The sequence below is a fragment of the Musa acuminata genome, chromosome BXJ1-6 (assembly GCF_036884655.1).
Source record: "Musa acuminata AAA Group cultivar baxijiao chromosome BXJ1-6, Cavendish_Baxijiao_AAA, whole genome shotgun sequence".
Lineage (NCBI taxonomy): Eukaryota > Viridiplantae > Streptophyta > Magnoliopsida > Zingiberales > Musaceae > Musa > Musa acuminata.
Window position 1 is genome coordinate 36,454,253 of NC_088332.1, and position 130,748 is coordinate 36,585,000.

Sequence of the window (130,748 nt, forward strand, 5' to 3'; positions counted from 1 at the left end):
TCATGGACCGACTCGGACCGGGCAATAAAATGCTGAGTTTGCCCTCGCTCGATCTCATAGAGCGGTTCTTCAACTTCTCTGCCTTTCATCGTATCTGAGTTTGAAATCAGTATCTAACCACCACATAGAGTTTTTATACAAGCAGCCAACAGCCATCGCAAAATCCACCTCTTTACTTTCTTTTCCAAGTTCATAAAATAGAAGAAGGCCATCGACAGCTTACGGACAGCACGACCAAACATACAAGGAAGTCTTCTCATCTCCAAAGAAGAGGGAACCTAATGGCAGATTGATGTTAAGATTTTTCTTTTTATACACTCAGTGGTTAGCCCTTTATCTTTGAATTACCGAGTATGTTTTTCTTCTATTTGTGTATTATCCTTAAGCAGCGTACTATGATAAAGTTAAAATCAATTCCTTAGATTCTGTCTTTATGTATTACCCTCGAGCAATATATTATGACAAAAGTTAAAATCAATACCTTAGATTGTGTACATGGTGCCAGATATATTTAATGGAAAAAAATGAGAACACTCGGATATGACAATCAAATTTTGATGCTAAATTATATTTTTTTAAAAAAGATTATTAGTATAAAATATATAATATGTGATATTAAATACAGAAAATAATCTTTTATACCATAATTGAAATCAAATATAATTAGATCTAGTTTTACGATACGTATGTTTTGATGTCATCTTAAAAAGAGATCTTTGTTTGATCTGCAAAAGTATCGTCTTTAGATCTAATATCGTTGTCAATCTGCAAAGAGAACTAGATCATTCTCCTCTCTTCTTATCCTTTCATAGGACCGCCTAGATTGATGGTTAGGGAGAAGAGTTGAGAGAGATATTGTAATCCCTCAACTAAATCCTCTATGAGATGTGTAACCTCTCTTCTTATAGTCCTTAAAGGTCCTATCTATTTATATGCGAGAGCAGAGGGTCTAGGATAAATAATTAGGAGAGTTCCTTCTATCAAAGACATCCTAAGGAATTCTACTTTAAGTGGACTTCTTTTCTATTGGCCAATATATGTCATCGGAATCTAATTAATTATATTATATATATCTTATCCAATTATAAATGGTCATAAAATTTAACATTCTCTCACTTGACCCATTAATTGATAAGATATAAAAAGATATTCAAAATCAAAATAAATAAAATAAAATTTATTTTAAAAAATAATTTTACCTAATTTGATTCCAAAGAATTTTAAAAAATATTTTATACATGGCCATGAATTTTAAAACAAACCAATAAGTCCAATAAACATAATAATACTATATTAAGTCCAACTATCATGCGAGTCATAACAGTTGTATATCATCAATGTCATCCTCTCTTCTGTATACCACAACATTGTTAGTCTTTCCTAATATAGTCCGTAATAACCCTTGTAATTTATTTTGTCAAAATAATTCTATTATTACATTCAATTATAATATACATAAATGTAAACAGGATAATAGAAACAAATAAATTTAATTAAGCAAGAAAAATATTAATAATAGTATCTACATAAATATATATCATAATATCTTTTATGACTTGCTTATAAGCCATATTCTAAGAACATATTCTTTAAATATTTTACACCGTAAAGCTTTTGTCAATGTATCGACAATCATCATAGTGGTGCTCAGGTTCTCAATTGACACTTGTTGTTTCTAGACTCTTTATCTAACCATCAAGTACTTTATCTCGATGTGCTTGGAACCATTATAGTACTTGTCATTCTTAAAGAAGAAAATTACTACAGTGTTATTACAAAATATCTTTAATGTCTTGACAATTGAGTCAACCACACCAAGTCCCGAGATGAAATTTTGCAATCATAAAACTTGATTTATGGTCTCAAAGCATGCCACAAATTTAGCTTTTATTGTTAATGATGCAATAGGCGATTGCTTTACACTTTTCTAAGAAATTGCCCCACCAGCTAACATGAATACAAATCTTGAAGTAGACTTCCTATTGTCGAGGCAATTTGCAAAATCAGCATATGAATATCTTGTCACCTCAAGCTGATCTGATCTATTATGTGTGAGTATACAATCTTTCGTCCCCTGTAGATATATCATTACTTTCTTTACAGCTTTTCAATGTTCCATTCTTGTGTTACTTTTGTATCTTCCCAACATTGCAATTGCAAAATTAATATATAGTCTTATACGAGCATATAATAGACTTCTAACTGCACACCCATAAAGAATATTCTTCATTTGATTCTTTTCTAAGTCATTTTTCGGGCACTAGTTTTAACTAAAATTTTCACCTCTAGTAGTAGGTATATCATTGTCTAAGCAAAGTTGCATATTAAATCTCTCCAAGATACGATTAATATATCATTTTTGAAATAATCATAATAATCCTTGAGATTTATTCTTAAATATTTCAATGTCGATAACATAGGCTGCCTTATTTATATCAATCATCTTAAAGTTCTTATTGAGAAATATTTTATTTTCGTGCAATAAACCAAGATCACTATCGGTAAGTAAAATATCATCCACGTATAAGACTAATATAATAAACTTGCTCTCACTTACTTTGAGGTATATGCACTGATCAACAGTGTTTTCCTTAAATCTGAAAGAAGTAATGGTATTTTGAAACTTTATATATCATTGTTTAGAAGCTTGTTTAAGGCCATAAATGGATTTCTTAAATTTTCAAGCCCAACTTTTTTTTCCTTTTCTATGAATCTTTCATGTTATTCCATATAGATTTTTTCATCTAGATCCATATTTAGAAATATTGTTTTCACATCCTTTTGATTTAACTCAAAATCATAACGAGCTACTAATGTCATGACGATTCACAACAAGTCTTTTTTAGAAACTAGAGAAAATATCTTGTTATAGTCGATGCCTTTTTTCTAAAAAAAATTTTTGACTATAAGTCTGGTTTTACATCGCTCGATATAGCCCATTGAGTCACGTTCTGTCTTAAAGGCCCATTTATAATAGACTTTTTTATAATTATTGAGCAATTCAATGAGTTCCCAAACACCACAATTGATTTTAACTCTTCTTTCATTGCATCATACTATTTTCCAGAATCATTACTTTCTATGGCTTGTGTAAATGATAAGGGATCTCTTTTTATTCCTATATCACAATTTGATTCTTATAGATATACCACATAATCATCAAAAATGACATGTTTCCTTTTTCTTCGAGATCTTCTCAAAGTTGCCAATTATGATTATTCTACAAGATCATCAATAGTGACATCAACATCACGTGAGAGTTCTTTGATGTTATTATGTTGTTCACCCTCGTCAATACTCTCATTGATTTGAGGAAAAACAATATCTCAAATAGGAGATGATATGGGAGAATTAACCTGAATCTCCTCAATATCAAAATTGATCATTTGAAAATTTTCACTCCCACTTATCTCACTATTTTTAAGGAATCTTGCATTACTAGATTCTACTATCCTCATACTATGATTAGAGCAATAAAATATGTATCCCTTGGATTTTTTAAGATAATCAATAAAATATTCTGAAATAGTTCTTGGATCTAATTTCTTTTCATGTGGATTGAATAACCTCAAATATGTAAATATCTCAAATTGTGATTCCTATCGGTCTATAACTCAAATGGAGTTGATGGAACTGACTTATCATGAACCATATTTAAGATATATATAGTTGTCCTAAGAGCTTCATCATATATTGACAAGTATAGAGAAAAAAACTCATCATGCTCAAAATCATATCCATAAGAGTACGATTTCGCCTTTCAACAACATTGTTCTACTGTGGCACACCTAGTAATAATTATAGAGCACAAATACCTCATTGTTCTAGAAATCTAGTAAAATGACTAATATTCTGACTATATTCATCATATTTGCCATAAAATTCATCACCCTTGTCATATCTGATAATTTTTAACTTTTCTATCTAATTGTCTCTCGACCTCATTTATATACACTTCAAGAATATCAACGACTTTAAGAATTTTCATGTGTTAGATAAACATAGTCATATTTGAACAGATCATCTATAAATGTGATGAAATACCTTTCTCCACTAAACAAGGAATATGGAGTGGTCCGCATATATCATTATGAATAATCTTAATGAGTTCTTTATTTTCTGTGGCATTTTTCTTTGCATGTTTAGTTTGCTTTCCCTTAATGCAATCTATACAAACATCAAAATCAGTGAAGTCTAAATGTTCCAAAATATTATCCTTTACTAATCTTTCAATTCTTTCATTGGAGATATGCCTCAATCGTCTATACCATAATATAGAAGATCTTTCATTATTGAAACTACATTTCAATCCAATATTTGGTTACAGGATTAATAATGTCTTTACAAACTCAAGATTCAAATTCATTATGTACACACTATCACACAGAATTTCATAACTAATTTTTATTGAATCATAAAATATACTTAATTTATAATTACTAAAATAAAAATAAAATCCTAACTCATCTAGATAGAGAAACTAAATTTTTAGAAATAATAGGAATATAATATATGTTAACAAGATCTATCAGATGACCCGTCTCTTAGCATAGACGATAAGTACCCACTGATATAACTTTTGCTTTAAGACGATTTTTCATAATGATAAATCTTTCATGTTCTTTTGGTTTCCAGATTGAAAGAAATCCCTACATATTATTGGTAACATGAGTTGAAGCACGAGAATCAATCCACTTGTTAGACGGAACTTCTGTAATGTTTGATTCGAAACATACAAAGATCGAGTTTATACCTTTCTTTTTAAACCCAGTCTTGCATTTAATATAGTCATTCTTCACATGTCCTTTCTTGCCACAAAAGAAATACTTTACAATAAAAACTTTCTTTTTGTTAGTCTATTTAATATTTCCAAACATAACAAATTTCTTTGATGGGTGATGTTTTAATTTTCTTTTTTTATTACCAGCTCCTTGAATAGCAATCATGACATTATATGAACTTTTCTACTTTAATCTCAATTCTTCCTAAACACACATACTAGTTAACTCATTCAAGTCTCACTTATCCTTATTTCTATTATAGTGAATCTTAAATGGGCCAAACTGAGAAAGAAGATAATTGAGAATGAACTATGCGAGGAAAGACTTATCAACATTTATGCCTAATGCTTTAAGTTTTATAACTTTATCAACCAAATTGAGGATGTGATCCTGAATTCCTCGAGTGCCATCATATTGAGCCGTAGTCAGTTCTTTTATTAGTGTATCAGCCAATGACTTACCAGTATATTTAAATTTGTCTTCAATAATCTTTAAATATTCCTGTGTGCTAGTTGCAATCGGTAATGAAGTCTTTATGTTATTTGCAATCGTCATTCTTATGAACATTAAACTAACCCAATCAGATCTTTCCCAAGTCTTCATTTCATTAACTTGTTCTATAATACTTTCATTAGTCAAGTCTGCACGCTTTTATACAAGCAATGCTAAATCAAGATATAATACACCAAGTGTAAATTGCACATGCTCTAACTATTCTGAATAATTTGATCCAGAAAGTACAGGGATACTAGAAGCATAAGAAGGTATGGACGAAAGTACCACTGTAAAATATAAAATAACATTAATGTTTTGAGTTTTTCAAAATTTGATTAACTATTATTATTGTTGAATCTCGTATTTTGATGATGAAACTACTTGATATATGTTTATGATTTAATCTGCGTTTTGAGTGATGCAGGATGCTTTGATCAGGATGAGACAATTAAAGCAGGAAAATCATGTTGCGCCGGAGGAACATGTCAGAAGATTGGACGTCGGGCCGGTGGATCGGTCGACGTATCGACAGAAGGCTTCGGGCCGTGGACTCGGGCATCGGGCCAAGAAGAGCGGGTATTGTGCCAAGGATATCGGAGTTGCGGAGCCAACTGGCCGATTGGGCAATAGGCCGCAGGAAAGGACGATGCGCCGAAGAATCGGACGAAGCGTCGAGGGACCAATGACATGCCGGACAACTTGGTTAATTGCTTAGGATTAATTGTCTCGATCGAAGTTTTTGTTTTAAGTGTGCAGGATTAACTACGATGAAAGTTAGACAAGCAGTAGGAGTTGCGTCGGAGTCAAGATCATAATCACGTTGGGAGTTCGAGAGTTCGACGGAAGTTCGGACGGTCGTCGGAGGTTCTGCGAGAACAGATCCGAGAAGTCCAGAAGCTTGCCAAGCGAAGCTCGTTGGAACTCGCCAAGTGGATCGTCGCAAAGTCCAGGAGTTTGTCGGAAGTCCGCAGAAGCATCACCGAGGGTTCATCGGATGATCGACGGAAGTTCGCCGGAAACTCGCCGGAAGAAGCGATTGATGCACCGAAGCAAAGCTGCAGAAATTGTCTTAGATCTAATCGTAGTTAGCACGTTGATTAAGTTGGAAAATGGGAGGTGATCCCATTAGCTTAATCTTGGGGCAATTGGGCCCCTGAAAGACTGGAATTGGGCCGAATGGAGCTAACCATTCGGACCCTGATTGCACCAGGAGGTGCAACCGCCTAGGCCAGGAGGTGGCACCGCCTGGGCTAAGCCTCCCAGCGAGACTGGGCGGTGCAACCTCCCCAGCCAGGAGGTGGCACCGCCTAAGCTCAGTCTTCGAGCAAGACTGGGCGGTGCAACCTCCCTGACAGAGAGGTGGCACCGCCTGAGCTCGGTCTTCGAGCTCTGGCAGAGAGGTGCAACCGCCTCAATCAAGAGGTGGCACCGCCTGGGCTCAGTCTTCGAGCTCTGCCAGGCGGTGCAACCTCTCCAGTCAAGAGGTGCAACCGCCTGATCCCGGAATTCCGGGATTTGATCGTTTTGAGCTCCAAATTTGAATTGGGTTGGGGCCTATAAATACCCCACCCATTCAGCACTGAAAAGATACAGACCTACACCGAAATCTTGATCTTTTCTGTGATTCTAAGAGCTCAAAAGTGTTGTAAAGCCTTTAAGTCTCCTCCTTCTGTTCTTCAAGTTTTGAGTTGGAAAGTGAGGAGAGAAAGGTCTGTAAAGGTTGTCTCCTGAGCCTGTCAAAAGAAGAGAAACTGTAAAAGGGCAGTTGGTCTTCGCCTATTGAAGGAAGGCCTCTAGTTGACGTCGGTGACCTCGTCAGTGGAGGAAGCCAAAAGTGGAGTAGGTTAAGACTGACCGAACCACTCTAAATCTCTGGTTTGCGTTTATTTTGAGCACTTTATCATTACTGCAAACCTCCTTCATAACTACTGCTCTCTGCGCTTTTACGAACAAGTTCTAAGTGCTGTTCTTTCCGAATCTGCATTCAGACGTAAATCGGTGTTTTCGTACATTACAGTTTACGTTTACGTTTTAATTCTGCAAAACTGTCTTCTGCGCCTTCACGAACAAGTTTCTAAGTGCTGATCTGTCCGAATCTGCTTTCAGACGTAAACCAGTGTTTTCATACGATATTTACATTGCAGTTTACGTTTACGCCTGGATTCTGCAAAACTGTCTTCTACGCTTTTACGAACGAGTTTCTAAGTTCAGATCCCTTTGAAACTGCGTCTAGATGTAAAATTGCGTTTAGACGTAAAACTGTCCAAACTGTGTTTAGACGTAAACTGAGTTTAGACGTAAATCTGCATTTAGACGTAAATCTGCGTTTAGACGTAAATCTGCGTTTAGACGTAAAACTGCGTTTAGACGCAAAATACGTTTAAACGTAAAACTGCGTTTTAGACGTAAATTGAGTTTAGACGTAAATCTACGTTTAGACGTAAATCTGCGTTTAGACGTAAATCTGCATTTAGACGTAAAACTGCGTTTAGACGCAAACTGCATTTAAACTTAAATTGTGTTTAGACGTAAACTGCGTTTAGAAGTAAAACTGCGCTTAATCTTAAGTAATCTTAAAATCGGCTTTTACATCGAAATCGTTTTTATCGAACGAACGCAGCTTTCATTTTTAATCGCTGAAAGATTTCCGCTGCACTAATTCACCCCCCCCCCCCTCTTAGTGCTCTCGATCCTAACAATTATCATTTATATTACAAATTTGGGTGAAATATTGATATATCTAGTGTTCACTCAAGATCATCTATGGAGGACTGATATTATCTTTGTGGAATAGTGTTGTTACCTTTGGGTATACAATCATAAACTACAAGGATATCCAAAACAGTATCATCCTATCCCATCGCATAATTATTTGAAGTAGATTCTCCTTTGCGATTATCTAAATCTTATTATGAATATTATTTTCTTAATGTCATTTAGGACTAATTCCTTAATATTATTTTATAAGTTATTGATCTATGTCACTTTAGTGGCTACAAGACCAATATAATAATATAAAATATAATTTAAAATGTCCTATAAATGATAAAACTTTTATTGTAATTCACATCACAAAAGCCTATCAACCTAGACCACTTTGATAGAAGTCTGATAAAACTTAGGGAAATAAGTTACAAATAATTTTCATCAAATTTTTTAATTTAATTTATGCTAATCAATTCAATAATAGAATAACAACTATAATAATTATTGAATATTAATCAATAACTCATATGATAATCATGATAACATATAAATCATGATTAAAATTAAATTTTATAAATCATGAGAAAACTATAAAAGTAAATCGTAATTTATATTTTTTAAAATTAGAATTAAATCCAATCAAATAATCAAAATATAACCATGATTAAATTCAATCATAATTATAATAAATCATATATATCAATTTTATAATTAAGAATATAAATTAAAAATTCTCAATTTCATAAGAGTAAAATTATAAATATTTAAGAGGATATAAATTGGAATTATGAGATTTGTAAAGAGCAGAATTATCAAAAGAATTAAAGGATATTAACAAAATATAGAAGGATAAAGTTGTAATTTGATCAAAGGGAAATACTAGGGCAAAACTATAATTTTTTTGCAAAAATCTGATTTGCAACGTCGTCGCCCACTACCGCGATTTGTGCCCATCGGTGCGGCTTACCTGCTGGCACGTGGTTGTCGCCCATGCGCGTCCTATGCCTGCGGGTGGCTACGCTGCCGTGGCTTCTGCCAGGGCGCGGCCTACTTGCGTGCAGTCGCCACCTTGATGCATCCTACTACCCTCGTGCAACCGCTGCATGGACGCAGTGCTGCCTGTATGCGGCCGTTGCATGGGCGCGGTGTTGCCATTTGCTGCGTTACGGCACACACGCTACCCAACACAACCTCTATCGCTTGAAGATTCATTGGTTGTACGTAGTAAGGTTGACAACGACCATTGTTGCTTCGCGATCATCGGAGACTAGGGATAATAGATCTAATATATTTGATCTGAAGAACCTAGGCTCTGATACCATTGTTAGCATAAAATCTATAATATGCTATATTAAATACGAAAATAATATTTTATGTTATGATTGAAATAAAATATAATTAAATCTGATTTTACGTTACGTTCTTTTGGATGTCATCTGAAAAAAAGATCTTTGTTTGATCTACAAAAGGCACCGTCTTTGGATCTAAGATCGTTGTTAATATGCAAAGAAGAACTAGATTCTTCTCATCTCTTTCTATTTTTTTATGGAACCACCTAGATTGATGGTTAGGAAGAAGAGTTAGAGAGATACGATAATCTCTAGAGTTCTTGTCTATTTATAGATGAGAGCAGAGGATATCGAATAAGTAATCAGCAAATTTTCTCTAAGGACATCTCCTAAGAATTCTATTTTAAGTGAGCTTCTTTTCTATGGACCAATATATATCATATAATCCAATTAGTTATATTATAACAATTATAAAGAATCATAAAATAATAGATAAACAGAACAACCATTTGATGAATTGTTTATTTTCACCCATAATCAAAACATAATAGTTACAAAGTTGGGATTGCATAAGACAATCGCAGGCCAACCGGGCTGCGTTGGTGTACTTGAAGTGCAGAGAACGAAGAAAAAATATTCTCTTCTATTTAAAAGTGAAAACTCAAATTGTCTCTGTGCACCCTTATCATCATCATCATCATCATTATTCTAAATCATAATTATGTTCATCTTTAAAGTCATTTATGAATGTGGGAAATTATTGTGAACTATTTTTTCTTTTATATATGTTTTTTAAAGCTAATATTTGTAAACAAATTTTCTTTTATATATGTTTTTTAAAGCTAATAATTTTTTACAAATATTATATTAAATTTTATACAAAATATTCTTAACAATACGCTAACCCTCAGAATATACGAATACGTTAGCACAGTATTCACCACCATTATATGCAGTATTTTGATACAAAATTAATCTGTTAGCACAGGTTGCATGCGGATGTCATGACATGTTATTGACCACATTGTTTCGACCATGCAGCATGGCTATTGGTAAATTCTGTAACTACATTTATGATGTGAAGAACCTATTGATTCTCTACAGATCTTCTTTGGTCTTCTGTTTCTTTCTCTACAGATCTTTTTGTTCACTATTTGATTGTGGTCGCCATCCTCGTCCCGTTTATAGAATCATTTTAAACCTTTCCAAAGTGGCTAAGAATATTAGATGATATTTAATACTGTAAGCTGAAAACGTCTTTTTAAAATGAAGACAATTTCGTCTCTTTGGAATCTGTTTGAAAATTAATACTGTAAGCTGAATAATTGTAAACTCATTTCAAAACTAGTTAAAGAATGCTTAAACTCCATTTTTAATTTCTTAAAAATTCAACACATTGGCGATAGAACGAACTATTTATGTGTTCGAACTCGAAATCTGAAATTTCTATATGAATTTATATTAGATTTAAACATGGTTTACGTGGACCGGATTCAATTGGACATTAGAAAACCGGCCGTTGGCAACCTTAGCTTCTTTACTTACAGACCATTTCCTAAATAAATCCAAGGTGATGCGATAAAAACTATTTGAATAAATAGCTTCCAGTTGTGGATCCTCTCCAATTGTGCTTTTATCTATGTACCCTCCAATTCGCACCATAACCGTTGTGATGTTAGAGCAAGATCGAGCCATCTCAATTAGGATCCTAACCACGTCGGCAACCTCGCGCATCCAGTGTCCGGCCCACTAACGGCGAGTGCCCCCACCTGAGCCCGCTCCGTCAGTCAGGAATGCCTTTCTCTAGCCCACGCCACCGTCAGCTCCGTTAACTTGTCGTTGCCTCGCCAAGACGGCCCCCTCCTTAAAACCCTAACCCCCGGTACTTTGTCCGGCGAGGACACACCATTGCGTCGGATCTCCAGTTCCCCTTCACTCCTCGTCTCTGTCTTCTCGAACCGCCGCTTCATCTTCGATGAACGACGCGTACGCCAGATCCGTCTCCGAGGTAATTCTGGCTCTCTCTCGCTCGATGTTGGATCTCGACCAATTCGTGATTCTAGTCCTCGTTTCTTCTGACCGTGGCCTCAGGTTCCCGAAGAATTTGGTGTAGATCCAACCAAGGGTCTTACTGATTTCCAGGTAGGAACGCGTGTCTTTCTTGATCTACTCGTTCGTTAACTCGTTTAGTCCGAGCTATGGTCATAAATGGAGCGTTTCCTTATGCTTTTCCCTCCCTTTTTTCAGGTTGCCGAGAATGCGTAGATATACGGCAGAAACGGTACGAGTTCTTGTTTCTGCTTTGTGTTTCACTACTGTTTTAAATAGGGAAAAGAAGTATTTGTCAGGTGGAGCTAATATCTTTATTAGGTCCAGAGACATACATCTAAGAAAGAAAGGAAATATATTACTGAACATTTTTCAATATTTTTTTTGGCACTCTTTTGTGGTAATAGTCTAAGGTGAACTTCAAAAGTTCATCATTAATTTCTTCCTGAAATTGCCAAAATATACATGAGAAGGAAATTCTTATACCTGTAATTGTAGCTTTCTCACCTTTTTCGACACCATCACAACTGAATAGCATTCAATCTCTGTTGTTCTATTAAATAATAATTTAATGTAGAATAGTTACTCCTTGTCAACTCTATGTTTGTTTAGTAGCAAAAACTTTGAAAATTTTTGCTTTTTTATGCATTTTCTAACTTGACATCTGACTTATTTTTGTTGCTTCCTTCTCTTTGTGCGTTGCATTTTCTGCAGTACTGCCTCAAGAAGAAAGTAAGTCTCTTCTCTGTTATCATTTTCGAAATTATCTTTTTATTAGATACTTGACTTTCATTACTTTGTCATGTATCTTTAATTTTCTGTAATCTTTCAGCTCTACGATGATAGATATTTATGTTTCATTTGGTCATCTTTAGTTTAATGTGCAACACTTACATGTAATTCTTATCTTCTCCTAGATCTTACGTAACAATCTTTCAGCTCTTATGGTTCTGCATGTGCATGCTCAAATGGTTAGGTTTCAACTTGACTGGCTTATAAAGCTTTTATGACTCTTACTTCACAATATGCCTAGTTTGCTTGGCATATGTTTTAACGATTCCATTTCAACGTGAAATGTAGAATCTTTTGTAAATCAAATTTCATATGGCCTCTTTCTTATGCCTTGTAATTTTATGTCAAATACCTGTGGAATTTTGTTGCTTAGCTATAGTACTCCATAACATTTAAAGTTGAATATGCTACTGTAGTTCCATTGGATCTCTCTTCTTTATCATTAAATCCTGAGAAGCTATTTAGCTAATATGCTGTTATTGATTTTGTTGTTGTTCATGTATTAAGTTATCTAGCTCTACGTGTGGTTAGCATGTGGTTTATGGTGTACATCCCTGGTATTCTTTGGAACCATATGTAGATAGTTATTACAGTTTGAGAATCTATTTGGTAACTTTGTTGGCATTCTGCTAAGAATTCTCTTGAGTTGTGTACCGCTGAGTAATTAAGCAATTGCTCTAGCAGAGTAGGGATCTCTTGCAGTTCAAGCTTGAGAAAAGAAAACTTCTATAGTTGAGCGTAGGAGGATCTACAAAGTAAATTTTGTTGAAATTAATAGTATTCTTATGTGCATGCCAAGCTTGATGGTGCTAGTATGAATTTCAACATATGCAGGTTGTTTACAAGGGCTGGCAATTGAATCTGTTAAGTAATGTTAAGTTTAGAGAGTGTCCACCTTGGCAGTCGTGTTTATGGTTGATGTTAACCTTGAGGGGATGTTACTTGAGCTAACTCATCTTTGTTTCACTGAAAAGGCTAAAAGCATTTGTAACCAAATTCAACTAGCATACCAAACTTCTTATTTAACAAGTGGCTTGGACACTGCTGGTATCTTAATGGTGCTGTGCAGTAAAGGTTTGTGGGCAAAAGAGGGCACTTGGGATACTTTTACATGGTGTAAAACTGATGTACTTAATATTGTATAAAAACAGGATTAAGTGAACAAACAAATGAGTTCCAAAATATTGGGACTTTTTTTGGTAATTTTCTCAAATTTAAAAGCAGGAAGAAGTCTGTTAAAAAAATGTGGAATAAGGAAATAAGAAAAAGACATCTGAAAGAGAGGCAATAGGAAAAACAACAATCTGAATGAAGAGACATCAGCAATAACTAAATCCATTAGCCATCAAAACTCTTTTCGTGTTACTTAATCCTCATAAGTCAAATTTGTGTTCAAACAGGAATGAATATATATATATCCCTTTATTGAATATAGAAAATTCTAATCGTAAGCCTAAACCTAGTACTCTTGGACTTCAAAAAGAAAGTGTCTATTTCTTGACTTGGATCAGTTACATACCTGTCCTGGGAAGTATCAAGCAGGATATCCATACTGACTTTACCAAGGCATGTTATTTAATGTGTACAGTACAAGTAAGGTATTGTGCCCTGCTCTTGTGGGTGTGCCGTACAGTACAAGTAAGGTATTTTGTCCTACTCTATTGAGGGTGTGGAGGCACACCCTTGGCAATTTGGGCTTGTTCTAGTTGGCACAAGGTTTGTGCTGTATTAAGTTATTTAATATGTTGATTGGTACATAGTAGTTGAAACTTATAAGGAAGTTTTCTCATCTCCAAAGAAGAGGAGGGAACCTAATGCCAGATTGATGTTGACAATACCTTTAAACTAGTTCAAACTATTTAAAAGTTTTCACTTTTAAATAGGGGAGAACATTACCTCCGGTTGTTTCTGGAGCTTATACACACTACCGAGCTGCGTTGGTGTACTTGAAGTGGAGAGAAAGAAGAAGAAATATTCTCCTCTATTCAAAAGTGAAAACTCAACTTGTCTCTATACACCCTTATCATCATCATTATTATTCTAAATCGTAATCATTTTCATCTTTAAAGTTATTTATGAAAGTGGCAAATTATTTCGAACTAATTTTCTTTTATATACGTTTTCTAAAGCTAACATTTTTCCCGAAATATTATATTAAATTTTATACAAAATATTCTTAACAATACGCCGTATCCTTTTTCGAGTCTTCCTTTATCACTCCATCGTTGAACAACCATACTCGGGCTGACTTAAAGGGAGCTGAATAGAATCGAACCGCACTGTCTCATCGACCGACGAATTGAGCGGTTTTTATAACATGGACCGATTCAGACCGGGTGATAAAATGAACCGTAGCTGAGTTCCACAGACTCCTTTGTTCTTCTACTTCTCTGCCCTATCACGGTTTGCCCTCGCTCCATCTCGTTCGGGTCTTTGCTCCATCTCCGGCATAACGAGATGATAGCCTTGATCAAAGGTGGATTCTTCTTCTCTCTTTCCCATCTTGAATGGTTGCAAACAAGGAATCCTCTTCGATTTCTTTGATCTTGATACCATGTTTTCCTGACTTTACATTCTGATTTAGGTTGGTTGGCTTGCGACTATGTCTTTCGTGATCCCAACTTTGTAGCTGTTATGTTTTGATTCTGGGTGAAAAAAACAATTTATCAAATGGTTGTCCTGTTTGATCTATCATTTCTTAAAATATGATTTAGCACCAAAATTTGATTGTAATATGAGTGTTCTCACTTTTATTTCCCTCAAATATATCAGGCACCATGTACACAATCTCAGGAATTGATATTAACTTTGCCATAATATATTGCTTGAGGGTAATACACAGATCGAAGACAGAATCTAAGGAATTTATTTTAACTTTACCATAGTATGCTGCTTGAGGGTAATATGCAAATAGAAGAAAAACAACAATAATACATACTTGGCAATTCAAAGTTAAAGGGCCAACCACTGAGTGTATAAAAAGAAAAATCTTAACATCAATCTGGCATTAGGTTCCCTCCTCTTCTTTGGAGATGAGAAGACTTCCTTATATGTTTGGTCGTGCTGTCTGTAAGCTGTTGATGGCCTTCTTCTACTTTATGAACTTGGAAAAGAAAGTAAAGAGGTGGATTTTGCGATGGCTGTTGGCTGCTTGTGTAAAAACTCTATGTGGTGGCTAGATACTGACTTCAAATATACACATTTTCAAGTTAGCTGGAATGTTTTCTTCATGCTTAGCTGCTTTTCCTTTATTTTGGTTATGGGCCAGGTGACACTACTGAGCTTATTCTCAAGTTCTCCATCGTAAGCATGGAGCAAACATCTGGAGATGCTTCTGACATTTTTGATTCCATTGTTCTTCTGGACGAAACCCTGTGCCAAGAAGGTTTCAAGGATGGGTATAGAGATGGCTTGAAAACTGGTGAAGAGGAGGGGAGAGAGGTGGGATTGAAGATGGGTTTTCAAGTTGGGGAGGAGCTTGGCTTTTATCAGGGCTGTGTTGATGTGTGGAACTCACTGATCCAAGTTGATCCAGGGTCATTCTCATCTAGGCTCCAAAAAAGTATCCAACAACTGAGAGATCTGCTTAAGAAGTATCCATTGTTGGACCCTGAAAATGAGCATGTTCAGGAGATGATGGATGCCATGAGACTAAAGTTCAGGATTATTTCAGCAAATATGGGGGTTAAGTTGGAATACAAAGGATACCCGAAATCATCAAAGCAGGGGATGGAGGATATGTAGGTGTTACGAATTGTTTCCTAATGCAAGCATTATGATGGTAGGTATTGATGTTTTGTGATGATGTAGTTGCTAATGGTTTTATATTGTTGTAAGTCAGATAATTGGATGTGAATTACGCCTTTACTATCCTGTCAAACATGCATGGGAGAGCAATACTTGCATGGTTATGTCTTGATGGCTAAATATAGCCATTTTTGTAACTTGTATAAGGTGAAATTAAGAAACATTATTTATTTTTAATTGAAATGATACATCTGAGGTGTATGTGTGAAATTTCTAGGAAGGATGAAAAAACAATTAAATGTGTTCATTCATGAGCAATTAGGTTATAAAATATCGATAAAGAATAAAATAAAAAAAATCGTTAAATTTGGTTTGAATATATACTGAAATAAATATCTATAGATGTTGTTCTTAGACAATATGAGTTGAGTAACACTAGTGTTTGAAGGATGGATAAGGACTTTATTAGAAACAATAAAAAGAGAGTTGAATGTTCTTGATATAAACGGAGATGTTACCTAGTATAAAGCAGAGTGATGGGAAAAATATGTATTAAGCGACTCCATATGGTTGCAACATTACAAGGTTTTAGCCTTTATACATACTCTTTATCTCACCTTTGGTTCTTAACATCTTCTGCACTATATTGGCTATTTCTTTGTCTTTCTGTTGTAATTCCAATTTTAGGATACTGCAAATAGCACCTGAATGTTCCTAATTTTTCCCATTCTAACAAGGGTCTTGTATGTGTTTAAACGATATTTTTGCCATCTTCGCTCTGCAAATTAAGATTTAAATGGGAAATATTATCAATATTCTGTGATATTTGATGAATAATTGAATTGTTTGGCTTGCAAATTTAAAGAGGTAAATGACACTGTTTTCCCTTTTTGTTGTTTGCTTTAGTTGTGTGGTCTATCATTCTGAGCAACAACTGTTTGTAAAGCTGTGATCTCTTTCTTGAGTAGTCCACCCGAAAGTAAAAAGACTCGGCATTTTGGAAGCTTCACCACCATTATATGCAGTATTTTGATACAAAATTAATCTGTTAGCACAGGTTGCATGTGGATGTCATGACATGTCATTGACCACATTGTTTCGACCCTGCAGCATGGCTATTGGTAAATTCTGTAACTACATTTATGATGTGAAGAACCTATGCACGCTATATATCTTCTAAAGTCTTCTGTTTCTCTCTTCAAATCTTTTTGTTCACAAAGTGTTGCTTAGATCGTATTTCCTTTCTATTTCTATTTGATTGTGGTCGCCATCCTCGTCCCGTTGATAGAATCATTTTAAACCTTTCCAAAGTGGCTAAGAATGTTAGATGATATTTAATACTGTAAGCTGAAAACGTCTTTTTAAAATGAAGACAATTTCGTCTCTTTGGAATCTGTTTGAAAATTAATACTGTAAGCTGAATAATTGTAAACTCATTTCAAAACTAGTTAAAGAATGCTTAAACTCCATTTTTAATTTCTTAAAAATTCAACACATTGGCGATAGAACGAACTATTTATGTGTTCGAACTCGAAATCTGAAATTTCTATATGAATTTATATTAGATTTAAACATGGTTTACGTGGACCGGATTCAATTGGACATTAGAAAACCGGCCGTTGGCAACCTTAGCTTCTTTACTTACAGACCATTTCCTAAATAAATCCAAGGTGATGCGATAAAAACTATTTGAATAAATAGCTTCCAGTTGTGGATCCTCTCCAATTGTGCTTTTATCTATGTACCCTCCAATTCGCACCATAACCGTTGTGATGTTAGAGCAAGATCGAGCCATCTCAATTAGGATCCTAACCACGTCGGCAACCTCGCGCATCCAGTGTCCGGCCCACTAACGGCGAGTGCCCCCACCTGAGCCCGCTCCGTCAGTCAGGAACGCCTTTCTCTAGCCCACGCCACCGTCAGCTCCGTTAACGTGCCGTTGCCTCCCCAACATGGCCCCCTTAAAGACCTAACCTACGGTTCTTTGTCCGGCGAAAAACACACCATTGCTTCAGATCTCCAGTCCCCCTTCACTCCTCGTCTCCGTCTTCATCCTCTTCTCGATCCGCCGCTTGATCTTCGATGAACGACGCGTACGCCAGATCCGTCTCCGAGGTAATTCTGGCTCTCTCTCGCTCGATGTTGGATCTCGACCAATTCGTGATTCTAGTCCTCGTTCTTCTGACCGTGGCCTCAGGTTCTCGAAGCATTTGGTGTAGATCCAACCAAGGGTCTTACGGATTTCCAGGTAGGAACGCGTGTCTTTCTTGATCTGCTCGTTCATTAACTCGTTTAGTCCGAGCTGTGGTCATAAATGGAGCGTTTCCTTATGCTTTCCCTCCCTTTTTCAGGTTGCCGAGAATGCGAAGATATACGGCAGAAACGGTACGAGTTCTTGTTTTTGGTGTTTTAAATAGGGAAAAGAAGTATTTGTCAGGTGGAGCTAATATCTTTATTAGGTCGAGAGACATACATCTAAAAAAGAAAGGAAATATAGTACTGAACTTGTTATGCGATTTAAATTCTTTAGATAGAAATTTGTTGTACATAATTAGATGTAACTGTATAGTCAACCAAGCTCTTCAATAGTTTTCGTCTATATCTAGGGCTCAAGTCAAATGCTATATTGCTGGACAAGGGTCTACAATTTCTATTTGTAAAAAGTTGATATTTTTACCGGTGAATGTTGTTGGCCGTAAGGATATGTAATTAGGTGACAGTGGAGGAGGGAATTTAACATAATTGATGTAAGTTTGATAGATCGAGGGCCAGATTCTTGGTAGCATGAATTCAGACAAACCTTGATTCTATAGATCCATCAACCAGCTTCCTAAAGGGCTCAACACCCTGCGTTGGTCTCATAGTTTTCCCTAGCAAAAGCAGGAATCTTCTTAACTTGGTTTAATTTTAAATCTGATCATGTTATGCATAACTATGATTGCTCATCGAGTTGCCGTGATATATTATTGATCTCTTTTCTATCATAGTTTTTACTAAGGGTCATTGGACAATAAGAAACTACTAATTGCTTATCTGTGAAGCTGCCCTAGTATGTGATTGATTATTTCTGTTTTTGAACAATTGATATCTTACCTTGGTTAGGTTATTTGGATGAATCTAATGGAAGGAGTTCCACTACTATAATATCAAGGTGTGCCTTGTTGTAATGTGGAAGTAGAAATTTGTTTGTCACCACTTCCAACCTTCTTCATTTTGATTACAACAAGAAATTTGTTTGTCACCACTTCCCGTCTTCTTCACCTTCTATGATCTCTATTTTATATTTTTTTAATCTTTGTTGCTATCTTTTAACAAGCTAAGTTTTATGTTATCCCTGATAAAATATTTGTCATTGTTTACTATCTCTTATACATTATTAATTGGATTTATGGTTCTTGATGAGTTGATTTAATCACGACTTTATTGATTGGGTTTCATCCTGCGATTATTCAAATAAACGTAGATAATACTGAGACTGCCTTAGATTGGTACTAGAGCTGTTGTTGAACTTGATTCAATATGTGGGTTGGAACAAACAATATTAGTTGCATGAGGAAATATTCAGTAAATTGAATAAGGCTATTGGAGAAAATTTTACCAATCGAAAATCAGTGATTGAAAGAGGCGCTCGGGCGCTTGCCTAGGCGCTCGGGCGAGGCGAGGCGAGGCCCGAGCGCCTCGCTAATGTCCCAGGCGGCGCGCTTCAAACAGGCGCCGCCTGGGCGCTCGCCCGAGCCCAGGCGCTGGGCGCTTCGGGCGAGCGCCTGGGTAAACCAAGTGACCGAACCAGGATTTTAGGTCTGGTTCGGTCCTGGTTCGGTTGTTAGTTGGTTCAATCGAACCAACTAAACCGATATAACCCTTACCCAACCCTAACCCGCTGCCGCTGTCGCTGCCGCTCCCGATCTCGCTGCTCGTCGCTCCTGCTTCCGCTGCCGCTGCTCGTCGCTGTCGCTGCTCGCGCCTCCCGCTGCTCGCGTCTCCCGCGAGCCCTCCAGCTGCTCGCGCCTCCCGCTGCTCGCGTCTCCCGCGAGCCCTCCAGCTGCTCGCGCCTCCCGCGAGCCTTCCTGCTGCTCGCGACTCCCGCGAGCCCTCCCGCTGCTCGCACCTCCTGCTGCTCGCGCCTCCCGCGAGCCCTCCCGCTGCTCGCGCCTCCCGCTGCTCGTGCCTCCCGCTGCTCGCGCCTCCCGCTCTCTTTCCCTTTCCCGCTGCCACTACCGCCGCTCGCCGCTGCTTCCTCGTTTCTCCGTCAGGCTCAGTATACAATATACTCTTAATATTAAGTTTATTTGAATTTTGAAATGATTAATTTTTAATACTGTTATTAGATTAATAATATATTATTTTGATTTTAATGTTGTTAATTTTTATTTTGATGTAAAATTTTATTGTTTTGAATTTTGAAACTTTTTGTTAATGTGACATTGTGATTTTGTATCTTAGATTTTCTTAATTTAATAGCATATTTTTATTTAAAATTTTAAATAATTATATTTATTAATTATATTATATATTTTTATATTTTAGCGTCTTGCTTCGCTCGGGCGAGCGCCTAGCGCCTCGGGCGTTTTTGGACCTTGGCGCCTTTTGGCGTCTAGCGTTTTTTAAATCACTGTCGAAAATATCAGGACTGAAGATTGTAGTGGAAAAGATGGAGGAACAAGATAGAAAAATAGATAATTTCTTGGCAGTAATTATTAATCTCTGGAATCAATTTAAAAGAAATACTATGGATGGTTGTGTTGTCTTGTGTCATCTGCTATGTTCCAATAGTGGGGAATCGACACTTGTGACATATCTATGCATCTGTACAGCTTTCATACCCACATATGGGCATTGGCTGTTTGACCATGCACATAAAAATCGTCATGTCATAACATACGTAATGTAGTCATCAACTGTAGTAGCATATGCTTAAATGCTACAAATTATTGTTGGGATTAGATCTGTTTGAGTTATTCCAAGAAGCAGACAACTGTTGGCAACTGCCGGTAGAAGCATATGACAAAGAAACTGAAAATCTAGATTGCATGTTGATGATTCAAGCAATTTGTTCAATGATCCATTTTTACTTTGTTAAATTGAAATTATTGCTATGGGCAGTCAATACCTAATTTTGATGTGTTTGGGGGTGTGAATTATGTTGTCAGTTGTTTTGACATTCTCTCCCATTGCACTTGGTGTTAGCATTATAATTACCATGACACTGGCAAGTTAATTGCCATGATTCTTGGGTTGTGCCAATTAATGATACCTGCTCAGCGGTATGTGGTGTGGGCATGCCTAACAACATGGTTTTTATGTACTTTACTGGTATGCATTTTTTTTCTAACATGCCACAACTGAATGCTTTAAATTTATGGTGTGAATGTTGTGTGCCACTTGTATTCTTCAATATTTTTTTGGCACTCTTTTGTGCTACTAGTCTAAGGTGAACTTTAAAAGTTCCACTAATTTCTTCCTGAAATTGCCAAAACATACATGAGAAGGAAATTCTTATACCTGTAATTGTAGCTTTCTCACCTTTTTTGATACTATTACAACTGAATAGCATTCAATCTCTGTTCTGTAAAATAATAATTTAATGTAAAATAGTTACTCCTTGTCAACTCTATGCTTGTTTAGTAGCAATAACTTTGAAAAATTTGGCTTTTTTATGCATTTTCTAACTTGACATCTGACTTATTTTTGTTGCTTCCTTCTCTTTGTTCGTTGCATTTTCTGCAGTGCTGCCTCAAGAAGAAAGTAAGTCACTTCTCTGTTATCATTTTCGAAATTATCTTTTTATTAGATACTTGACTTTCATTACTTTGTCATGTATCTTTAATTTTCTGTAATCTTTGATCTCTACGATGATAGATATTTATGTTTCATTCTGTCACCTTTAGGTTAATGTGCAACACTTACATGTAATTCCTATCTTCTCCTAGAACTTATGTAACAATTTTGTTTAATGCTAGAATTTTGGTAATTGTGATTAGTCCAAGTTATCTTATGGTTCTGCATGTGCATATGGTCACATGGCTAGGTTTCAGCTTGACTGGCTTATAAAGCTTTTATGACTCTTACTTCACAATTTGCATAGTTCGCTTGGCTTATGTTCTAACGATTCCATTTCAATGTGAAATGTAGAATCTTTTGTAAATCAAATTTCATATGGCCTCTTTCTTATGCCTTGTTATTTAGTGTCAAATTCCTGTGGATTTTGTTGCTTAGCTATAGTACTCCATGACATTTAAAGTTGAATGAGCTACTCTAGTTCTGTTGGAGCTCTCTTCTTTATCATTAGATCCTGAGAAGCTATTTAGCTACTATGTTGTTATTGGTTTTGTTGTTGTTCATGTATTAAGTTATCTAGCTCTACCTGTGGTTAGCATGTGGTTTATGGTGTACATCCCTAGTATTCTTCGGAACCATATATACATAGTTATTATAGTTTGAGAATCTATTTGGTAACTTTGATGGCATTCTGCTAAGAATTCGTTTGAGTTGTGTGTCGCTGAGTAATTAAGCAATTGCTCTAGCAGAGGTAGGGATCTCTTGCAGTTCAAGCTTGAGAAAAGAAAACTTCTATAGTTGAGCATAGGAGGATCTAGAAAGTAAATTTTTTAGAAATTAATAGTATTCTTATGCGCATGTCAAGTTTGATGGTGCTAGTATGAATTTCAACATATGCAGGTTGTTTACAATGGCTGGCTATTGAATCTGTTAATTAATGTTCAAGCAGTGATTTAAAAAGTTGCTCGAGCGCTCGGGCTAGGCAAGACGAGCCCTTAGCGCCTCATATAAGGGCCAGGAGGCGTGCTTCAATGAGGCATCATGCCTCATATAATGGCCAGGCAGCGCGCTTCAAAGGCGTCGCTTGGGCGCTCGCTCTAGCCTGGGCACCGGGCGATTCTTGTGAGGTCCTGGTTGATATAAGGCAACCGAGTTCGGTTAAATGTGCATTTGTTGGTTCGATTGAGCCAACTAACGCACGCAGTTACCTCAAAACCTGTGCGCGACCTTGACTCCCAACCCTAGCGTTCGCTTTCTCCCTCGGCCTCTGCCGTTGACGATTTCTCCCTTTGCCTTTGTTGTCGATGATTTCTCCTGCTACCTTCGAGTCTTCCTTTGTCATCGACTGAGTCTCCTTAGCTTCTGTTGCTGTTCGCTACCGCTGTCGCTGTTGTTGTCCGTGACTCCACTGCTACTGCTGCTGTTGCTGCCGCGGCTGTTATCCGCGCTTTTTAAATCACTGTGTTCAAGTTTAGAGAGTGTCCACCTTGGAAGTCATGTTCATGGTTGATGTTAACCTTGGGGAGATGTTACTTGGGCTAACTCATCTTTGTTTCACTGAAAAGGCTAAAAGCATTTGTAACCAGATTCAACTAGCATACCAAACTTCTTAATTAACAAGTGGCTTGGACACTGCTGGTATCTTAATGATGCTGTCCAGTAAAGGTTTGTGGGCAAAAGAGGGTACTTGGGATACTTTTACATGGTGTAAAACTGATGTACTTAATATTGTAGGAAAACAGGATTAAGTGAACAAACAAATGAGTTCCAAAATATTGGGACTTTTTTGGTAATTTTATCAAATTTAAAAGCAGGAAGAAGTCTGTTAAAAGAATGTGGAATAAGGAAATAAGAAAAAGGCATCTGAAAGAGAGGCAATAAGAAAAACAACAAGCTGAATGAAGAGACGTCAGCAATAACTAAAACCATTAACCATCAAAACTCTTTTCATGTTACTTAATCCTCATAAGTCAAATTTGTGGTCAAACAGGATTGAATATATATACCTTTATTAAATATAGACTATTTTAATCCTATGCCTAAACCAATTACTATTGGACTTAGAGAAGAAAGTGTCTATTTCTTGACTTGGATTAGTTACATACTTGTCCTGGGAAGTATCAAGCAGGATATCTATACTGACTTTACCAAGGCATGTTATTTAATGTGTACAATACAAGTAAGGTATTGTGTCCTGCTCTATCGTGGGTGTGGAGACACACCCTTGGCAATTTGGGCTTGTACAATGTTGATTGGTACATACTAGTTCATTCATGTATTTGTATCTTGCCTTATTGGTCCGAGTTGACGTACCGACCATTGGCCGGCATTGCATGTGCCACCTTGTATCGATGTGTTGAGTGTCGGCACGGCGGGGCATGTCGACGACTTAGAAAAAGCCAAAAATGATTTGAAATTATCTGAAAAATAGAAAAAAAAATTAGAATAGGGTTTTTAAGTTGGAAATAAATGTAAATTTAGTATAATTTCATCAATAATATTCTAAATTAGGGTTTGCAAAATCGTACTGTACCACCCGATATGGGTGGTACGTATCGGTTTGCCAGCACACCGACATGCAAACCGCTTGTATCGGGCGGTATCAGGCTTGTGGCCCCGTATCGGGCGATACAGGGCTGTATCAAGCGATAACGATCGAAATTTTGATCGTTATCGACCTGTATCAGTTGATACTGGTCGATTTCAAGGGTAAAGCTATATCTCATTATATCGTCAAATCCCAATCGAAGCCTCTTTCACAAACAAGCTCTCGCTCCAAAGAAAAAAGGATTGTTCGGGAGAACCACACACTGGTAGTCTATGGAAGCCGGGTTCTGCCTTTCGTCAAGACTTGATGGCCGGGTGGAGAAGAAAACCCTGGAAACACATCATGGATCTAGAGCTGACCATGGCCCATGTGGAGAGAAGAGACCGTCACCGCTGACATTAGCGGGAGCTTTGGAGGCTACCATAATCGATGAGGTTGGCTGAACTCTTCTCAGCGTTGATAAGCATTGGAGAAGAAGCCTAGGAGTGAAGTGCGACTCCATGGTCGCTCAGGGATACCAAACGGGGCACATGGTGGAATTTAGTGGAGGGCTAGCATGTGGCCCTCGATGAATATGACCCTGTAAAGTAAAGTAAAGTAAGAGAAGCATTGGGGGGATCGAATTAGGGAAATCTTGGTTCACGTCGCATTTGGATTAGGCCATGTCATGCTCGAGTCGAACCAAATTGTAGGTGGAACGAGCTTCAATCTTGAACCAATCTTGGATTAGGCCATGTTATGCCTTTTTTAGGTGTACCGCTCGGTACGTTGTACTGTACCGAGCAAAGCTTAGTACATCGGTATGGTACGAGATTAAAAATCTTATTCTAAATTATGAAAGAATAGCGACACATATCTTTATTGGGCTTGGAGGAGCAACTTTGTGGCACGTTCCTGATTGTCCTTCTGTTAATATTGAATTATCTAGAAAGAAATAATTTGAATTGTTAAATTATGAGTTAAACTCTAAGGTTGAAATGAATCAAATATTAAATGGATCGATTGATGGATATACTTGAATTTACCACCAAAAAGAACGATGGGACTTCACGGGTGGTGGATAGGGGTCTTCGATCCTATATATTTGTATATAAATATATGTTTGATGGACCGAATTTTGAAATTGATCCCATGACATAGTATACTGATACACCGTATGCCATGGGTGCATCAATGCGGTGATGGTTGTAATATGATCATCGTGAACCATACGTGTCTGAGGTGGCTCCTAATGTAAGTACGATTGTGGCATGTATTAGTGCAGAGGTTAGAGAATGTCAGAAATTCCATTTCTACCACTAATCTGTTGCTTTGTATCATAAGATTGCTTACTGTACTATTGCTCGAAGAAGAATTACTAACTATCACTATACTACTGTTGGTCATAAGATCCTCCGTCATATGATGGTTGGGAATACGATGTGCTCTGCTCTGTGTCTATATCGTATAAGCTTTGTCGCATCTGCTTAAAATCATCCATTACCTTTCCCTTCCCCTTTCGTGTATAAACCTGACCAGTGCACGTCGAGCTCCGTGATTTAAATCTTGGGCGGTATGCATAAAATATTGCTTCTCGATCCATGCACCACCCTTAAACTATATGTGCACCTATGCGGGACCATCAACGCCCCGATGTCGTCGCCATCGTCGGTCGAGGCATTGTTGTCCCTGTCGCTGCCACATCTACAGACCGAGCAAGTTGTTGAATGCGATTGAGAAGTTGTCTTGTCGCTCGACTTGATTCTTTCCAACGGTGCAGCTGATGCTATTGCCTTCTCTTTTGCCTTTGCACGTTAGGTGGACGCTTGTGACGGTTGGGTGTCTCTGGTTTCTCGAGTAGTCTGACTCGATGTTGTTCGACTACTTCTACCATGTTCTGACCAAGGGGGATCTTCCTCCTATTGGGAATATGTTTCTTCTTCTTCTATCGCCTCAATGGTAAAACACGAAGGAAATGGAGGATCTCTCGCCTGATCAAGTAAAGGACCCTTTTGGTTCTCTACTGCTTCGATCCATTGTAACATCGACTGCAAATCTTCGTTGTAATATTCAAGGTCGATGGGATCAATCTTTGGTTCCTTTGGCTCCTTGTCCAGCTCGGCATACTGCAACCTTAGCCGCATGTTGTATTGGACATATATCAGTTTCTCTAATCGTTTATACAATAGTCTGTTGCAGACCTTTGTGTGAATCAATACGAACGTTGATCAATTACGTATGTAACTACTCGATGTCGTTATCTACGTAAGTATGCGGACGGGGCAACTTTTGCATCAAAGAGTGGACTTAATGATGGTTATATATAAATTTTATGATCAACTGTGCTCGAACTATACACTTGCTTACTGATGGTAACTCACCAATATCCTTCGGCATTAGGTCTATGCAAATGAGTTGCACATGGAGTCCAAAATAATGTTTTTCTTCTTTCCATTAATTGTAAACCGACATATATTGAAATTAGCTTCATTGTCGGTGATTATATGGATAATGCATTGTGGTTCAATTTTCTCTACCACGATGTCCATTAAGTTTTTAGTGTAGTTTGCATTTTGAATCTTATTTGAATTATTAACCGACTTATGAAAAAAAACCCATATATTGTAATACACAAGAAAATTGATTATACTTATTCTTGTTGGCTCTGTCCAACTATCACACATCAGTGTCACCCTATACTTGTCCCATTGCCTCTTGAAGTATTTGATCCGATCCTTCGGTTCTGTCATCCCATCTAAATAAATGCCATGGATCTCTTTCAATGTTGGAGGTTGGATCCCTGTGCCAGCCTTTTGGATCAAAGGCACCATGCTTTGATAATATGGACATTGGATTGTGTTTGTTGGAATCCTATAGAAGTTAAACAACTTAGCTGTTGCCTTCCTAATATCCTGCTTATTTTCTTTTGTATATGTATCGTCAATTCATGTCTGTTATGCTGTTTATGGAGGATAGACTTACGGATCAATATCAACAATATCTGATGTTAACCTCCTTTGATAAAACCATAGATTTCACCCTGTCTCATACTACCAATTTTGCTTAACTAAGGAGAAGGGGCAGTTGGTTGCCTCATGTTGGTCGACCTTTGGAGTCCCTATGGCATCGACCCACTGTCGTCGCTATGCTCCCACTATGAGTGAGGCCGCCGATGCCTCATTGCATCCTCACATATGACTTTTATATTCATAAAAAATCGGTTCCTGCTTAGCCTTGTAGTGTTTTTCTTTTTTACTTGACCTTCTTTTTAATTGCATCATCCCTTGCCTATTATAACTTGACTTCAAATAATTTACGGATCTTTGTCGGAACCTTTTTGCATTTTGTAACATCGGGATAGCCACCAGCCAAATGCATCTTCAACCAGGTGATTCCTTCACTCCGACTGATGTAGTCACAATGATGTACTGCTAATGATGATGGTACCTATCCAACTTTCGGGCATGATCTTTAGCGTAATAATGTCCTTGTTTCTTTGTATATTCATACCAAAATTTATCAAATAAACCAATGTTTGTTGTGCCGCCCAAGTCGGTACGGTATGGGCGGTATGTATCGGTCCAACACACCAATAAGACACGGGTCGCCCGAGTCCTTGTCGGCATGCCCCGACCAGTGATTTAAATAGGTGCTCGAGCGTTCGCTTAGGCACTCCGGCGAGGCGAGGCGAGGCCTGAGCACCTCGTGTGGGGGCTAGGTGGCGCGTTTCAATGAGGCATTGCCTGGGCACTCGCTCGAACCCAGGTGTCGAGCGCTTTGGGCGAGCGCCCGGTTCAAATAAGCAAACTGAACTAGACTTTTAAGTCTGGTTCGGTTCAATAATGTAGTTTCTTACCCCACCCTTCTCGCCTGTGTGACCTCGAGCCAACTGTAGCGCTACTTTTGCCTCCGCCATCGACGCTTTCTGTCGTTGCCTCCGCCGTAGACGTAGCGGACCGAGCCTTCCTCTGTCGTTGACGGACGAGTCCGATGCCTTAGCAAGAGCCTATAGCTTCCTTCCGTTGTCGCTTCGTGTGTAGTTCCTTCCACTATTGAGGGAGACGACCACAGGTTCCTTCGCCACCGATGGATGCCCCTTGGAACTTTCGCCGTTGCCGCTACTGCTTTCCGCAGCTTCCGTCGCTCGTCGTTGCTACCGCCAGCTTATCACAGCTGCCTTCTCACTGCTGTTGTTGCCACTTTTTGTCGGTTTCCACGGTTAGTGACCCTTTTATCCCCCTCTGTTACTGTTGACAGTTCTTTTCTCCCCCTCTAACTACTATTAATAGCAAGTAATTTACTATTAACAATATATTTTTAATTTAATATCATTTGTTATTTAAATAATTATATATATTTAATTATATTATATATTTTTATATTTTAATATTTCAGAGGGCCTCTCTTTGCTCTGGCGAGCGCCTAGCACCTCGGGCTTTTTGGGATCTTAGCGCCTTTTGGCGCCTAGTGCTTTTTAAATCACTGATCCTAGCATATCATGTGTTGGTACATTGGTATAGATCGGTACATATTGTATTGACAAATCTTGGAGACGAGTATGATGCACGAAATGTTGAACCTTGAAATAAACAAGCTACAATTAGCCCTGTTTTGAAATAATAAGTTGCAATTATATGTAATGAATTCTACTTTGCCACTATAAACATGTCAATCAACCTAATAGACATTAAATACAAGAATTGGCCTAATATAGGTAAAATTATGATGAATTCATCATTAAATATGCTAATCACGGCATTAAAAAACTTAATTACTTCCTAGTTAGTCCTTTTTTACCTCTATAAACATGTCAAATACCCTATTAGGCATTTAAATACACTAATCACACCATTAAAAACACTAGGTACTCCCTAATTCACCATCTTTTACCAATATTAACATTAAATACATAGAATTGACCAAATATAAGGTCAAATTATGATGCATTCATCATTAAATACACTAATTACAGCGTAAAAAAATTTAATTAATCCCTAATTAGCCCTATTTTACCATAATAAATATGTTAAACACTAGGAGAGACATTATACACGTAAATTTGATCCAGTATAGGTCAAATTATGATAAAATCATCATTATACACTAATCACAGTATTAACATAGTTAATTACTCCCTGATTAAACCTCTTTCACCACTATAAACTTGTCGAAGACCCTAATAGGTATTAAATACATTGAATTGATCCAATATAGGTCAAATTTTGATTAAGTTATCATTAAAACCATTAATCACAGTATTGAAAAACTTAATTAAAACCTAATTAAACCTCTTCTACCATCATAAACCTGTAAAACACCCTAATATGCATGAAATACAAAGATTTCACCCAATACATGTTTAATTTCATTTAAATCAGCATTAAACACACTAATTACAGTATTAAAGGCCTTAATTACTCCCTAATTAATCCTATTTTACCATTATAAACATGTCAAACAATGTATTAGACATTGAGAACATAGAATAGGCTTAATCATCTCATAAATCAATAAAAATCTTGAAAAATAATATACCTTTGATTAGAGTGCCTTTCTCTAACTTAGTTGTTAATTCTCTCAAACTTGATCCAATCTACAAATTGCAGTTTTGTTGTGTTTAAGAGGGTGCAAGTGTGAGAATGAGAGAAAGATGTGAGTGGGAAAGAGATTGAGAGAGTAGAAGAGTTTGAGAAAGTGAAAGGAGAGTGAATGAGGGGGTAGAAAGGGCTTAAATACCCTTAGATCTTGGTTCAAACTAGCAAAAGGACCATTTGAAATAGAGCTATCTCAACCCTTCATCAGTAATGGTCAAAATCTGATCGTTTTGCCCGATACAGACCCTGCCGGGCGATACGGGGTCATATGTCATGGACCGCTTGGTGCAGGGCGGTCCGTGTGCCGGTCCCCTGTTGGACCGGTATGTGCCGCTGCTCGTACTGATGTGTTTCGGGTGGCACAGCGAACCTTGCTTGTATGTTACCTTTACAAGGATGGGTGGTCATGGATGTCTTCTCAAATTTAAAAAAGGTAAAAATGCCCAAGCAGCTATTTTATGATAGTGGTAGATGTATGCTAAGCTATCAATAACACTAGACCTGTATGATGACAAATCTTAATTTTGGTCTCCTCTATGCATATGAAGTCTGATATTTCTAGCTTGAACAAGCAGTTACTTTTTAAAGCAATGTGAGCATTATGCGTCCTGCGAGACAGTTTGTGCAACAGATATTCACATGTTTTCTTTTAGTATTGATTTTCCTTAGATTTTTGTCTATGAATATGGTGGCCAAATGAGCTTTAAAAGCCCCAGCAGTCAATTGTCCACATAAAAGCTTTGATTAGATATAGACAATTAGTCATTCTCATCTTCCACATCCGAGGTTTTCCCTTTTTGGTCATTCTCATCCTCAAAGTTTCCCTTGGTCTTGTTTGACATTTGTGATTATCTGTATTTTTGGGTACATTACTGTTGGTAGCACTATTGGACCATGCATGATTTTGATAACTGCGATAATGTAATAGTCAAGATTCTCTCCGTTCTAATTCTCTTTATTCTCTCTCTTCCAATTTCCAACCTAAGGTTATTCTAATCTCTTATTATTCCTTAATAACCTCCTCCTCCTCTAAATCCCTCCTACACTTTTACAGACTGTACAAGGACATTTTTGAAAATGGAGACACCCAAAGACTGTTGAAATGAGAAGACCCAACCTAATCAAATACATCTAAACCCTAATATTACTCCCCGAGTCAGCCTAATTCTTGGATTTGTCCTTAGGTTGATTTTGTCCTAATTCATATAGAGGCATATTTGAAAAGGGTAGTCTTGTGATTTGGCCACTAATAACAGATTTATAACAGTCAAGACTCAAGAGATGTTAGCTAACTTGGGCATTTGTTTGATTTGAGATATTGCAGGAATATACATGCAACAAAATTTTGTGACATCCATCATTTCCTACTTTTGGAGCTTTATACATGAAAAAAAAATCCTTTTGTGTAAATGTGAAAGTTCTTTTTTGACGTTTAGTCTTGCTTGACCTGTAAGGATTAATACTGACGATGACTTGTCTTATTGTACCAATTCTTTCTTCTTAAGTGCAACAACTAAGTATATTAATTGCTGATATTGCAGTTATCAATGTTTAGCATCTTGTGCTTGCAATGGCAAGAAGAATTTTATGTTCAGCATACTCTGAATTGTTGTCATTTTTCTCTCCTGTAATATTATTGGTTCCCCTTCAGCATATGGGGAAAGCTAAATAAATTTATGATATTTGCAGCCTTGGAATTATGCAATCCAACCTAAAGGCTAAATGTCTGATGTAATTGCTTCGTGCAGGCACTCCTTTCTGGAAACGAGTTTTGAATCAGTTTGATGATTTACTTGTTAAGATATTGATTGCAGCTGCCATTGTTTCGTTCCTTTTGGCTTTGATCAATGGCGAGACAGGCTTAACGGCTTTTCTAGAACCTTCTGTGAGAACTCCTTTATATTATTTATTTAATGCTCAAGTTGCATGCCAATCAAATGTGTTTTGGTTTCATTGATGAAACACTGATCCTTGATTATATAATATGTAAGAGTCAATATGTGAAATTGTGAACCACACATGCCAATCAAATGTGTTTTGGTTTCATAGATGAAACACCGATCCTTGCTTATATAATATGTAAGAGTCAATATGTGAAATTGTGAACCAAACTCAATTTTACTCGCAACTCAGTTTTCAGAGTGAAATAATGATGTCCAGTACTAGGATTTGATTGTACATGTTTACTTGAATGTAAGTGCATGTTTTCCTCACAGAAGGAGCAAGGTGCTAGATGGATGATTTGTGCATGGCTACCTCTCGGTCTGGGCAAAATTTGGAACATGAATATGAGAATATCAATACTTAAGAATCTAGATACTGATGACAACTCTGTTACGTGTTGACATTTTCGTAATGTTTTGCAACTCTGCAACATCGAAGTTCTTTTTTATGATGATCACTCTTATGAACTCTTTTTGTGGTTTTCTAATGTTTGAATCTTTTGGAGTTTCTTTTAAACCATTTTCGAGGACTTGAAATACTTGAAACTCCAAAGTAGAAAAAAGAAGCTTCGGATAGGTCACTCTAGATGAAAATGGAGCCAATTGAGATGATCACTTCTTGTGATGTGCATTTCTAGCAATTGGGTTGTCTTTGTTGGTGTGCATTTTTTTATTCTCTTTTGAAACAACTGCATTCAAGTAGAAAAATAAAAGATCAATCATTAACTGTTACCCTTCTATCTTTTACTGATTCTTCGAATAATTACAGGTCATATTTATGATATTGGCAGCAAATGCAGCTGTAGGTGTGATAACTGAAACAAATGCTGAAAAGGCACTTGTGGTAGTTCTATAATTCTGTTTTTTTATACTATACTTTCTATGTTGCAATTTGAATATTTTTTGCTTCTATCTTATTATGATCGTATCAGAAATTTATTGTGCATGACATGTCATTTGCAAAGTTGTATATTTAGTTTGTCTTATGGTTCAACAGTTTAGCATGCACATGTTATGTCTGTGATTCAGTTTCTTTGCATAATAACACTTTTATCATGTATGTCAAATCAGTTGCTTAATCTTGAAAACAGGGTTAGAAATGCTCTATATAGTAAACAGAAATATCTAAAATATATAAATGTGTTTGTTTTACCAGCATGCTAGTCAAGTTTCTAGTTGTTGCAACTTGTACATGGCAGCAAGGTTGACTCTTCTTTATTTTACCTAACCTTTACATTTTTTGTTATCATCTTTGTGTATCCAACTGCTGGGCTGTTATTACCATTATTTTAATACAATAAAGATAAAATGTTGGTTTGACATCATTAATAGCAATTTTTTATTGACACCATTATGAAACCCTAACATACATTTAAAAATCATGTTTGCATATATGGCACTTTAAATCAAGTAGCACATTCTCGGTTAGTGGATTGGACTGTATCAACCTTGAAGTAACCAAGGTGCCAAGTGTTTGAAGATTTGATGGAGGAATGAGAGAAAAAATGTCACATATTTTGACTTTGATGGGTCCATAGAGTGATACAACACTTATATCTTGTTTTTCTAAATTCTGCTTTTGGTCATTATTCAATATATATTTTGATTTTGTATTCTATTTTTTTATAGATCAGATTTACTTTATTTTTATCTAATATGATTTATATGTGGGGGTGGAAGAACACTGAATTAGGGTTTTCCCCCTTTCTTTTGGCTTATTTTTCAGCATTTTATCTGATATTTGGTATATACCGGTGTACCTGTTATGGGTCCGGTACCTGAGATTGTGTTCCTTGTATAAAAATAGTATTACTGCCAAAAATATAGTTGTATTACATTTTTTATTGGCATGGTTTTTTCTTGGCGTTGTAAGTTCCTTTAATTTAACAATGTGGTTTCTCTATGATGACTCATTTAAGATATATGTTGGCAATGTGAACTTGGGGTCTTTTCCTTATCCAAAACTTGACATTGCTAAACAATACCTTTTAGTTATTGTTTGGCAGAACAGAATATAATATATGCATGAAACATGCAAAACTAGGAGTTGAAATTTTGACTTTTAAAAATTAAAACCAAAATGCCTCGAAGATTGGCTCTACACTCTGGAGGCTAACATAATGGAAGACTCATTCAAAAGCCAACTTTGTTTGTGTGTGTGTATAACAATTGTGATGCTTTCTAGCTTTTATGTGAAATTTAAACTGTTGTTGAAATTTGCTATATCACATGGTAATCACTGCTATTCATTATTAGTTTGCTAGCTTGCATTTAGTGTTTCTTAAGTTTTGACACCTTCTGAACTCTGTTTTGTACCTTAAACTGTACATTTTTCTCTACAGTATGATACAACTTATTTAACTTGTATTTATCAGCTTTTTCCCCTTCTATCGTGGTATCTTGTAGGAGTTGCGAGCATATCAGGCTGATGTTGCAACTGTCTTACGAAATGGTAAGAGTAGCTCCAAAGATTAGGCCTCTTGACACATTACAGCTTTGTTAAACACCTATTTAATGAGATTTTTTGTACACACTCTTCGAAATCATTGTTGTTTTGTCTAAATTGTTTTGTGTGGTAGTCTTAAAAGGTCCACCAGAAAGAATCACAAGTCAAACCATTTTTCAAGATAATTCTTGTGAGACTTAGTTGTTGTATGTGTTTTTCGTTGTTTCTTTTCAACTATTTCACATTCTTATCATGCATTAGTTTCTGTTTGACTAGTTATCGAAAGATAATGAAACAAGGTTGTCATTGAGAAAGAAAAATGATATGTATGTTTTTCAACAGATACACAGTGGAACTCTTTCTGTTTTGTATACATATATCTGAGATACAAACCACCAATCCTGAGGTTGTGGGCCATGGACTAATTGGTGGTCTGAACTTGGTAGTATTACTATGTATCTGGACGAAAATTTTAATCTATGTCAAGATGGTTAGTAGCATGATTTTGCTGTATGATGCGAAATGCACTACTTTGCATGCAAATTTAGAAGACAGAGCCTGTGAAGTAGAGTTAAATGTTGTTTTAGCCATGCTTGATCCAATTCTCAGATAAAATATCAAACTCTTTGGGCAGGAAGCTACATGTGAAGACTTCTGCATGGAACTTTTAGGTTATGAATGGATATGATGATAGGAAAAGGCTAGAGAACTGGTACATTTTAGTGGAAGTTTAATGGGAGTTCATGTTCTTATTCGTGCACAGTTTTGTGATTTCAGAACCAATACATATTACAGATACAGGCATTTTAATCAACCTATGGCAAAACCTTACAGAACAGTCATACTCGACTAGTCAATTTTGGGAGTCTTGATTCTTATAGAGTTATTGTTACAATCAAAGTTATTGTATTTTTATGGTAAGCCTTGGAGGCATTTAGTGATTTGAATATAACTTTAGTTCCTTCTGCTAGTCTTTTCCTTCTCATATGCTATATTTCTCTTTGATAAATTCCTAGCAGTGAGTTCCTAAGCTTTGTATCCGTTGTTAGGCTCATTTAGATGGTGACATCTGCATCCCTTGATGTTTTTACTTGGGTTGTGGCATGGTTGTAGTACCGGTCCGTACCAGTATATCGATCAGTTATTGGTGTGGTACGTACCGAGTTGTACCAAACATATTGACACATGATACACTAGCGTGTACCAATGTACTGTCCATACCGATCCTTTGTCATACCAGTACGTACTGCCCGTACCGAGCGATACGCTTCGGTACATTAAACCTTGGGTGGTGGCTTTAGTTTATTTCCTTTATCTCACTTTATTTTTTTCCAACTCATCTTTAATATCATATCATACTATCTTGTATCGTTAAAGTCCGGGATTGACATGTTTTAGCCCTTGCTTGAAATTGTACTGTTGTTTCTTGAATTCTTTCAGTTTTAAAAAATGGCTCTTATCATGATATGTCCTTAAAATAGCAGGGCTTAAACTCATATGAACTAATGCCAAAACAAGTATAGTCTCCATTTCCTCCATTAGTATAATTGATATACTATATCTAAAATAATATCTTTCTTGTTTACCAGAGTGCAATAGAGGTTGCATATGATTTGAATATGGTGTTCTCTGCAGGTTGCTTCTCAATACTGCCTGCCACAGAACTTGTTCCTGGAGATATTGTTGAAGTTGGAGGTATGTTTGCCCCATTTATTTAAATGCGTGGCTTGTCAAATTACTTATATTATCTGGAACGGAATTTCCTTTTTGTCAATTAGTGGGATGCAAGGTCCCTGCTGACATGAGAATGGTAGAGATGTTGAGCAGCCAATTACGTGTTGACCAGGCAATTCTCACTGGTATGCAGTTTCTTGTTCTTGACTGCTTTAATTTATAGTAGCAACATGGATGCTATGTCATTGGTAAATGTGGGCAAACAATTTTAAGGTTTTTGGTAGCATTTTAAAGTAATAAGGAAACTGGTTATTGTTAGTAGTCTTACTCTTTACAGCTTTGTGCTAATGAATTCTTCATTTTGCATAATGGTAGATTTCTTGGTTGTTACACCCAAGGTTTTTAATTTTGTATTGTATCGGTGTACCGAGCTTTGCTCGGTACGGTATGGTATGGCATACCGCTCGATATATGTATTTTTATATACATATGTATATAAAAATATGTTTATATACATATGTTTACTCATAAACATATGTATTTTTATATACATATATTTATGAGTAATAATTACTATAAAAATTATTTATAAAAATATCCCCTTTCCATCTCGAGAGACGGAAAGGGGGTGATGGCGGAGCGAGCGAGGATGCGACGCGTTGCCTCCATCCCCAGCTCGAACTCATCCCCCGCAAGGCACTCCACAATGCTCTCGCAGTAGTCGGATCCGGCGGGGATCCAACCCAGGGTGAGCTCATCTCCCGCTCCCCCGTCGTTGTTGCCCTTAGCGACTATGAGGAAGAAGACCAAGATGATGGCGAGAGCGAGAAGAGGAAGCAATAGTCCTACCTAGGCCATGATCCCTTCCTTTGCCATCGACCGCGACCTCCCCGACCACAGCGGCCACGATCCCTTCGCCCCCTATTATGTTTCGCCCAATGGAGCAAGGACCCACCCCCTATAGTGTTTCGCCCGACGAAGCGAGGACCCACCCCTTACCGCGTTTCTCCTGACGGAGCGCTTCTTCGTGTCCTACCATGTCCAACTCTCTTCTTTGTCATGCCTTCTTCGTCCAACGAGTGCCGCAGCCTCGTCTTCCTCGTTGTCGTGCTCCTCGTTCTGTCCGCCAGCTGATACTGCCCGGTAGCGAAAGGTCCATGTACTGGTTGTTGAATCTCGGATTTTGATGATGAAACTAATTGATTGTCTTTAGATGTTTAACTGCATTTTGAGTGATGTAGGTCTACTCGATCAGGATTAGACAGTTAACGCAGGAGGAATTGACGTTGCGTCGGAGGATATCATGTTAGGATATTGGATGGCAGAAGGCTTCGAACGTCGGACATCGGGCCAAGAGCGGAATTGCGCCAAGGATATTGGGGTTGCAGAGGTCAACCGCCGATTGGGCAACAAGCCGCAAGATCAGACGATGCGCTGAAGAATCAGACGAAGCGCCAACCAATGACGTGTCGGGCAACAGAATGTCAATTCGCGTTGTAATAATTGTCTAGATCGGAGTAGAGTTTTGGCTTGTGTGTGCAGGATTAACTACGATAATGGCGAAGACATAAAGCGAAACAAAGTGTCGGAGTCAAGCGCGAAGGATTTGTTGCGAGTTCGAGAGTTCGACGGAAGTCCGAAGGTTCGTCGGGAATGCTGCCGGAACTAGTCGAGAATGAGTAGGGAGCCTGCTGAAGGGTTTTTCGGAAGCTCGCCGGAAGGTTCGTTGGAAGTTCGCGGAGCTCGCCGAGAAAGATCGGAGCTTGCTAAAGAAGCTCGTTGGAACTTGCCAAGATCAAATCGTGAAGTCTAGGAGCTTGCCGGGAGTCCGCAGAATGGTTTCCGAGAGTTCGTCGGAAGACCGCCGGAAGTTCGCCGGAAGCTCGCTGGAAAAAGTCTTGACTTGCGGACTTTGTAATAGCTTAGGAAATGTCTTTAAATTCGTAGTTAACACGTTAATTAGGGTTAGGATTAGGTGTTAATCCTATAACCCAAGTAGGGGCCAATTGGGCCCGAGTTCGGACTGGTTTGGGCCAAGTTTGGAGCCCAACCAGTGAGCTGAAATAGTGTAGGCGGTGGCACCGCCCAGAACCCAAGAACTGAGTGGTGGCACCGTTGGACTGAGCGGTGGCACCGCCAGCCTCGGGAACCCAAGAGAATTCAAAATTTGGAGCCCAAATTTTAATCCTCTTGGGGCTTATAAATACCCCTCAATTCTCAGTAGAGAACACAACCTTTGAGAAGCATTAGATTGAGACAAAAGCCTTTGTAAAGTTTTTGGCAAGCCTTGTTTTCAATTGCTTGAGTGTTCACCTCCTTCCTTTTCGTTGAAGATTTGTAAGAGTGTGAACCATTTGTAAAAAGATTGTAAGAGGGATATTTGTCCTTCCCCTTCAAAGTGATTTGCTAGTGGAAGTTGGGAGCCTCATTGAAGAAGGCTTCGCAAGTGGATGTAGGTCATTTTGACCGAACCACTTTAAATTGGTGCGTTCGTTGAATGTGTGAGTATTTACCTTCCTGAAATTGTCATCTGCACTACTGCTAGCTTTCGGATTTCATTTTCTCATTTTACTCAAGTTACTATCAAAACGAAATCTCCTCGTATTTACGAATTTGTTTTCAAACTTACGAGTTTTAATCCGCTGCACTAATTCACCCCCCCCCCACTTAGTGCCGCTTCGATCCTAACACTGGTCAGCTAGCGGACCGGTACATACCGCCCAGTACGGGTGGTACAATTCGAAATTTAAAACCTTGGTTACACCACATGTAGACAACACCTGGTATATATCATGATCATGGGCACATTTTTTTCTTATATGTAAAGATCTTACCTTTAGTCCATGACCAACTTTCTTTAGTTATTCTATCTGAGACCTGTTCTTCAGTTATATATGACCTAGTAGTATCTAAAGAATATGCAAAAGATATATGTTATTCGTTACTGTATTATTTTCCCATTTTATTCTATGTTTGCAAGGATCATATAAGTTGCTTATACCAGGTTAAGCACACATTCTTTTGTATTCAAATTATTCCATCAACACATATTAAATGTAAATAGTAAATATAATGTCCTTTTCACATCAGCATTCATTTTACCAAGTGGAAAACTAGTTACCTTTTTTTAAAAAAGGTACTATGTGAACTTATATAATATGTTTTTTTTGGAACAAGAAAAACAAAGAAATTATTTATTTAAAAAACATTGCTAGAGGGTTAGGTGATGAGCCTATCTCACCAGCATTACAAAAGAAGAGAACCATTGGTTCTTTCTAAATTTTCCTGTTCATGTGGTACATAATATGCTCCCACAATTTTTTCCCCCACTAAAACTGGGATATCAAGATTGGCATTGGGATAGCAATTAGTTAGGGATGAGATGATTGGGATCGAAAACAAAAGCTTTTAGTTCAGATTGGTGATATTAGCAGTGATTGAAAAAGGCGCTCGGGCGCTCGCCTAGGCGCTCGGGCGAGGCGAGGCGAGGCCCGAGCGCCTCGCTAATCTCCCAGGCGGCGCGCTTCAAACAGGCGCCGCCTGGGCGCTTGCCCGAGCCCAGGCGCTGGGCGCTTCGGGCGAGCGCCTGGGTAAACCAAGGCGACCGAACTAGGATTTTAGGTCTGGTTCGGTCCTGGTTCGGTTAGTTAGTTGGTTCAATCGAACCAACTAAATCGATATAACCCTTACCCAACCCTAACCCGCTGCCGCTGCCACTCCCGATCCCGATCCCGATCCCGATCTCGTTGCTCGCCGCTGTCGCTGCTCGCAAACGCTGCCTCTATCGCCGCTGTCGCTGCTCGCAAACGCTGCCTATGTTGCTGCTCGCAAACACTGCCTCTGTCGCCGCTCGCGCCTCCTGCTGCTCGCCGCTCCTGCTCTCGCTGTCGCTGCTCGTCGCTGTCGCTGCTCGCAAACGCTGTCGCTGTCGCCGCTCGCGCCTCCTGCTGCTCGTCGCTCCCGCTCCCTTTCCCGCTGCCGCCGCTATTGCCGCTGCCGTTGCTCGTCGCTCGCCGCTGCTTCCTTGTTTCTCAGTCAGCAGGCTCAGTATACAGTATACTGTTAATATTAAGTTTATTTGAAATGATTAATTTTCAATACTGTTAATAGATTTTCTTAATTTAATAGCATATTTTTATTTAAAATTTTAAATAATTATATTTATTAATTATATTATATATTTTTATATTTTAGCGCCTTGCTTCGCTCGGACGAGCGCCTAGCGCCTCGGGCGTTTTTGGACCTTGGCGCCTTTTGGCACCTAGCGCTTTTTAAATCACTGATTATTAGATTGATCAATATGCTTTTTTTAAATTCATAAAACAGCTAAATATTAGCATGATTTTTTACTTTCATATAACCTATTAATTACGAATTTTACTGCTCATTTTGTTTTTTACTAATCATTATATATTTTTATTTGTCATCTTATTCATTTTTGGATATACAATACCAGTTATCTTTTACTCCACATTCTCCAAAATCTTTAATTCCTATTGAAAATTTTATTCACACTTATGTTTTCCATGTCATTTATTATTTACAATATTATCTATTATATTACTTTTTATAATTCTATATATGATAGTTGTTTTTGTATTACTTTTTGAGGATTTATAAACTATTTTATTGTGTATTTTTTTTTATTACATGCATTATCATATATAACATGTTTGGAACATATACAAAAACTAATCAATTGATCATAGTCCTTTTTTATTTTTTTCTTCTTTGTTCTTCTCTCGTGCTTTTTTTTCCTTTTCTGGATCCTACCCTGGAACATATGTTATTCCTTTGCTATGTGTAACTGAAACAGTGGCACTCTTTATTGCTTAGCCAAGGAGCATTTCCTGCTGTACCATTTGCCTTAGCCAAGATTGTAAAGGATTGGCTGATCATAGTCAATCCTTCCAATCTGAGGTGATTAGAAAAAAAAAAATTGAGAGGTTGACTTTTATGGCAGTTTCAGAAGTGGACGGGACTGCTCCCAGTTTAGATACAACTATTTCTGAGTTCTGTTTTAGACGTCATAAAGCCCATCGATACATGCTCTGAGGTAAATCAAAAGAGCAATAAGCCCTTGCAGATCCAACACACTGCAACTAACAGTGGTTGCATAAAAAAATGTTTGAAATGACATGGTCTATCAGCTATATGTGGTTCTTCTTTCTTTTAAAATGGCAAATGTGATTGAACTGCATATCCAGCATTACCTAACAACTTTCACATTATCCATGTGCAATATCATTTTACCCCATACAGCTTATTATGTCTTTATGTATATATTTTTCTTGAAGGCTATCATTTTAATAAACTTAAATTTGTTTTTTAAATGATGGATGACTGAAATGTATTGTCTCTGACCTATTCTAAAAACATCGATGATTATATCATTTTCTTGGCTGATGATGATATGAGTACTATCTTGAGTCATGATTTCAAGAGTTAATGTTAAAAATGTGGTTGGTTTAGTCAACAAAAGGCCTACACTTTTAGGAAAGAGATGCATATAATGGCAGGTGTGGAGCATTAGTCTGGTACCATGCTTTTATCTGTAAGCTAGTGAGTATTGGATGATGTTATTGGCTTGTTGCAAAAACAATACCTTATTCAAAGTAATGTTAAACTTAGTTGATATAAAATATGTTCTAAGCGGTAATCTTTCTGCTGGATGTACTTATATGAAATAACTGTGGCCGTACCCTGTTTCGTTAGTTGGTTTGGCCGTTTTGGCCGTACTAAGTTACTTACATATTGGTGCTTATGAGCAGATGCATTGTCAGATCTCAGCTTGCAAGGAATTCATGGAGTTTTCTGTATAATTTCTTAAAATTTTCATGTATCTATAATAGCACACGTCATACTGAGTCTTGTCTTAATATTAGGTGAGAGCTGCTCCGTGGCGAAAGACCTTGAATCCACTGTTGCAACAAATGCTGTATATCAAGACAAAACAAACATCCTCTTTTCAGTAAGATTATTTTTGATAGATATGTGCTTACTCTTTGTTTTAGCTTTTGTTATACTCCTTTTTGCTTCCATGAGGTACGATAAAAAATTGTCTCTCTATAATATGTTAGAATACTGAAACACTTTATTGTGAGACAAAACATATATTGTTGAGAAATTATCAGCTACAATGTTCTTAGACATGGTATTTCTCTACTTTGCATTATTTTACATATTCTAAAAAATATCCCAGGTTGCCACTATGGGCAAGTTTTGGTGTCATTATAAGGTTGCTCCTTTGCTATATTGACTTGGGCTCAAGACTTGGAAACCTGTTCACTTGTAATGGTAAGGTTGGCACTTACACTTGCAATGGATTGACGAGGCTGCCTGAATTAACAAAAGAGTCATCCTAAGATAAATCTTATATTGTTTGTAAGTATGATTAGAAACAATGAAAAGAGATTTGAATACTCTCACTCTGACTAGTGTTATTGTCAATAGAGTTCAGTGGTGGAAAAAAATCCATATAGTTAACCCACATAGGAGACATTATCGCCTATTGTTGTAGATAAGAAATCATGTTGATCGATTTCTACATGTTTGACTGGATTGGTTTCAGACTATATAGGTTACTGGTTGGTATGTAACTTATAATTTTTTTCAGAGTCACGGAAACAATCTCTTTAAATATTTAAAGGTAAGGCTACGTATATTGACCCTCCCTAAACCCCGCATTGGTGGAAGCCTCGTGTACCAGGTATGCCTTTTTTTATTAATAGTATAGATTCGTTTATACTGGTATGATACTTGTCTAATGGTTGTTGAAACCATGGTTTTTAATTTCGACATGTACCGCTCCGAGAGCCTCTCGACACATGGACCAAATTTTTGGCCTCGTATCGGGCGATACGGGGCTGTATCGGGCTGTAACGGTCAAAATTTTGACCATTACCGACCTTTTAGCTATTTTAGGCATACCGTCGGTACGCTTCGATACGTACCATACCGAGCAAGGCTCGGTATGTCGGTGCGGATCGAAATTGCGAACCTTGGTTGAAACCATAGTTCGTCTTACTGATCTGTACCAATGTACCGATCGACTATTGGTATATTACGTATCGAACCATACCGATATACTGACATATGGTATGGTGGGGCATACTGACAAACCGTATGTACTGCCCATACCGGTCCTTTGTTGGATTGATACATACCGCCTGTATCGAGCAATATGCCATGGTATGACGAACATTTAAATCCTTGATTGTAGATATTTTGGCATCAGTAATAGAATTATTTTTATATCCTTAACATTTGACATTAAAGGATAAACTGCAACTTTAACATAATATATTGTTAAAGATATCAATTAAGTAATATCACATGGGCATGTGGTGAGTTACCTGCAAGATTCAATCAACATTTATGCCATAGCTTGTAAGCAAATTACAAGGTACCTTGTAATAGTAGTATGCCAGTGCCATATATATGTATACTGTAATCTTTACACATTAATCTTGTGTATACCTTTAGCATATCTTTTCAAGAGATGTAAAAGTACAAGTATAGAATTTATTGATAAAATATTAGAATCTTGTGTATACCTCGCTACAGCAGTATTACAATTCATTTTCTGCTTTTCTATACTGACTTTTCAGCTATAACTCTAATGTTTTTTAACCTGCGATTCTTAAATTTTTAAATAGTCAGCGTATAGGTTTTGATTTCTCATTGGAATCCAGTTTTAGTTCTTAGTTTTGTGGAACTGAATTGTATCTGTTCACTTTCATTTTTAACAGGTCCTGATATTGTTCATATCTATCCTTTTCCAGTATTTACTGTCAAAACTTTGTTGCAACTGTTTGTCACATGAGTATCATATATTTTGCTATTAGTTTCTTATATGCATTCGCATATATCTATTCACTATCTAAGCCTTTTTTCTTGCTTCTTGTTCTACACTAAATATGGAAATATATGACCAATTCTTACATATAATATGCAGGGTACTGTTGTGGTGGCTGGTAGAGCGAGAGCTATTGTAGTCGGTGTTGGCTCGAACACAGCAATGGGCAGCATACGTGATGCAATGCTAAGGACTGTAGATGTAAGTATTTTTTAATATTCATAGTCATGGTAGCAACCTTTCTATTATAGAGGTAAGGCTGTATTTATTTGCCATCTTGAGACCCACATTGGTGGAAGCCTTGTGCACTGGTTCATATCCGAGTCATGTATTTTAGTTGTTCATTTAGTGATCTTCTTGCATGATATGCTATTGTCTAAGACTCACTTTCATATGAGTCGAATACAATGTGCAAATGCCCATAAGGAAATAATTATAGAGAAAATTTATTAAAGTTTGAGGTTTCATGTACTGGTTGGACATTACTGGTTCGACCAAGAACCGGTATTAGATCATATAAACCGGTACTGGTTGGTATTTAATTTTTGTTATTTATTTATTTGGTGATACTGGTTGGTGCATGCCATATACCATCTGATATACTGTGCTGTATACCATCTGATATACTGGTACAATATTGGTTTAACTTTAACCAACTGTCAAGGTTGGTACCAATTTTCAGAGCTAATTAATAACCTATACCATGGCTTGATGTTTCAGATAACGGAACGTTCCCGGTCGGACTGGTCTGGTTCTGGTGCATGCCGGGTGTATTGAAACATGGAATGCTGGCATGGGTCCAATGATAGTTTCAGCCATTTTAAACCCCAGAAACCCTATGAAATCCTATAAAATCCAAGTATGTTTTTATTTAGCCTAGTTCCTTGCAGATCAAACCTAGATCGGCATGGTTTGGTCTTGATCTTTGTGGAGCAAACCCTAAATTAGGTGTAAATCAAACATGAATCTTAAATCAAGTCCCTCGATTGAGTCATTAAGCTAAGAAATAGGGATTCAGAGTAACCTAATTTTAAAGAGATTAGCCACTGGATCGTTGACTTGAACATTCTCCTTAAGAATTAGACTTCTCCTTCAACAATCTCTTGAATATGGAAGAGATTGAGTGGGAGGGAGAAGGTTTGTGAAGAGGACTGATGCGAGGGAAGGGAAAGAGAGATAGAGGAAGGGAAAGAGGTTTCATTATGGCTAGCTTCAAGAGTGAAATAGGAGTGAATAGGAAGCGAAAGGGAATATATCTATTAGGAGTCAAAATTACACCTCAAACAAGACCCATACAGGTCTCTTTGAGGTACGAAGACCTACATGTAGCCTTATCGTCTGACCCTCATACCTTATATGCTGACCTGTATACCTTATATGCTGAAATTGAAACCGTTGCATGTTAATGTGGACATTGCACCAAAAATCCTGATAATGGTATGAAATCATGGTATTTTTGGTGTTAGATAGATATGACACTGAAACTGACACAGTGATCACGGACAATGCAGTTGAGGGTAACCCATGGAAAATATTGTGTTAAATTTTTTGATAAATTGCTCCAAGTTCGCTTTTATTGCAGACTTGCAGTAGACTGCAATATTACGAGAGTTTTGTCACTCTCTTCATTCTCTTATCCGTGAATGGAACCCATTGAACATTTTTCATTTTTTGTAGCATCACGTTGGTATTTTTATCCAGTTAGGTTTGACTGAAGAGAACCAGAACTTATTAAGATAGATAAATCATGGAGGATATGCATAGTTATCAAAGCAGACTGGATTGACTGGTCCAATTGGAAAAACTAGAAAACCCCTGGATGGTTTGGTCTTGCTTTTGGGTCAAGAGATAAAAAATGGAGTGAACCACATTGACCAGGCCTGTTTGATCAAAAGTTCAAAACAAACTGGGTGGTCCAAATGAGACTAAGCTGGTTCTGAAAGTCTGAGAAAAGACCAAGCAAAAATTTTCCAAATTTATAACATTGAATGATTGGGGGTCTTTTGGTTGTGTACATGTTAGCCATTTAAGAAAGAGATTAAGACCTGAAAATCAGGCTCTAACTTCAAAATTCAGCTGTTGTCTGACCTTTGTCACCCCTGCTATTGCCTCATATCATCTTAACCGTTGAAACACCCCACCATAGCTGATATTGCTGATTGTGCCAAAGGGAGAAAGGAGTGGAGGCACAGGAGAGGAAGAAGTTGAAGGAGAAGAGCAGGGGAGGAAGGAGAGGAAAAGGAAATAACAAGAGGAAGGAGAAGAGGAGAGGATTAAGAAAAGAAAGCAGAGGGCAAGGAAAAGAGGAGAGGATTAAGAAAAGAAAGCAGAGGGCAAGGAAAAGAGAAGAGAAAAAAATGAACATAATTGGAAAGGAAAGGTGGCAAAAAAAGGACAAGGGAAAAAGAGCCAAAGAAAATATTATTTAATATATAAACATGCAGTCTGATAGATTGACCTACTAATCTGACCAGTGACCATTGGACCAAGGCCGTGCATGGTTGATGACCAGTTTGGTTCTAGTAACTGCTGATGTATGAGTGATCTTCCATCATCAACTTGTTTTCTTATTTTAGTGGAATCAGAAATTGATAGGTGGAGAATTAATGTGTTTGCTCAGTAGACTAATGCCTTTGTGCGCCTATTAATAGGATTAAATGAATCTTGTTGGTTTGAAAGAAACCTAAATGCTTAGTTTTTATTGAAGGATTATCATGGGAATCTTGTTCAATGCCCATTTGTTGAGCGTATGCCAGTGATTGTTGATTTTGCTATAGATATATGCATGCAGTAGGCTTTTTGGACATGTGATAAAGATGAAATGTTTTTCAGGAAGCAACACCTTTAAAGAAGAAACTTGATGAGTTCGGTACATTTCTGGCCAAGGTAACTATGCATTATTGATTTTTTATTTTTTGAAAAATATAAGTTCTGATTTGTCAGAATTTCTATTCAAGAAGGTATTAATATGTAAAATGAGGGGATGGAAGATAACATGCCTATGAACAGAGTCATGAAAATTGTGCAAATTGACAAATTATATTTGAAAACTCTGAGTTATCTGAATTATTGGGAACAATCGTATGAAATGAGATGCCTGAATATCAAGAGTATTTGTGTAATTTCCTTGTTGATCTTTGTATAGTTGTATGACCGTGCATGCCTGTATCTTCCATTTTACTCATCCAAAGAGTTTACACTTTCATTTTGTTTGATGGTAGTATTGCTGCCTCATATTCATCAATTATAGAAATTAATAACTGTGAAAGCTTTAACTATAGTGTGCAATACATGAAAGATGAATTTTTTTTCTGTAAGCTGAACTTGCCAGAAATTTTATGCCATCTGAGCTTTCCTTTGGTAACTTCCTATGCTTATTTTTATCGAATCTGGACCTTGTCAATGTTTTTTACACTAATAATTTTTAAGGTGTGATAATCTCAAATAGACACTGTTTTATTTTGATCACTGTTGAGAGCCTTAGTCATGGATTTACTTTCAGTTTGGTGTTTCAAAGCTCTTATATACTCTCCGTTTTCAGGTTATTGCAGGAATTTGTGTCCTTGTGTGGGTTGTTAATATAGGCCATTTTCGTGATCCTTCTCATGGTGGATTTATGAGAGGCGCTATTCACTACTTCAAGGTATTCTTTTATGTCCATTAAACTTGTGCTAGCTAAACCTCTGGATTTATTATTCTGGCATGGAGAAAGTTTTGATAATTGATTTGAGTGGTTGGAGCCGAGAGCTGGTAAACTAACTTTTAGATGTGTCATTTAGGCCTTTATTTTCTTTGAAGACAATGATAGTTCTTTACAAGTTAACATGCTATAAAGTATAAACATTAAGCCTTTTTAACTTGGACCACCTTCATATAATTGTATGAGTTGCATTGTAAAACTTCAGTTCAGCTATATTTACTTGTGCTGATAGGTCTATGCTGACATTTGTTCTTGAGCCAATGTTTACTAGTGAATCACACATGGAGTTATGTCCAAAATTCTGATTTAATGAGAGAAAAATGGAAATATAAGCCCATATGGTAAAATGATTTGAATTATGATTTTTATTTACTTATGTTTTAATGTTGTTTGAGATAAGTATCACACAATTAATATATATGGGATATATGGAACCAGAAAAAACTAACTGTGATTAAATCACATCCCATTTATGGTATATAATTATAATGTTAGATGTGTTCTATGGATGTACACATGAATACATGTCAGTAATTGTACTCCATTATCCCCTCTAATATATCCTACATGCAGATTGCGGTTGCCCTTGCAGTTGCAGCCATTCCAGAAGGGCTTCCAGCTGTTGTTACTACGTAAGTGTTCTTGCTTGCACTCAAATCTGCATCATGATTTCTTTATCTCTTAATGGATACAGTTACATTTTGTGCTTGATGTTAAACTCATATGAGGTTATCATCTTTCAAGAAATAAGATACTTATACATGCTAAAATAATTACCAGTTAAACTTCATGAGATTAATATGCAATTGTAGTTGTTGAAAACACATCCTGATCTATGGATTTGAGTACAGGTCTGATGTTTGATACTGGTTTTGGTAACCTATCAGACTGGTACAGTACTCATATATCAGGTGGTAAACTGACTTGTACCACCTGATAAGAGAAAATAAAAAATGAATGGCATATTATTGTTATCGAGCTATACATTTTGTTATTGGTGCTCGGTTGGACCGGTAAATATCAGTGAGAATATATTGGTTTGGCTAGACTAATATTTAAATCCTTCTACTGAACTGCCTAGAAAATTGTCTATTTTGCTAGAATCAATGCAATCAACCTCGTTTACATGTCACAGTGGTTAAAACATCTAACTATTTCTTTTTAGTATTTTTTTAATTTTTTGAGAACACCGGAGAAGTAACCTGGAGTATATTTTGAATCTTTCTTACATGGGATCAGATCAACCTGCTAGAGCTTTCTTAGAACATCCACAGAACTGTCAACTAGCTAGTCTTATTTGTTTAGAGATTAGTAATGTTCTAAAGATTTTGTTTTCTACTTAAGAATAAAATGTCATAATCTTGGTTGGATCTTGTTAAGTCAATAAATTGATAATTCTGGTCTGCAGAGCTTGATCATCTAATCTGCTTTGCAAGTTAGCATCAGTTAGTAACTTGGAAACACCTTATTGAATGTGTCACGTGGGCAATGCTATCTTAGGTTGGATGTAATTGTGGATTTCAAACTTTTGTTCTGTCATCTTTTTATAGCTTTATATTTTCAGAAACTATTGAAACAATAAAGACCATGATTGAGCTAATAAATGGATTTCAGAGAATAAGAAAGAGTCATGTTTAGCAAACAGATTTAGATAAGGTTTTGGTGCTTCTAATCCTTCTATCTTCGTATAAGTTCTTTGTGGTTTTGGCAAAATTAGTCTTGTTCACTTTAGTTAATCATTTTATTTAGGGTTGGGTTATAGATGCAACTAACCAATTAGCGCCTCTTAAGAAGAGAAGATGAAAAATAGAGGGGATTGGGAGAGGAAAATGTAAGATGGAAGGCAAAAGGAAAATGAATGGGATAATATAAATGGAAAAAGGGTGGGAGCAATAAGATGAGACAGAAGAAGAAATTGGGTTAAGAGAGGAGTTTTACAAGCCTTTCTTGCGACCATTGGACTGCAAGGAGATAAAAATTGAGTACTAACTGTAGGAAAAAAAATCAAAATAAGTGTTAAGAAGGTAAATGCAATATGAGAATTTTTGGTTCATATTTGTCACTTGGGGTTTTCCTTATTCTAAGATTTGTTCACTTATCTCACCGAAATAAGAAGCTTATATGTAAATATGAAGAGTGGAGGCTTCATTGTGTAAATGAAGAAGTTTTTGTGGATTCATATTAAAAAAATCCCATAAGGCCACATTCTTATGCAAATATCCTATATTTAGACCTCTTTGGCATAATCAAATGTGTTCAACAAATATTATAAAAATCAAGTCAATGTGATGTTTTGTTTCACCAAATGTTGCTTTCTGATTGTCTATTAATTTGGAAGGAAAATACCTAATTCTGTAAAGAAGTGGTTAACAAATGGCTTATTACGTATTAAATAGGCACATATGCATCTTGGCCATTTTGTGGATGTTTCCCCTCTAATCATATGACTGCATTGTGTCCATATAGGTGCTTAGCTCTGGGGACAAAAAGAATGGCCCGCCTAAATGCTATTGTCAGGTCCTTGCCTTCTGTTGAAACTTTAGGCTGTACCACGGTGATTTGTAGTGATAAAACTGGTACTCTTACCACGAATATGATGTCTGTCTCAAAGGTAATACATCTAAATGGTTTTGTTGCCTTTGCTGCCTTTTGTAATTACCTTCTTATCTTCAAATTTGTTCTTTGGTCATTGCATTGCAAATGCCCTTTAGAAAAATTTCACCTCTTTTAATAAAGGAATAAGTGACTTTCTTTTAAGGTAAATTCCAGCTGTGCATAGATTAATACTGTCGTACAAATTCATGTTTGATGAAAGGTGTCAGATAATCAGAGCAAGCCTTTTTAATTGAACCTAATACATTGTTGAAGACTATGTTCGTTGGATTGGAAAAGAAAAATCTATGTTATGCTACAACGTGATGTCCAAAAAAGGAGTTTGACCAAACAGCAAAAGTGTATTGGAATCTACCTCAAATGCAACAAAAGATGGCTCTTGGGCACATATGCAAGTCCAGCAATCTAATGGTCCTAGCTTAGTAAGATGAAAATAAAGATGAACAGGCAACGTGATCCATCATTACTGAAATCGTGGATTCAAACATTTCACTATATGTTTTGATGTGAAAATGGCATATACTTTCGACCATGAAATTTACTGCATACTTGAAGGGCTACCATGTAACTGTACTGGTTGGTAATGGGTCAATGCAATTTACTTGTTGTTGACCTCACATAACAAAGTAATTCCAGGTTTATAAACTCTATTGCAGTTTATGCCAGTATTGTTGGTTGATGAATTGCACCACTGGCATCAACTCCAATTTCTATGACAAATTAATTGAGTCAACTTTTAATGCACCGATGTTAATGGAGTTGATTTCATTCTTGGTATAGGAACCACCTTTTATCTGTTACCACACCATGAGAATCAAGTTTGAGCATAATGATTGAGAAGAAGTGCGAGCAAAACAACCTATTTCTAACATTAACGAGCCCAAGCTATCCACCAATCTCATGTTCTAAATTGGTGATATCAATGCTTCATCTTGCGGGTGAGGTGAAATCCAAGGAGGGGCGGGTAGTTCCATTGTCTTCTTTCTTTTTGGATGCTGACCATAGATAATGGCCGTGACAACAGAACTGAGGAACAACAACAAAATAGCAGTAGTAGCTGCATAATTCTTAAAGGTCCATCCAGTCCTTAGGACCTAGCAACCCTCTCCTTGTGCATACAGAAGATAGGGAATTTTCATTTAAATAGGGGAGCAGGGCTCCTTGTGCATATATGGAAATAGGGAACTTCTCATTCAAATAGGGGAACAGGGTCCACTCTATTCATGAGCAAGAGACTGGTATCTTCCTGATTTTACAGAGGAGTGGCTGATATGTGATTAATGCAAAGGATCTTTGATCCTATTTGGGCAATGACACATCAGATAGGGTCCTGATCGTACTCTGATTAAGGGTGAAATCTCTTAAGTCCTTGTGAGACTCCGTATAGGGCAAATGATTGTCTTTCTGATTCTTACGCTGCATGGACAATAAAAAAGACCAATCAATGAGAAAAAAATATCGAACTATTGTTAGTTACAAGGGCAGCTTGGTCGTCTTTTCTCTTTTATTTATTTGGTAGGATTGGACATTAGTAGCCTGTTTATATGAGACTCTAAGCCGTCTTAAAGCATGCTTGGACTATATTTTGCAATATTCCAGCAATAAGTCATCTATTTTTAAAATTTTCTTTTGCGAGGTTTATTCTCTTCCTTGAACTAGAGAAACACTATTATGAGGTGTAATCTCTAACATTGTGGCAGGTTGCTGCACCTATATCCAAGCTGAACCAGACCAATTGAATCCTCTTCTTAGATCCAACCCAACCTGACTTTCAGTACTAGACCCCCGGGGTTTCTAGATGCTGATTAAATTTAATGTTTGTTCTAGTTGCGTTAGACTTGGGTGTGGGTAGTACTTGTTTAGTATTGAGCTTCTGAGTGACATATGGGGTGTGGAAATGGTGTTTGCCGTTGGCAGAGAGAAGAAAATGGAGGAGAGTGAGATTAATATAAATCTTAGAAGATCCTTCATTTCTTAAATGATTGAATTAAACATGAAATTCAATAACACTTCAAACTGTGTCTTCAAATGCTACTAGATAGTGTTGATTGGCACTAGCCTGACCCTCTATGAGTGTTAAATATATTCATTACTGAAGTATACCAAAAATTAAAAAAATAATTTTCTTTCTGCAGTGGTATACCACAGTTTACCTAATTACTATACCCACTGATATTCTGCACTAATTTGACACTCGTTGCTGTACGGTACGGACTGGTTTTAAAATTTTGCAGTCCAAACATCAAATTCTTTGGATACATATAGAAATAGATCAAAGAAATAACTTTTATATGAAGATGGATAAAACTCAAAAGCCCAGGTGCAAGATTTTTTATCTTGAGATCTTTCATATGTTTGATCTTCACCATTCAGCTCTCTTATTAGTCACATGAAGATTTGTTTCGTGGTATGAAGCAGAACTAAAGAATTATGCTTGAAAATGTATTTTCTGGAGTGGAGTTCATATTTTATGATTTTTTATTTCCAGTTAAAATTTATGCTGATGTATCCAGGTCTTTTGATCAGTAACATTCTTAAATGCTTTTAGGTCTGTGTTGTCCAATCTGTGCACCGTGGTCCTATCACTAATGATTATGCAGTTACTGGAACAACCTTTGCACCAGAGGGCATGATTTTTGATTCTGCTGGAATGCAGGTAAACTGCTTTTCTTCTGTCTTCCCTTTTTAAGGGGGCTTGAGTTGTATACAAAATGCATATTGTTAGATGAATGGAACTTGTGAAGCAGTTTAGTCCCTAAGAGTAAAACAAGGAAATCTATAAGACATCTCTATTTAAGTAAAACTTCCAGATATTGTGGTAAGAATGGCATGCTATTCGAAGCTTGTTTCCTTAAGTTCCATGTTTGCTTAGGGCCACATATTTGGATATGGAACTGGGTCAGGCTGATTTTATATTCAGAAAAGATTGAGTAGTGTGTAAACTATGAAGTAAAACAGTCTGTTATTTTTTCTTATTTATACTGAGTTACATTACTCTTGTACTTTCTGGTTGGAGGCTTTTTAATGAGGCCTTCACAATGCAGAGCTTTTGTTTGGATGTCTCAAGTTTTGCTTGCTTATTTCTCATATTCACTTGCTCACTGCTTATATATGAACAGAATTCATCTTCAACTTGCCTTCATGTACAACTTTATTTCACTTTCTTTTCTTGTTATCAAACCCTAAATGAGAAAGCAGTTATGTGATGGTTTCTTAATTACAAAAGAAAAGTATTTAGTACAAGTTACAGTATATGTTGATAAATACTACTGCTTTAACCTCCAGTTGACACTTGTTCTTCTATGGACTTCATAAGGGTGTTTCATGGAAATGTTGAAAATTTCGTGCACCCTTTAGATGACATTATCTAACAATCCTGCCCTTAATCGGTGTTTTTATTTTTGTTTTTGCTTTTTTTAGTGGAGTTGTGGGAAGGATGGGTTGATGAGTAATTGGAAGATGATATGCTGGATAATGTTCGTTTATAACATAACTGCACAAGTCTTTTGATGTGTAACAGATGAAGAGATAAGGAGAGGGCGAGAAAAAGTAGTGAGATATGAGAGAACAAAAGAAACTCTCTTTTTCAATTTTTCAAGAGAGAAATAAGAGCTAAATCTAATAGCTCGAAATGTGAAAGTTTGATAAGGTTTCAAAAACTAATATGCCGCACCAATCTTCCTCCCCCCTCTCCTTTTATAGATACCTTGTACATTGGATCCCCTCAACCACCTAATTAATAAGTCATAAAAGTCAAGCACAAATTACAATATATATTAAATTCGTGGTGCTTTGTACTTGATGGTTTTGAGTTTTAATAGTTATCACAAGATACAAACCATCTTTTTGAAATTTGATAGGTTTGAGATTGGAATCTATTGTCTTGGAATTTGGTAGCATTCATTGCTTAACATGAACTGCATCATCTTTCCTTGAGTAAATTTAAGTATTGAGGTAGTGTACATTTTATATTGGGTTGTCAATGGACAGATCAGCAAACTAGCTTATTAGATCTTATTATAAACTGGATTTAGACCAGCTGTGGTTGTGGAGGTTGAGCTTGGCTTAAAGTGTTTTTTGATTAAATTTATTGGTTAGCGCACCCCAAATTCTGGGCCGAGAACAACAAAAGCAAATTTTGGGCTTGATTTCCATAATATGTATCTATATTATCTTTACTCTAGTATGCTTAACATTTACTATGTTTTTTTTTATGTATTTATGATTTCATATTAGCTATAGGCTGCTTGACTATTGTGACCAGTATCATGATAATTTTGTTAAGAACTAGCAAATGCTATCGTTCCGGTCCGAGAGGATGCCGGTATGCGGACCGTCCTCTACCTGGCGGTACTAATGTTTTAACTGGTACCGAGGCATATTGATCGGTACCAGGACGTACCGACCAGTTTGCCTTGGCATATCGACGATAAATGCAGGTACGTACCGTACCGAGCTGCGCTTGATACGCTGGTACGGACCAGTATTCAAAACCCTGATCTTACCATCTCTTTTGTTCCCTACTTCCCTTCTTATCCTGTAGAATTTTTACAAGCACAATGCTGACATTTTTCTCACATCTTATGTAGCTTGAATTTCCTGCACAATTTCCATGTCTTCTTCATATAGCAATGTGTTCAGCTCTTTGCAATGAGTCTATACTACAATATAATCCCGATAAGAAAAACTATGACAAAATTGGGGAGTCAACCGAGGTTGCCTTGCGTGTTCTAGTGGAAAAGGTCAGTAAAACTTGTCTTTGTCAGGTTTTGGTTAATTTCTTTTTGTTTCATTTTGGAACAGTTGCTCTTCAGTAACATGTTGCAATAATCTTTATTGAATTTTTCAGGTTGGCCTTCCTGGTTTTGATTCTATGCCTTCTGCTCTGAATATTTTGAGTAAGCATGAGCGTGCATCATATTGCAACCGTTACTGGGAGCACCAGTTCAAAAAGGTATATGCTGATGCAAACATTTTAGTTTTGATAAATATGATGATAACTGTCAGCATTACTTATCAAACTGTGCTGTACTGACTGTATTACTCCATTTCTGCTTTTAACCTGGTCTAGCTAATTGCAAGAGATTTAGTATGTGCCAATCATTAAGGATGTTACCGTCGTCAACAACATTTTCTTGTGTTTGCTGTGCATGATATCAAACCATGTGGTTCTGAATGTCTTGGTATTTCATGTTGCATTGTCCTCCATACTTTCCCAAATTGGAATGTATTATGATATATTTTTAGGACAATTGAACAGTAGATATGATGTATGCAGTGATATTCATCATCTGTTTTCTCTAGTTGACAGCCATTTTCTTTTCCTTAGATATGTGTACTGGAGTTTTCTCGTGACCGCAAAATGATGAGCGTCCTTTGTAGTCGCAAGCAACAGGAGATCATGTTCTCAAAAGGTGCACCAGAGAGTATAATCACCAGGTGCACACATATCTTATGCAATGAAGATGGTTCTTCTATTCCATTAACCACAGATATCCGCAACGAGTTGGATGAGAGGTTTAAAAGGTCAGCTATGTGGTTGCTTTTTCTATACTATGTCATGAATATTCATATTAATTTTTGGAAGGTGAATATATTGTGCTATGACTTCATTGCTATTGATCTATTCTATTGTTCAAGTTGAGCCACACATCAATGACCATTCATTGTCTCTCTTTTGGAAGGTTTGCATCATTGGATGTGAACTTTTCATCTGATCACTAGATATTTACTTAGCTCTAATATGGAAGGAAAATTTTCATCTACTTACATTTGATAAGTCTACAATCACATACGTTGATCACATGACCGATACCTAAACAATGACTATGACCTTGACCCTGTTTTTCTTTGCTCTTGCACCAAGTCAGATGTACATGTAATTAGCTAGTTTAGTATTAATCTAGATGCTGTAAACTTAGTCTTTTATTTAAATCTTTTCTAGAAGCAAAAGACTTTTTGACCTTTTATAACCAGCAGTAGCTCGATTATAGCTTGTATTTGGAGGATCAAATATTGTTAGGTACCTCCATCTTTGGATTCTTATCTAATAACACAACTGTAATTCTACCAGTACCAGTTTTGGACTCTTAAACTCTTATTAAACCATTTTTAAAATTTTTTTGCCTCAACAATGAATCTGAATTTTGTTTTAAAAGACCTATTATGAACCACATATAAGAACACATTCATCAAAACTTCTAGAAATGCATGAAGCTAGCTGTTAGGACTCTAGCTAGGAGAGTCCTAATTGAGAGGGACATTCTGTTAGGACTCTAGCTAGGAGTGTTCTAATTGAGAGGGAGAGTCCTAATTGAGAGGGACATTCTGTTAGGACTCTAGCTAGGAGAGTCCTAATTGAGAGGGAGAGTCCTAATTGAGAGGGATATTCTGTTAGGACTCTAGCTAGGAGAGTCCTAATTGAGAGGGACATTCATGTAGGAGGTTTTTTCTTAGAGAAGAATTAGGAGTTGTAAGGGAATAGGAGTCTTGAGTAGGAGTCATATTAGGAGTTAGGGTTTAGAAGCCCTATAAATAGCCATGTATTCCTTCTCTTTTGATAAGCAATAGATGAATCTTTTCTGCAGCCTTTGAGCAGCAACTTGGAGGGAGGAACCCCTATAGGGTTCCAAGGAGGCCGATCCCCTAAAGAGATCAACCCCAAGTTTAGAATCTGCAAGGGTTCTAACACTAGCACATGATGCGTTATAGGTATTGCAAACCATATATTACAAATAATGAATTAAGTTGGATCATACAAGTCATACTTATGAGTGAGGCGGTTACTACCACCAAGACTAGTGTCATGTTTCTTGGGGAGGTAGGTCTAAGTCCACAATGTCACATGATTGTTTTGTCAGACCCATGAATGATTCTAGTCCTGCAACTTTTAATATCAGTGTTGCTAGATATAACTTGTAATGGTTGTGGCATTTTTTATTGAGTTTAATTCTGGTATTGGCGATTATGTCAGCATATTAGGGTAAATAAGGCTTCTGTACTAACTGAAATTGAGCCCGTTCTATGTTGTGTGATCATGACAATTGTTGAGTAGTAAAATTGTTATTACTACATTGCTGATTTTGGTAAACTAGAACCATGTTAACATCGTATTGTAACCTTTTTATTCTATGTTGGTAGGAAGGTTTTGTACATGATAAGATCCTGTCTGACTTGTAGCTATCACATCTTCTCAAAGCCATCAGCTGCCTTCACCTTATCTTCCCTCCCATGAATTAATATGTTGGATGATCTGATACCATGATCGTTGTCTTTAAGGACATGAATAAAATAGAACTCCTTTGTCCACTCCACCTCTCTGTGTTTTGCTTGCTGAGAATATAACATCCCTTTCCTTGGCCATCATCATTGGTAGGCATGTTACTATTCATCTCACTATCATTGTTGTAGATTTATTTCATGGAGACCAAAATGAGATTGAGAAGTCTTATCATCCTCAAAGTGTTACTCATTGATGGCATCGCATTAGCTTATTGATCATGAAAGTGGCCTTTCCCCTTGTCTCCTTATAGGAATTATTGAAACAAATTTTCTGTACCTTGATAAACTGACATCTTATAGCTTGACTGTGGCCTGGCATCTACATTGGTCTTTATATCAAGTAGTTTCATCCTATTAGGTATCCTTAATTTGTTCTGAAATGAACCAAGAGTGGATGTTGTGGACCTCCTATCTCATCGAGAAATGAATCATCCTAGGTTTTCCTACACATAACTGGTTTTTTATTGGGTCTTAAACATCCAGATTAAAGTCATTGCCAACTGTCTCTTTTCTTTCTTTGTGCAACTTTAGGAAATGCAACTGTAGATGCTTGGTACACCGATACTGCACTAGTCTGACTGGTTGCTGAAAATGGTAACAGACAGATTTAAATCCTTGAATGAAATTACAATTTCTTCGATGATACAAAGGGTATAATCATCATATCTCCAAGGGTCAGAGAGAACCTTTGTAATCTCCTTGGATAAGTGCATACTGTACAAGGTGGTAAAAATAGCCAATCTGCAACCTTTTTGCCATGTTAACTTAGCATATTATTATGCAAGGTTCGCCGTACCATAGAGGACCACTCGGTATGGACCGGTATGGTTTGGTATAGCTTGGTACGTATCGTACCGATAGTTGGTCTATACACCGGTATAGACCGATAAGGCAAACCATATTATTATGTACAACTACTTAACGATGATAATGATATTATTCGCTGCATCATGTAATCTAGAAGACAAAAAATGTGCTTCTCCAAGGTGTCCTAGTGGATGAACTCACAAAATGGGAGCTATATGAGTCACTCAATGTGAAGATGACCTTGAATCTTTTTCTTTTCGGGAGTAGACTTCAAGATATGAAAATGGAAAATTGAGTGACAAAAGGCTCTAGGAGCTCTCGTTTTGTAAATTTCTTTGTTAAGATATGCATCTATTGATGATTAATTATAATTCAAACAATCCATCTGTTGCACCTTTGTCACTCAGTGATTGTCGTATCGCCTGAGACAATATAAAACTGCGGTACATACCGGTCCGGGCATGGATTGATATGCGGACCACCCTCATTTTAGGTGGTCCGGTATAACCCGTGGAAAAATACAAAAGTAATGTTAAACAACCCTAGTTCTCGTCCTTGCCATCTTCTCGCTATATTGTTGCTGTTCGATGTTGCTGCTGCTGCCATTCGCTAGTGTCTATCTCCTAGGTACACTCCCACCTCGTCTTCTCCTGCTTTTCTTCCTTTTTCCATCTGCTCCACCGTATCTTCTTCTTCCTCCTCCATTGCTTCCTCTTCTTCCTTATTCCTCTCAATCTTCGTTCCTCTTCCTCCTTTCTTCCTTTGTGAAGCATATGTATGTACCATTGTGTTGACACATGGTACACTAGTACCGATCGGTACATCTTGGTCTGATCAGATCATTAAAACAAGGTTGGTACCCGAAACGCCGATCCTTGTTCACTCTCCTCTTTATCTATATGATATGAAGAATATGGTGTCCATAAAAATTATGTAAATATATGCCCATAAGTTTGTCACCAACCCTTTTAAAATTCAATGGTATTATCCAAGGTTTGCTGTATCGATGCATATCGCTTAGCATGGGCAGTACATATCGGTCCGATAGGATACCTATATGTGGACCGCCCTCTACCGGGCGATACCGATCACTTTACCCTGTATCGGGCGATATGGGGTCTATACCGGGGGGTAACAGTCAAAATCCGATCGTTACTGACCTGTATCGGTTGGTAACGGTCGGATTTCGACCGTTATCGATCAAGGACTGAGATTGCCCTATACTCATATTATCATATTTCCACTCTCCTAACCTTAATAAAACTATGATTTGTTGATTGGATCAAATTTAAGAGGTTAATTTGTGAGGACTAAGAGGAAGAACACTTTAATCAAGAGGTATGTATTCTCTTTCTAGATTTTTATTGATTTATGAGATGATTAATCAGTTACCATTGAAGCAGTCTAATTTCACTATATCTTTCATGTCTGCTCTTCCAGATGTCACTTATATTTATGTTTCAGTTATTGATCATCAGACCTACTGTTACCACAATTAATTTGGCCTATTGTTACCACACATATAACTAATTTTGCCGGAAAATTGTGACTTCTAAACTTGTACATTCTTTGCAGCCAATTATTTAATATTTATTGTCTAATTTTGACAATCTTGTATCTAGACTTTGCTAATCATTTATTGGATGATCAGTTTTGCAGGAAAAGATACCCTAAGATGTTTGGCATTAGCATTGAAGCGCATGCCCATGGGTCAGCAAACAATTTGCCATGAGGATGAGACAAACCTTACATTTATTGGATTGGTAGCAAAATTTCTTTATTTATTTGTTATTTTCCCCTGCTTTAGTCCATTGTCAATATGTGCAACTATCTTGCTTATCTAATCTTTTGGTTTTAGATGATAATTTTTGATAACATGTTTGGTGAACTTGAAGTTCTATTTGCATGACTAGTCATTTAATAGTTTTATTTTTTCACCTTTTACCCACTTAAATTGAATTAATTAAATATTTTGTTACAAGTGTTATCACTGATAGTATTCTATATTCTGTTCATCTTCTTGCAATACCTGTGAAGGTTGGAATGCTGGATCCACCAAGGGAGGAAGTAAGAAATGCGATCTTATCATGTATGTCTGCTGGAATACGGGTAATAGTTGTCACTGGTGATAATAAAGTAAGTATCATGTTTTGAAATATATTATCATTTGATATTGCCCTCAAGTGAAATATTTGGTCTTTTCCTTACTAGACTACAGCAGAATCTCTATGTCGGCGAATTGGTGCTTTTGAGCATCTGGGGGATTTCACTGGGTATTCTTATACAGCCTCTGAATTTGAAGAACTCCCAGCTTTACAACAGACATTAGCATTGCAAAGGATGGTGCTTTTCACTAGGTACATAAAACCTTTGTACTGGATATTCTTTCACTTATTGAATACAATTTGATGAATTGTGGACTTAGTTTTGTTGTCTGTACAAGTTAGTATTAGCTTTAAGGGACAGGTTTAAAATCTATGATATTGGTTTTTGACATCTTGTTGGATTGTTATACTGCCCAGTATCACTTCAAAATAATTTAAAATGAATAAACAAACAGTACCAGAAATATGAGACGTACCAGCCCTTGGTTGGATTGGTAAGTTCTGGTCAACACATACTGGTCCGACCAATATTTGAAATCTTGATTTCTCATTGGTGCCAATATGTGTTTTGTGCTGGTGATCAATTAAAAAATGGTATTTTTTTGTGCATTTCAACAAATCACTGTTTTCATCTGGGAATAGTTGATATCTGGTTTATTATCATACTGATAGGGTTGAACCGTCTCACAAGAAGATGCTGGTTGAAGCCTTACAAAATCAGAATGAAGTGGTAGGCCTGTTGTCTGATTGTCCAGTTACATCAGCGGTTGTAATTCAGTAAAATAATCTAGTCTATGCAGCATAATGTTTTTTATAAAATTGCTGAGTGACGACATGTTTGAACTTTTGTCATTCTGCACAAGGTTGCAATGACCGGTGATGGTGTTAATGATGCACCTGCATTGAAGAAGGCAGACATAGGAATTGCAATGGGATCGGGAACTGCTGTTGCTAAGGTAAACCTTTTTTGCCTAAATTTTCATAAAAACTCTGATAACTGTAGTACTTGTATTCATATATGTGCTCAAGATGTCATCGTCTTTATCTTCTAGCTCAAAGTTGATATGTTTAATGTAAAATTAACTATTGACATCAGCACTATTGATACTGAATTGTTAACCATGTTTAATTGATCCATGAGAGAGTCTGCCTAAGATGCTAGGAGGGTCGTTGGTCAACGATAGTATCTTGTAATACTCTGATTGGATTTAGTTAATACCAAGTCGTTTGAGTTCTCCTGAGGGTTTAGCCCACATGGTTTTGGGTTCAAGATGTGGCAAATATGTTATTGAAATAACCACTTATGGTCTGTGGGCAAAGTTGGGACTTACTGTACTACTTGATGAATCTCTTGTCCAGTGGAGACGTGCACCAAGTGTGACGACAACGGCATGGTGGGCTATAATGTCATCAGACCCTGCATCATGTGTGGGGATTCCTGGGTAATCCATGTGATTTGATACGGGTGACCTCAGGAGGACATTGGTGATTTAACTGGGGTGACTATAATACTCTGGTTTGATTCAATTAATATCACATCATTTGTGGTCTTGGCTTTGATTAGAAGATGATTTACAATCCACTCCTATTTTGTGAGGACTTTATTGGAGAGGGGACTTTGGGCTTTGGTTATGACAATCTATATTTTTGGCTGCAACTAGAGCTAGCACCTGAAGTTGCCCAACATTTAAGACCTCTTGGAGAACAGTAAATAACTGGTTTTGCCATTGGGGTAATGTTTATGTCAAAAGCACAAATAAGTTAGTCTGATATAAGTTAACCTTATAACCTGCTGGCCTTTTTGGTGGTTAGAAAGATCCACCTAATGGTCAATGTTTAAAGTTGGCTGATGGGAAGAAACTCTACAATGTTTCTTATCACTCAAAAATTCTATAAAGGTCCACCCTAGAGAAAAGTGCAACTGAGTAGCTTATTAAGTCTTTAATTCTGTTCACATTACAATTGGAAAGAAAATTGACATGGAAAAAATACACATTTTTTATTTTGTAGTATAAAAGTTAAAAAGTATACTTGGGACGTATAAAATTCTTTTTAAATTAGACATTTTTTGTGCTTCAAAGCAAGGTTTGAAATATCGTACCGTACTGGCGTTTCGACATTCGCTCGGTATGGTAAGATACAATATACTGAGCGGTATACCATTCGGTATACCTCTCGATGTGTATATATATATATATATATATATAATTCGGCGACGTCGCCGAAGCAACGTCGCCTCTTTCTTCTCCCCAGGTGGGGCGATGTCGCCTCATTTATATATATATATATATATATATATATATATATATATATATATATATATATATATATATATATACCGTCCGGTAATGGGCGGTCCGTATACCGGTCAGCTGACGGACCAGTACGTACCGCCCGGTACGGGTGGTATTATTCGAAACTACATACCTTGCTTGAAAGTTGCTTTTGATGCTACCTTAATTTTGATAAGGAAGTAGGTCAAGAGGTTTGAAGGTTGTAGTCCTAAATTTTATGGGAAACATAACCCGATTGAATGAGTGTGATTTATTGCCTATGCCATGTTATGCCAGATTTAAGAGGGTGCCTGGTTCCTACGATAATCTGGAAAATAATCATTTTTCATTAGTTCATACATATTATCATGGTTCGTCTTACTGGTCCATACTTGTGTACCGATCAACTGTTGGTACGGTATGTACCAAGTTGTACCAAGCATCTTGACACACGGTATATGGGGGCGTACTGATATACCAACCATATCAGTCCCTTGTCGGACCAGTACATACCGCCCGTACCGGGTGGTACAATGAACCTTGCATATTACATCTCATTCTTCTGGAAATTTCAGATTCAAGATTGCATTTCCTTCTTCTAATTGTCATATTAGTTTAACATCAACGGAACATAGCAATGCTATTCAAACACAAAGGTCTCTCTTCCTCTCTCTCTCTTTCACAACTTACAAACACTATTTATGATGATTAATGTCAAGGTTTGAAATATCGTACTGTACCGGTGTTTCGACATTCGCTCGGTATGGTACGATATAGTATATCGTTCGGTATACCGCTCGGTATATATATATATATATATATATATATATATATATATACTTGGTGATGTCGCCTCGTTTATATATATATATATAATTTATATATAAAATATTTTTATAAAAGGCGATGTCGCGTCGCCTCGGCGACGTCGCATTTAAAAAAAAAATATTTTCCTTCTCCAGATGACGTCGCCTTTAATATATATATATATATATATATATATATATATCGTCCGGTAATGGGCGGTCTGTGTACCAGCTGATGGACCGGTACATACCGCCCGGTACGAGCAGTATTATTCGAAACTGCATACCTTGGTTAATATATTATATATGTGGAATTTGTATAGAAATTTAAACCTATACTCCATGGTTCATAAATGACAAATTTTCCTTTGGTTGTTCAGAGTGCTTCTGATATGGTGTTGGCTGATGACAATTTTGCTTCAATTGTTGCGGTAGGTCTCTTACCCGTGTGGTTCTATCAATTAATAATTGTGTCTTAAAAGATCTTTTGAAAGGTGTCTTGTTATTCCTGTTGCCATTTATTGTAGATATGATTCTGAACAGGCTGTTGCAGAAGGAAGGGCTATATACAATAACACAAAGCAATTTATCAGATACATGATTTCATCAAATATTGGTGAAGTAGTCTGCATTTTTGTGGCAGCTGTTCTTGGAATGCCAGACACCTTGGTTCCTGTAAGTACTTGATTTAAGGTTTTTTTTCTTCATGTTCTAGGTAGCAACCAATGTATAATAATTTCCTCGTTCTAACACCACAGAGAATATTCGGTTATCTGTCACTCTTTAATATAATGCTTATGCATTACCTGTTCTCCTATTTGTGTTCCTCCTCTCTGACGCCACCCAAAGCTAGGTGATATCCACATCAAGAATTGCACATACTTCCTTTATCATTTTTACCCATGTTATATAGTTGAAGTTCTTTTGCCCTACACAGGACTCGATGGTAAGACAACATCGATGTAGGCAACCCAAAGTGCTTGTTGTTTTTGCTGTATTGTTGGACTAACAAACCGACATTAACATCATGAACCTATTTTTGGACTAACAAACATATGCTAGTACAGTATCATGAACCAACTTCTTGCTGTTCTTTGAGAGCTTGCATGCCATTATTTTGTTTGTAATAATAGTTGTTATTGTATACTGGACCTTGAGAACCAACATGAACAGTTGAATGTTTCATAATTCAGGTGCAGCTCCTGTGGGTAAATTTGGTAACTGATGGCCTGCCCGCAACAGCAATTGGTTTTAACAAGCAAGATACTGATGTGATGATGGCAAAGCCTCGTAAGGTATATTACACCAATAATTCTAGAACGAACATCAGCTTTCTTTGTTAGGAGCTGGCGATCTTTGTTGTGCAAAGTGTTGACGTGCAGTCCAACTAAACCTGCATCTGATGATTACTGAACAATTGTTTATCCTTATTTTATTTTTTCCACTTTTTGTTCTTTACGTAATGTCAGTAATATACATGACTTGGTGTAGCTCCTTAGCATGGACTATTTAAGCAGTTCAGCATGTTGGATAGTCTGAAGGTGCTAAGGACATCGTTAGATGGTTGGTAACAATGGCCACCATGTAAGACATTAATTAGCTGTGATAATGGATGAATTTCTGTGTATAAGATCAATGTAATACATGCTATATACTATGATGCTTGGAGTTGGCTGTTACCATCATATCCAAAATTTTACATTTCGGGTACTCGACCCACGGCAGTACATGGCCAGGCCAGTATTGGTCCGGTCCTTGTTGGCATATTGATGCATGGTATGCCTGTGTGTATTACGGAACAAGGGGGAATGAAGAGGTGGTAGCCGAGAAGACAACATAGTAGAAGAGGGCAGGGGAGGGTGGCGGAGAAGAGGAGAAATATTCAAGCCTGGACCGATGTGTTTGGCCTGGTACTTACCGGTCCTGGCAGAACATAAAACCATGATAATACTCATGTCAACAGAACACTACATATACTGCTAAGGATGATGAGCTTGGCAGACATGTAGCACTCAGTCAAACCTGTTTGGACTCTGGTGGTAGCTGGACTTGATTGATTCTGGTTGATTATAGCTATTCTGGAGTAGTGCCAACTGGTAGCCAATGCTGCTGAGTTTTAAGTCCATGAGATGCCCTCAAAATTTCTACACAAAATCCATCCACTAAATAGATAAAAGAGAAGAGAAAAGGAGAAAACGGATAAGAAAAGAAAATGCATTTTCAGAAACAGATCTAGAATTTGTTAATCTATTTTACCTTTAAAGCAGCTATAAGGATAGATTAATTTATTCCTAAAATTTATGAAATAGTTTTAAAATTATAGTATTTTACTATATAATTATCTTAGATTTTATTCATTATAGTATTTTACTATATCATTATTTTAGATTGCATTCATTAATATTTCAATAGTTAATCTTTATGTACTTCAAATTGGTTGCAAATCCACTTCGAGGTGAGTATTTTTCACTTTTTGGGTTGCTCTTTATATCAAGTCAGCCCCTAGTAATGGGAAAAGGCTTAAAAGTGGTGGCTGATTAGTATTCGTATCTTATTATTAATTATAGACAAATCCCTGAAAAGCTTTATTCATATGTTCTCCTCCTTTTGCAGGGATTGCCATTTTGGGTCAAACTCAAATACGTGTTGAAGTGAATTTTATTCATTAACTCTAATGCTTCCTAAACTTGAAAGAATCCTTTTTTGAATCTTGAGAATCCTTGAATCATGTTTGTTCAACATGATTTGACTTATTATTTCAAGTAAGCTGTAGTGTGTAAAATTGGTAGACATGCTGCTCCTAGGAAGTAGCACTAGCGCATCTTGGTTTAAGTCCAAATGGCAGCATCCTATAAATCCTATTATCTCTTGGCTTGTATGCATCTACAACTAGACCATAGTGTGGATCAGCCAAACTTGGATTGTTAAACTTAACTGTTTTGGTTGGGACACTCTAAAAGCCCATCCACCTATCTCAGAAGACAGGTTAAAGTTGAGTCTAGATCTTGTTAAAAGGTTTAAACAAAAGTTCCATGATCCTCTTGTTAACAATGTAGAGTTTGAGACTTATGCATCATGAGCCTCCATTGTTCTCCAACAGTCAGTGATTTACCTCAAAGGGTATTGTCATAAATCATCTGGTTTGTCATTGGCAGGTGCCACAATAGATATGTTAATAAATCCTCAAAAGGGTGTTGTGCATTACAATCTAATTTTTCTAGGGATTAATATGTGTATCAATGTTTACAGGTCATTAAAATGCAATATTTCCATGAGCTATACATAATGCAAAGTTTTGCTGAATTTGGTATTGCATCTTTGCAGGTTAGTGAAGCTGTAGTTACCGGATGGTTATTTTTCCGTTATTTAGTTATTGGAGGTATGTTGCAGCCCTGCAATTGTCATCATTATATACTATTACAGCCTAACCTGAAAAGCTATAGTTACTAGATGGCTATTTTTTGTTATTTAGTTATTGGAGATACGTTGTAACTGTTATCATTACATAGTGTTACGACCTCTTTGTCTGATTGCTTTTTTATTTGATAAATGAAACTTGTGTATACATTTGGATTATGTTTTACATATTATATTGATAAGTTGATAATGTTAAGTTATTCATCTGTTTTATATATTCTAAAGTGGCCTAACTCTCAAAGAGTTAGGAGAAGTTGCTGAATCCCCAGGGGGAATGACGATTGGCCAGATTTGCTCAACAGTTTTGCTATAAGGGAGGCTGTGGTAGAAGAAAGGAGATAGTGTTGGTGAAAAGGGGAAAGTGGTTTGGAGGGTCGTGAGTGTTATCCATGAATTTTTTAGGGGGCTCTATTTTCAGTGGGGTTTCAGTGAAATCAGGTTGCATTGCATCCTAATTTGTAGATATCTTAGTTGTTTAACCAGCTCACTAGAATATAGCTAGAATCTAAGTAATCTATGTCCCAGTCGCCTGTCCGACAAGTACATACCACTCTTTATGGGCAGAAACTGTGTATGTCAATTCATGCTCACCAATGGTCAAAACATCCACACTGAACACTCTGCTTCTGGTGCATTTGAATTAACAGAGTAAAAAAAGGAGGTTGGCACGGAGTGTGGTGTGAGAAAAATATCTTTCTGAAGTTTTATCTTGTTTTTCCTCTTCAACTTCTCCCTTGTTCTTTTTTTAGTTTATATGGAGTAAGGATTATAATTTCGAATAATACTGCCCGTACCGGGCGGTACGTATTGGTCCTTCAGCAGATCGGTACACAGATCGCCCACTACCGAGCGGTATATATATATATATATATATATATATATATATATATATATATATATATATATATGCGACGTTGCCTTCGCGATGTCGCCTCTTTCTACCTAGGCGGGAAAAGGCGATGTTGCGTCGCCTTTTTCGGCAACGTCACCCCGCCTGGGGAGAGGAGAGACAATGACGTCGCCAAATTATATATATATATATATACCGAACGGTATACCGCTCGGTATATAGTACCGTACCGAGCGAATGTCGAAACTCCGGTATGATACGATATTTCAATCCTTGATATGGAGTGCTTTCACTTTTTTTTTTCCCTTGTACTATCTACCCTGTATCCTACCCATTCTCTGTCTTGTTGTTAATTTTGCATGGCTTTTGATTATTACATCTATGATGATGAAAATTCCAATAGCGAAGTAACAATCTAGAGAATCAATAAAATAAAATACCCAAAAAAAATAGTTCAAAGATTTAGATTTACATGGTTTGACACCCTAATTTGGGGAGAAAAGTCGAAAACTATGTTCTTCACTATGTTAATAGGAAAATACAATAAAGAAAATTTTCTTTTGAGTATTTCTTAACTCAATCCTAAAGCTTTTCTTGTAAACTCAAAATTTTGCTTACTCAACCAAGGTATAACGAAACCATGAGAGCATTCAAGGTCTTTTTTTTTTTCCTTCACAAACCTAATGCCTGTGATACACAGTAATTTATAAAATAATCAATCCTTAATTTTCAAGGATTCTTTTACTTCAAGAAAAGTCTTTCCAAATTTGGATTCCTTGTTAATCAAGTCAGTTTACTTTCAAGTTTTCTTGTAAGTAAATATATTACTAATTAATAACTTTTAGAAATAATTATCAATCTCAGCAACGGCTTGTTAGTTTTTATGGTTATGCTTTTTTTCTTCTCATTTTGATGCTTCTTTTCTTTTGACAGTAGCAAGTAGCAATGACTTGATCAGATGTCTCCTCATCCTTTTCTTTATCTTTCATCTTTCTATAATTTTTTCAATTCCCATTTTGCTTCTTGAGGGCATATAATCTTAGATTGTTGTCATGATGAACAAGTAGGACTGTCGTTATGAGCTTTTGCTAAAGCAGCATTTATCTGTGAGGAAATGGCAAGGTACGTGAATGTTATGTTGCTCCATAGCAACTTGGAGGTTGCAGGTCTGAATTGTTGAGTTTCGTCTGTTTGGGTGACATTATGTACCTGTGACCCTCGCAACACCATATTTAGCAATCTGCACTATGGTTGCTATCTAGTCCCTCAAGCATACATTTTAATTAGTGAGATTAAATAGGTTGCCCTTCTCGCACAAAAACATTTTATGGTCCCACTTCTCCCCAGATTTGCCTAAAAGTAACATTTAGGTTTATATCTTTAATTGTGAGCAATCCACTCGAACATTTTTTGTGGGCATGGAGTTAATGTCATACCTACTGACTGTTGATGCATGATAAACATAATGATAATGGTTCATAAAAGAGTATGAGCATAAAACTAAGGGCATGCAATTTGACTAGAAATATGAAATATGTGCCACTAGGCTAAAAGGTTGCTAAAAGTTAGCCCCTGTGAATTTCCTAGCAATATCTTAAATTTGCAATTACAAAAAAATAAATAAATGGGCGAAGGTAGGAGACATAATGGATGGATATTGTTTTTGGTGCTACCCAGTTGACAATCCAAAAGGTAAAAATGGATTGAGAAATTAGCAAAAGGAAAAATAGGCTCTCAAGTGCGCTTTTGTTCGGTAAAGCATGTGTGCATTTGAAAAGGATGTGTGTTGTAAAAATGAAAGAACTGAGTGAAAAACAACTCTGCGATAGGAGTTGTATCTCTTGTACTTCATCTTGTACTTCATGAGGACCAGAGTGTTGTAAGTTGCGATTGTTTGGAGGAATGACATAGATGGGAGGAAGGTTCTTTAGGAGATATATAGAACTTATACTAAAGACTCTAAAGCTTGTAGTAACTTTGTATAGCACTGCTAGCATCAAGATTTCCTTAATTGCTTATGTTGGTGCTTCTATGTTGCAGTACGTAACTGCCAAGATTTTTTTTTTCAGTATCTGGTTTTTACTCAGTTGTATTCTTGATGCAGCTTATGTAGGTCTTGCTACGATCACTGGGTTTGTATGGTGGTTTGTCTATTCTGATAAAGGTCCCAAATTGCCATACTATGAATTGGTAATCTGTCAATTTTGTCTTTATTATTTTTCCAACTATTTCCTGCTGCTTAGGAAGTCCATCTTCTGTTGAGTTGGATCGGACTGCCTTGTTTTGTACCGATTCAGGTGAAACAGGCTTCCTTGGTTTTATATCTTCTAACTACAATTTGTAATAGTCTCCTTAGCAGTCTGTGACACTTTAGATAGTTTTCCCTTTAACTTATTCTCTATCAAAACTACTGCAAACAAAAATATCTTTTTTTACATCTTTCCTAGTAACTCCATATGTCCATCTCAACATTTTCATTTTAATAATACAAACTTTCTGTATATGTTTTTTTTTTTTTTGCTTAGATCCATAAAACATAGCTGGTATAATAACAACAGTCCTATAGATATTCCTTTGACTGCACAAGACTCTTGATTCCCCTCTCCATTTCAATCATCCGGAATTTATTTTATGAATAGTATCTTTGTCTATCTCTTCATTTTATTAAATAATATATATCCAAGATACCTAAAAATTTTACTTATAGAAACTTCTTGGTTTTGTACAATGTAACCATATCCTCATGTCTACTTCTAGTATTACTTAAATTATATCTCATGTATTTAGGCTCACTCCTTTAGAATGGGTTTGTGTCCATAACTCAAGTCATTTCCAAAGTTTGTGTCCATAAGTCAAATTTAGAATCAATTACATTTAAACTATCATTTACTAAAACAATACAATTCACCAAGGAGGATTATCCTGAATATAAGTGGTAAGGTCATTACTAATATGAAATGGGAAGGACTAAGGACTTTATGCACATACTTGATTTAGTCCTATATTAATAGGTATAACAATAGACACGCTGTAGTAATAATGCTAGTGACTACATCATAACTATCGTACATATCTTTTATAACAATATAACTAGTAAAAATTCTTTCTTTTCTAAAAGAAACCATAATAAATCTTTTAAAAACTTTATCATAAGTCTTTTCTAAATCAATAAAAACCATTTGCAAACTATGAAAACCATACAAACTAGATGGCCCATAAAACTATGAATTAGATAACAATAGTTGGGCCATAACACTTGAATGGAACATATCATTTTGCATCAAGCTATACTGCTATATTCATAAACTAGTGGATCCACACTGTTTGACATTCACGTCTTTGAATGACATACACCTGAATAGATCTGCACATGTTGTACCGAAGATTTGGCTTGTTCACTGTGTCTTTCTTTGTGCGTTTGTGTGCAAACTTTAATCCATTATCCTAAGTTTCTCGGTGAGAATTGTATTTATGTTATTATGTATTCTTTTGGTATTATTTTACTCTTTCACTCTGGTGTGTATGTGTTGATTTTGACATTTTTAGCAATGCAAACATTAGTAAACACTTCTGGTGAGCAATTTTGTTTGATATATGATGCTGAAGACATTACAAGCAGTAATAAACGTGAAACTAATAAAAGCAATAAACCTACAATTGAGTCATGGGCTGAACCTAGTTAGCAAAGGTCATATTCTTGGATCTTGACTCTTGGAGGTCAGGTCAGGTAACAGAATTGAGCATCAAAGAAACACAATGATGAAAATTTCCTGTGGAATAGTAATTTAATTTACAAGTTAATGTTACTGATTCCATTCCAAGAGGAAATATTAGGTAAAGTTTTCTTCAATGGTCTTGATATTTTGAATATTTCAGAAAGTATTTTACAGACATTAAATTTAACATGAGTAGTTTTTTTGCTGAAAATACTAGAGATCAGATCTCATCTGCATTCCTAGTCCTAATTGACTAATAATAAGAACCATTGTAGGAATAAAACTAATATGGACTGGGAAAGGTTTAAGTCCTAGAAGTTTAAGGAGCTAAAAGAAGAAATACAGGAATTACATTTGGACTCCCATGCTAGTATAATTTTGGCTTACCAATGGTGCTGTTGCTGCATTGATGTAATCCTTTGGTTTTTATTTGGATTTTGGAGGTAGATAGCAAATGGGGAAGGGGAAGAACTAACAGAGAAGAAGAAAAATATAAATTTAGAAGGAAGAGAGCAAAGATAAGAAAGTCATTTCATGATGAGTGAACAATTATGCTTCTAAGAACTTATTTAGTTACTCCTTGTTCTTATAGCTCACATGAAAAAGATTCCTTTTTTTTCATACCAAGGTCTTACAAAAACTGTAGAAGAAAGGAACAGCATGCAACATGAACAACATGCCACAAGAATGGGCAGCAAATATATGTAAATTATAGTTCTACCTTATCTGAGCAATTGACTAAAAGATATGGTGATTAGTGCATGAGGCTACTGCCAATGCAGAGTCTGGGAAGGATCAAATTGTGCAACCTTGCCTCCATAGATAGGGGCTATTTTAGTGACTAAAACCTTAGTAACCTAGTTTGCAAATGAGCAGTTTTACCATTGTATAATATCAAACACCAAGTTATAGAAATCTCCGATGAGAGCTCTTTTTAATTATTAGGCCATTAAACCATCACAAATATTTCCTATTCTTCTAAAAGAATAAGTTACAAGTTACAACATTATCCAATTTATCCAAAATTCTTTCCAAATTAGTTGAGTGACTAAGATGGTCATTTATTTATATGGTGCTTGTAAATTTTAATCCTTCACAATCTTCATCATTTTGGTGAACCTACATCTCAAAGCTGGTAATGACGCTCAAGTCTTATGCAAGAAATCCTTTACAATCGGGTGATATGTTTCATTTACAAAAATGATACCGACATGAATATAAATATTAAGCAAGTTACTGATTAAGCAAAATGCTGCTCTGGGTGCAACTAAGAGTGAAACCCTCCAGGAGATGAGGCCAGCTGGAGATTATTCTTTGCAATCAATACTGATACTTTTTCTTCGGAGTTAAAGAGGGACAAGCCTATTCAACAATAATAATTATATGAAGAAATAATGTATATATATTACATTTCACTTTGAGGCATACTAGTCTGATAAAGATGGTAGATATTATTTTCTTAGGCTATCATGTGACTAGGCTTTCCTCTTTCATGTGGGCTGTTTATGTATGTATGTATTGACTGTTTGAGAATTTGTTCCTTAATCGTGATGACAGGACTTTATCTAGTATGCTCTTTTGTCTTGTTCTTCCTGTTTATGCTGTCTTCTAACATTTGCACAACCTGACTTTTTTCTAATGATGTTAGGTCAATTTTGATTCTTGTCCAACAAGGGAGACTTCATATCCATGCAGTATATTTGATGATCGGCATCCATCAACTGTATCAATGACTGTCCTCGTTGTCGTTGAGATGTTTAATGCTTTGAATAACCTAAGTGAAAATCAGTCTCTCCTGTAAGTGAAAATTAACTGAAGTAGCCTTCTTTTTGGAAGTTGTGAGCCTCATCTTAATGTGCATATATTTTGAAATGAACACAATGCTCTATCTTTTGAGTCTGTAATCATTTTGTTAACATTTTGATTATCTAGATTCCTTTAGATCTATTGTTTTATACTTTGATTTTATTTTAAATATTATTATCAATAATTGAAGATTTATCAATTATTATCAAAACAGCAAGTACTATTTCATTGACGATAGATCTCTTGTACGGGTGTTCGGTCAATTGTTTCCTCTTAGACTGAGTTTTGTGCTACCCAAAGACCGAGTTACCCTACTCGAAGAGTGAGTTTTCCTACATACATTTATTGTTGCTCGACCCCTCGACCAGTTGACCTAACCTCGAGCAAACATTGGCATCTTATTTGGGTTGTTCCTTTGCTACCTAGATGACAAAAGGTTTGAGCTTTGGTAACAACTACTTTGCTTACAAGATTAAGGTTGCATACATTGGGCCTCTCTATGGCCCCATTGGGAAGAGTTTCATGCATCAGCTGACTCTTATTTTAACTATTTTTTACTGGAGATTGAGTTTTTGCACCATGATATGGTTTCTTCCCTGTTGGTGGCGAAGATTCAAGTCATGAAAATAACATCTTTACTTATAGAAGTAAGGCTGCACAACCTCACATCGTAGGAGCCTCGTGCACTATTATCAATGATTATCATTCTTAGTGTGGCCTCACATTGTGTTTTATGATTAGGCTTCAACAGGCCTCTGCGCCATAGTGCACTTTAGAGTGTTTGAGAACTCATTGTACTTGTCCAAACAATTTTCTGAAGTTATTACTCTTTAGTCGGTTGTTTTGATTGTAATAAATCAATCTTTTTCATTTTGCCTTTATGATATGCTGAACAAATAGGTGTCTTAAGTCCATCATGAGTTACCTTTCATTTGTAAATTCATGACTGTCCCAAAATTACGTGTTATGCCGCCATTAGAACCATATTACAAACTAGTAGTTCCTAAGAAGCTCATCTTATGGCACTATTCTATCATAAATCCATGAATTTCCCAAAATAAGGCATGTTGTTGGTATTCGAACCATACCACAACCTATTGATTCATGCCTTCTGCTAGGGACAAAAAGATCTACAATGATATCTAAGACAACCAACAGAGAACGTGGCAAAAAAATATAGAAAGGGGCTTAATTCAAACTCACTCATAATCTAAACAGGTTCACCATTAGTTGCATCAACACAATACTGGACCCAAGTCAATTTCTACGAAATTCTTTTTTCTTAAATCAGATTTGGTTAGTAATGGGCGTCATAGACAGCTAAGCGTAACACCTCATAGACATGTTACAGAGAGCTAAAAGCTTGGGCTTGAAAAACTTCATTGAAATGAAAGAAGGTATGTTTTTACATAGCACGAACAAGTACCTTGGCAACATATCTGTTCCTGGTAGAATGTTACAGAGAGCTAAATGTAAAGAAGAATGTTTTGCCAAGTTGCCTGAGCTTAAGCTAGAAATTTCTTTTGAATGTGTTCCCTTCTGTTGATTATTGTTTCTAAACTGCCTGCAGAATGTTGTTCGCCTGTAATAAGTCAACTGCACCTGAAACTTGCACCCATTCTTTATTTTGAAGCTTGTCTCAATTGTCAATATGAATAAACTGTCCAGTGCAGTTAAATGGTCTCAGATGCTTGATGCTTAGTTCATTCCTTCCCTTAATTTTGTGGTTTCTCGAATTACATATAAAGCAGGTTAGTTATGTACTTGAGTTAAATGTGAGACAACATGTCTTTTGCGTGCTTCATGGATCTTTGCTCATGAAAGTTCAAAATGCCTTGATCACTGTGCTGGATAGTTTTCTGTGAAATGGTTGAAGACTGAATTTACCATTTGTTGTTCGATAATCACTGTTGGTTTGAGTAGGTATTGGTTCAATCATTACTCAAGCATAATACTGTGCCTTGGAAACAAGGATTTTGTGCCTGACTGTAACTTCTTTGGTAGTTTGTAATATTAGTTAGTAGTCATTCTGAACTAGGGGAGATGTTCTAATGTTAGTGTTCATGCTGCCCTACTTTGCAGTGTCATTCCCCCATGGAGTAATCCATGGCTACTAGCATCAATAGCTCTGACGATGCTCCTCCATGTAGTAATTTTGTATGTAGAGCCTCTGTCTATGCTTTTTTCGGTAAGTCCTTGTTCTCCTTAACTTGTTAATGAACTTCACATTGTGAATTGACTTAGAAGCTGAATTTTACTATAAAGGCTTAAAATTAAGAAGAAGAAAAGAAGAAATATAATAAATTCCACGTGATTCAGGTGACTCCACTGTCATGGACTGAATGGACTATCGTTATGTACCTATCCTTTCCTGTAAGCATTCTTTCTCTCTTATATTTACCATTATGTATGTAATATATATGGTAACTCATTTATATTTATATTTATATTTATAGTTTTACCACTTCATGATTTCTGGATTACAAAATATTATAATTTTGTTGTAGTTAGATGAATTTAATATTTAGTTCATTTGCATTGATAATTGAATTCACTTGCAAGTGCAAGGGAACAAATTTCCTGTTTTGACAATTACAATATGCCCCTCATGCTTTACATTGTTTTGTTCTTTTCATTTTAGATGCATAATGTCCAGATACTATGAAGCATTCCTTCATTGAAGAATTCATAGTATAATCTGTTTTCAAATTCCATAATCCACAATGATGTCTTCCCAAGACCAAAAATCAAAAAATTACATTTAGTGTAAGTTTCAAATGTCTGAATTATCTTTTTGAACCTTTCCTGATTTCATCGGCTAGTAGAAATCATGCTGAACAATAAATGGTTATGAATGTTGGACTTTTGAAAACTCATGCAGTGGAACCCACTTAGGTTCTCTCATGTATATATTGCCAGCTTATGTGACGAAGCATATACTGTGTTCATTCTACCTTACATTTATGCATGTGGGTCTATGTGAGTTTATATAAAGTTGGATGCATGTCTCCATTTAATGGATTTGGGTGTTTGTTATACTTGTAATATTTTTATTTAGGATCATTTTATGTGATGAAAGGCAGCTTACATGTATTCATGTTGATCTCATTGAATTTATCAATGCATATGGAAGTGGACTCCATGTATTGAATAACAGTATCTTTTACAATTATTAGAATTTTATTACCTTTATTTATTGTGTTGGTTTGACAGTATATTTCTTGTATTTTGAAATACTTGTGTAGAGGTATCTGGTACACATCTGATTTCAATATTTATTGTCTATTACTTGGTGCTGGACCTTGTTTTTCTACAATGACCTTCTGATAATTCAAAATATTGATATTTCTGGATGTCAGTGTCGTTGCTTCCTATGAAGGGTGTTTATCTTAAAAACACTCTTGGTGTGTGTGCATGCTTGTCTGCACGGTGTTTGGTTGTTTGTATTTTGATCTGTGTTCATTTATGCCCTCTGCCCCAGTCAGAACTATCCATTCTGTTTGATCAAATAATAGCAGTTTATTCAAAATTGTACACCTTTTTTCTGTTGAATTTGTTTGATCCCTTCTCCTGGCATTGGTTCAACCATGGTTAGTGGGATGGATGACATCTGCTTTTCGATAGTGGCATTGTCCAGTTATTCTTTTGTTCCTTGATCTGTCTTACTCTTTGCTAAGATTTGTTGCTTTAAATAAGAATTATTGTCATGCACGTGCAGGATAATTTTCTGTATAATCAGTTTTTACTAAACACTTGCTTTATTGATGACATGAATCTATTGTAGGTAATCATTATTGATGAGGTGTTGAAATTTTTCTCAAGAAATTCCAGAGGTACTCTCTCTGTTATTTCCTTAATTTGTGTTCTCGTTATTGAATGCTGTAATTTAGCGAGCTTTTTGTAATTTGATCCCAAGTATGTATGTTATTCTTCTTGATTGTGTTGGATTTTCATTGCAAAGACATCTAAGAATCTAGAAGATTGAACACTGTTAATGCAATATGGAACCTGCTGCATTTATTTCAATACCATAGAAATTTCATCTACTGATAGGTAGCTTATTTCATTGTCTGCAGGCAGAAGGTTCGGCTTTAGATTCAGAAGACCTGATGCACTTCCAAGAGAAGCCCGCGACAAATAAACTTTTTCACCCAGCTTTGAGCAAATTTTGACTCAATCAGTGCCCGAGTTAGTAATGAAAAAATCCTACCGATGCTTAGGTTCAGTGAAAGTACATGTAAAGCAGATGTTCTTCGAACTGATGTTTTTGGCAACAGTTCAATTCCTTTATCTCATCGTTTATAGCGTGTACAACTAATTATATGGGATGATTCAGATAGTTTTGTTCAAGTTCATCTTTTGTTTTCCGTCAAATTATAGAAGATATTTCCTTGTAATTGTTTTATTCCCTTGTTTGTGGCATTTACAAAGATCTGCTATTTTGGAGGTCTTTGTACAACTTTTATTGTCGAGATTGAACATGTCAATACAATGTTGTCACCAAAAAAATAGAATTGATAATTTGAGTGTCTATATATATATATATATATATATATATATATATATATATATATATATATATATAGAGAGAGAGAGAGAGAGAGAGAGAGATTATAGCAATCTTTCATGGAACTTGAATAAGGTTAAGATTTTGGGAACTTGCTATCATGAAGAATTTTAGCTATGCAGCACCCTCAAAATATATTGTAGTAAAAGTAAATTTTGGTGAAGAGATGATTAGATAGTGGAACCTTCTTAACAATTAATAACTTTAAAGGCTATCAAGGTTTAGATCTCTTACTATAGGGCACATGGCCACTTGCAATCTGTTGGGACCAATTCGTTAGCGGCTACCGTTGAGGTGCGTCACCCCATGGAGTGTGGGATGAGGAAGTGGTCAGGACGGGGGAGTGATGGGGAGGGGACGCTCGGTAAATATAGTGAGCGCAGGGCGATGGCGCTTCCTCCTGCATGGCGTCGCTCTGACGTGATACGGCCGTGCAAGGGAAGCGTCAATCATGTTCTAGAAGCTGTGGAGGACGATGACGTAACGCCTCTCACAAATGCTGCGGCTAGCCCGACCGCCACGCAATTGGAGGTTGTGGTGTGGGACTCGTACCGACCAAGCGGGTTGGCAGGGAATTAGAGCAGGCGACGGAGTCGTAGTCGCACGTCGCGTCGACCTTCGAAGTAGGATGAACACATGAAATGGAAGAAGATGATGTTTATGACATTGACTTTATGGTGAAGCCTATTGCATCTTCTCCTTCGGAGGACGAACGCACGAAGCACGACACTTTTAGCGTTGAGAGAAGCCTATTGTGTCTTTTTTTTTCTTCTTTTTTTTAACTGATTGTTAGAATATATATTATAGATATGCATTGATTCTTGTGGTTATCGACTAATAGAAATAAAATTTAATTATAATAATATTTCTTAGGAGATAATATTAATGACAAGAACTTTCCTAATTATCATCCTAAACCTTCTGCTCTTGTTTATAAAAATAAAAAAAATTTAATTTTAAAGAGATTATATATATTTTCTCATTTCCCCTTTGTCTCTAATTCATTGCTTATCGTAAACCTACGAAGGTAGGAAGAGAGGAGACTAAAAGTCTAGTTTTCTTTACATATTGATATTGATATTGCTATACTTTCAATCTGACGTCGATGCGATCAAATATCTGAATAACATCAAAAGGTACACATTATAAATTTGATTTATTGTTATTTGATTTCAGTTTTTAGCATCAAAATTTTGCATAACAATAGCATGTTATAATTTTCATACTTAAAAATGATATCAGAGTCATATTTTAAAATCAAATACTTTAGATTGTAAAATTATTTAAAATCTATTCCGTATTTAGATCTATTTATTAGCATCCTTTGCTTGTGAAAGGGTGTTATTTGATTTTGATTTACGATGTTTAGATGATCCGTCTATATAGTAGTGTTGCAACCTACAGCGACGATTGTAGCAGTGCTGCTATGTGCAACGGTAGTAGTAGCACCACTGTGTGTGACGGTTATAGTAGCACCACTACGTGCGACGACAATAGTAGCATCACTATAGCTAACATTAACTGGACGTCACAAGTCATGATTCCCGACGGTTGTGTAATGAAAAAGGGAATAATGATGGTGATTGGTAGGCTATGTTGTTAGATAGTTGTATGTGATGATGTTGTGTCGTCGATAAAGGGAGAGGTGATAGAACCCCAGAAGAATTCTATGTAAATTGATTTTTGAGGGGGATCAACCCTTGGAACACTATAGGGTTCCACCCTCCAAATGACTACAATATTAGATAGATCTTATTCTAAAAAAGATGGAGGCTACATGCTTATATAGGGCTCCAAACCCTAGCCCTAAGGGCTGCTTCCTAAGTGAGTTACCCCTTTTGCCCTTAACCCAAACCAACCAACCCAGTAAAAGGGGGCGGTAGGTAGGAAGCCCAAATGCCCAAATATAAACCATAGCCACTCTTCTTTATAGGATAGAGGTGGCTAGGTGGGGTTTATTACAATCTCACCGAGTTTTATTAGTTGCTTTTTGGTTGAATATGACCCAACTCTACTAGGGTCCTATCAAGCCCACCCTCTTCAAATCAGCCTTGTCTTCAAGGCTGAGGTTCCATGAACTCAAGGAACTGGGTCTTCAGCTCCTCATATGATTCCCATATGCCATCTTCAGGTGATTAATTATTCTAATGCACTAGTACTTCAGTGCACTAGTACTTCAGTAGAGGGACGTCGACGACGCTTCACGATCCTGCGGTCGAGGATGGCTTGTGGTTGGGCTTGAATATCTCCATCCTCAATGGTGTTGGGCAATTAGATTTGGGGTGACTTGTGTTCTCCCAAGTTGGGTTTCAAGCATGACATGTGGAAGATATGGTGAATTTTGGCACCCCTAGGCAATTTAAGTCGTACGCCACGGCTCCAATACGCTCTGTGATATGATAGAGCCCATAAAAATATGGGGACAGCTTCATAGAGGCTCGTATATTGATAGAGAGTTGCTTGTATGGTTGTAGGTGAAGATAAATCTAATCTCATACTGAAAATTCTTTTTTGCTTCGTCGTGTGTCGGCTTGCTGCTTCATTCTAGCTTGAGTGGAAGAGAGATTATCCTTTAGCAACTATAGGAGTTTGTCCCTGTCAATTAAATCTTGGTTGACCTAATCTACCTTGGTCGAGCCAATTACATACTTTAGAATCACAAGGGCCGACCGACCATATAGTGCTTTATATGAGGCACATTCGAATGATATGTAGTATTATACTATCATTCGGCCTAGGGAAGCCATTTCGCCCACTCTTTTGGTTGGTCACTAGCAAAACACCGAAGGTACGTCTCTAAACACATGTTCACCACCTTTGTTTGAACGTCAGTTTATGGATGATATGCTATGCTCATCTTGAGTTTGGTGCCCTATAACTAAAATAACTCGGTCCAAAATTTACTGGTGAAGATCCTGTCATGATCACTTACAATGGACCTTGGCATCCCAAGCAGTTTAACAACATTTTCTATGAAAATCTAAGCAATACTAGCAGTAGTGTAGGGATTTTGCATAGCACAAAAATGAGCATATTTCGTAAATCGATCAACCACCACGAGAATTATGTTTTTACCTTTGGAAGGTGGCAGCCCTTCGATGAAGTCCATGGAGATGTCAGTCCACACCGAGTCCGGTATGGGTAGTGGTTGTAGCTTCCTTGGACTTGCCACTGCTAGTCATAGGTGCCCAGCAAGCCAATCACGTGAGTGATGGCACGTGTGACTTGATACAGAATCTTTTTGCTTATTATATTTTGGCATATATCACTTTATAACTATTGCATAAATGCATATATATATTGTGATGTCCTTGGATTTGTGCAATGGGAATCGGATCGTGATGAGATCACGATAATGAGATCGATTCACCTTTAAACACATATCCTAAATAATCCCGGTCATAGGTTACTCGAGAGGGACATCGTGATAACCGGATAGACTGGTGTGCTGTATACCCATCCATATGATGGATGCAGCTGGTCTCATAGCTGCTCGTGTAGGGACACTAGGGATATAGTACAGGTGCTCATTGGAGAATGAGTTCACTGATTGATCCGCTTACGGAATGCTGGGTGGTTGATGATGCCTTATTGTCAGACAGCGATTCCGTAGTTTTAGTGGTGTATCTGGTCCTTAGACTTGAGACACCAAGGATGTCCTGTATGAGTGCTCCACTCTTTGATACCAGACTTATAGGTTTGGCGGTCCCCGGATCTAGTACAGCTGGTCATTGGGAGTGGTAGTCGACCTTACGAGGGCTATTGAGTGTCAATAGAGGATCATCCACTCTCGGCGTCATGAGAGGAATATCCCATGTGTTCTTGCTCAGACAAATCCCTGGCCAGGGTCATTCGGGTTGAGAGAGAAAGAGTTCTCCGGGAGAATCCGATTAGAGCAAGACTCGAGTAGAAACCGTATGGGTCTGACAACACCATGCTCGATATACGGTCTCTGGGATATTAGATGGATGAGGGACTATAGGTACATGGTAACTGAGGACAAACAGGTCCAATGGATTGGATTCCCTTGTATCGTCTGGGGACTACGGCGTAGTGGCCTAGTACGTCCGTAGTCGATGAGTCGAGTGAATTATTACAGAGATAATAATTCACTGAGTTGGAAGGAGTTCTGACAGGTATGACTCACGGCCAGCTCGATATTGGGCCTAGAGGGTCACACACATATGGTAGGCATTGCGATGAGTAGAGGTTCGGATATGAGATATCCGACGGAGCCCTTGTCTTATTGGATGCAGATCCAATACCCACTAGGGAAGGACCCATTAGGGTTTGACACGGGATCTCTATAAATAGGAGGGATTCACAGCCTCATAGGCTAGAGTCTTTGCTTGCCTTTCCTATTCTCCTCTCCCTCTCCACCTTAGAGTAGGCCTGGAGTTTTGAGGAGCGTCGTCGCAACCCTGCTGTGTGGATCACCGCTAGAGAGGAGGACGCTTGACCTCCTTCACCCTCTCCTAAGGATCTACAAGGAAATAGGGATATACGATCTCCCTAGGTAACACAATCTCTATACGCAGTTTTGTGTTTTGTGGATTTTTGCGCACCAATCTTCGCACGACGACGAACATCTTTTTGGGAATCGGGGATTTTTGTTTTCTTGTTCTTCCGCTGCGCATATGATGTCGCCCCCCAATGATTTCCCAACAGCCACTGTTTTACCCTTGTGTTGTTGACATACATCACATTGTGCCATATATTCATAAATAATTTTTTTCATCCCTCTCCAATAAAAATTTTGCTTCACTCTTTTGTAGGTTCTTAGAAATCCAGAGTGCCCTACTAAAGGTGTGGAGTGTATTTCATGTAGGATGATTTTGATGCAAGGGGAGTCGAGTATAAGCACAATGCGACCTTTGTAGCGTAGATCCCTCGAATCCCAAGTGTAGTGGGCTATTATGCTTGGATCCTCCTCTAAATTTTTTATGATGTTGCTAATCTCTGGATCCTTCTTCCATTCTTCCCTAATGTTCTCGAGGAAGTCGGTGGTAGGAAGGGAGATGGCTGAAAATTTAGCTTGCTCAAGTAGTCATGAGAGTGCATTTGTAACAACATTTTCTTTCCCCTTTTTGTAAATAATTTTATAATCAAATCCTAGAAGTTTGGTTACCCATTTTTGTTGCTCAGGGGATGATATCTTCTGCTCCAAAAAGTACTTGAGGCTTCTATGGTCAATTTTAATTTGAAATTATCGGCCAATCAGGTAGGGTCTCCACCTCGTTATTGTGTGCACAATGGTGAGCATCTCCTTACAATATATTGACATGTTTTGATGAGAGGTAGACAATGCCTTGTTGGTGTATGCGAGTGATCGACCATCTTGTATGAGAACGACTCCAATTCCGACTCCAAATGTGTCAACCTCAATGATGAAGGGTCGGCTAAAATCTGGTAGCACTAGCACCGGCATTGCCGTCATGGCTGTCTTAAGTTTATCGAAGGCAGCGGAGGCTTTGTTCAATCATTGGAAGACATCTTTTTTCAGTATAGAACTAAGGGGTGCATTGATCTTCTCATAGTCCTTGACAAATTTTTAATAGTAGCCCGTTAGTCCAAGGAACCCACACTGTAATTTCACGTTTGTTGGTTTCAGCCAGCCTTGCATTGCTTCAATTTTTGTTGGGTTTGTTAGGAAATTTTTGGGGGCGACATCATATGCGCAGCGGAAGAATAGAAAACAAAATCCCCTATTTCCAAAGAGATGTTCGTCGTCATGCGAAGATTGGTGTGCAAAATCCACGAAATAGAAAACTATGTATAGTAAAGATTGTGCTACGTAGGGAGATCATATATTCCTGAATCCTTGCAGATCTCTAGGAGAGGGTAAAGGAGGTCAAGCGCTCTCCTCTCTAGTGGTGATCCACACAGTAGGGCTGCGACGATGCTTCTCTAAACTCCAGGCCTGCTCTGAGGTGGAGAGGGGGAGGAGAATAGGAGAGGCAAGCAAAAACTCTAGTATATAAACTACTGAATCCCTCCTATTTATAAAGGTCCCCTATCAATCTTAACCCTAATAGATCCTCCCCTATTGAGTATTGGATCTTCATCTAACTACCCAAGCCTCTTAGATTAGTGGATCTCTATCCAATAATCTCTCATGGGCTTTTATTGGATCTCGTCCATGAGATTCAATAATTCATGGGCTTATTTGATATCTGATAAGATAGGAGCTCCATTGGATATCTCATATCCGAACCTCTACTCATCGCAATGCCTACCATATATGTGTGACCCTCTAGGCCCAATATCGAGCTGGCCATGAGTCATACCTGTCAGAACTCCTTCTAGGTCAGTAAATTATTATCTTCATAATAATTCACTCGACTCATCGATTGCGGACGTACTATGCCACTATGTCGCAGTCCTCAAATGATACCGGAGAATTCAATCCATTAGACCTGTCTGTCCTCAATTACCATATAACTATAGTCCCTCATCCATCTAATATCCCAGAGACTGTATACCGAGTATAGTGCTGTCAAACCTATATGATTTCTACTCGAGTCTTGCTCTAATCGGATTCTCCCGGAGAACTCTTTCTCTCTTAATCCGAATAACCCTAACCAGGGATTTGTCTGAGTAAAAATATATGGGATATTCCTTTCATGATACTGAGAGTGGATGATCCTCTATCGACACTCAATAGCCCTTATAAGGTTAACTACCACTCCCGATGACCGATTGTACTAGATCTGGGACACCAAAACCTGTAAGTCTGGTATCAAAGAATGAAGCACTCATACAGGACATCCTAAGAACTAGATACACCACTGGAACTACGGAATCGCTGTCTGACAATAAGGTATCATCAACCATCCAACATTCCGTAAGCGGATCAATCAGTGAACTCATTCTCTAATGAGCACCTATACTGTATCCCTAATGTCCCCACACAAGCAGCGATGAGACCAGCTGCATCCATCATATGAATGGGTATATAGCACACCAGTCTGTCCGGTTATCTCGATGTCCCTCTCGAGTAACCTATGATTGGGATTATTTATGATTTGTGTTTAAAGGCGAATCAGTCTCATTATCGTGATCTCTTCACGTTCCGATTCCCATTGCACAGATCCAAGAACATCACAATATATACATGCATATATGCAATAGTCAATATAAAATGATAAATACTAAAATATAATAAATAAAATAACTGCGTGTCAAGTCACACATGTTATCACTCACGTGATTGGCTTATTAGGCACCTATGACTAGTAGGGTTTACCTCCACTCCTTTTGATATTATGTGCCCAAGGTACTCTACTTTTTGCTAGAGAAAGCTATACTTTTGCTGCTTAACAAAATGAGTATTCTCCCGAAGGATCGTCAAAACAACCCATAAATGCTGAAAGTGAGTCTCAAGAGAAGGGCTGTAAATGAGGATATCATTGAAAAATACTAGCACAAATTTACGAAGAAAGCTCCGAAAAATATCATTCATGAGACTTTGAAAGGTTGAAGGAGCATTAGTGAGTCCAAAAGGTATTACCAAGAATTCATAATGGTCATCATATGTGCGGAATGCAGTTTTTGGAATGTCATATTCACATACCCGAATTTAGTGGTAACAGATCGGAGGTCCAACTTCGTGAAGACTCGAGTTCCTTTTAACTCATCAAGAAGTTCATCCACCACTGGTATTGCGTACTTGTCCTTGATGGTGATGCCATTTAAAGCTCGGTAGTCGATGCACATCCTCCAAGTTCCGTCCTTCTTACGTACAAGTAGCACCGGTGAGGAATATAGGTTGCAACTTGGCCGAATCACTCCTGTTTCAAGCATCTCCTTTACAATCTTTTCAATTTCATCCTTCTGGAGGTTAGGATAATGATACGGCCGAGTGTTCGCTAGTGGCTTGCCTGGAAGGATTGGAATCTAATGGTCATGCTGCCGAGTAGGAGGAAGATCGCGCGGCTCAGTAAAAATGTCGACAAATTCAGCAAGCAATTGAGCGAGATTTTGATCTTCAATTTCTATTTTCTTCTCCTTTGGTTGCTGCTGGAGATGTATAAAAAAGCCACCATTTATCTTGTGTAAAACTTTCTCTATTTGTTGGGTCGAAACGGTAGTTATGTTGCTTCCGCGCTTCCCATGTAGGATAATCTATTTGCCTTTGCAATAGAATTTCATAATTAATTTGAAAAAGTTCTAAGAGACATCACCTAGTATAGTTAGCCATTCTATGCTAAGCATGGCCTCATAGTCATCAATTGGTAGGAGGAAGAAGTCGGTAATAATTTCTTGGTCTTGTAGTAAAAGTTTCACCTGCGGGCATCTTTAGTCGCACTTTAGGATTCTACCGTCAGCGACTTTTACGTCGAACTTTCTGCAACCTTCGATATGAAGCGCCATCCGAGTAGCAACCTTACCATTTGAGAAGTTATTAGTGCTGCCCGTGTCGATGAGAACAGTGAACAGTTGTTGTTTTAGAAGGCCTCCAACTTTTATCGTTTGCGGTTTTGAGTAGTCGGTTAGCGCGTGTACCATAAAATCGGTCGGTTGTGGCTCTTCTTCTACATCTTCTTCTTCATGTTCAAGGCTCTCTTCTGGATGTTTAATGACCTCTTCTTCTACTAGTTCAATCACAAGAAGTCTCCCTTTTTTACAATAATACTTGCGGCTCCACGGCTCATTGCAATTGCAATGCCAATATAACTCCTTCGCAGATCACTCCCGAAGCTCTTCTCTTGTCAACGTTTTTGGTGCAGGGGCTCGGTTGATAGTAGGAGGGGCTGAGGGCTTTGGTATTGCTAGTCAGGGAGCAACCCTAGTCCTCTGGGCTTCATGGTTCAATCGCTTCTTTTGAAGTCGTGCGAAAGAGATGGCTGCCATAAGCATGTACGGTTGTCGCGCTTTAACTTCTCCCTAGATCTCAGGCTTCAAGCCATCAATGAAGGTCCCCAATAGTTATTTTTAGACCAATCATAAGTTTGATTAGATAACCTTTTAAACCTGGTTTGGGACTCCTGAATGGTAGAGGTTTCTCGAATCTTTGCTAGTTGTTCGTCAATGTTTTCATAATCGGTTGGTTTGAAGCAGATCAACAGTCTTTCTTTGAATTATAGCCATGAGAGGACTCTATGAGTGTGTTTAAACCATTCAAACCACTGTATGACATCTCTTTCAAGATGTATGGCCATAATTTCCACCATAGATGTGTCCGTGGTTTTGTGGTATCGAAAATATCGCTCCGCGTGCGAGATCCAACCAATCAGGTCTCCTTCTTCCCATCTAGGGAAGTCCACCCTCATGTGTGGATAGTAGGGATCGGTCATAGAGCCTCCCCTCTCTTGGATCTCATCTCTTCGAGCTTGGTGTGATTGGTCAGAACTCTCTCCTTGATGTGATTTCTTCGGGCTTGGTGGTCGGCCCAAACTGAGTTCGGTAAAGAGAGCCTGAATCTTATCCCCTCCATTCGCATCTCGACGGCTTCAAATTTAGCATTGATTGCCTCCTCATATGCCATAGTATATGCCTCCAAATTTATAATATTAAGATCTCTCTTTTGTTGTCAAGTTAAAGACATGTATCGATTGAGAGAAGTGATGGTCGAGAGGGTTGGTGGATTGGTGGATGTAGGCTACGGTTTTAGGCTTGTTTTGTGGCGGTTTTGGGTGCAGTTTGAGGGTGTGGTTTAGTAAAGTTTTAGGGTTGTGATGGTAGTGGATGAAGGATAGGAAAAAAAAGTTTTAGATCTGTGGTAGATGGCAGCAAATGTTTGATAGAAATCGGTGGAAGTTGTTGTAGATGTGTGTTGTCTTGTAAGAGTAGAATTGTCGTAAAAAAAATAGTGGTTTCTCGATGAAATTTTTAGTAAAAATCGAGAGATTTGAAGAGAGAATTTGATAGTGAAATCTTGGTTTAGATAATAGCAATGATGACCAATTTAATCAAGAAAATTTTGGTAGTATAACAGTAAGAAAATTGGTGGAAGTTGTGATAGCAAAATTCTCGTTGAAAAATTCTAGTGGTTTGCGACGAAAATTTGCAGCAATACAAGAACGTTTTTAGAGATGAATTCCTCAATAGATCAATCTTAGATAGAAGCCAAGATGATATATGAAGCGTATAAAAAATTTTGTTTAAGAATGATAGCAAATAGATTGGTTAAAGGCAATGATATGTGATTGAAATTTTTTGCAGCAATTCTTTTTTTGCAAAGATGATAACTTTTGCAACAAAAGGAATTCACAGTACGGGATAGATAAGAAGACTTATTTCGAAAATTACAACAGTAAAAGGTATTGGTGATAGGAGAATACCAGATTTCTTGATGTAATTAGAGGTGACGCTAATAGATTGATTTGATCTACGGTAGAAAATGACGGTGGAGATGGCGACGTTAAGAGCATTTGTAGAAATTGCTTGGCTAGTGGTGGGTGGCAAAGGTAGCAGCAAAAGCAGTAAGATTGCTGCTCTAATACTAGAGGATAGAACCCCAGAGGAATTCTATGCACATTGGTCTTTGAGGGGGATCAACCCTTGGAATGCTATAGGGGTTCCACCCTCCTAGAAGTCAGTCAAATAGCTACAATATTAAATAGATCTTATTCTCAAAGAGATGGAGGCTACATGCTTATATAAGGCTCCAAACCCTAGCCCTAGGGGCTTGCTTCCTAAGTGAGTTACCCCTTTTGCCCTCAACCCTAACCAACCAACCCAGTAAAAGAGGGCGGTGACTAGGAAGCCCAAAGGCCCAAATATAAACCCTAGCCACTCTTCTTTATAGGATAGAGGTGGCTAGGTGGGGTTTATTACAATCTCACAGGGTTTTATTAGCTGTTTCTTGGTTGAATAGGACCCAAACCTACTAGGGTCCTATTAAGAGGCAGGTTGCCTTATCACTGGTTGTAGGTGGCACCGCAATGACCGTAAGCAATGCGCAAGCCTCGCTATTACGAATGGTACAATTGGTAGATGATCGATGCATCGTCAGTGAGACATGCGCACGTGGTCGCGATGGAATGCAACGACAACAACTAAGAGAGGTTTCAGGGTTTCTTTCCCTTTTAACTAAAATGATATTTTTATTCCTTAGAAATCAGATAATTCTATTCTATATCATTAAATTCAACATAGATAGTTATACCCTTTAGAAATTAGATATTTCTATTATATATCCTAAGTAAAATTATAATTTTGCCCTTCAAAATTAAAATTTTTTGGCTTAGGTCCTCAATTATAAAATTGACTAATTTGATCAAATATTTTGATTGGACTTGATTATGATTGTATTTTGATTGTTTGATTAGATTTATATTTGATTAATTATGTTTTGATCAAATTTGAAGAAAGTTAAATTTGGATCAATTTTAATTTTAATCAATTTTAAATTTTGATTGACTTAGTTTGACTTATGTTTAACCCAATTTTAGGCTGCCCAATTAAATAGAATTAACAATGCTAGTCAAATGTGCCATGCAAGCCAATCATATGAGTGATGACATATGTGACTTGAGTATTTTATCATTTTATATTGCTTGTTGTTTTAATATATTATGATGTCCATCGATCTGTGAAATATGAATCAGATCATATAAGATCACGGTATATGATCTTTGGGATATTAGATGGATGAGGGACTATAGATATATGGTAACTGATGACAGATAAGTCCAATGGATTGGATACCCCTATATCATCTAAGGATTGCGGTGTAGTGCCTAGTACGTCCATAGTCGATGAGTCGAGTGAATTATTATGGAGATACTAATTCACTAAGTCAGAAGGAGTTATGACAGGTATGACTCACGACCAGCTCGTTATTGGGCCTAGAGGGTCACACACATATGGTAGGCATTACGATACGTAGAGATTCGGATATGAGATATCCATCGGAGCCCCTATCTTATTGGATATCCAATAAGCCCATGAAATATTGGATTATATAGATGAGATCTAATAAGAGCTAATGAGAGATTATTAGATAAAGATATACTAATTTAAGAGGCTTGGGTAGTTGGATGGAGATCCAATACCCAATAGGGTAGGATCCATTATGGTTAAGTTGATAGAGGAACTCTATAAATAGGAAGGAACCAATGGTTCATAGGCTAAAGCTTTTGTGGGTGATCTCTTCTATTCTCCTCCCCTTCTCCTCAAATAACAGGCTTAGAGTTTTGAGGAGTATCGTCATAGCCTTGTTGTATGGATCACCGTTAGAGAGGACACTTGACCTTCTTCACCCTCTCTTAGAGATCTGTAGGGATTCAAGGATATATGATCTCCCTATATAACATAATCTTTCATATACGTAGTTTTAAGTTTCGCGGATTTTGCGTATCAATCTTCGTACGATGACGAACACATCAAAGGGAAATTGAGGATTTTGTTTTTAATGTTCTTTCGCTGCGTATGTGATGTTGCCCTAGATTTCTTTACAAACTGATCTAAGGGTTTCATATGTAATTAAAAAAATAAATTAAGATTTTCTTTTATAGTTTTCTACATATTTATAAAATTTTAAATGTGATAATTAAAATTTTAATTATTGTTCTTCGATATTTGTTTGGTTATTCACTTACATATGTTTAAAATTATAATAATATTTATTTTTTACTTAAAGACATGATTTATGTTTTATCATTACTACAATTATCATATAATTTTTAATATTGATTAATATTTAATAATTATTATGGTTATTATTTATTATTAATGAATTATGTTAACATAAATTAGATTGAAAATTTTAGTGAATATTATTTGTAACTCATATCTCTCAGTTTTATCTTATTGATGACTTCCAAAGTGACCTATAATGGTAGGCTTTTAGGATGTGATTTATAATAAATATTTTATTATTTATAAGATATTATAAATTATATTTTATATTATTATATTAGTCTTGTGGTCATCAAAGTATCCTAGACCAATAACTTATAAAATTACACTAAAAAATCAGTCCTAAATGATATAAAGAAAAATAATATTCACAATGAGACACATAATTAGGAGGTTTGGATGATCCTAAAGGATAATTTATTTCGAATATTTATGTGATGAGATAAGATACTATTATTTTGAATATCCTTACAATTTAGGATTGTATGCCTAATGATATAATACTATGAACGCTAGATATATTAATATTTCACCCAAAGGTGAAATAAAGATAATATCAATAGTTCAAAATTTATTAAAAAATTAAAAATATTAATATAAATGTTTTAATTAAAAACTAAAATCATTAACACTAGATATGTCAATATTTCACTCATAGTGATATTTTCTTCATTGCATTCTTATAAATATCCTTATTTTTTAAATTAAATTATTATAAATAGCTTGAGCATATGCAATTTATACTTATTGTGTTAGATGCTGATCAGACTAATTGAAAGGATCACAAACATAACCACTGAAAGTTCTATGGAATAAATAATTAAGATAAATTATAAAAAAAAGTCTAAAATACTTAGTTTTATGATAGTTGTAAATAATATTTAGACTTCATTATAGTCTACAACTAGTGCACTAGCATATTTTAAAGATCAATTTAAATTTACTAACAAGTCATTGGTTAACATATTAATAAAAAAATTAAATAAAATTTAGTATAATAGTATTTGAGAAATTCAATATTATACTCTCAATATGACTGATAAAGATGTAACCTCAAGAACTAGGCATAAATATAATTGAGTCATTTCTTATATAATCTATTCTTTATTTTATTTTATATTAGTTTGGCTCATTTAAAATTTACTTATAATTAAGGATAAGTTAAATTTTAATGAGCTAACTAGTATATATGTTTAGAAAGAATTAAGATTAAAATAAGAAATACTCATAATGTTTTGGTGACTACTCAAGAAGTGAATAACAATAAAAGAAAATTGAAGCGTAAATCATTAGAATTTTTAAATATCATATAAACTCATAAAAGAAAAAATCTTCATAGTAAAATACTACCTTTGTGGTAAGAAAGATCATGTGAAAAAGAACTATAAGGTTTTAGTTCGAAAGGGAAAGGTATAAGTATGAAATTTGTATGTTTCGAATCAAACGTTATAGAAGTCCTTTTCTAATACTTGATAGATGATACTAACACTTCAACTTATGTTACCAATAATAGAGGTTCATTTTAATATAGAATCTAAAAGAGTATAAAATATTCATTATTATAGGGAATCATATTCAAGCGAAATCTATAATAGTTGGTATTTATCGCTTACACCTAATGACGATTCATTTGATGGATATTGAGGATGTACGATATGTTTCTATAATCCTAAAAATTTGATTTCTTTATATATAATTATCAATATATTATTATTTTTTGTGACTATAAACTCTATTTATGATTCAATAAAAGTTAACTTTTAAATTATATATGATGGTTTATATATAATTAATATGAATATTGAGTTTACAATAATTCTATAATCAAATATTAGAATGAAACATAGTTTCATGAACTTCTTGAGATTTTATATGCTTATATTTATATTTATAGGTCACTCCATGTTTCTTATTTTAGTGGAGAGAGATATTTTATTATTTTATAAATTATCTATTGAGATATAACTAAGGTTTCAAGCTATTGACATCTTTTATTATACATAAATGAAGTTGAGAGATAATTATATAGAAAAGTTAAAATTATGATCTGATGGGAGTGATAAATTTTGTACTAGCTACAATGTGCTCGATCATAATTCTAACTATTTTATTCAATTCCTAGCAAAGCAGGATATTTGTATTCAGTATGTTTTACTAAATGTAGAACATGATTGTTGAAAGATAAAATCATACTTATATGAATACGATTAGAAGCATAATGAGTTATGTTTTTTAGACTCGAATCAATACGAGGTGAAGCTCTAAGAATAGTCATGCATATCTTGAATAGGATTCCTAGTAAATCGGTTCTATTAACTTCTTTTGAGTTATGGATTAATAAGAAACTCGACTTAAGACATTGACATATTTAGGATTGTCATACAATGATAAGGATCTTTAAATCACATGAAAAGAAATTAGATTGAAGGACTATTTTTAAATATTTTATTATTTATCTAGATTTATATTAATTATAACCTAAACTATTCGAGAAAATAAATAAAATTTGGTATGTAAATTTAGAAAATTCATTTATGATATTAAATAAGTCATCAAATAATGGTATACAAAGGTTTTTGATACTATTACTTCCTTCATATTTAAGAAAATGCTATTGATCAATATTTATATTTGAAGATTAGTGGGAGCAGGTTTATTATATTAGTTTGTATACAAATAATATTCTGCTTGCTAACAGTGATCTTGGTTTATTATACAAACCTAAAAAAATTCTTACTAAGAATTTTAAGATGGTTGATATGAATGAGACATCTTATCTTATGTTATTGATATTAAGATATTCAGGGATAGATCTCAAATATTGTTAAGTCTATCTCAGAAAAGATATATTTAGAGATTTAGTATATAGCTTTGTTCAACAAATGATAAAAAAAATTCAGTTAAAATAAATATTTTTAAAATAACTTTAAAAAATATATAAATTTTTTTTCCTTATGTATGTGCAATTGAAAGTTTATTACATGCTTAAGCCTATAACAAATCAAATATTAGTTTTATACTTAATATATTAAGTATATATTAGAGTTATCGAAGATTAAACATTAAAAAGCTAGTAATAAGATATTTAGAAAAGATGAAAGATTATATACTCACATATATAAAATTATATTAGCTTGAAATGATGGTAATTTCATATAATTTTATAAATTATCTCGATAGCAAAAAATTCACTTTATGTCTTATAATTATTAGTTGAAGGGGCAATTTATTAGAAAAAAATATAAAATAATGTATTACTACATTATCAATAATAAAGGCTAATTTTGTGGTATTCTTTGAGGTCACTAATCAAACTTTATTAGTGTAAAATTTTATCTCAGGACTTGGTATGGTTAGACTCAATTAAATCCCTGAAAATACTTTGTGACATATCACAGTAGTTTTCTTTTTTAAGAATAGCATGTACTTTAGCAGTTTTATACATTATAGTATAAAGTACTTAATGATTGAAGGAGGAGTTCATAAACAATTAATGTCAATTAAAAACTTAATTTCATTATATTGATTGTTGATCCATTCACTAACACCTTATAATATAAAGTGTTTAAAAGAATATGTTCTTATTATTGGGTTTTTGAGCAATTCATAAAAGATATGTGATAGATGTTTGACTAGATATTATAATTGATATTCTTTTTTATGTAATTAAAGTTATTTATTTCTATTATCCTATTCACTTTTATATATATATTATGGTTGAATATGATAATAGGATTATCTTCACAAGATAAATTATAAGAATCATTTTGGACTATATTAGGAAGCACGATAGTATTGTGATACATAAAATAAAGTATAATATTGATGACATACAATCATTATGACTCACATTAATAGTCATACTTAACATTATATTATTATGTTTATTAGATTTATTAGCCTGTTTTATAAAATTCGTGTGTATGAGTAAAATATTTTTTTTTAAGTTTTAGAATATAATTAAATAAAATTATTTTAAAATAAATTTTGATTTTATTTTTTATATCTTACTAATTACTAGATCAAGTGAAAGAATATTATGTATAATATATATATATATATATATATGTATATGTATATATATATATATATATGTGTATATATATATATATGTGTATATATATATATATATGTGTGTATATATATATATATGTGTATATATATATATATGTGTATATATATATATATGTGTATATATATATATATATGTGTATATATATATATATGTGTATATATATATATATGTGTATATATATATATATATATGATTAGATTTTGATTACGATTACCGATCAATAAAAAGGAAGTCTAATTATAGTAGTATTTCTTAGGAGATAGGCATCGATGAGAGGGACTCTTTTAATTACCATCTTATATCTTCTGTTCTTACCTATAAAAATGGATAAGACCTCCTAGGGATAAAGAATCAATTATTTAGATATTATAGATATTCTTTCATCTTCTCTTTTATCTCTAATTTATCGTTCGTATCGGTCTTATGAAAGTTAGAAAAGATAGGAAGAGAGAAAAAAGATAACCTCGATATGACGGTATACCAGTTTATTAGATAAAGATTTTTTGAATAGAGATGCATAACGTAAATTTGTACCATTTACAATAATTTTAGGTAGGTTTAAAATTATTTTTGTTATAATAGTCAAAATACTGTAATTAGCCAAAATATTGTACCTATCGAGAAAAGTACTATTAGGGTTGGTAAGAGGTATTTTGAATATTATTTAAAACATAAAATACTAATGATATTTGCTATTTTTACGTTAATGATTTGTCTATTCAATGTGTCTTTCCTTTTTTTTTTTTTTCTTGACAATAACTTTTCGAGGAAGGTTAGGTTTATTTTTACCGGTGGATTGAAATTGGAGTTGGAATGGAAATCATATCTTTTGTTGCTTCTAGCTGAGACCTTCTGTCCCGATTTTGAGTGTAGAGTTTGTGGAAATAGTTGTTATGATTGGTTTATTTATTGTTAGTTACAAAAACGATCATCGATCTATATTATAGAGACGACTTGATTTGATTCGGCTTTAAATCATGCATAGTAGGAATCGTCCTACAACACGAATTTCGAGATGATAATAAGGTTTAGATGAATATATGCACTCTCTCAAGAAAAGATTGTTATTAAGATACTGTGATTCCTCTAACGCTCAAATCAACTTATATATAGAGAAAGTGAAATTCTCAATATTAGAAATAGGAGAGAGAATATACGTTATGGTTGAAAGGATCCTTATTTGTATAGTTCAAGATATAATCTCTTGCTATTAGAAAAATAATTTCTAATCATTCATAATTTGTAGAATATATTCTTTTATGATTTGTGATGTCCATCTCATAAGCCTATTTTTGTTGGTTGATGTACATGTGCCGAGTTATGGTTGGATGATGAACATTGCCTGAACAATCAAAAGTTACTCTAACTAAAACATTAACAGTTCATGTAATTGATAGAAATAAAGACAGTTGAATGCATTATTCAAGTTTAACACTTGGAATAATTTTTCTAAGAGTTTCCAAACTTGGAAGCTTTCATTAAAAAATAATTCTAGAAGCACAAATATTTGTTATCCCTCAACAAGGATACAATTCATGCGGGCACAGAGTTGACATCCAACACTCGTCTTATTATTTCTGTTACGGCAAATTCTTGGGTGAGAATGCCAGCATGAGTAGCATTTGGGATTTTGATGACTTTGAGCTCTTGTTCTGGAGCATCAGACCACTCTGATTCAAGTGCCAATAAGCTTGCCAGATTCACCAACCCATCCCCATCACCAGAAACCACCTCAGGAGACTCGTCAAACTTTCCTTCACCATTGTAGAGAAATGTTTCAGGAGTGTCCACCCCAACCCCTATAATGCAAGTCACTGGAACTCCCGGCGCCGCCATCTCCTCTAGCAACGGCAATATACGAGATACATAAGGTTTTACGCCCTCTTGGAACCCAATTGCTTGCAGGAATTCTGCCATGTTGGTTGCTGAGTAGTTCCTGTCTCTCGTAACGACGAGTGGTCTGTTTCCAAATGTTTTAGGGAAAGGCAGAAGCCAAAGGTTGCTTTCTGTTCTCCTGAATTGTTCTCTCATTATTAAGGGGTCCACTAAAGGCATCCCTAGTGTATCTCCACTGATGAACGTGAACATTTCCGCAACGATGCCTCCCCACGGTGCGGACAGTGCTATGAAGTGCTTGATGAACTTTCGGCGCCACCATGAAGGATTGCGATTAAGGAGATGAAGGGTGAGCAATCCACCATAGCTGTGTGTTAAAATGATCACAGGTTTGTCTCCGTTCATCTTGCTGGCCTGCTCAACTAGCTCTCTAAGATCTCGAAGGTATTGAGTAGCCACCTTTGATGGATGACCTCCGCCGGCGAGGCTGTATCGGAAATCGTAAGGTGCTCCGAAAAGGTTGAGGCTGTCTTGGTACCCAATTTCTTCCAAGGACTTCACCAGGGTATCCATGCAAATAGAAGAATCCCTGGAAACTTGTCATAGTTAAAAGACTTGGCTTATCATGCAAAATTATGATCCTAAAGTAGATCAGACAACTCATTCAGAATGCATCTGCAATTACAGAACATATTTGGATGATTTGCAACCAGTGCTTCATTTCTTGGTCAGGAAGGACCCAGTTTATTTGGTCAACCTTGTGCCAGGCTAGGATAATTTGACTGGAGGCCAAAAAGTTCGAAAGAGTGACATATGCAAAAAAATCTAATAGAAATTGTCAATTTTATTGATTATTATGGTCATTTTCTTACTTGAAATCAAAGGAAAAATATAGCACCATGTTTACATATCCCAAATGTAAAATAGAAACAGTGCAAAAAGAAGATGAAGAAGAAAAGAAATAAAACAGAGGACTACATGATCCTGTAGATCAATCAGCGGCCCAAACCTTGAAAGAAAGAAGGAGGAAGGAGGGAGGGCTTTTGCTTACTTGCGGTCGGGATCGAGGAATCGTAACCCCTCGGTGGAGCCGAAGAAGGGGACGCGGGTTTCGACGCCGGGCACGTTGCGGAAGTCGTCGGCGTCGGGGTCGTAGAAGAGGCTCAGCTGGTGGGCGAAGCATCGCTGGGCAGCGGAATCCAGGAGGAGGGAGCGGTCCATCCAGATCCTGAACCAGCCAGCGGCTTGCGGAGCTTGGAGGGCGGGCAGGGGCGGGAGGTAATCCTCCGTCAGCCGGGCCTCGAGCTGGTTTCCGCTCAGGCCGGGGACCAAAACGAGGGGGTGGAGCTCATGACCGGCCGCCATGAGGAGGAGACGGTGAGTGTCGGTGAAGCACGGGAGGAGTGTTCCGTTGCTCCGCTGCTTTTATTGTCGCCGAATCATCTTTTTCTTGCTTTTTTTTTTCTTGTAAATCCGTTTAACAGTGAATATATTAGAAAAAGGAAAATATCAGATTTGCCTAACATAATCCTGAATATATCCTTAATTTGACCATCAGGCATCCACCTCAATCTCTCTCTCTCTCTCTCTCTCTCTCTTCTTATCCTCTATTGTTTTTTTTAGAAGATCATCCTTGAACAAAATTAAGGACCATTTAGTGCTGACTTTGATCTATCAATAAAATTTCTTACAAGTAAGATATTGTTATTTCCCAAAAGAAAACCTTGTAACCGATCAAAACTTCACTAAATGGTGTCCAATTTTGCCCATCTACTATGAGGAGGGTCATCGTGGTAATAAATCAAATACATTATGGATAAGAAATGCTCGAGCATTGAACATTGACATCGTTTTTAGAAGATCTTGTAACCAAAACTTGATAATTATCTAATTTCATCCATCTTATGCGGTGAAGGTCTTTGTGATGAGAGGTTTTTTGCATTACATAAATACTTCAAAAATGAGATAGTTATAACTAACCAAAATTGCATTACTAAAAACAAAATTAGTATTATATATATATATATGTGTGTGTGTTAACTGGTGTGGTTTTAACTTCTATATTTAAAAAAACATAGCATATAAGTTTCTTCCATCAAGTCTGAGTTACGGAACATGCTGACTCATAATAAATTATTAATATAATAATATATATAATTAAGTTTAAAAAAAATTAATTTTAACCCTTATAGTTTTGATCATGAACCACTTAAGCCCTTATATTTTGTTTGTGTCTAAAATAACACATACATCTTTAAAAATATAACATATTGTAGGGAAATTTAGGGGCGACATCACATGCGCAGTGGAAAAATAGAAAATAAAAACCTCAAATTTTTTAAAAAGATATTCGTCATCGTGCAAAGATTGGTGCGCAAAAACCCATGAAACTTAAATCCACGTATGAGATAGTTATGTTTTACCTAGGGAGATCATATATCCTTGAATCCTTACAGATCTATAGAAGAGGATGAAGGTGGTCAAGCACCCTCCTCTCTAGCGGTGATCCACATAGAAGAGCTGTGACAATACTCCTCAAATCATTGTCTAAATCTCCACACCTGCTCTCTCAAGAGGAGAAAGGAAGAGAAGAATAAGAGATGGTAACCAAGAAGTCTCTAACCTATGAGCCTTTGGTTCTCTTCTATCTATATGGGCCCCCTATCAACTTAACTCAGATGGATCTTACCCTATTGGGTATTGGATCTTCATCCAACTAGCCAAGCCTCTTAAATTAGTAGATCTCTATCCAATAATCACTCATTGGCTCTTATTGGATCTCATCTATAGAATCTAATAATTCTGGGGCTTATTAGATATCCAATAGGATAAAGGCTCCAGCGGATATCTCATATCCGAACCTCTATTCGTCGCAATGCCTATCATATGTGTGTGACCCTCTAGGCCCAATATTAAGCTAGTAATTAGTCATACCCGTCAGAACTCTTTTTGGCTCAGTGAATTATCTTCATAATAATTCACTCAACTCATCGATTGCAGATGTACTAGGCCATACGTCATTGTCCCTAGACAATTCAGGGGAATCCAATCCTTTGCATCATATTGCTATCAGACCCATACGGTTTCTACTCGAGTCTCGCTTTAATTGGATTCTTCCGGAGAACTCTTTCTCTCTCAATCCGAATGACCATGGCTAGGGATTTGTCTAAACAAAAACACACGAGATAATTCTCTCATGACACCAAAAGTAGATCCTCTATCGACACTCAATAGCCCTCGTAAGATTGATTGTCACTATCGATGACCGGTTGTGCTAGATCTGAAACTTTCAAACCTATAATTCTGGTATCAAAGAATGAAATACTTATACACGATATCCTTGGTGTCTCAAGTTTAAGGACCATGTACACCATACTAGTCATAGGTGCCCAGCAAGCCAATCGCATGAGTGATGATACGTATGACATGATATGCATTCTTTCTGCTTATTATATTATTTGATATTTTATCACTTTATATTATCTGTTGCGTAAATATATTGTGATATTCATAGATTTATGCAATGGGAATCAAATCATGATAAGATCACAAGAATAAGACTGATTCGTCTTTAAACACATATCTTAAATAATCTCGGTCATATGTTGCTCAAGAGGGATATCGAGATAACCGGATAGACTAGTGTACTGTATACTCGTATATATGATGAAGGTGGTTAGTCCCATAGTTGCTAATGTGGGGATACTAGGGCTATAGTGCAAGTGCTCATTAGAGAATGAGTTCACTAATTGATTCATTCATGGAATACTGAATGATTAATGATGCCTTATTATCAGACAGCGATTCCATTGTCCTAGTGGTGTACATGGTCCTTAGACTTGAGATATCAAGGATGTCCTGTATGAATACTCCACTCTTTGATACCGGACTTATAGGTTTGGAAGTTTCAAATTTAGCACAACTAGTCATCGGTAGTAGCAACTAACCTTACAAGGACTATTGAGTATTGATAGATGATCATTCACTCTCGGTGTTATAAGAGGAATATCACATATGTTCTTGCTCAAACAAATTCATAGCCAGAGTCATTCAGATTGAGAGAGAAAGAGTTATTCGAGAGAATCCGATTAGAGCGAGACTCGAGTATAAACCATATGTACTTGATAGCACCATGACCGGTATACGATCTTTGAGATATTAGATAGATGAGGGACTATAGATACACGGTAACTGAGGACAGACATGTCCAATGGATTGGATTTCCCTATATAGTCTAGGGACTGTGGCGTAGTGGCCTAGTACATCCGTAGTCAATAAGTCGAGTGAATTATTATGAAGATAATAATTCACTAAGTCAGAAGGAGTTCTGATAGGTATGACTCATGACTAGCTCGATATTGGGCCTAGAGGGTTACATACATATGGTAGGCATTGCAACGAGTAGAGGTTCAAATATGAGATATCCGTCAGAGCCCCTATTTTATTAGATATCCAATAAGCCCTTAAATTATTAGATCCTTTGAGATCCAATAAAAGCCAATGATAGATTATTGAATAGAGATCCACTAATCTAAGAGGCTTGGGTAGTTGGATGAATAACCAATAGGATATGATCCATTATGATTAAGTTGACAAGGGACCTCTATAAATAGAAGAGAACCAAAAGTTCATAGGTTAGAGCTTCTCTTGATTGTCATATCATATTCTCTTCTCTGCTTCTCCTCCTTAAATAGCAGGTCTGAAGATCAGAAGAGTGTCATCGTAGCCTTATTGTGTGGATCACCACTAGAGAGGAGGACGCTTGACCTCCTTCATCCTCTCCTACAGATCTGTAGGGATATACGACCTCCCTAGATAATATAATCTTTCATATACGTAGTTTTCAGTTTTATGAATTTTGTGCACTAATCTTTCATACAATTTATGGGAAATTTGAAGATTTTTATTTTTCTGTTATTTCACTGCTCATGTGATGTCGCCCCTAGATTTCCCTACACACCATTAGGACAACGAAATTGTTGTCTGAAAATGAAGTATCATTAACCATAGCATTCTATGAGTGGATCAATCAATGAACTCATTCTCCAATGAGCACCTACATTGTAGCCTTAATGTCCCCACACGAGTAACTATTAGACTATCTGTTTTCATTATATAGACGAGTATACAACACATCAGTCTGTCCAGTTATCTCGATGTCCCTATCGAGTAACCTATGACCAAGATTATTTAGGGTTTATGTTTAAAAGTGAATCAGTCTCATTATCGTGATCTCATCACGATCTGATTCATATTGCACATATCGATACACATCACTATATATATATATATATATATATATATATATATATATATATATATATATATATATATATATATATATATATATATATATATTATAAAGTGATAAAATGTCAAATAATATAATAAGCAAAAAAGAATATGTATCATGTCATACATGTTATCATTTATGTGATTAGCTTAAAAGACATCTATAACTAGCACATATAAGCCACTCCCATAAAGTCTAAGTTAATAGACGTTAGAATCTGCTTACGTAGCATTCTTACGTATAATAAATTATCAATATAATAATATATATAATTTAAGTTTAAAAAAAGGTCTATCTTGTCGAGAAAGAGGAAGCGACGGAGATTATAACGACAAACGAAGGCGAAGAGACAAAGGTAAAAGAGGCTGAAGGTGAAGGTGAGAGAGAGTTGGACCAACATCATAGGCACGACGAGTGAGGCGCAAGAGAGGACGAAATGGGAGGCAATCGAGACGAAGATGCCTATAAGGAGGAAGAGAGACCAAGAGACCATTGCATACTTAGTGTTGGATTGGTCGATTCACATCTATTTCAAGCAGAACCAAAAGCTCCTAAACTTGTCGTCTACGCAGAAGAAGCTATGTGCGTATGATGTCCTACTACGCAGTAATGACTTGGTGTTATTATTGGTGGTCGTTTCTACGATGACACCTCCTTCTGCCAATGATGATGATTTTAATTTTTTAATTTAAATTATATATATTATTATATTAATAATTTATTATGAGTCAACATGTCATGATATACTTTAACGTCTATTAACAAAAACTTAATGGGAGGGATTATATGATATATTTTAAAAATATAGGGGTTATTTTAAATACGAGTATACCATAAGGGTTTAAGTGCTCTATGATCAAAACCATAGAGTTTAAAATAAACCTTAACTATATATATATATGTATATGTGTGTGTGTTTATATATATGTGTATATATATGTGTGTATATATATGTATATATATATATATATACATGTATATATCCACATATATATATATATGTATATATATATATATATATATATATATATATATGTATATGTATATATGTAAATACATATATATACATATACATATATATATATATATGTATATATATGTATATACATATATATATATATATATGTATATATGTATATACATATATATACATGTATATACATATATATATATATATATATATATGTATATACACATATATATATATACCTATATATATATGTATATATATATATATGTATATATATATGTATGTATATATATATATATGTATATATATATATATATATTTATTTATTTATGTATATATAACTCAATGGATGTTCTAGTTTCTGATAAATTTTGTGTTTTGACTAGTTGCAGGATTATAGGGAATAGGAGCATCCTATACTGTGAAGCTGCTATAGTTTTGGAAGGACTTAAAGGTTGCCAAATAATAAGGGAATTTAATGCATAACTATGAAAATTATTTATAAATAAAATTAAATAAAATTATTTAAATAGTTTTATAATCTAATTAAATAAAATTTTTTAAATAAATTTTTATTTTATTTATTTTGATTTATTTTTTATATCTTACTAATTAATGGATTAAGTAGAAGAATAATTAAGTAAAAGAATATTAGAATATATATGTATATATATATATGTATACATATATATATATATATGTATATATGTATATGTATATATGTACATATATACATATATACATATATACATATACATATATACATATATATATATATATATATATATATATATATATACATATATATATATACATATACATATATATACATACATATATATATATATATGTATACATATATATTATATTTATATATATATATGTACACATATATATATATATATGTATACATATATATATATGTATATGTATATATATATGTATACATATATATATATGTATATATATATATATGTATATATATATGTATACATATATATATACATATATATAATTATACATATATATATATATGTATACATATATATATACATATATATATTTATACATATATATATGTATATATATATAATGTATACATATATATATATATATGTATACATATATTTATACATATATATATATGTATATATGTATACATATATGTATACATATATACATAAATATATAAATATATATATATATATATATATACATTATATATATATATATGTATACATATATGTATATATATATGTATATATATGTATACATATATATACATATATATATACATATATGTATACATATATATATATGTATACATATATATATATGTATACATATATGTATATATATATGTATATATATGTATACATATATATACATATATATATACATATATGTATACATATATATATATATACATACATATATATATATATATACATATATATATATATATATTTATATATATATATATATGTATACATATATATATGTATATATATATATACATATATATATACATATATATATGATTGGATTTTGATTATCGTTATCGGTCAATAGAAAGAAAATTTTATTATAATAGAATTCTTTATGAGATTGATATTGGGAGGAATTCTTCTGATTACTATCCTAGATTTTTTGTTCTCATCTATAAAATGATATGATCTCATAGGGATAAAGAATCAATTATTTAGATATTACAAATCTTCTATCATCTTCTCTTTATCCCTAATCCATCCCTCATAATGATTTTACAAAAGATCGGAAGAGAGAAAAGGAAAGTCTACTTCTCATTGTAAATTGGCATCACTATAGTGTACTTGTATATTAAATAAATATTTTCTAAATAACATCAAGAAATGCACATCATAAATTTATAATATTTACAATAATTTTAGGTTGGCTTAAAACTATTTTTGTTATAGTAGTCACAATATTGTAATTAGCCAAAATATTGTAACGAGCCAAAAAAAAAAAAGTACTACTAGGGCTTGTAAGAGGTATTTTTAATATTATTCAAAACATAAAATACTATTTGATAAAAATAAAAATTATCTTTAAAAAAAATTTTAAAAAAAATCATCTTTGATTTATTTCGACTTTAAATCTTGATGCATAGTAGGAATCGTCAATTTTGAGATGATAGTAAGGTTTAGATAACTCTATGCACTTGCAAAAAAAGATTGTTATTAAGAGGTTGTGATTTGTCTCACGCTGAAATCAACTTATACATAGAAAAAGTGAAATTCTCAATATAATATATGAGTATTAGAAATAGGAGAGAGGTTGAAAGGATCCTAGTTCAAGATATACTCTCTTGCCATTAGAAAAATATTTTTTAATCATTCATAATATGTAGAATATATTCTTTTATGATTTATGATGTCCATCTCAGAAGCCTATTTTTGTCATTTTAGTTGGTTGATGTACAAGTGCCAAGTGTTGAATCTCGGATTTTGATGATAAAATCAATTGATGGGTTATTTGATCTAATCCATATTATTGAGTTAAGTGTGCAGGATTAACTACGATAACCAGAAAACATAAAGCAAGGATACCGGAGTCAAGCTCGATGGACGTTTAAGAGACCGAAGAATCATCGGAGATGCTGCCGGAACCGTCCGAGAAGAAATCGGGAACGTGTCGGAAGTTCGCCGAAGAAATCGTCGGAGGCTCGCGGAGATCACCAAGAAGGCTCGGCTACTCGTTAAAGTCATCACAAAGATTGGGAGCTTGCAGGGAGTCCGTCGGAAGAAGTTCGTCGGAAAGCTCGCCGGAACAAGACTCGACGTTCGCGGTTAAAAAAACTTGCTTAGGATGTTTTTGTTATGTAGTTCACCTGTAATTAGGATTAGGATTAAGAGATAATCCTATATCCTGGTTAGGGGCCAACTGGGCCCAAAGTCAAATTTGGTTTGGGCGAAAAATAAGCCAAATCAATAAATCGGAAAGCCAGGCGGTGGAACCGCCTGGCTGGGCGGTGGCACCGCCCAGCACCCGAGTGCTGGGCGGTGACACCTCCTTGGCTGGGCGGTTGCACCGTCCAGCACCCGAGCGCTGGGCGGTGGCACCGCCTGGCTGGGCGGTGGAACCGCCAGCACCGGGAACCCTAAGAGAATTCAAATTTTGGAGCCCAAAATTTGAATCCTCTTGAGGCCTATAAATACCCCTCAAATCTCAGCTGAGGTCACAACTTTTGAGAAGCATTTTGATTGAGAGAAAAGTCTTAGAAAGTCTTAGCAAGTCTTGTTTTCAATTTGCTAGAGAGTTCTCCTCCTTCTTTCTTATTGAAAATTTGTAAGAGGTTGAGCTGCTTGTAAAAGGTTGTAAGAGGGGTGTTTACCCTTCCATTTCAAGAGACTTGCTAGTGGAAGGTGGGAGCCTCATCGAAGAGGGGCCTCGCAAGTGGAGTAGGTCATTTGACCGAACCACTCTAAAAATCGGCGTAATCTCTGGTTTGCTTTTTATTATTGTCATTTACATTACTGCAAATCTTCTTACTGCTTTAGTTCCTTATTACTCTTGCTGCGCAACTTTAAGAATACGCCTTCAAGTTAAATTTCTCAAGTTTCATTCTTAACGTACGAAAGATTTTGTTAAAATCGAAGTTTTAATCCGCTGCACTAATTCACCCCCCCCTCTTAGTGCCGCTCCGATCCTAACAAGTGGTATCAGAGCAAGGTTATCTCTCATATTTGGTTTAATACCCAAGAGAGATGACTTACTCCGGCATGCAAGAGGGCCATTCTATTGCACGACCACCTTTGTTTAATGGGTCGGATTACACATATTGGAAGACTCGCATGAGAATCTTCCTCATTTCTATGGACTTTGAGCTTTGGTCTATTGTCGAGAATGGATTTCAAAAATCTTCTCTTCCGATGAGCGAATGGAATGAATCGGAGAAGAAGGTTTTTGCTTTAAATGCAAAGGCTATGAATGCCTTGTTTTGTGCACTAGACAAAAACGAATTTAATCGTGTTTCAATGTGTGATTCGGCTTTTGATATTTGGAGAACTCTTGAGGTCACTCATGAAGGCACTAGCCGAGTGAAAGAGTCCAAAATCAACATCCTTGTGCACTCTTACGAACTTTTCCGAATGAAACCAAGTGAGTCCATTGGAGACATGTACACCCGGTTTACGGATGTCATCAATGGACTCAAAGCTCTTGGTAAAGATTTTACTAACTTTGAACTAGTAACTAAAATCTTAAGATCCCTCCCTAAAAGTTGGGATCCAAAAGTTACGGCCATTCAAGAGGCCAAAGACCTTAAAGCATTCCCTCTTGAAGAACTCATTGGGTCTCTAATGACCTACGAAATGACATGTCAAGCTCATGACGAGCTCGAGAACCCCCTTCCAAAGAACAGGAAGGATATGGCACTCAAATCACAAGAAGACCACTTGAAAGGAACATCAAGTGATGAGGACAGTGACAATGACATTGCACTTTTGACTCAAAAGTTTAAAAAATATTTAAGAAAGAACAGATTTAAAAATAATACAAAAAATAAATTTGAACAAAAGAAGGACCAAGTGATTTGCTATGAATGCAAAAAACCGGGACACTACAAGAACGATTGTCCTCAAGCCAAAAAGAGGACATCAAAGAAGAAGGCGTTCAAGGCAACGTGGGATGATTCAAGCACATCCGAAGAAGAGGAGTCCAACACCGAGCAAGTTGCTCATTACGCGCTAATGGCTTTAGGAGAAGAGGTATGTGATTTACTTAATGAAGATTTATCTTTTGAAGAACTCTCTATCGCTTTTCATGAATTATTTGATGAATGTAGAACTGTTAGCAAGAAGTTAAGTATCTTAAAGAAAGAGCATGCTTTGCTACAAGATAAGTTTGATAATATTCAAACTCCTCCATGCTCTAAGTGTGAGCACTTAGAAGCAATAAAAAATGAAAATTTGCTTCTTAAGGAAACCTTAAACAAGTTTAAGGTTGGTAGCAAAGGATTAGATATGATCCTTGCACACAAGGGTCACATCGCAAATAGAAATGGAATTGGATTTGTAAAAGGATTGCATCAAAATCCTACCACTTTCATAAAAGGACCTACATTACATGTTTCCTCTTATATGAAATGCAACTTTTGTTGCAAATCCGGACATATTGCCTACAAATGCCCATTTAGGAAGATTAGTTCACAAAAATTAATATGGGTTCCTAAAGGAACTATAAAGAATTCAATCATAAATAACAAAGTTAGTGGGTCAATTTTTGAGGCACCCAAAATCAAATGGGTACCTAAAAATCATCCTCTTTTGTAGACAAACCCACAAGCTAGGAGCAAGAGATGGTATCTCGATAGTGGATGCTCAAGACATATGACTGGAGATCCATCTCATTTCTCTATGCTCACTAGCAAAGAAGAAGGGTACGTTACCTTCGGAGACAACAACAAGGGCAAAATCATTGGCAAGGGAACTATTGGTAACAAATTTAATTTTTCCATTGATGATGTCTTACTAGTTGATGGATTGAAACATAATCTCTTGAGTATTAGTCAACTATGCGATAAAGGTTACATCGTTAGATTTGAATCAAATATGTGCATTATTGAAAAACCAAATCATAACATGACTATGATTGCTTTAAAACAAAATAATGTCTATACCATCAATCTTGATGAACTAAGTAATGAAATGTGCTTCTCCGTCGTAAATGATGATGCTTGGCTTTGGCATAGGAGATTAGGCCATGCAAGCATGAAAACAATATCTAAGATCTCATCTCAAGAATTAGTACGAGGAATTCCAAATTTAAAGTTTATTAAGGACAAAGTATGCGATGCATGTCAACTAGGCAAACAAATAAAAACAAGCTTCAAACCAAAAAATCAAATTAGCACTACTAGACCATTACAATTGATCCATTTGGACTTATTTGGACCAATTGATACAACAAGTCTAGGTGGAAGCAAATATGCTTTTGTGATTGTGGATGACTACTCTAGATATACTTTGACCTATTTCTTAGCTCACAAAAGTGATTGCTTCAAGTGTTTCTCTAAATTTTGTAAACTCACTCAAAACGAAAAAGGCTTCATGATTTCATCAATTCGGAGTGATCACGGTGGTGAATTCCAAAACCGTGAATTTCAAAATTTTTGCGAAAGTAATGGGTACAATCACAACTTCTCAACTCCAAGAAATCCTCAACAAAATGGAGTAGTTGAAAGGAAAAATAGAAACCTACAAGAAATGGCAAGAACTATGTTGAATGAACAAAGTTTACCTAAGTACTTTTGGGCCGAAGCTGTAAATACGGCTTGCTACATCATGAATAGAGTCCTAATAAGACCATCCTTATCCAAAACTCCCTATGAATTATGGAATAACAAAAAACCAAACATCTCCTATTTTAAAGTTTTTGGTTGTAAATGCTTTATTTTAAATGAAAGGGATGCTTTAGGAAAATTTGATGCTAAATCCGATGAAGGCATCTTTCTTGGTTACTCTTCCGTTTCTAAAGCTTTTCGGGTTTTTAATAAAAGAACTTTAGTAATTGAAGAGTCTATTCATGTAGTTTTTAATGAAATTTCCGATTTAAAGAAAAATGATTTTGATGATGATCTTGGTTTTGATAATTTGAATTTAAATGAACCCTCTCCTCAAAATAGCCATTTGAATGCATCTTCTTCCGAAATTTCTTTACCAAAAGAATGGAAGTATGTAGATGCTCATCCAAAAGAGCAAATTATAGGAGATACATCAAAAGGGGTTCAAACTCGTTCTTCTTTCAAAAATTTTTGTGCTAACGCCGCCTTCCTTTCTCAAATTGAACCTAAATGCATTGACGAAGCCTTAAAAGATGATTTTTGGATCATTGCAATGCAAGAAGAATTGAACCAATTTGAGAGGAATGAGGTATGGAAGCTTGTTCCTAGACCAAGTGACCACTTAGTCATAGGTACTAAGTGGGTCTTTAGAAACAAGCAAGACGAAAATAGTATTGTGGTTAGAAACAAGGCTAGATTAGTGGCCAAAGGTTTCAACCAAGAAGAAGGTATCGATTACGAAGAAACCTTCGCTCCCGTGGCTCGATTAGAAGCCATAAGGATGCTCCTTGCCTATGCTAGTAGTAATAATTTTAAACTATTTCAAATGGATGTTAAAAGTGCTTTCTTGAATGGTTTTATTTCCGAAGAAGTATTTGTCGAACAACCTCCCGGATTTGAAAATTCTCTTCTTCCTAATCATGTATTCAAATTGACTAAAGCTCTCTATGGCTTAAAACAAGCTCCTAGAGCTTGGTATGAAAGGCTTAGTTCCTTTCTTATTTTAAATAATTTTACCAAAGGCAAGGTTGATACTACATTGTTTATTAAACATTTTGAAAATAATTTTCTTATTGTGCAAATTTATGTTGATGATATTGTGTTTGGCTCTTCGGATGAATCACTATGTGAATCATTTGCCAAATGTATGAGTCTTGAATTTGAAATGAGTTTAATGGGTGAATTAACTTTCTTTTTAGGATTACAAATCAAACAACTTAAGGATGGTATATTTATTAACCAATCTAAATACACATTAGAATTGTTAAAACGATTTAACATGGATAATTCAAAAGCAATAAACACCCCTATGAGTACTGCGACTAAGTTAGATATGGATGAAAATGGTGAAAGTTTCGATCAAAAAACATATAGGGGAATGATAGGTAGTCTACTCTACCTCACTGCGACTAGACCGGATATTATGTTTAGTGTAGGACTTTGCGCTAGGTTTCAATCTAATCCTAAATTATCTCATCTTAAAAGTGTTAAAAGAATATTTAGGTATCTTAAAGGAACTTCAAATTTAGGATTGTGGTATCCAAAATCTGAAAATTTTGATTTAATAGCCTATGCGGATGCCGATTTTGGCGGATGCAGAATAGATAGAAAAAGTACATCCGGAACATGCCAATTTTTAGGACATGCACTTGTTTCTTGGACTTCCAAGAAACAAAATTCAGTTGCACTATCTACGGCAGAAGCCGAATACATAGCTGCAAGTGCATGTTGTGCACAAGTCATTTGGATGAAAAATACATTAGAAGACTATGGAATTCACTTTAAAAATATTCCCATAAAATGTGATAATACTAGTGCCATATGTCTTACTAAAAATCCAATTCAGCATTCTAGAACTAAGCACATCGACGTTAGGCATCATTTCATACGCGATCATGTCCTTAACAATAATGTTGTTCTAGAATTCATTGACACAAAGCATCAATTAGCAGATATATTCACAAAAGCTCTGAACGAAGATCAATTTGAATTCATTAGAAGGGAATTAGGCATGTTAAATTGTCCCTAAAATGAGATTCACGAAAAATGACTCGTTCTTTTCCTTTCTTTTATGAATTTGATTTCTTCTTCAACTCAAAATGATCCATTAAAATATAACTTATTATCTTGAGGGAAGCAAACAAAAAAAAGGGGTGAGGAAGAAAATTTTTTTTCCTCCACGGGATGCCAGCGGTGGCACCGCCAGATTTGGCGGTTGCACCGCCTGAGCGCTCGGGCGCCAGGCGGTGGCACCGCTCGGTTTGGCGGTGGCACCGACCGAGCGACCCTTATTAACCCAAAGGGTTAGGGCCGGCGGTGACACCGCCCCCAACCCGAAGGGAGAGTTCTCAAAACCCACTCCCAATTTCTTCTAACCCTCATTCTAACTCTTAGACACATTGGAGAAGGATTCTTGGTGGTCCAAGCCTTCCATCTCTCAACATAATCTCCACGAGGTAACTCTTGAAATCCCTCCTTTCTTTTCTCTTTCTCTTGCTTATTCTTAACAATTGGTATCATCATCCTGTCTAGAAAATGGCTCCAAAGAGATCAAAAGGAATAAGGATTCAAGGAGATTCATATAACCATGACCTTTTTAGATCAAAAGAGGTAGCCCTTAGCTTTCCAAAATTTGAAATACGATGTGTCCATAAAGGAAAATACATTGATTTGGATGAACTAGAAGACTTAGATCCAATTAAATGGTTTGCTCAACTAGAAGCTCTACCTCTACTACAAATAGATGAACCAATCTATCCACGGTTAGTGAGATTGTTCTATACCAACCTATATGAAGACAATGATAGCCTAAGCACTTACATTCTAGGAACACCCATTAGAATTTTTGACAGCACCATTTGTGAGCTAATTGGCATAACTGAAAAAGATAGGGGTTGCTATTTTAAAGGTAAATGGGACGTCAAAAAAATAGGAGCAACCTATTCCGAAGCCGTGAATACAATTTTTGCAAATCCAAACCTTGACTTCCTACCCAAGAGCTGTGAACACTTAATGCCTTTCAACTCTAAAATTCTTCATCACATTATCACAAGCATCATATTCCCCAAACAATTTCATCTTGACGAAGTAAGTCAGTTAGAGATAGGAACCATGTATTGGATTATGACCGGTCAGCATAATTGTTTCGGGTACTTGATTCGCCAACACATGCAGGAAATTATGACTAAGGATACTATATTGCCATATGGGAGGTTAATCACTAGAATTCTTCATGCCTATGACATTAGCATTCCACCCAATGAAGAATCTATTCAAAATGATCGATATAACATAATAAATAAAAACCTGCTAAAAAAACTTAGGTGCACTTTTAGCAATGGCATATGGGTTAGGCAGCCTAGAAGAACGGATCCAATTCCTACACAAATAGAACAACCCGAAACACCAATTCTTATGGGAAATGAATCTCCTCCTCCTAGTCCCTTTGGAGCAGCACCTTCAGCTCCTGTTTCCTCCTCTGAAGATATCATTATGGCGGAGCTATCTCAGATCAAATCACAGCAAGAACAAATTCAGAATCAACAAGTTGAAATTTTGAAGACACTACGACAGATGAATGAAAAAATAGATATCATGTATCAGCACTGTGGATTACCTCCTAAGGATTAAATTGATGTATCTTTTTATTCTGTCCTGTTTGCTGTTCAACAACAAGTTCATGTTTGTCATCGATTGTACGATAACTGATCTTTCCTTTAGAAAACTACTGTCTTAATCTGCATAGATGATGATGTCTTTTGGACAAACTATTTCTGGAAAATTTGAATGAAGAACCTTGATAAATGCTAAACCTTTTTCTATGATCATCAATTAGCTGGCTTGTCTCTTTTTGTTGATGACAAAGGGGGAGAAGTGATGACTTACACCAGAACGATAGCATGGCTAATATGAAATTTGTGATATAAATGTCTTATATAACTTGCAAATCCCTGAAAATATCACAAGATTGATATCATGAAATTTATATTGAAAATCTTTATCTTCTATCGTGGCGAAACTCGTCCAGTATCATTTAACTTATGATTTTCATCAAAGTTTCGCATTTACATTATGCTTAATGAGAATAACGATAAGTTCTACGGTTAGAGCTTATAGGTTTATACTTGAATTCAATGATGAAATTCAAGTGTTTTATCTTCTCATAATATGGCATATAGATAGGGGGAGTTACGTTTAACTCCGTCATCAATTGATTGTCATCATCAAAAAGGGGGAGATTGTTGAATCTCGGATTTTGATGATAAAATCAATTGATGGGTTATTTGATCTAATCCATATTATTGAGTTAAGTGTGCAGGATTAACTACGATAACCAGAAAACATAAAGCAAGGATACCGGAGTCAAGCTCGATGGACGTTTAAGAGACCGAAGAATCATCGGAGATGCTGCCGGAACCGTCCGAGAAGAAATCGGGAACGTGTCGGAAGTTCGCCGAAGAAATCGTCGGAGGCTCGCGGAGATCACCAAGAAGGCTCGGCTACTCGTTAAAGTCATCACAAAGATTGGGAGCTTGCAGGGAGTCCGTCGGAAGAAGTTCGTCGGAAAGCTCGCCGGAACAAGACTCGACGTTCGCGGTTAAAAAAACTTGCTTAGGATGTTTTTGTTATGTAGTTCACCTGTAATTAGGATTAGGATTAAGAGATAATCCTATATCCTGGTTAGGGGCCAACTGGGCCCAAAGTCAAATTTGGTTTGGGCGAAAAATAAGCCAAACCAATGAATCGGAAAGCCAGGCGGTGGAACCGCCTGGCTGGGCGGTGGCACCGCCCAGCACCCGAGTGCTGGGCGGTGACACCTCCTTGGCTGGGCGGTTGCACCGTCCAGCACCCGAGCGCTGGGCGGTGGCACCGCCTGGCTGGGCGGTGGAACCGCCAGCACCGGGAACCCTAAGAGAATTCAAATTTTGGAGCCCAAAATTTGAATCCTCTTGAGGCCTATAAATACCCCTCAAATCTCAGCTGAGGTCACAACTTTTGAGAAGCATTTTGATTGAGAGAAAAGTCTTAGAAAGTCTTAGCAAGTCTTGTTTTCAATTTGCTAGAGAGTTCTCCTCCTTCTTTCTTATTGAAAATTTGTAAGAGGTTGAGCTGCTTGTAAAAGGTTGTAAGAGGGGTGTTTACCCTTCCATTTCAAGAGACTTGCTAGTGGAAGGTGGGAGCCTCATCGAAGAGGGGCCTCGCAAGTGGAGTAGGTCATTTGACCGAACCACTCTAAAAATCGGCGTAATCTCTGGTTTGCTTTTTATTATTGTCATTTACATTACTGCAAATCTTCTTACTGCTTTAGTTCCTTATTACTCTTGCTGCGCAACTTTAAGAATACGCCTTCAAGTTAAATTTCTCAAGTTTCATTCTTAACGTACGAAAGATTTTGTTAAAATCGAAGTTTTAATCCGCTGCACTAATTCACCCCCCCCTCTTAGTGCCGCTCCGATCCTAACACCAAGTTATTGTTGGATGATAAACATTGCTTGAATAATCAAAAGTTACTCCAACTAAAACATAACAATTCATGTAATTGATAGAAATAAAGATAGTTGAATGCATTATTCAAGTTTAACACTTACAATAGTTATTCAAGTTTGAAAGAGTAACATATGCAAAAAACAAAAAACACATCACACAATTCTAATGCAGTCAAGTATCTTTATTTCTGTCAATTACATCAACTGTTATGTTTTAGTTGAAGTAACTTTTTATTATTCAGGCTATTGGTGGCAATATTCATCATCCAATCATTGGATGACTTGGCACATTACATCAACCAATAAAAATGATAAAAGTAGGCTGACTAAATCCAAATCACAAATCACAAAAGGATAGATTCTCTAAATTATGAATGATTAGAAAATATTTTTATAATGACAAAAGATTAAAGATCTTGAATTACAAACAAGGATCCATAGATTCTCTCCTACTTCTTGTACTCATATATTATTTTGAGATTTTTACTTTTTCTATTTATAGATTGATTTAAATGTCAAGAGAATTAAGTTGAGAACCTCTTAATGATAATGATATGCATAAGATTCATCTAAACCTTAGTCTCATCTTCAATAGTCTAATCTCGAAATTCATGTTATACACGATGTATAGGTTGACTGTAAATCTTGATCCACAGTAGAATGATTCCTACCATGGATCAAGATTTAAAGTCAAATCAAATCAAACACATTGATGATCAGCTTTTAGAACCAATAAAAGAAAGAAAAAAAAACACTCATAACATCTATGTCCACAAATTCCTCACTCAAAATAGGGAAAGGTCCTACTTTATTTCCGCCATCCTCCACACTCAAAATAGGGACAAAAGGTCCTAGCCTCATTTATTTTCACAAATTTCACACTTAATACAAGGACAGAAATTCCTAGAAGCAAAATAAGATATATTTTTGTTCTAACTCCAATTTCAATCCCTCGGTAAAAATAAACCTAATATTCCTCAAAAAGCTTTTGTCAAAAAAAAGAAAAGCAAAGACAAGACAAATCATCAACTCTCCTTTTTGGATATTATCTAAAAGTAGCAGTTAAAAGAATTAAGGATGATTTTAAAAAAAAAATATTTATTTTCACAAAGAGTTGTTTTATTTTTATTTTATTTTTTGCAAATAGTATCTTATGTTTTAATTAATATCTGAAATACTTCTGCTGTTATAATGTTTTGGTTTGTTATAGTATTCTGACTATCACAACAATAATATTGTTAAGTTTATTTAAAAATACTATAAATTATACAAATGAACTTATAACATTAGCCAAACTTACTCTAAGCTTAAAAATTTGGTAATATAATGGTTTATGAGTAATGATAATCAAAGAGACATAATATTATATTACTTATAATATTTTTTAATAGTTTTATAATATTTTCGGTATTTCAATGAAACATTGTAACACTATCGGAAAACATTGTAAGTGAGCCCAATGAAATCAGAACATATTAGAAAATATTGATAGGATTCAAATAAGTATTTATAATAGTTTAGGAACATCGTCACCCAAACAGGATAAAAAATTGACTTATTACATTATTTTGACCACTACAATAAAAATATTATAACACCTGCTTAAAAATATTATAAATGATTCAAATGAACTCCTAACATCAACTAAACTAATCACCCATCTAAAAATATGGTGTCATAATTGTCTACAAGTAATGACAACCAAAGAGTAACAATATCACTTATATTATTTTTCAATAACTTTATAGTGCTTTCAGCATCTCAATAAAACTATTATAAATACTATTGAAAAATACTGTGCATCAGCAAAATAAAAACATTGTAATAATTTAAAACCAGTGAAAATTTTGACAAAAAAATTTAATAGGAAAGATACCATTTGGGTTGGTGAGTGATTCTTATATATTATTTAGGAAAAATAAAAAAAAGGGGCATCTTTTGCCAAAAAAAAAGTAAATAAAAGGAGAGCTTTTTGAGGGAAATCTCCCAAGTTTCAACGCTAAAAAAGAGAGAAAAAGATTTAGCCATTGACCTCTTCAAAAAAAGGAACTTGTAGTTGACTTGGCAAAACCAGCCAACTAATCTGCACAATAGTTCACTTACCTGAATACACGATGGATCTTAACACTCTTAAAAGAATCTAATAAGGCTTTAACACTCCTTACAATACTAAGCTATCTTCAAGTTGGATTAATTGGCCTTGTAAGTAACTTCACTACATCAGACAAATCAATTTTGATCTCCACAAGTTGCACAGTCTCATCCCTTACTAATCGCTGCCCTTCAAGCACAGAAGTTAGCTCATCATAGAGACAATTCTATATAATAATAATAATAATAATAATAATAATAATAATAATAATAATAATAATAATAATAATAATAATAATAATAATAATAATAATAATAAAACAACTAAAATTTCTCTGTATTATGCTTCAATTATTTATAATTTTTTGTTTATAATTTTATTTCTTTCATTTAAACATTATATAATATGCCTATTAGACCTCTGATGACCCTGCATAGTTTTCTTTAAATTTAATCACTAAAATTTTGTACATTATTCGTAGGTGACGATAGAATTCGAGCTCCGGACATTGTTTATGTTTTTGATGGAGCGACAAGGACAAATTTACATGTAGGTTTGCTCGTCACCAATCTATTTTCTTCTATATAGATGGTTATATAAAGATTAGGGTAAGGTTCGATTCTTTACGAGCAGGTGTCGTAATGTGATCCGTTGCCGATGCCTATCATTGTGGAAGGATAGTTGTCTTGTGTCCGACAATACATACATCAGTGTAGCTTTGTGAGCTTCAAGCAGTTCGCTGTTGATCGTTGATGAAGAAGCTATGATCGCCCACTTGATCGACGTGATCACCATGGGCTAGTTTTACGGGCGGAAAGGAGGTGGAAGTTTGCGGAAGGTGAGGCCGGAGGCAGCGTTGACATGGGAAGCTAAAAGCATCGTTCGAAGAGGTTACTGATCCTCGGTCGTGAGGAACAAGATGAGGAGGGAAGAAGGAAGAGTGACGTCTGCTTGCTTGCTCTAAAGGTTGGAGTGAGTTCTTGAAGAGGAGGAGGAGGAGAAGAAGACGAAATAGGCTTCTCCACCATGAAGTCCACCCCAAAAGCATCGCCTTCCTCCACTTCATGTGTTCGTCCTCCGAAGGAGAATGAGAAGACGAAATAGGCTTCTCCACCATGAAGTCAACGCGAAAAACATCGTCTTCCTCTCCTTCACGTGTTCATCCTAGGAGGCCAACGCAGCGTGCGACACGGACTCCGCCGCCGGCTCTGATTCTTTCCCAACCCGCTCGGTCAGTGGGTCCGATGCGGGCCCCGCACCACGAGCACCAATCGCGAGGCGGTCGGGCGAGACGCAGCGTTTGCGAGAGGCGTTACGTCGTCATCCTCCGCAGCTTCTAGAACGTGACGGGCGCTTCCCTTGCGCCGCCGCGTCACATCCGTGCGAGGCCATGCAGGAGGAAGCGCCACCGCCATGCGCTCACTATAAGTACTGAGCGGCCCCTCCCCATCGCTCCCCCGCGCCGACAACTTCCTTTATCCCGCACACTCCATGGGGCGGCATACCTCAGCAGCAGCCACAAACGAGCACGGCAAGGCACCGCCGCCGGTTCGCATCATCCGGATGCCCTTATCGAAACCGTGGCGGCGCCCCGCGCGCCCTTCGCCAGCGGTCTACCACGTTCACAGCGGCGGCTTCCGCCAGTTGGTCCAGATGCTCACCGGCGCGTCACCGCCGCTGCTCCACGCCCGACAGGCGAAGAGGGGCGTTATGACGCCAGCTCTGCCGCTCAACTCGGGTTCTCCTCCGCCAGAACTAGGTGACAACCTCGGGGACCACAACAACCGCGACCCAGCGATTAAGGCGGGGATTGCGGTGCCTATCGATTGGAATGCTGTAGCTACATCGCCATGGGAGCACACAGTACTCCCGGCTTGGAATGCTTCTCCTGCTTGGACTCCGGAGACTGCGGCAGCTCGGGACCCTTTTCCTTGAGAAGCATGCATAGCTCTCCTCATATGGTGCCATTCTCATCTGCTACTGCTGCAGAACTACTACGACTCCGTCTTGGATTCCTAATACAAACTCACGTCTCGTTGAGAAAGTGAGATAAATAAGCATATGGTATAAACGGTAAGAATAGAAGAAGGTGGCACCCAATGGCTACTTATTATCAATATATACACAATTTCCTTGGAAAATAAGAGCAGAAGATATGTAATTTGTTCTGCTTCACCATCAAATACTGAGTGAAAAATCACGAACTCTTTGAGACCTTATTTTTAAAGATACAAAATGTCATGTAAAAATATGGAAACATGCGCCCTCAAATTCAGAATATTCTTAAAGTGAAATAAATATGGGTGATCTTTTTTGCACACCAGATTTAGGTCATCCGTCTTCGTGTAAATGGATGGAGCTTACCAGAGTTATCAGTGAACTTCAAAGAAAATAGTATATTACTTCAAAAGACTAATACAAGTAGTTCCAGAAATATCAGAGCTTAAAAGACAAGAGAGTTGTGATGATAAAATATTATTCCGATATGTAATTTTCCTATTAGATCTGACAAACTCTGTCAGTCAACTAGCAATCTTATTATCTTCATGATAAACATTTAATCACGAAAGTCTCAAAAGAGTGAAGTCTATACAAAATGCTATTAATGATGTTCAAGATGCTTCACTATCTACAAGTGTTTTTCACAAGATCCACCAAGACCTGGGAGTTAGTTTTCATAGTTATGCATTAAATTCCCTTATTGTTTGGCAAACTTTATGTCGTCCTTCCAAAACTATAGCAGCTTCACAGTATAGGATGCTCCTATTCTCTATAAACCTGCAACTTGACAAAACACAAAATTTATCAGAAATCAGAGCCTCCATTCTCAAGATGGTTTCAAAAACCATCATAATAAAGCTTGAACTAGCCAATCTCAGGTTTCTCTCATATGACAACTAGGAGTTGACGTATCTCCCTCTAGCCCTTAGGATTAATCGATAAAGAATCATCATTGTCGTAGTAAAGACTCTATTACAAAGGTACATAGAGCTTACTTTGGAGGAATTGATAACAACCTTGCGATAAAAGCCAAATAGAAGTGATAATAAAAAAATTGATACGAATAGCAATATTTAATGATCCAAGCTCATTCTCAGAAAGCTAATCATTTTCTGGCTATTGTTTTCTATCACACGCTAGATAACATCAAGAGGATCCCACTATGCTCAAGAATCCAATAGGCCTTGAGGTTGAGATATCCCTATTCATTGTAGTATATAAACTAGATATCAAACCTTTCATTGTAAAAAGCTCACACCCGAATAATTTTGGACCTCCACAATATCAAAATAAGTTAATCTTTCAAGAGTTTTTATTCTTTTAAATAGTATTTTTTAATAAAAGAGAAGGTATTGGAGGGATTTTTTAGTACATCATTGGTTCATCGGTTACCTTACAAGTCTGTGATTTAATCTCATTAAGTCTTATTTCAAGTTTATTTTTCTTCTTTTACTAATATAATTTTAATATTATTGTTACTTCAATTGAGTTTAATTTAATTTCATAAATATAATATTTTTTATCTAAACTTATTATTAAATCTCACTTATGTATCTCAACATTTAATATAATACTCTTTCTTAATTTGCATCTTCATTCAATTTTTTATTACTTCATCCATACCCAAGTAGTTTATGATCATCCACATATATAATATTTAAAACTTAAACTTTCTTATGTTAGTCATGTTCAAATTCATTCAAGTTTTGAGATTCATTTAACGTCGATTAAAATTTAACCACCGCTTCTAGTTACTATATGCATGCTTATTAACATAACTTATCTTATATTCAAGTATGATAACACACTTTGAGTTCTTGTGCTAAAGTAAGCATTAATAGTTATGCATACTCAATCAATATTTCATAAAATACTAAGAATAATATTATTAAAAAATATATACATTAATTTTAAAAGCTAAAAACATGAGCATATTATTTATCATATTTATGAAACATATATATATATATATATATATATCATAAATCATATTATTAATTAAAGATAATATATATTATTTATATTTTTGTTGATATACTAATTATAGTTATGTTAGACTTAGAGAATCTGATTGATTTATAAGCAACAAGACATGAATGACGCTCCATGATATCCTCATGATAGTTTCACATGTTATTCTCATTTGGAAGTAATTGCTTTTTATGCAAATCTCCCCTTATGTATAACCTTAACTTAATACAAGTAGAAACACAAAAGGATAAATAAATTGTTGCAATTTTTTTTTTCTCTTTCTTTTCTTAATTTTTTTTGATCTTATACCTTTTTGCATTCTATACTAAGTAGCAAAAAATGAATTTGATAAAAACTAAGCAGCAAAAAATTATAACGGAAGTATTCCTTGAAAAACTTATCTAAAGTAGTGAACAACTCTTTAATAGTTGTGAAAGACTTTATCAGATCCTTGGGAACGATGTGCCAAACCATCGTAACATCCAACAACTTGAGATAATAAATAGATAGAGAAAGGACAAAATAGTAAAAATAAGATATTCAATTGATAAATTTTTAAATAAGAAAATAAACAAATGATAAACAAATAAATAAATTATTGGTGCATCATGTTATCATTCCATACAAGTCTTGGTGCATATAATTTTCGAAATATGTTCATGTTCCATTATATGAATAAAATAGTTTGTTCATAAGTATAATTACCACATAGTGGGTATCACTTAATAGAGGAATGTTTCCTCTTAGATAGAATATCTAAGTAACTACAGTCTTTGAGTGGATTTATATGCTTTTATTTTTTATATAATAAAATAAACAATAATTTATGTTCTCAATGTTTTAGATTTACTAGTTATATTCCTAGTTTATATTTGTGATGCACAATGTATTTGATTAATCCATGTTATCTAATACAAGTATGTGAGAGCTTCTATATATTGTTACAAAATGTTATTTCCTTGGCTAAATTTTCTAGAAATGTGGGTGGCTTCTTTTAACTTCATATGTAAATGACCTTGTTTATGTATTTTTGAGCATTAATATAAATTGCTAATTCTAGCATTAATTTTACATTATATAACTAGTCACAGTAATATTAATTGTGTTGATAAAGACATATATGGGATTATTATTCCATTATCATCAAAAGGGATAGGCATCAGTTTTTAATGAATCTTCCAGTGATGAAAATCTAACTTCTTGATTAGGAGACCTATTAAAGTAGGTTTAATATGATAATAACAAGTCAAATGATCTATCCACAGCATACTTGCGAGCACAATAGTGTAAATATATTTGTAAGGAGTTTCACTCCTAACTTATTCATATGATAATTAGTGCTTCTCGGTAGAGAAATAGGAAGAGATATGAGTCACTATTATATGAGATATAACTCTACATGCATTCTTAGTATGTGCTCTTATATATAAAAGAATAGATAGTTATATATGACCATTAAAGCACAAACATGTGAAGCAGTTTACCATACTATGTGAAGCTAATTGAAGTATATACTAAAGGAACATAGTTCACTTATGTTAAGCCTTTTAAAAATACATACTGATTGCACTTCCAATTTCGAATATGATTAACTATAACTTGTTATCTCCTAACAACAATTGGAATCTGACCCTTTCGCATCCCTACAATGGCCTGTTTCTGATGTGTCACAGAGTGAATCTACCTAGGAACTAGTGAGCGTTGACATCAATGAAGTCGTCAATCTGCGGTCAATATTAGGGTGCCGTGGCCGCCACGTTCTATTGCGCATGCCAAATCGTCATAAAAGAGACAGCGTGCTTAAAAGTATTTAGCACGTGGGAGACTCGTGCTGACGTCTCTCCTTCTCATGCTTTTCACGTGGAATTCGTTCGTGTTACTACAGTTCGACTTTGATTCCTTGAACTTGAAACTTAAAACTAGTGGTTCCTATTTCATTTCGAACTGAGAGGACCTAAAAAACAATCGCATGTCCATTAGATTTCTATCTCTCTCAACCACTTAATAAGAAGAGAAATAATATTTAAAAAAATTAAAAAGATAATTCTGAATCATAATTAGAATTGGAATCAGAATTTATATTGTTGGTACTTGAACCAAAACTAAAATTGGAATTAGCTGTAATTTTTGCAGGATAAACTGTCGATTACTAATTGGGTTAGATCCGATAAAAAACGGGCACTTGTTTATACCGATGTAATCCTTTTGTAGCGTGATCGTCGATGCCCACCTCATCTTAGCCGTGGCAGCACAAGTGTGTTGGCTTGGACAGGCTTCTAAATAGATTTCTCTTTCATCGTGCTCCGTTCACAAGAAAAATCAAAGTGTAATCATTTGCATAAACAATGAACGATAATTCTTGCATCAAAATGGATATTTGCATGTCTGAAAACAAAAGCAGGAGACTAGTCACATTCTTTTGATGTAGGGTTTGATCCACCCGTTTCATTCAGTACAAAAGCTTTGAGATGTAAAAATGAGAAAAATACTGGCATATAATAAATTAGAAGAGAGAGATGGTAACATGGGAAAGACTATTGATAATTCATTTGTAGGTGGTGGACTCATTATCTTCGGGTCATCATGTCATTGTCACCCGATCGAACATATCGGTATTACTCGATCGATATCTTATCATCACTTGACCAATACTTTAGTTTATGTGGTCAATACATCATAAAATACTTGAATCCACGAGGTAGATAATATAGCACTAATTCGGAAGTTGACTCGGCTCAACTATTACTTTACCATTCCAAAATTTGACGTATGATTTCATACCATTATTTGTGACCGGACAAAACATGTAAACCATTCGCAATATTTAACCATAATATTAGACTCAACAGTCATTTATTATACAATAAAAAGACTCCCTAAGTACACCTTCATCTCTCTCAAGAAATATAAATTATAATATGTAGACTCAATACTTAATTGAATTTCTTCTGAACTTAAGTTACAAGAGCTACGTGGAGTATGTCCTAACGTAATTTTGCAAATAAAATCATTTAGACTCAACAATCGGCCACATGACATGTTAGAACAAAAGTAAATCAAATCATTCTGATTAAGAAATCTCTCGTTGGAAATAAGAAAGAAAACTTAGAAAACCTAAAGGTGAGATACGTCATCGGAAAACATATTTTCTGCCTTAGTATCGATAAAGTTCACTCAAGATACAACTAAAAGATACTCCGACACTAATAGAAAAGATTATGAAAAGAACAGATATATTAAAAAAAAAAGAATGTGAAAAAACATGAAAACAACGGAAGATGAGTTCCACCCTCTTGTTGAAGAATGAAGAAGAATTTATATCTTCCTTCGTTTGAGCAAAGAATATCACATCGCCCATGCATAGGATGAGAAAATAATTGAGTCAGGCATGGAGATAGTGTGCGTGCGAGTCACAGCAAACCTTCACTTCTGACCTAGCAAGGTAAGGGTATTAAGAAAATTTTAATGTTTTTCCCTTATAATCTCCTACAAAATATAACAAAACTATAAAAATTATTTTATTTAACTTTTGACCCCAAAACTTCAAATATTTTATGAGTTAACAATGCAACCATATATAAATAATTCATCTATATTATATAGAACAAAAAAGGATTTTAATCCTTTGGCACTACTTATATGTCATTCACAGATGCAGGGCCAAATGTCATTTGTATGCTTTGCATGAACAAAATTCTAAGATTTTAAGTTTTTTTTAAAATATATTATTGTAATAGTTTTATAGAAGAAAACATTAATGATCTTACAAAGATATTTGAAAAAATAGTTGTTCCTTCACATAATCCAAAAGGAGAACCATAATACTCTATAATATGGTAGAAAAGAATAAGCTATATTAAAGAACCCTTTTTGTATTCTTCCTCTTCAAATATTATTGTTTCTGAGGAATTTCAACTCTCATTTTAAATAGTGACATGTAAACGAGACAAAAAACAACTTGACAGCAACGGGTGATTATGTCAAGATAAGCTCCTAGGAACATTTTCTAGCAAAAAGCAATGAGAACTAGCAAAGAGGTGTGGCTAGAAACAGGAGGGAAGTGGGATGATTGACACAAACATTACAAAGGAGAAAAAATATTTTGAATAAATCCTTTCAAAACTATTAAAAATGAAAATCTATAATTCACCTGCTAGAAGGTCATGGACATAAAATATAAAGATCTTACAACATCAGGAGGATGGAGACACCTCACCCAGATATTTTATATTTTGGGCATGTTCCATTGAAGTCACATAAATAGGAAAAATAGCATTGCTTTGTTTGACATGGAAAATTTTCTCAATTCAACCTATTTGACAAAAATCAGTAAAGTTCAAGTAACCCTGAAGAAATCTAAAACGTTATCGAAATCATCTTCCACATATATTGTCAAGTCAATCAGCCATTTAGAAATTTACATAGTAGACCAAAAAAATGTGAATAGCATATTGCATCCTTCCATCTTTTCACTACTGTATAAAAACAAAAAAAAAATATTATTAACATATTCCATTGCCTCTATCCACTGTACTCAGCAGCATAAATCTCTTCCACCCTCGAAAGGCCAAAAAGACCTTAGCATAGAAAAATGTGAAGGCACATTCAAAACATAAATAACTTTTGGTATTAATATTTTCTCCGGTCTTAATTCAGACTTTCATTGAATCCATATCTGTACTTATAATCAAAACTCGATATGATCTGAATCCTTATCAAACCATCAAAATTTGATTTAACAAATCTTAATACAAAATCTAAAGTAACTTAAGTGGCAGGAACATTCATCCGACTCATTCACTATTATGATCTAGTTTTTATTGATTGATAAGATAGAGAATTGAAAAAACTTATAAATGAAATAAAAGTCTAGAGATTAACAATTAAAAGAACATAAAAGAAAGCTGCTGAAAAATATAATATGGTCGATCTAGAGCATTGAATTGATAGAAGATAAGATTTTCCTAACTATACGAGGAAATTTCTCTATTCTGTCGAGGAAAATCCTCTATTCTGTTAGGGAAATCCTTCCTCCTAATTTATATAAATAGGAGAGGGAACATGTTAATATATTCAAGCTAAAGCTATTTTATTTCTATAATATTTTATTTCTACAATAAAGCTTATTCAATTATTGTTCTTATCTTCAATTATTTCTATCATGGTATCAGAACCGCTTGCCTAGAGCAAGCTCTAATATCGCTGCCAATTCATCATTGGTGTTGCCACTTTGCGCCAATGTCCGTTCCCTTCCGCTACGGCATCTCTAGTGCTGCTCATCAGCACTGCCCCACCTTTCTTCCTCGTTGTAGCTATTTTCCTTCCTCTTCTGCTACAGCTTCCTCCTCTGTTGTAGTTTCCTCCTTTGCTGTAGTAGCATCACTACAACATTGCTGTAGATTTCTTCTCTACCGTCGCAGCCGTCGTAATCGCAACCACGACCAACGTCGTTGAGAAAAGCGAAGCTTCGCTCTTGCCTTCGGCCAGCGACCAACGTCGCTGAGAAAAGTGAAGCTTCACCCTTCGGCCAGCGACCAACGCCGTTGCATTCCTAAGAGGCTCCATGGTTAATCCTCATCTTCCTCACCGCGGTAGTCTTCGCTGATCTGTCAACATTCGGCAGACTTAAGGAGAATGAAGGGAACGCCTGTGCCATCACAGCAACAGCAATCGTAGCAGCAACAGCAGCGATCTACACTTATCTTACTCATGAAGCCTCTCGCTTGTAAACAATTCTTTGCATCGATCCAAGATTGGTATCCTTGTCAGGAGCACCATCTTGCGGGGGCATAATAGAAGATAAGATTTTCCTAACTATATGAGGAAATTTCTCTATTCTGTTGAGGAAAATCCTCTATTTTGTTAGGGAAATCCTTCCTCCTAATTTGTATAAATAGGAGAGGGAACATGTTAATATATTCAAGCTAAAGCTATTTTATTTCTACAATAAAGCTTCTTCAATTATTGTTCTTATCTTCTATTATTTCCATCATGGTATCAGAGCAGTGAGAAAAGCGAAGCTTCGCTCTTGCCTTTGGCCAGCGACCAACGCCGTTGAGAAAAGCGAAGTTTCGCCCTTGCCCGGCCAGCAACCAACGTCGCTGCAGCCACATTCCTAAGAGGCTCCACGGCTAATCCTCATCTTCCTCATCGCGGTAGTCTTCGCTGATCTGCCAACAGTCGGCGGACTTAAGGAGAACGAAGGGCGGACTTAAGGAGAACGAAGGGCGGACTTAAGGAGAACGAAGGAACGCCTGTGCCCTCATAGCAATAGCAATCGCAATAGCAACAGCGATTTGCTCTTGCTCTACTCACGAAGCCTCTTGCTTTAAACCATTCTTTGCATCGATCCAAGATTGGTATCCTTGTCAGGAGCACATCTTGCGGGGGCATGAAAGAAGATAAGATCGATCCAAGATTGGTATCCTTGTCAGGAGCACATCTTGCGGGGGCATGAAAGAAGATAAGATTTCCCCAACTTGATAGAAGATAAGATTTTCCCAACTATACGAGGAAATCTCTCTATTCTGTTTATTCTGTTGAGGGAAATCCTTCCTCCTAATATGTATAAATAGGAGAGGGAACAAGTTAATATACAAGCTAAAGCTATTTCATTTCTACAATAAAGCTTTTTCAATTATTGTTCTTATCTTCTATTATTTCTATCATGAATATCATCTAAAGACTTAACTCTCAATCTCAACCTATTGTGTTGAGATTTACCTCTATTAGAAAATTCATCCTTGTCGATCTTCACCTTGAATAACCAATGTCTCACCTTCTATATTTTCAAATTTATATTTTTTCTAATAACATGAGATACTAAAACTTCTTTAACTTTTTTTAGAATTACTATATCTTTCCACATAATATTATCTCCACAAAATTGTTATAAGAGTCGACGAGTGACATAAAAAGCAACAAAGCCTTATTTTCTTTATCAATCTTCATATCAACTTTCTCTGGTTGGATCTAATATTTCTTTGAATATTTTCATACACTCTACAAAATCTCCATCTTCTTTTATTCTCAACCTATATAACTTGTTAGTTAAGCTTTTAACTAGGTAAAGTTTTTCTAACTTATTCCAAACAGCCATGGTGAAGTCATCAACAATAATATTATTTACAATATCATTAGCAATGCAATGATAAATAGTACTTATACACTTTACCTGTTCCACCTAATCTTCATCATTTATCTTTTCTGGTAAGTTTGCTAATTCCTTCAACATGCTCATTGTTGAACAAGAAGATTTTTCACCATCCTCTATTATAAGATGAAACTGTTTATTTTATCAAATTTATCTACAGTAAATCTAACAAAACAACTAATGACATCCTTGTTGAATTTCTAATCATCTTTTAGACTTCGATATCACACTATTTTAGGGAGGGAGAAAAAAAAAACTCAGAAACTAAAAGAATACCCAGAGATTAATAATCAAGAGAACATACTAGAAAACTGATCTAATGTGATTCGATGATAAACATCCACAAAGGAAAAAATAATTTTTTTAATATACAAGATCAATTTTTTAATATTCTTATTTAACCACGACTCCTTTTGTATATTCTTTCAAATAAAGTATAAGGAACTCTTCTATCAATCCTCTCTTCAGAGAGAAACTTAAAGAATCATCCAAAAATGTCATATCTATCCATCTCACCAAAAGCTCGATACTCAATATGTATTTATAAGAGCAAATTGTAGTCCTCCAAGGACTTTTCCTACTTGAATCCGTAATTAAATTCAAATCCTAATCCACCAAAGAATTCGAATTTAATTAATACTCATAAGTAATTAGGTACTTCTAAAATACTTAATAACCTGATAATTTTATATACCATCATAATTATTTCACTTCTGATATATAAAGAAAGATATATTATGCTTTTATATTAATTATTTTAACATATATAATTTACATATTAATCATATTATTTGAACTAATTATCACTATGTATTTTAACACAATTATGTTTGGATCCATTGTATGTATAGCCCTATTGTCACACCCCCAAAAATAATATTCATAGATAAAGATTTATTGAGGTGTAAATCTATCTTAGATTATAAAATTTGAACTATACATAATCAAATCCCAGGATATATAACATAGAATTAAGGACACCAAAGTCATTCCATTCTCATCACAACGCTATAAAACATGTACATATCACTTAATAACTCCATAAACCTAGAGTCAACTCAAAGATTATTGACAATCGCTTGTAAATTCACAAGATCAATGAAACATCACATCCATAAGCTAATCATTTACCACAAGTTCTCATCAAAGCATGAAACATTAGATTTAATATATCTAGACATTCAAAACATGTGATGTCTTTTAATATCTATAGCAACAAACACCAACTTAGATTTTTGAATAACCTCAATCAAAATGCCCCTTTATAATAACAAAAAAAAACTACAAAAAAAGTCACAATATTCTAACATTCCATTGTCCTAACCTAACCTGTGAGTGATAAGCTAACATGAAAATCTTATATAGTAATAAGGTGAGCTATAAAAACTTAGTAAATAATTATCATAACAATGGAAAAATATACTATAAATCATATGGCATAAGGATTAAGATCAACATGATTTTAAGAGTCATATTTAGTATTTCAAATGATTCATACTTAATAGAGGAGCAAAGAGTAACATATAAGCAAATCAAGATCAAAAGGCAAGGCATGAGGTCAAGGGTAATAGTTATCATTTCTTTTGATTCATTGATAACAAAAAAGCAAAAAAGTAATATATTAGTAAATCAAAAAAGCAATACGAACAACCAATGTTTCGTATGCTTTTATAATGATGATGAAAAGAGCTACATGCATTAGCAAAAGTATAGAATGCAAAAAGTATAAGATCAAAAGGATATTAAGAAAATTAAGAAAAGAAAGAGAGAAAAAATTTTGCAAAAAGTTATTTTTTATCCTTTTTTAGTTTCTACTTCTATTAAATTAAGGTTATACATAACGCGAGATTTGCATAAAATGTAAACTTCCAAATGAGAATGTCATGTGAAATTATCATAAGGATATCATGGAGCGTCATGCACTTCTTGTTACTTATAAATCAATTAGATTGGCAAAGTCTCACGGAACTATAATTAGTATATCAATAAAAATATAAATAATATATATTATCCTTAATTAATTATATGATTTGTGATATATATGTTTCATAAATATGATAAATAACATGTTCAAGTACATATTTTTAAAAATTATTATTCTTAGTATTCTATGAAATATTGGTTGAGCATGCATAAATATTAATGTTTTCTTTAACCATAACACAACAAGTCAAAGTGTGTTTTCATACTTGAATATAAGATAAGTTATAGTAATAAGCATGCATATAGTAACTAGAAGTGGTGGTTGTATTTTAATCGGTATTAAGTAAATCTCAAAACTTGAATGAGTTTGAACATGATTAACATAAGAAAATTTGAGTTTTAAACATTATATATGTGGAGGATCATAAACTATTTAGGCATGGATGAAGTAACAAAAAATTAAATGGAGATGCAAATTAAGGAGGAGTGTTATACTAAATGTTGAGATATATAGGTGAGATTTAATGATAATTTTAGACCAAAACTATTATATTTATGAAACTAAATTAAATTCAATTGAAGTTATTATAATATTAAAATTATATTAGTAAATAAAAATAAACTTAAAAGAAGACCTAATGAGATTGAACTATAGACCTCAAGGTAACCTCTTACGCGCTTCTAACTTATTTTGACATTATCCTCTTTACTAACCTGTGAGCTTTTACTATGAAAAATCCCACCTAGAAATCCCTCAAATATCTTCTCTTTTACTAAAAAAAATACTACTTCAAAGAATACAAACTCTTGAAAGATTAACTTATTTTGATATTATGGAGATCCACAATTATTTGGATGTGGGCTTTTTACGATGAAAGGTTTGACATCTAGTTTAGATACTGCAATGAATAGGGATATCTCACCCATCTAGGCCTATTGGATTCTTGAGCATAGTGGGATCCTCTTGATGTTATCTAGCGTGTGATCAGAAAACAATGATTAGCTTTCTGAGAATGAGCTTGGATCATTAAATATTGCTATTCGTATCAATTTTTTTATTTTCACTTCTATTTGGCTTTTATCGCAAGCTTGTTATCAATTCCTCCAAAGTAAGCTCTATGTACCTTTGCAATAGAGTCTTTACTATAACAATGATGATTCTTTATCCATTAATCCTAAGGGCTAGAGGGAGATACGTCAACTCCTAGTTGTTATATGAGAGAAACCTGAGATTGGCTAGTTCAAGCTTTATTATGATGGTTTTTGAAACCATCTTGGGAATGGAGGCTCTGATTTCTGATAAATTTCGTGTTTTAGCTAGTTGCAGGTTTATAGAGAATAGGAGCATCCTATACTGTGAAGCTGCTATAGTTTTGGAAGGACTTAAAGGTTGCCAAACAATAACTCACCCTTTTGAGACTAACTATGAAAACTAACTC

The 130,748-nt window shown here is 35.7% G+C and overlaps 2 protein-coding genes and 1 long non-coding RNA gene across 5 annotated transcripts; 2 read left to right on the plus strand and 1 right to left on the minus strand.

Annotated features, from left to right (window-relative positions):
• Positions 1-11,109: 11,109 nt before the first annotated feature.
• Positions 11,110-17,025, plus strand: LOC135676783 (uncharacterized). 2 transcript variants are annotated; one of them, XR_010514424.1, is made up of 5 exons: positions 11,110-11,279; positions 11,363-11,413; positions 11,519-11,552; positions 12,035-12,052; positions 16,766-17,025. It is a non-coding gene; the product is annotated as an uncharacterized LOC135676783 (long non-coding RNA). The 2 variants fall into 2 exon arrangements; XR_010514423.1 differs by lacking the exon at positions 16,766-17,025 and adding an exon at positions 15,381-15,426 and having other exon boundaries at positions 11,112-11,279.
• An 812-nt stretch (positions 17,026-17,837) lies between these two features.
• On the plus strand, positions 17,838-77,525 carry LOC135676784 (calcium-transporting ATPase 3, endoplasmic reticulum-type-like). Of its 2 annotated transcripts, XM_065188332.1 has the most exons (34): positions 17,838-17,974; positions 18,057-18,107; positions 18,211-18,244; positions 21,587-21,604; positions 31,507-31,643; positions 32,471-32,545; positions 34,108-34,153; positions 35,783-35,842; positions 35,926-36,006; positions 41,707-41,792; positions 43,779-43,880; positions 46,512-46,565; positions 47,221-47,322; positions 47,953-48,011; positions 49,846-49,990; positions 52,541-52,648; positions 54,582-54,734; positions 54,842-54,946; positions 55,322-55,518; positions 59,732-59,843; positions 60,118-60,216; positions 60,292-60,437; positions 60,858-60,915; positions 61,049-61,141; positions 63,645-63,695; positions 63,808-63,939; positions 64,458-64,559; positions 66,589-66,643; positions 69,636-69,721; positions 72,896-73,044; positions 75,136-75,241; positions 75,373-75,426; positions 76,838-76,886; positions 77,130-77,525. In XM_065188332.1, the coding sequence occupies exons 1-34, from the start codon at positions 17,942-17,944 to the stop codon at positions 77,192-77,194; spliced, it is 3,003 nt and encodes a 1,000-aa protein (XP_065044404.1). In that variant the 5' UTR covers positions 17,838-17,941; the 3' UTR covers positions 77,195-77,525. The 2 variants fall into 2 exon arrangements, with proteins under 2 accessions (XP_065044404.1, XP_065044405.1); XM_065188333.1 differs by lacking the exons at positions 66,589-66,643; positions 69,636-69,721.
• An 18,112-nt stretch (positions 77,526-95,637) lies between these two features.
• Positions 95,638-97,566, minus strand: LOC103988847 (lecithin-cholesterol acyltransferase-like 1). Its single transcript, XM_009407505.3, has 2 exons — positions 97,168-97,566; positions 95,638-96,705 (listed from the first exon to the last, which is right to left on the minus strand). The coding sequence occupies exons 1-2, from the start codon at positions 97,479-97,481 to the stop codon at positions 95,814-95,816; spliced, it is 1,206 nt and encodes a 401-aa protein (XP_009405780.2). The 5' UTR covers positions 97,482-97,566; the 3' UTR covers positions 95,638-95,813.
• Between the last annotated feature and the right edge of the window lie 33,182 nt (positions 97,567-130,748).

Bases quoted from the DNA above. Each gene is read 5' to 3' on its own strand.
- LOC135676784 (XM_065188332.1), top strand. From the start codon at position 17,942: ATGAACGACGCGTACGCCAGATCCGTCTCCGAG. The intron at 34,154-35,782 runs GTAAGAGTAGCT...TGTTCTCTGCAG, and splicing joins TGCAACTGTCTTACGAAATG to GTTGCTTCTCAATACTGCCT. The intron at 35,843-35,925 runs GTATGTTTGCCC...TTTGTCAATTAG, and splicing joins AGATATTGTTGAAGTTGGAG to TGGGATGCAAGGTCCCTGCT.
- LOC103988847 (XM_009407505.3), bottom strand. From the start codon at position 97,481: ATGGCGGCCGGTCATGAGCTCCACCCCCTCGTTTTGGTCCCCGGCCTG. The intron at 96,706-97,167 runs GTAAGCAAAAGC...ACAAGTTTCCAG, and splicing joins TTCCTCGATCCCGACCGCAA to GGATTCTTCTATTTGCATGG.